Source organism: Pelecanus crispus, chromosome 3, assembly GCF_030463565.1.
Source record: "Pelecanus crispus isolate bPelCri1 chromosome 3, bPelCri1.pri, whole genome shotgun sequence".
Taxonomy (NCBI): Eukaryota; Metazoa; Chordata; class Aves; order Pelecaniformes; family Pelecanidae; genus Pelecanus; species Pelecanus crispus.
In genome coordinates, this window is record NC_134645.1 from 56137402 (window position 1) to 56281580 (window position 144179).

General features: G+C 43.3%; 2 protein-coding genes across 4 annotated transcripts; both read left to right on the forward strand.

The window, feature by feature from the left end:
* Positions 1 to 4823: 4823 nt before the first annotated feature.
* WTAP (WT1 associated protein) lies at positions 4824 to 34321 on the forward strand. Of its 3 annotated transcripts, none has more exons than XR_012830921.1 (8): positions 4824 to 4896; positions 9263 to 9300; positions 9392 to 9447; positions 16622 to 16680; positions 19885 to 20012; positions 26049 to 26227; positions 26439 to 26784; positions 27889 to 31075. XR_012830921.1 is itself a non-coding variant. In XM_075707112.1 (8 exons), exons 2-8 carry the CDS (start codon positions 9271 to 9273, stop codon positions 33689 to 33691), a joined length of 1191 nt encoding a protein of 396 aa, XP_075563227.1. In that variant the 5' UTR covers positions 4824 to 4896; positions 9263 to 9270; the 3' UTR covers positions 33692 to 34321. The 3 variants fall into 3 exon arrangements, 2 of the variants coding, with proteins under 2 accessions (XP_075563227.1, XP_075563228.1); XM_075707112.1 differs by lacking the exon at positions 26439 to 26784 and adding an exon at positions 33108 to 34321 and having other exon boundaries at positions 31033 to 31187; XM_075707113.1 differs by lacking the exon at positions 27889 to 31075 and having other exon boundaries at positions 26439 to 26895.
* Positions 34322 to 37628: 3307 nt separating this feature from the next.
* Positions 37629 to 46870, forward strand: SOD2 (superoxide dismutase 2). Its single transcript, XM_075707859.1, has 5 exons — positions 37629 to 37703; positions 38858 to 39060; positions 43267 to 43383; positions 45124 to 45303; positions 46682 to 46870. Exons 1-5 carry the CDS (start codon positions 37675 to 37677, stop codon positions 46825 to 46827), a joined length of 675 nt encoding a protein of 224 aa, XP_075563974.1. The 5' UTR covers positions 37629 to 37674; the 3' UTR covers positions 46828 to 46870.
* Positions 46871 to 144179: the final 97309 nt, after the last annotated feature.

The window sequence follows — 144179 nt, forward strand, 5'->3', positions numbered from 1 at the left end:
AGCTTGCTGAGCACCTTTAGTACCTTTCTCAGGTCTAGAAAGACAATTCTTTCTTCTTCCAGGTGTTCTTACCAGTGGACTAACACTCAATTGTCTATGGATAAGTTCAGCACATAAAGTGTGCCTCAAAGAACAAACTGTTTTCCCAGGGAGGATGAGATGTACATTTTCTAAAATTCCTCAACCTCAGACTGCAACCTGACTGATTGGGTCCTTGGAAATCAAGTTCCTGATAGGCAAAAAATGTTCTTGGCTGCGTCAAGAGCAATCTGTGTTTTCCTTGAATCTATTTTTGTCAGGGAAAGCTCATAACCTAATCAGCGTTTAACAAAAAATGCCATCTTCCCCTCAAACAGAAAAACCTTTGCATTATTAAAACCATCATGGCCTTTCTATGGCTTAAAAAAAGGTAAATAGCTGGGTTTATATCCTTAGCAACTATATTCATACCTGCACTTCAAATGCAAGCTTGTGGTATTTATCAAGCGTCCCAAAACTCGAGTCACCATTTGGCTGTAATTGTATCTTGATTGATTGTCAGTCAGGGGATGTCTTTGGGAGAGGCTCTGGAGTTCACTCACCGCTGTGGTCAGCCTCTAACAGGAACAGAATTCCTGACCCATGTTGCACACACCAATTCACAGGTGTGCAGTAGCATCGCAAGTGCTGACATCTTGGACACGAGTTGCAAATCAAGTTGGCTCTGCGGAGCTGTACGCTATCATACTGCTGATTTTATATGCTTTCATGGAGTTTTTTTTACCGTAAAATGGTAAAAAATTACTGGTAATTAAAAGAGAGGTCCTTATAAGAGCTTTCTGAAGAACTTCTAATTACTTCTTGCTTTAAAAATGGAAGAAAAATACGTGATAATTCCAGTAAGATCCTTAAAAACGTCTCATCAGGGGATATAAAGAAAACATTAAGCCTGCAGGCTAGTGTTCAGGAAGCTTCTGTAAGAAAGGGAGAGTTCATGGATGTCAAATTTGGGCTTTTTGCTGCCCAGATCTTTACCTAGTAGCTCCCTGAAGGACCTCTCTCTAGACTTTCTTCACAGTGCAGCAATCCATACATGTTATCTTCCTCCCACACCTGTAGGCTACAGCAGCCTTTTCTAGTGCCCCCCAAGAGCTCACTCTCTGCTCCAGCAGCAGATGTACCATAGTTTTGCCTTCCTCCATCTCATGTCCTTACAAGTCAAGGACAACCTTTGCAAGAGCTGATTAGCCTTTCTTTAGTTCCTGATATTTTAAGGTCCTTTAAAACCCTAAGAAATGTACATAACAGTACTCCAAACATTTTTTTTCTTCTGAACAATGTTTTATGTCACTTTTTTTTCTATTTCCTAGCTTTCCTTACCTTCAGACTATTATTTTATGAGTCCCTTATACTAGTAAATAGTTTTCCTTAAAGCCTACGTTTCCCACGCCACAGTGTTTCACCCGCCTCTCTGCTCAGCCAAGAAAAGCAGGGGAAATGGCTCTCAGGATCCCAGTGGGAAGTGTGGAGACCTGCGCTCGGGGCTCTGCAGCGCTCCCCCGGCACTGCCCCACCGCGCGGAGGGGGGCAGAGGCCCACGCGAAGGTGTGACAGACTGCGAACAGAAAACAAAAAGATGACAAACAGCATCCCTCTAAGTTCAGGAGGGTCTTAGTGTTTGCATTGTTCCAGCTGGCTTCTATCCCAAAACAAGGGATGAAAAGGAAACCCAGAACTGAGCAGGTAAAAACAGTTACAAGCCTTCCAGTCAATGGATAATTAAATTAATGAACGACACACTGTCATTCAAGGAACCTAAAACCAGATGAGACAATACGAACAGATTTAAACCAAAGATGAGAACCGTTTCCATTAATATCCCCTGAGCAGGCCCTGGGTGTGAAAGCGGCACTAGGAAGAGCACGGGCAGTGGTGTGGGAGCACAGGGGGTTTACTCTAATGCCAAACAACGGTCTCATCAGGACATTCTTCCTCTTCTTTTAATCAACTCTTCCATCAAAGCCAAAGGTAGAAGTGAGAGAGTCTGCAACAATGTTACCATACAATTCACATGACCTCTTAAACAGCAGTACAAACACAATATACTTAATGAAAGTGCCATGGTTATTTTCACGTTAAACATATTTATTTGTGTTTAATTACAGCAAGCTGTGCTGCCCACACCTTCATAATCTGGTTCCTATTTCATCTTATCATTATAGATTAATGAACATATGAATTTTGCTTTTTTGTCAGTGCTTGGACAGATTGTTACGAGTCCTCTCATCTGAGGACAAATGACGCTGCTGGGGGTTACACTAGCACCTGTTTGAAAAGCAAATTTATTCCTGTTATCACGCTGTAAACACAACCCAATGCAGGTGTCAACATGTTTATTCCAGTAGTACCAAAAAATCCCAGGTTGATTCTCACTGCGTTAGGTGATGTGCAAGACAATAAAAGACTATTTCAGTTAAATGTCCTCTTCCCAAAAGTATCAGAGGATCAGTTAACAAATTGCTGCTCTTACTTTCTCAAACAAAAATTCTAAGTGTAGGCTGATAATACATGTGTTAATTTGAAGGGACAGAAAGAAGGCAGGCCAGAATATAAAGCTCTGCAGACTGATTCCTCTTACCTCTAGATGTCTCCGGCTGGCTGCCTCTTGCTCAGCTAGCATGTTTCCCACAAATGTAATCTACACTTGTAAAGGTAAGTTTTATATAAGTAAGTGCTGACAAGGGGTGAAAACAATGCAGGAATATTTTCTACATGCTCATGAACACAAACAACAGGCACTGGTGGAAGGTTTAAGGTCCTGCACCTTATGGTGTATCTGAGCTAGACCTTTATCTGTACTATTAAAAAGACACAGGGAAGGCCTGGTTTCTGAACATCATAAAGAATAGCCAAACTCCAGGCAAATATTGGAAGATCTTGTGTTTAAATCACCACCGATATACAGAAAATATTAGGCAAATTATGTAGAGAATAGAAATACACAGAATAAGCCTTAAGTACAGCTCTGCATCCCTTTTATATGGAAAAAGTTTCCATTTCTTGTCCTACTTGGCTTATAAGCATTTTTAGTATTGTAATGTTTACATTTGTGCATGAGTAAATCAAGTCAATTTGCTACACTAATGTTGATATTAAGGACTACACCAATATTTCAGCACCTCGTCTATGCTACCCTATCCCGTGGTGGCTTCATCTGTTAATTAGTATCTTGAAAGCTTAAAACAAATACCTACAAGGTATTTTCATAGGAAACAAGAGGCAGGAGCACGAAACCCAGAACAGTAATCACAGCATATCTTTTTCAGTTTAAAAATAAGAGTTCAAAGGCATTAATTCAAGCCCTCTGTCCTTGTGGTCACTAATCACACAATCCTTGCGCTTTTTTGGGTATCCACGTCAAATCACTTGAAGCACAGTATGGGTTTCAAAGTATGTCAAGTTCTCACTGAAAATCTGTGTATTCATATATATATGCGCACACACAGAAATATGGGGACATGTACACTGGAATCCATTCTGTAGCAAATACATTCTTTCTGCTACCAGTAACAGAGTCGAGGAAGCAGATTTCTGGAGCACCTTCAACAGCAATGCAGTGAGTGGCAATCGCTTGCACCTGCACAACCCACCTGACAAACTAATTTAGCCTACAAAAGCTTTACGGCTTTGCTGGCAAGAGGGGAACGTATTTACTTGTCCTAATAACATTGCTTGAGAAATCAAAACAATACATAAGACAGATAAATTCGATTTTAAAGCAGCAGCTCAGTGCTAGACTGCAATTAAGGGCAATCAGCATGCTTTATTTTTCCCAAATGCTGAAACTGAAGTTTAACGTCTTTGGAAGCTGCTGGAATTAACTACCTTTTCCTTCATTGCCGATTGATGACGCTGACTTGCACCGATACTGCTGAGCTTGGTTTAACCGACCGAAAACGATCATTCCCCGACCTGGCCGACGGGCAGAAAGCCCCAGAAGTCAGGCTGGGCGCCCATCTTGCACGTTATTAACTGCTACGCGCAGTTGCCCTCTCTAGAGATGCCATCTTTTCCGTCAGCCTTCCCAGAAGGCGCTAAGCCGCTTTCCCAGGCGTCCCCGCCCCGGGGGGCTCCCGCCGCCGCTCCCTGCCGGCCGCTTTCGCGGGCGAGGCGGTGTCGGAGGCCGAGGCGCGGCCCCGCTGCCCCCCCCCCCCCCCCCCGGCGGCGGCAGGATGCAGCATCCCGCAGCCCTCCGCCCGCCGCCGCGCCTCCCGCCGCCCGGTGGCCGCCCAGCGCCCGTATCCTTCCGCCCGCCCCAGGATGCCCCGCGCCCCCCGCCTGTTTAATTGACAGGCTTTAAATCAACGTCCAAACCACCCAAGGAAACCGGCGCACGGGCAAGGCAGGGGCACCCCGACACCGCCCTTCCAGCGGGGCGGGCTGGCGGGAGGGGAGGCGAGGCGAGGCGAGCTCCCCCGAGGCAGCCCCGCACGCGGGCCGGGGCAAGCAGCTCGCTGCCGCCGCTCCACGCTCCGGTGCCGCCCCACGGCTGCGGCTCCCGCCGCCCCGCGCTAGCTGCGCGCGCAGCCCCCCGCCCCTAACGTGGGGGGCGGGGCGGCCGGGCGCTCATTTCCTCCTTGGGCGCCATTTTGTAGCGCAGAGAATCCGCAAATAAAGAGCGGGCGGGAGCGACGCGCGCGCGGCAGCCCGGGCGGCGAGGGCGGGGGGGGCGCGCGCGGAACGCGGCGGCGACGACGACGACCCCGTCTCCGGAGCGGCGGTCCCGGTGGAGCCGGTTTGCGGGCGCAGAGGTGGCGGCTGGCGTGAGCGGTGGCGGCGTTTCGCCCTCGATGTGACGGGCGCGGCCCAGGCAACTAGCGTGCTGGGAGAGCGAGGCCTCCGCAGCGCGAGCGGGAGGTGAGTGGCCGCGCGAGCGCTCCTCCCCGCCGCGGGAGCTGGCGGGGCCCGCGGGAGGGACCAGCCGCCTCGCGGGCCCGGGGGCGCCAACCCCGGCGGCGGCGGCGGCTTCGTCCCCCACCTCCAGCGGGGGGAGGAGCGGAAGCACTTAGAGCCATTTTGTGCGCGGCCCCGAGCCCGGCCCGGCTGCTCCCGCTGGGATCCTCCTCCCTCGGCCTTCGGCAGCCGCCACGCCCGAGCACGGCCGCCGCCGCCCCCCCGGGCGCGGGAGGCGCGTTTCTCTCGCCCCGTCTTGAAGATGAGCGAGGGCGGCCCGGCGGGGCGGACTGCCCGGGCTCGGAGGGGGAGGGGGGGCGACGGCGGGTTCTGTCAAGTGTGTGCGGCGAGCCGGCCGGCGAGCGGCCTGCGGCTGCGCCGGGCCCCAGCCGGCGGGGTCTCCGCGCAGGAGGCGGGGCTGCGCGGCAGGGCCTCGCCGGCTGGGGGGGGCGCGGGACCCGGCTTCAGAGCGCGGTGGCTGAGGCGAATGTGAAGTCTGCCCGGTGAGTGTTATTTTGAAGGGTTTTTTCATATTTCGGGAGCCTGGAGCCTATGCTGGGGTTTTCCCCACGGAACTCATTTTCATATTGTTAAAATAGCTGGCAGTTACTTCAGGTGTAACTAGTAAAGCCGCATACCTGGTGAAGGGTCTGGAGAACAAGTCTTATGAGGAGCGGCTGAGGGAACTGGGGTTGTTTAGCCTGGAAAAGAGGAGGCTGAGGGGAGACCTTATCGCTCTCTACAACTACCTGAAAGGAGGTTGTAGTGAGGTGGGTGTTGGTCTCTTCTCCCAAGTAGCTAGCGATAGGACAAGAGGAAATGGGCTTAAGCTGCGCCAGGGGAGGTTTAGACTGGAGATTAGGAAGAATTTCTTCACGGAAAGGGTGGTCAGGCATTGGAACAGGCTGCCCAGAGGGGTGGTGGAGTCACCATCCCTGGAGGCGTTTAAAATACGGGTAGATGTGGCACTTCGGGATATGGTTTAGTCTGGTCTACCCTTGATTAGTCTAGAGTGGGCTTGGTAGTGTAGGTTAATGGTTGGACTGGATGATCTTAAAGGTCTTTTCCAACCTAGATGATTCTATGATTCTATGATTTAATTACTTTGTTTCTTAGATTTTTTTGAATCCTTAAATCCTGCGTTTTCTAAACATTGTAGTAAAAAGTGTACGGACTACTGGAGTTCTCAAAATGTACTGCCCCATTTCAGCTCTCTTCATACTTAAAATGCCATAAAAGCCTAAAACACGATGAGATTACATAAAAATTCTTCCTGTGATTATGGCAATGTTATTTTAAGTACAGAATATGGTTTTATATTGCTCGTTGCCAGGAGCAGATATGCAGGAGTGGTGTGTAGCAGCCATCGTTTCCCCAAAACATGAAGGTGCTTAGTTAGGATAGTGCAGTTAAGCTGTTCATCATATAAATCACAAAATACAATCGTGTGAATTCTAGTCGGGTATAGAGGAATGTCGTTTTCATTGATTCTTTGTATTGTAGAAAATGGCACTTCATCGTGCTCTTGCAAAATATTTCTGATCTGCGTAGCAGAGAGATCATCTCCTCTCTTAGAGGTGAGCCAAGTGATGAGAAGCACCTCTTGCTGCACAGTACTTGAAAAGTTACTGTGTTAAATTAAAAGAATTAACATTTCGGTTGGAATGTTTATTGTCTGTAGCGTACAAATTCATCTGTTAATGAACAGAAAGCTAAGGCAAATCACTGTGGCAACTGATGTAGTCAGCCTGATGCTCTTAGTGTTTATGAAAAACACTGAGCACAATGGTAGAAATATGTAGCAGTAATACACTCCTAAGCTTTTGATAAGTTACTGTAGGTGTCAAAAAGCTGTTGCGTGAGAGTAGTGAGGTGGAATTCACACATACAGAAGGAGTGCTGGTGTTTATCTGTAGATGTGATTGACCTCGCTTTTTCAAAATAACTGGTAGTATATTTTTAGCTAGTGTGGGTTTTTTTTTTAGTGTACGGTTCTGTCACTACAAGTGATAATAGGTGTCAGTAAGACAGTAACTTCCGTAATGCAGTGGCCTGTAACCTCAGTCTTCAGCACTTGTGCTCGTCTGAAAGCAAGAGATGGCTTTGGAAATGGTGGTGTCGTGGGTGTAGAGGTTAGAGTGGACAGGTCTGGTGCTGCTGTAGAGAACTGGATGCTGGAACCTTGTGTGAGCTCTGGAGATACGAGGTAGACTACCCTTAGATGGAGCATCAGCTTTTGATTTCTTTCAGTCATGATTGTAGCAGCAATCAAATGCTTGTGATTGTTGTACGCTGCAGCTGGGTTCACAGGCCAAGTCTTTGGGGAAACTCACCTTTTTTGGTATTTGTATACTTCTGGTACTTTTCTGAGGAACACACAAATAATGACTTGACATCATTTGTGCAAACAATTTAATCAGTGTTAGCTGTAGTTCTGTGGGACATCTGGAAGGTGTGTTTATCAAGGACTTAAATCTTGCTGAGATCTTCAAGACTACTTCCAAACCCTGGAGGATTTAAAAGATTCTAAAAATTGTTAGGAAAATTATAGTGGGAGAGGTAGGCAACCTAAATACAGGGGTTACAATCATTCCCCCTGTGATCTGAAGTTATTCTGTGTTATTTTGGATTACTTGAGTTGAACACTGGCAGTTTGTATAGATAGCCTCTTCTGCTTTGAGTATATTTAAGGTATGTTTTTGGTAAAACAGTCTCAAAGAAGGAGCTGCATCTAGAAGTTAAAGCAAAATGCTTGAGTAACTTCTTGTGCGTGAGGGGGAAGGGGGTGGGGAGGCTTCTTAGGCTACGGAAGCACTTTGCAACACTGTGTGTTACTGAGACTAGAACAGGAAGCTGCCATTCATCAGTGAGATGCTTCTACTGAATGTTTTTGGAAATCTTTCCATGGGTTCTAATGTCAGTTTGTATTTTATGAAAGGCTTGGAAGTTGTTTCATCTGTGCACTGTACTTGGTGGGTGGTTTGTTTTTTTTTTTTTTTTTTTTGTTTGGGTGGGGGGGTGTGTGTTGTTGGGTTTTGTTGTTGTTGATTTGGGTTTGGGTGGGTTTGTGTTTTGGGGTTTTTTTTTGTTTTGTTTTTTGTTTTTTTGTTTTTTTTTAAACCAGGGCCTTTTTTAGTAGAGTGCTGTGTATTTGTCAATGGTTAGTGTAGGTTGAAGAGGCTGTACTTCATTTGGTGTGCATTTGTTTGTCTTAACGACAAACAATTTTAGGATTTGTTTGTCTTAGGATTTGGAAAAGTTAAATTAGTTCACTGCGTGGTGTTGCAAAAAACCCGAAGGTAGTCTGTAAAAGTCTTCTTGAGAAATAAAATATTTTTTTAACTAAAGAGCATTGTTTCTGTGAAGCTAAGTATTCACAACCAAGGAGTTTGTGTCCTTTCCCTGGTATACATGCACTATAGCAGCTTCACAAGCTTAGCGAATCTTAATATTATATGCAACTTTGTTGGAAAGCATATTGCAAAGATGCATGCCTCTAGCAAGTCTTGCATTCATTGTTAGTTGTATGCTTATAATCTTTGTGGACTCAATATTTTTCATAGTTGTAGAAAATACTATGTATTACCCTTTTGAGGTAAGGAAACGTATCCTGTAACTCAAGGAAATGTGAATATTTAACCTAGTGCAATGCAATTCTATTATGCTACATACACATAAGAGGGATTGAATTTGATGGTGTATCCAAGCCATTTATTTGACATTTTACTTTTCCTAAAAATATTCACAAGGGTTTTAAAATAACTGCTTGATACTTCCTGTTTATCAGAATCTTAAAAGTAAGAGAGTAAGTACTTGGAAGATGTTATTTTGACATAACCCAAATATTGGTGGTAATGTTCACAGATTATTTACTTTTATTCCAAAGAGATACTGTAGTAGTAGTATAAATTGCTTTCCTCAGACCCTGATTACCATCTACCTCATAAAATACAGTGTTAAATAGATTTAGGCACATACAAAATGTCAGTTTGATCTAAACAAATATGGGCAAAGTTGGGTGGTTTTGCTTAGTTAAAAAGGAAAAATTGATTACTGATAGGCTTTTTAGACATCTAAAGAAAGTTTTGGTTGACTTTTAGAAAAAAATGCATCTGACTATCTAGATTACAGCAGCAAACTTGTCATAGTGTTGTTTTGTACTCTGGCTCTGCATTGTGTGGAACGAATATTTCAGTAGTCTTAACATTGCAAATGGAAAAAAAACCACCAAACCAAAACAACATGTAGAAGTATAAGTTTGACTTGTTCAGTATTTCATGTAAACTAGTAACTGTACTAAATAAAACTCCTTTTTTTTCTCCCCCTTCAGAGTTCACAATGACGAATGAAGAACCTCTCCCAAAGAAGGTATGTTTAAAAGTACTTGCGACTTCCCCTCCTGCCCCCCACAGGTAATCATGACAGCTTGATAAGTTGTGCTTTTTCTTTTGCTCCATAGGTTCGCCTTAGTGAAGCAGATTTTAAGGTTTTACCTAGAGACGAGCTCATCCTAAGGTAAGTAAAAAGTATCCTAAAAAAAAAAAGCAGTTTTTCCATATCAACATTTTAGCAAACTTTTAACGGAAGATGCATGACCTCCCTCTTCCATTGTTTTTAGCATCCTTGTTCTGAAAAACTATTTTATCCTTTTCATGATACATTTCTTTTGTGAAATTTTCATCTTGTCTCAAATATTTTTATATATAGTTTTGGGGGAAACACTTTTTCCAGAGAGAAAATCCTGAACAATATTTTGTAATACATGAGTAGGAGTGTTTTTCTTCACTTGTAAGTTTAGAAGATATGGTTGCTTGCATTCCTTGCTAGATAGCAAGATATTTTTAAACATCAGAAAAATGTCAACTCCTTACTCCTACAATAAGTTTTAGGCTTTCTTAGTCTGCGCAGTTGTCTTCTCAGCATGTTCAGATACTAACAGTAAAATGTTGAAATAAAGTTTTCATCGCCTAGAACTTGCATAAAGAGGAGCCTGACCACCTTTTTCACCTTTTAGAAAGCCAAGTGTCACCATGGAAAAAATAACAGGCAATCCTGTCATGCATACCACCTGCTTAAAGAAGCTGACCCAAGCCACTTGTCTCTGTATACCTGAATCTCCTAATTTGTAAACAAGGAGCTAACTAAACTAGGCATCTGTGGGTTATCTGTTTATCTGCGGGAGTAGTTTGTGTGTGCATTTTGGTAAACTTAAGCTCTTTAGCATTATTAGGGTCTACCAAGTTAAATACTGCTATTTCTTTGAACAAAGACTAAACTGTGTAGAAACATGAGGATACAAGTGCAACACTTAATGTATATGATAAGCTACTCCCTCTTCTGGGCAAACTATCCTGCCAGCTACTTCTGGGGTGAAAGTTCTTTCCAGGGGAGTCAATGCAGTCTGGCTCCATATGTTTAAAACTGGTTTCTGGCTTCCTTCAAGTATCTAGTCTTCTGGGTGGTAAAGGATAATGTATTTAAACAGTAGGGAAAAAAATGCTGCTTTGATGTTAAGTGGTTTAGGCCTTGTGAACCTTTTCATAAAAGTTTCCGTACTCAAGATTATCTGTGGGAATAGCAAACTCCTAATTCTGTAAAGCCATGCACTTACTTCCAGCTATAAAATTCTTGTCAAAGTACCAAAGCATAGATTCTGTGCAACTTGCTTTCTGATTGATAGTGTGAAAACAAAAAAAAAGGCTTCCAATTGTAATCAGTTTCTGTAACTTGCAATGATTAATTGCTACTGTAGAAGAGATGCATTTCCAGCATATATTCAAGTAAGAATGTGATGGAATACACCCAAGGAGGTAAAGTATGTCAGCAGCTAAACTGTATTAATGAAGAGAGAGGAAGGAATTTGCTTACGACAGCTGTGTTGCTATCGAATCTTCTTAGTGTAGACAAAGTAACTTCTCTCAAAAAGGCCACTTGATGGATTTAAGGAGAATAACTGTCCCTTATACTGAGAAGTGGAAACTCAAATGCTGTTTTGGCTGTCCCCGTTTTATTTGTTTGCATTAAGCAGTCCTATGAACACTGTTGTTTTTTCTTTGAATGGGGTGCGTATTTAATGGGTTTCTAGTAAGTTCACCTTTAATTGTGATTTCACGTAAAACTAGCAATTACTACACTAACTGCTGGCTTCATTTGTAGGTTGGAATAAAATACAACACTATTATGCATATCATATTTTAATCAAAGGCATCTCTACTACTTTCAGGCACAGAAAAATGTGTTGACCACTACTGGATTGTCTTAGATTTAGATTTGGAATGCATTTTTTTGGTCCATGCCTTGGTGGGGCAAATGCTTTTTAAGATACAGGCATGTGTTACCTGCTTTTGGTCTTTTAGGTAATACATCATCATCACTGTACAGTTACACTCATAAAACACATATGTAGACAATGTTAAATTTTTTTTTGTTGATTCCTGTGCAATGAATCCCAATTTCACTGTTCTTTTCTATGAAGTACATAATTCAGGTTTGCTCATTTTAACATCTGTTGACTAGAAGTGAGTAGGATTAACAAGAAGCCTTTCGGTCTGGCCTTTTGGGAATTTCTGCTTGTCTCACTATTTGTTGCTGTGGACCTATCTGCTTCATCTTTCTCCTCCCCTTTTTAATGCAGTAGCTACTTAGCTTGACTGTGTAGGAGCTTCTGTGAAGAAAGAAGAGCCAGGAACACGGTAACAAAGCATGCTGTGGATCGTAGCTAGAAATCTGATCAGTATTGCCCTGATTGTTTAGCCTAGTGGTTAGCCTGTAAAACATTTTAGCACCCTGATTTACACAAGCAGTTCTGAGGAAATACAGTGCTTTTATTGAACTTCAATCAACACGGACTTACAGCCAGTCACTTTTGGAATGGCTTAGGTGCAATGCTGTGTGTGCCCTACCTCCTAAGTGCTTATCACTTATTCTTGGAAAAAGTGAACCCCAAAGCTCAGCATAAAAAAATGGGTGCTCCAAGAAAAATAGTGGTATTTATGGAGGTATTTTGAAGCCATGGAATCTTAAAGTCTGCTTAATATTTTTAGAGAATGAAGGGAATTACTAACCTACCTAATGCTGCCCAATTACCTTCCAGTTCTTGTGAAGACTGTAAGTGACCCCTTGAATGTAAATCGGATTCAGGGCTGTCTTCCTAGTTCTGTGTGCAGCTCTGTCTCTGTTCTTTAGTGCCTTTCCAAGTAGCACTTTAGCGAAGCTCTTCAGATTGTCACTGTTTGGCCATCCGATTACTGACATGAACTACTAAACAGATCAAGAGCCAATATTGAGTGAAACCAACCTCATTGGAGAAAAAAGCTGGCTTTTAGCCTTTGTCTTTTTCCCCCTACTCAAGCTCACTGATGAGCTGCCTGAGTCCCTTACAGATGTACCAGAAAGGGCAATATGGGGCATGGAGGTCAAGGCAACTCACATTTGCTTAAACCAATGCATCTCTTCCATTACATGTGTGAAGAGGATTATTTCTTTCTTGGATCTTGGGAAGAAAGGCTTCAGACAGAAGTTCTAGCCAGCAAGTTCCAGTTTACTGGTTTATTTAAAGAAGCTTTTGCAAGTATGTGCACATTGTTAAATAGGTTAACCGAAAACTGGATTCTTACATCACTGCAAGTGTTAATTTTTCCTGTCTGTTAAAAAAAAGTTTAAACTAATGCAGGTATTATATATAGATGAAACCTGGTAGAAGGGATATATCGTCTTTCAAGTAAGGCAGAATTTCCCAGAGGGAAATGCTTTCCTCCTGTAGTTGAAGACGTGCTAGTAGCAATCTTCACATTTTAATTCTGACATAATGGGGGGAGGGAAGAGGAGAAATACTTGTTTGTATCACTACTGATGTTTTTGAACACGTTTCTTTTACTGAACTTTAGAATGTATTTAGGGTCAAAAATCTTTCCCTGAAGAGCCTGTAATGTGAGCTAGCTGGAAAACATTTGAAGTATGTAACTTTTAGGAATGCTGTTTATATAGAAACTTTCATAATTTATCAGAGGTCTTTAATATGTTCTGGTGTCTTAGGGGAAAGTTGCATGTTTTTATACGGAGAATTAGAATATATTTGGATACAGTTTGCGTTAAAATTTCTAACTGGATCTGAAATACAGGCTGACTCTGTGGCATATGGTGACATCTGTGAGTTGACTTTTTCTAACCGTTTCCTGATAGCAGTAGGGCCTAACGGAGGCTTCAGATCATACTTGCCTTTTTTTATTATTTTTTTTTTTTAAACTTGTAGCTCTGAACCCTTGGACTGTACTGGAGTTGTGCTTGGTAGCTGGGATTTCTAGGTGATGCTAGATCTGCTGCTAGATTAGCCTCAGCCTCTGCTGTCTGGTTTCAACATGAAACTAGATGGCTGAGATTCCATCACTGAGCAAAGGCATTGATTGTTAGAGCATTCCACAGACTTGCTGTCCTTGTCACCTCTTCCAAGCTCTGTGTGAAAACTTAGCATGTGAGATTCATGTAATGGGAATGCAGGCTCACCTCAGTCTTGCATATCAGCAGCTGGGAGTCCATATTACTGAAAAAAGTGTAGAAGTAAAACTGTTGTGCATGAAGATTCGGTTGTAAAATGTAAGACTAAAGTTGTGCATCTGGAAATACTGCCCTTTTATTGTTCAGATGAAAACGGATTTTCTGTGAGAATTGTTCCTTTAGGGAACGGTGTTACAGGCTTAAACACCCCTCATATAGTCATTTGAGACCTAGAAATACAGAGTTTTACACCTGTCCTGTTTGATCATAGTATCGTCTGGTCTTCTCTACCAGTGTAGACATAATAAACAGAGAAGAATGAATAAAAAGTTAAGAGTTAATGTTCTGAGTTGGAGTGCTAAAAATACTGTCAATCATCTTAAATCTTAATTTTTTTTTAAATACTTTATTCTGTGATAGTTCCTTATTTTCCTTTTTATCTTTTGCATTACTTCAGAAGCTACAACTTTGTAACTTTAACTTCTCAAAGATGAGAATTCTACTTTAATTCCCTCTGTTAATGATCTGTGCTACTACTGTAAACAAGGGAAAATGATCAGTGTGAAGTAAGCTGGAAAGACAGTATTTAGGAAAATAGATTATTAAAGGCAGTGAACAACAAAGGTTACTACAAGAGAAGATGTAAGAACTTAGAAATTATAAAAAGTGTTTAAAGTCCTAAGTCAGTTAATAGACACTTAAGTGAAAACTAAATTATCAGGGCCATCACAACGCTGTTTTTAAAATACCTAAAACTAGTTAAAGTATATACATTAATAAAAAGAAAATCTTTGTTTTTCTTCCTTTACCTTGGTTTCATGAATGTTCTTGAGAAAGTGTCTTGTTGATATATTTGGTAAATATTTTGATGTGTTAGCCTTTAGGATTACTGAGATCACTACAAATACATATACACATCAGATGAAGAATCACAACTGCAAGTTTGATTGAGAAGGAATCAGTCCCCTTTCAGTAAGGGCCTACCAATATATTTGCTTATTTTCCTGAGCCGAAGTTATTTATAAGAATGGTCTGCTTCATTAATGTGAATGTTTTTAAACTTCCATTATTTCACTTTTTGGTTTGATGCTTTTAGTCTATTCGATTGTCTGTTTTAATTTTTTTCTTTTTTTTAAATCTAATTGCACGAAATAAGCTGGCTTCTGATTTTTGTGTCTCTAGTTGCTAGCTTTCTGGTTTGCCTGAAGTGAGGTGAAAACCAGATCAACTGCTAGAAGAGAATTGCTTCTGAGATCTTCTGTAGTTGTAGCAAAATGAGACAGTGTATGTGTGTGAAATCAAAGCTACTGTGGTAGAAGCAGTTGCAAGTTTTAAAATTGTTGGCTTGATTGTTGAAGAGTTATCTCCAAGTATGTTGGTGTGGTGATCACAAGTTTATTCAGTACAATTTCGTAAACTTGCTTGAAGATGGATGGCAACAGTCTTCACCAGGTTTTTCACAAAACGATGTCTGAAGAGTTGTGTTTCTAGAAGAGTTGGTGGGCACATGACTTGAAAAGTCCATGACATGGCCTAGTGCACTCTGGGTTTTCTTTTCCAGGAATTCAGTTCTTGCTTAAATACTAGCAGTTGTTGAGAGGTGACTTAGAGGTATTCTCTGATGCTCTTGGTAGACCACAGGCTATGGTGGTTTGTGGGTTGGTTCCCCCCCCCCCCCCAGTGGTGGTCTGTCATGTCTACTTAACTTCTGTTTTGATTTTGACAGAATTATTGTTTTCAGGCTGTGAGATGCAACTTAGAAGTCAAGTAATCCTGCAGCTGTATTTGAAGACCTACTCTTCTGTTTCATGTAATTCTTTCATGTAAAACTTAGGTTCGTTCTTTGCAGGTTTGCTATTTAGTAGGCTGTTTCAGTTTTACTTTTGGGGGATTGAAATCTTCTCAACTAACATAGGACTTGCAGTGGTCAAACAGTGAAACTTCTGTTTCTAACAATGTGCTTTTTAGAGCAGAGAGATAAATTTAAGGGTTAAGGGGGAATACAACTGCTCTCTTCTACAGAGCTTAAGAGAGTTAATTCATTCTGATTTCATGTACAGCTGAAGAGATGCAAAATTTTGTTGCTGCTAGAAGGAAGACATCTTGTGCTTACTTTTACTTTTCACAGTGACGTGATCTCACTTGCTGTTACAGATCTGATGCTTTTTAGACCCTTTAACAAGCTGTTTGAATTCACTAAATGGTCAAAAATGATCTAGAGTTAGATTTTATAGTTTAGATTGAGGTAGTGGTGTTGTAGGTTAGGGAGTTAAAACAGAGCAGTTGTGTTGAGTCTGGCATAAAATAGGTGGCAGGGACAAAGGATAGTTGAGAGGAGAGAACAAAAACCTTCCCCTTCTGTAGTGGTAAGCTATTAGATGAATTTGTTTCATAATGTGGAATTGTACCACTGGGAGGAAGACACATAGTTAGAAGCAAAGTACTTCTCTAAAACAACACCCCTCGCCCACCCCCCCAAAAAAACCATCATCTGTGAACTTTGTTGGTAAAGCATGTCGTGCTAAGCCTTACTGCAGACTTTATTTGCTACTGATTTGATGGTTTGTATCAAATGCAATGCTATTTTTCAGTGTGAGGCTTCCTGACTGTGGATAAATGGGTTAAATAACATGCCTTCAAAGTGTTATTAAACTGTTTGGCTTCTGGTTGGTGAACTTTATCAGAGTATGGTCTTGATTTGAATGAGTTGGTATAACTAGTTAACCTAGACTGCAAGTTCTAGTGTACTGCAATACACTTCTGCTTGTTGTCTTCTTCACTTGGTAACAGGCTTAATGTTGTCTTTGTATTACAGTTTGTGTTACAGAATTTTGTTTGAATTGTTCTGCTTTAAGAATGAGATGTATCTTAGGTACTTTACACAGGTAACTAAGTAATAAGTGTTTGATCCTAGCGTTTGTCCAAAAAGTTACAGTAAGTTTTAAGAATTTAATTTTGAGTATTGTAATGCACAGCTACCTTTTTATCCTTTAGAGATGCAAAGTGGATTTGACTATTTCTGTGATTAAAAGCCCCATTTTTAAAACTGGAATTGACTTTTATCCAATCGTATAATTCCCTATTGACATTTTCTGATTATGGTATAAATGTATACTCTGGAAGTTTAGGAATGAGATGCCTTGATTTGATAAACTGAGCTTCAGAAAATTCTTTTTTCTCTTTGTCTCTGCAATAGGTGGAAACAGTATGAAGCATATGTGCAAGCTCTGGAGGGCAAGTACACAGACCTTAATTGTAAGTTAGCCAAGTTTCAAAATGGTATGAGTTATCTGAATGTTTGTATAAAGCAGAGTGCTCAAGTAATGTCTGTGCTTTCTAAAACTGTTACAAATAAGAGATAATAATCTATATGTCAGTTATTTGTCAGAAGAAAGTCCCTGTTTTTTCTAGTGTAAGTTTTCAGCTTTTCCCAACTTTCTCCGCCACTTATTTTCCTTTGCAGATCTTACACAGCTTCTGAAAAGTCTATTTTTGCATGTGTAGGGCCATCTGTACCCAGACTGCTGGCGGGAGGAAGTCCCAAAAAATAACCCCACAAACAGGTGTATTTTCATGAATAGTTTGTAGAAGTAAAGGTCTAAAAATGAGTCCCCAAGTAATGTTTGATCTGATCAGGCAAATTAAGTATTTGAATGTCAATCTTATGTGGTCTTTAAAACTTGGTCTGTAGTTCAGTCTTTCAAAAGAGAATACAGGAAAAACGTCCTACTCAAAGGAGAAAAGCTGGATGCATTCTGGAAGTGACTGAATCACCAATCCTAAGTCACTTCTAAAATTGTTTTGGCAGCTCTTTCCAGTTTTCCGCTCACCTTTTCAGTCTAAATACTTAAAGACTTAGGACCACTGAGTTTGAAGGGGTTTTTCTGTCAGTCAGAACGGATGTCATAGAATCACAGAATCGTTTAGGTTGGAAAAGACCTTTAAGGTCATCCAGTCCAACCATTAACCTAACATTACCAAGTCCACACTAAACCAATCAAGGGTAGACTAGACTAAACCATGTCCCAAAGTGCTATGTCTACATGTTTTTTGAATGCTTCCAGGGATGGTGACTCCACCACCTCTCTGGGCAGCCTGTTCCAATGCTTGACCACCCTTTCCATGAAGAATTTTTTCCTAATATCTAACCTAAACCTCCCCTGGTGCAGCTTGAGCCCATTTCCACTCGTCCTATCACTTGTTACTTGGCAGACGAGACCAACACCCACCTCACTACAACCTCCTTTCAGGTAGTTGTAGAGAGCAATAAGGTCTCCCCTCAGCCTCCTCTTCTCCAGACTAAACAACCCCATTCCCTCAGCCGCTCCTCATTAAGACCTGTGCTCCAGACCCTTCACCAGCTTCGTTGGCCTTCTCTGGACACGCTCCAGCACCTCCATGTCTTTCTTGTATTGAGGGGCCCAAAACTGGACACAGTACTCTAGGTGCGGCCTCACCAGCGCTGAGTACAGTGGGACAATCACCTCCCTGCTCCTGCTGGCCACACCATTCCTGATACAAGCCAGGATGCTGTTGGCCTTCTTGGCCACCTGGGCACACTGCTGGCTCATGTTCAGCTGGCTATCTACCAACACCCCAGGTCCTTTTTGGCCAGGCAGCTTTCCAGCCACTCTTCCCCAAGCCTGTAGTGTTGCATGGGGTTGTTGTGACCGAAGTGCAGGACCCAGCACTTGGCCTTGTTGAACCTCATGCAACTGGCCTCAGCCCATCGGTCCAGCCTGTCCAGGTCCCTCTGCAGGGCCATCCTACCCTCGAGCAGATTGACACTCCCACCCAATTTGGTGTCATCTGCAAACTCCCTGAGGGTGCACTCAATCCCCTCCTCCAGATCATTGATAAAGATGTTAAACAAGACTGGCCCCAAAACGGAGCTCTGGAGAACACCGCTCGTGACCGGCTGCCAACTGGGCTTAAGTCTATTCATCAGAACTCTCTGGGCTTGGCCACCCAGCCAATTTTTTACCCAGTGAAGAGTACGCCATTCCAAGCCATGAGCTGCCAGCTTCCCAAGGACAATGCTATGGGAGACTGTGCCAAAGGCTTTGCTAAAGTCCAGGTAGATGACATCCACAGCCTTTCCTTCATCCACCAGGTGGGTCACCAGGTCATAGAAGGAGATCAGGTTGGTCAAGCAGGACCTGCCTTTCATGAACCCATGCTGGCTGGGCCTGATCCCCTGGTTGACCTGCACTTGCCTGTTGAGTTCACTCAAGATGAACCTCTCCATAATCTTTCCCGGCACCGAGGTCAGGCTGACAGGCCTGTAGTTCCCCGGATCCTCCTTCCAGCCCTTCTTGTAGATGGGCGTCACATTGGCAAGCCTCCAGTCATCAGGGACCTCCCCTGTTAACCAGGACTGCTGATAGATGATGGAAAGTGGCTTGGAAAGCTCCTCTGCCATCTCCCTCAATACTTTCGGGTATCCTCTCTCTTTTCTCTGTCATTACATCCCTCTTTTACTGCCACCCGGTAACATTAGAGTTTTGGAGAGACTAAAATACAGCGCTTGTAAGCAGTTGATTTTATTCTAATCTCAAATTGTCCTAACATAGATAGGTAAGTTGTTTTAACGTTCCTGGTTTCTCAGTTTTGGAAACTCTTAATACAGGTTGTAGTAATCAGTATTATTGAGTTATCTGCAAAAATTATTTAGAAATAATTGTCCTGAAGCAATTTGTGATGTTCTTTGTTTACATTTACAGGTGATCATTCTCGAGTAATTAGAAAAAATAAAAATCTTAATTATTCTAACTTCCCATCATTTTATACATGACAAGTAGCAGAGTGAATGTATAGTGTTTGAATCGGGCTACTTGCACATGTTCCTGTTTGAGTAATTTGGAAACGTGCTGTGCTGCTTTCTCTCATATTTCATATATAAACTCTCATAAATATTCATGGATCACAAGAATTCTTCTAGTAGCAACTGAACTGCCATTTTTGAAGTTCTCTAATGTCTTACTGTGTACTCATGGAGTGTTGAGACCCATTTGGGGATTGATCACAAGTGGCACTGTTTTACAGACAGTGGATCGTTTTTTGCCAGAGTGTAGGCTTCCTCCCTCCCCTGCCCTGGCCTCAGCATTTCTTACAGATAGCAGGACAGTTCCAACTTCCCAAGTTTCAGACTGCAAGTTGTAATAGTAGTTGGTTAAGCAAGCAATTTAAAAGTTATTTCCTTTATAAACATGGAAACATTTTCAAAAGTTTAGTAAGCCTTCAGAAAGGATGAGATGTATTTAAAACCAACTGTTGTCAAGCTTTTCTAATAATGATATTTTGATTTTTCTTATTTATGCTTATTATAGTCATGCTTACCTATTTTGCTCTTCTACTGTTTATGAATTTGGTTTTCAGATTCTTTCAGTTGTCTTTAAAAACTGTTCATGAAAGGATGCCATAAAACATGTGCTTTTTGTGTTTTGTTACTTGCATTAGCTAATGATGTGACGGGATTGCGAGAATCTGAAGAGAAGTTGAAACAGCAACAGCAAGAGTCTGCCCGAAGGGAAAATATTCTGGTGATGAGGCTGGCAACTAAGGAACAGGAGATGCAAGAGTGTACTGTAAGTATTTAGAGAGGATAAGTGTTTCCAGACTGTTACAGGAATATGAGCTTTTGAGCCCGTACCCATGTGCTATGTTTTTCGTGTGTCTATACCATCCCATTTTCTGTGCTTAAAGAAATGGCAGGGCACTTAAACTTTCACTGAATTAATAAAGATAATTTTTTAAAGTTTGCTTTTTTAATATTACACATTATTTTCACTGCTCTTAAGACCGTAAGACGACTTCAGTTTATAGTAAGTACTGGTATGAAAAGAAGAAATGAGGGGATAAAGCTTACTTTGCAGTGGCAAAAAATGAATCACAGACTCACTGAGGTTGGAAGGGACTGCACACAGTTGGGTTTTGAGCATCTTCTAGAACGGAGACTCCAAAACCTCTCTGGGAGACATGTGCCAGTGTTCAAACACCTTCACAGCAAAAAGTATTTTCTTACATTTAGATGGAATTCCCTGTGTTTCAATTTGTGCCCGTTGCCTTTCGTGCTTTTAGTAGGCACCACTGAGAAGAGCCTGGCTCTGCCTCTTTACTCCCACCATCAGGTACTTATGCACACTGATAAGATCCCCTGAGCCTTTTCTTCTCCAGGCTGAACAGCCCTAGCACTCTGAGCCTCTACTTGTATGTCAGATGCTCCAACCCCTTAATCATCTTCATGGCCCATAGTTGGCCTCACCCTAATATGTCCATGTCTCTCTTGTACTGGGGAGCCCAGAACTGGACCCAGTACTCCAGATGTCTCACCAGTGCCGAGTGGAGAGGAAGGATCACCTCCCTCAACCTGTTGGCAGCCCAGGATGGATGCTAATGAAGATCTGTTCTGGTACTATACTGCAACACTTCCCTAGTAGTAAGACTACTATATTGATCCTGCTTCTCTTGTTAGTTTTACTGATACATTCTGCTGTAAGGAACAGCAGTAATCGGAGCTTTTTTCTTTTGAGCTTCTGAGCATATGGCTGAAACAGTAAATACTAAAAAAATAAAGAGAAATGCAAGTTTTTCACCAAATTTGCATGTACTGTTTTTCACCTTTCTTCCTCTCTATGTCTAAAAGAATGAGTTAGACAAGAATTTTCAGTATCTAAGGCTATGAATTTTGACAAGATCGTGAAGACTATAGGCTTTTTGGCTGCACTTTGTTATAGATGTTTATAGCTGTGATGCATAGGGTTTCCAGAGCATCTGTTTAAAAACTTCTGAAGTTTTTTTATTAATTTTATTAATTTCAGTGTACTTTTTTTTTAAAAAAAAAAAAGCGGGGGGGAACCCCAACCCACCAAAAAGAACACACACCACACCACCCCCCAACCCCCCCACCCCCCCCCCCCCGCCCCCCGGCCAAGTGGCTTATATTTTCCCAGGTTTTGACACATGAATAACATCAAGGATGTAATCACCTCCATAATGCATGGAGGTAGGAAGATGCATCCTTGAAGAAGCGGGGGTAAAAGCTGTAATGGACACATTGGCACCTTAAAGTGTTTCCAAGTTTAAATGCATGTAGTTTCAAGAAGTTCTGGAGGACTACTTGGCTTTGTATTACTAGATGGTATTTTTTCCAGTAAAGTAACAGTAGCAAAATAAATCATGTTTGATGAGATGCAAAGCTAAGCTATAGGTTGCTAAATCATTTCATAAATGAACAAAAATTATTCACCATGACAAGTTATTTGACATGTCTGATTTTTTAGTCCATAAAATAACTTTTCTTTATTTTTAGCATAGTTAACAATGTTTTTATAATCCATATGTACATGTAAAATGTACCAGTGACAGTTATTTATGTGTAAGCCTTCAATATTAGTTTTCTGTCACATCCTAATTAGAAATACTGAACATCTATGGTGTCAAGTTTCTTGAAAACTTGAGATTAATATTTGCCATGTAATAGTTATTGTTCATATTACTCTTAGTGTATTTTGGGGACGTTTTATACTTGGAAACTTAATACTTTCAGGTCTTGCAAATTTAAATGGATAAACACTTAAAAGTACCATACCGTATTCAAATGGTATTAGTTGACAAAGACATAAGTGAGTTTTCTGATTACTGATGTGTAAAATGCTTAGTTAAAATACACTAGCTCTGTTTTAAAATAAGGTGCGATAGACTTGGTCTTAGTTGCTGTTTTAATTTGTACCCTTCTTTTAAAAAGATAAAACACACACCAAAACCTCCTTTAGCTTATAAAAGTCACCAGTCATTGGCTTGAAAGTATAGGTGTGCATGTCAGAGTAGCAGTAGCAGAATCATTGTCCTGATTCTGTTTCAGTACTCTTTGAAGAAACAAGATGGTAGCTGAGTGCATAGCCCCATTCTCTCGTGCTCTGTGCCAAGTCTAGCAGCAGAATATATGGGTTTCTTTTGAGCTAGGAGCTTACTGAGAGTCTGACTGGTGTTGCAGACTTAACCTGCATAGTTTAGGGTGGCTAACCAAAGGGCTAGATTGAAGTTTAGGTGTTTAATACCTCATGTGCCCTGTTGTCAGCAGCAGCAGCCCTGAGCCACCTTCCCCCTAGCAGGAACAACCCCCTAGAAGAGGTTGCTCCTGTTAGGGAAGTGCGGGTGAGGTATTGGCTACTGTTTCTACATAAAGCTTTATGTCTGGCAGAGGTGATGATGGTTACTGCTACTTCAGGGAAAGGCCTTTACCCCCTCCCAAGCTACTGCACAGCTGTCAATAAGTGGACCAGCATTTGGAAATACTTGCCACTCAAAATAGGTTTTCAATGGAACAGGTAACAGTGAGTGGAAGCTTCCTGTAGGTGCAGTTGGACTATAGTACCTAGATAGTCATTACTCTTAATAACCTACTTGTGGTTTAGGTTACAGCTCTGTTGTGTTTTTTCTCTTCTTCATTATGCAGTTTCTTCCCTCCTACATCTTCCTTATAAGAAGGATATATAGTTGCACTTATTTAGATGGCTTACATTTTCTGTTAAGCACCCGAACTCTGTTTTGTTAAATTCTTCATGTGAGAAGGTCTGTTCTTTGTGAATCTCTTTGGACAACTTCAACTGAAAGGATTCACCTGTTTCCAAGAATATGTGAGAAGCAGAGGCGTTGAAAATACTATTGTCTATCTAACAACAATGAAAAACCTCTATCCAAACCAAATCTCACACAGCCTGATGTCCTCTAAATAGACTACTTTCAGTGTTCTCCTGCCTTGGGTTAGAGCAGAGAGCGAGCTGATACCAAGGTTTTTATTCACTTTGTGAAAATTCATCCCTATTTGTCTGTGTGATGGGCTTTTGAAAAATACCAGCTAAGTGTGTGCTTTCGTGTTTGGGAATATGAACAGCCAGTAGGCATTTCAAGTGTTAGAGTGGGCATGTCCTGGGGTCTGGTATTGGACATTACTATTCCTGTATATTCAGCTGTAGCTTGAAGGTGGTCCTGAATGCAGGCAAACTCTTCTGCTCCCCACCCCTTACCACCTGGAATATCAATGGGAGGAGAGACGTACCAGAGGAGTGATTAGAGGGAGCAAGAATGGGAGGCTTGGACTGGCTAAGCAGGAAGAATGGAATAAGGAAGTAGGCAGAAGGGTTAAGAGGTATGCGCTTGCTTTGGGAGTGCGTCATATCGGGGAGAGGTTGCTAGGTTTGGGTGGATGAAAAGCCTGACAAGTGAGAACTTTGGAGTTACAACTGGAGAAAGCACTTGTGGAGGGATAGAGAAAATTTGAGTTGGAAAAACTGGAGGAATAAATGGTCTTTAAGTTTGGGGAGGGAATGAACAAGGGTTGTTCAGCTCAAGTAAGTAAACTTTCTACGGTACTGTTTTAGGAATGACGGCTGAGGTGTTATGTGGAGCCTACGCAAGTGCTCTCTGCTTGATGTAGGAGCATGAGCTAGAGATACCCAAATGAGACTGTTAAATAACTGACATTGGACAGAATCAGCTGGGTCCTCTTGAGTGTTTTAGTGCATTTCTGGCATGAGTGAGGAGCAGCTGGCAGCAATTCTTTATGCTGCTGATCCAAGGAGCCTGTTACAGTTCTTAGTCTGGCAGTAGAAGAGGGAGGGAGCTGGGCCTAGGTAAGACAAGCAGCATGGTCTTTTTTTCCCTCAATGATGCCTGCCTAGAAATAGGTTGAGAACCATGTTGGTGTAGTGTAATTATATTCCTGGAATACGTTGTCAGCTGGAGAGTCTGTTGTATGTGTGCAGACATCTGTTAAACTAGCTGTTTCACCCTCTACTAGTGCTAGCCCTCACAAAGAATTGACAGGTTGTTGAAATACTTCCAGTAGTGCAAGCATCAGAAAGTTGAGTGGATGGAAAAGATATCAATAACAATAAATTAGGTCTTTATTCAGTGAGCAACATTTTGTGCATTCAGTGAGGCAAAGGACCTGTGGGGGTAAAATGCCATTCAAGAAATGTTAGGATAATCTTAGTTTGGACTTCCTGTTTCGAAGTAATGTTTGTAGGTGGGTTCTTGAGTCCTTTATTTCTTGAACGTATTTTTATGCAGTGCTTTATTCCCTTTCTGTTTCTTTCTGGACACATAAAAGTTTGTCTATTTAAAACTTAAATTATGATGGTTATTTCCATTTTTTTCTTAAGTAGCTAAATCTTTTTATTTTGAAAATATCAAACTAATGTGAAGTCAATGGAAATATTTCAGTTACTTCAGTAACTTTGAAATCAACTCTTAAACTTAGTTGAAATAAAATCAAATAATTGTTGCTCCTTAACGATGTATAAATTATAACATATGTTGTCCTCAATCAAGAAGTGACTGAGGTCACTACTGCACATTTTTAAGGTAAATTAAATGTTTGTACTTAGACTTTCTCTTCACTATTGCTGTGTAAAGACCCTGTAACAGATTAACTGTACGTACAGGAAAATCGTTAAACTGACAGTGCTTTTGACTGTGCTGCTTATCCCAAGTAAAGCAGTGTGGAGGGAGACTCTTCAATTTTGCTGGTGATGCCTTGTACTGTTTGTCAGAGAAACTCTGTTGCTGTCAAGTCTGGTTGCAAGATTGTGTGTGCAGCAGGAGGTGAAACTCCTGACTTTCAATTCATTTTTCTTTTTTGATCTCATGTAATTTTGTTCACCTCTTGCTGGTGAAGAAATGTGTGTGATACAGGGAGCATAATAAATTGAACTTAAGTATGAATACTCTCTGTGTAAGCTGATGTGATTTTTAGTGATTAGCTGGGTTCTAAAAACATACTGTTTAGTACATTTAAAGATTGTTGTGATGGGATTAAAATATAAGACACTTTCAAAAAACTTAATCCTATTTAAATACATACAAGTTTTGACTAATGAATGCTATATTTAAAAGAAATCCTTTCACAGTTAGTCCTGAAATTTTTATTGTATTGTAAGTCTTCTGGGTTATAAACTATAAAATAGTAAATCTTTTGGGTTGTGGTTATTGCAGGAGAATCAAATCCAACCCAAATCTGTTCAACTGATGTTAGTATTTCTAAATTATTTTGTTAAATAAATATGCAAACTTGCATCATAAGTGACTATTGCATTTGCAAAAAAGCTTAGAAGTTTGTAAAATCCTTTTTAGTGTTTGCTTAAAAATATTACTTGTCCATATTGGCTGTAATGTTCCATAATAACTTTCACTGAAGTTACGTGGAAATTAGCTCTCTGTTTTAAGCAGATAACTCCTTGTACGTGCCCCCCCCCCCCCCCCCCCCCCCCCCCCCCCAAAAAAAAGAGTGCAGGCAGATATAAAAGAAAGGGAGAATTATAATGCTCCAATCATTGCTTTGGCAAGTGTGAACTGACATGTAGAAAACAATTTGAAGTGGGGGGGGAAATGGCCTTGAAAATTTAAGCTTGGCAGGTGGTAGGATGGGGGACTGGGTGAATATACATGTTGATAGGGTGCAGGTGGGCAAAAGTGATTTTTATCCTGCCTTTTTCAGGTTACAGTGTTGAAAGAAGGCAAGCTTCCTTGATGTTATCGTTGAAATAACTATTTTTATCTAAATGACTTCAAATTTTTATTTAATATTGTATAAATAAGTCTTTTTGTCTTATTTTATGCAGAATCAGATTCAGTACCTCAAGCAAGTCCAGCAGCCTAGTGTTGCCCAACTGCGATCAACAATGGTGGACCCAGCCATCAACTTGTTTTTCCTAAAAATGAAAGGTGAACTGGAACAGACTAAAGACAAACTGGAACAAGCCCAAAATGAACTGAGTGCCTGGAAATTTACGCCTGATAGGTAAACAAAACAAATACTCCCCAGTCAAGACTTCCCTGACAGTCCCACTACGAGAATGCTATGGTGGGACAGCCAAGTACTCGTTTCCACACCAAGACTCAGACGTTTTGAGGCAAAAGCCACATTCTTATACTGTCCAGCTTGTAATGCTTAATGTAAAACTTATCAGATGAACCTTGTGTTTCAGCTTTTTTCTCCCCCTTTGCTTCAGAGGCCTGACGGCGTCGGACTATTCTGAAGAAATGGCCATCTTCGAAAAAAAATATTTTCTAGAACATGTAGACATTTGCAAAATTCTTCTATTTGAAGAAAATAGAGGGAGAAACAGAAGTCTTAAGTCTGTGGCACACTGTGTCTACAGACAGTTTGGAGCAGAGAGAACCTAGAGATTATAAATCATGAATTGAACATGTAAAATTCCCGTAAAATGTAGAAGTGGAATATGCTTCGCTCTTAACCTTGAGCCTAGTGACTTAGAGACACTGTAAGTCAGTTTTGCCAATAAGACTGTGGACTTCCTGCTTGTTCACTGAACTGCTGGGTCAAAACTCAATGAGGTGAATTTTGCATTAAAAAGTTTACTTGCTAACCAGTTTTGAATAGCCATGAGAGTGCCATTTGATACCACAACAGTAGTAGTGTACACATTTGACTGTTTAGCCTTTGGGCTCTGTAGCACTTGACGGAGCCTTAAGTCAATGTTGCTAAATAATGAACTGTTTTCTGGATGGTTGGTAATACTGTGGACGCCTCAAAATTAGGACTGTACGAAAATGTACATTCTATCTAATTGCAGGTTTAAAATTGTTGGAAGCAATATATATTTGATCACAACTAGCATGTATAAGAAAAACTGGTTGTGATAAGTATTTCACTGCATGTTTTCATGCAGAAATGAGAAATTTTTGTTCTTCTACACTAAGAACTGATCTCAAATGCTCAATACAGAAGGCACACAATGGCACCTGTCTTCAGTGTTGGTGGGGTGTTTTTATTCCTTTGTACACCTGGGTTTTTTTGTATTGAACTTCTATATAAAATGTGCCTTGAAATAGTTGTAATATATAGTTCAAGGAACACTGCTGGTTATACTGTTGTATTGTGAAACTCCTGGGATGAACGAGAATTGAACAGGTTGTTATTTCTGCATTGTCTCGTTCTCTGAAAACGAAGTCAGTATTTTAACAAACCAAAAAAACTTAAATGCATGCATTTACCTTGGTGGAATCAGTGAAGGAGCCTTTGCTACTCTATTGATGCCTCTGTTCTGTTGTCCCAAGTTACTTGTAAGAGTAGCTATCTGGGACAGTTGGGAGTGCATGTCTGAGGTGTGTAAAGCAAAATGCAGATTTGATATAGCATTTGTGTGTTTATTTTTTCCCTTAGCGAAATGAGTTATATTTAGTAATCTGAGGTTTTGACTTTCAAAACAGTTGGGCAACATTTTATGACTCAGTCTGATCCTAGAAAATTCAGTTTTAAATTAAAAAAAAAAAGACATCCAGCTGTCACAGAAGGTGATGTATTCTGACTGTTTTGATTACTTTTATTAAGATGACATTACGTATTTTTAACTTGGAAGTATCTTAACTGTTTGTGCTTCAGATGATACGGGATCGAAGAGTAGTGTACTTAATGCAGGTTTATTTTTTTTGCATGAGTAATGACTTAACAGCAAAAGAAAAACCTACAGAAAAACTTTACCTTTTAAAAAGTGATACATCTGGAATGATTTTGCTATAGCAGTATCTAAGATTTTAATGATCTAGCATCAAAACAGAGGTAAGACTTGCATTAATAAATTGTTAACGTGTTACCAAGCCATTTGTAAAGCTCACTATACTGTGCAGATAGAGACATGCTGTGCAGATTGCTTGTTTAACTTGGAGTTCAGAAAATTATTTAATGCATTTAGATACAGGCTGGTTGTTTTCTTAAGTCCTCAGGCTCTAAATGTGTGTGTACAACTGAGGAGAGACAAGTAACTGACCACTTGCTTTCGAGCAAAAGTATCAAAAGATGATTTTGTTATTTCTGTAGCTACAACGTACCCTAATACACATCATATAATTTTAAGTCAGTGGTGTGAATGTGCATAATTCATATATGCAGTAGCTGGAATACAGAAAATCAGAGTTATTTCCTGGTAAACAATTGAGGCTGTCTTCATTAACTGGGTTAAGATTTTATTGTTTTTTATTTCTGGAAGGGTAAAGAAATGGTGACTCATGTAAAGCATTTATAGGATTTTTCACTCTTTGCATCCCGCCCCCCCTTAATTGCTTTACTTGTCCATCCTTCTATGCAACTACTCTTATTTCAAGGCATCTGACATAGTTTTGAAAGAGATGATGCTCCTATTCAGATCCCTAACTGGTGTTCTTAGGGTAACATGTTAACTGCAACCCTCAGCGGTATTAGTTCTGGGCTTTAGCCATAGATAAGGGTGTACAGCATAATCATTTCTGATGTCTGGAGGGAGAAATAAAGGGCATTTATTCAAAGGAATGGCTATGCTGAGGCATTTCAACCATGATTAAACATAGACTATACACTTGGATTAAAAATTAGTAGAAGCGTCACTTGCAGTAAGCCTAGTACAACAAACACTAGTCTTCTGAAATTTAACCACTTACATTCTTACAGGTTCTGTTGCATGTATGTCCAGGAGGGTTTGTGAAAGCAATGCCAAACTTAGTTTTAGAGCTAATAGGAGTTATTTTAATAGTTACTGGATTTTATATTCTTGCATGTGTTGTCTTTTTTGTAAATTGCAAGGGGAGGTTACTTGGTGCCATACTAGTTTCAGAACATCTGGAAAAACTTTGGGAAGAAATAGCATTATAGGTAACTATGCAAATTTCTATACAGGTAATAAATATTTTACATTTTGGCAGGAGTTAACATGAAGAAATTAATGGGATTCTAAAATTGTCCCAATTCCAAGGTAACTGGTACTTGCTAATTCTACAGTTGTTTTGTGAAGAGAAAAGTATTAAATGACTTAAGCACTGTGAACTTCTTCAACTTGTAGTGATGATGAATACAGTAACAGGAATTTGCAAATGGCTAAAAATCGTTGCATGTCTGCCTAATAACTTTTGGGATATGTCACATTGGTTATCTCCAAAGTGGTCCTGCTTTACACAGAATGAACATCTCTAAGGAAACTTGCATCTTAAGTGTGTGACTTGGACTGTATTAGGTCAGCACAATTTAAACTTCAAGGACCTGGCATTGGACATCACATCAAGAAAGAAAACAGGTTGCTGCCTTTAGCAGAGTTTCAGGCTTCCAGGACTTTATACAGCCAGATTCCTTCTGGAGCAGCCCATCTGAAAGATTTGGGAAAGTCAGTCGGAAAATGTTAAATGGGCAGAGTTGGCAGAACTTACAAGTTGTCTAAGGCTTGAATGCTTAAAAGGTAGTTGATAAGGAAATTATTATTTTAAATTCTTTTGGTTGGGTATTTTGGTTGCAGGAGAGAACTGTGGCTGTGAACTGTAGCAGAAATTTCCTGTTCTTCTATAATCCTCAAAATTTCGTTCAATCTTTGTCACTTGTTTAAAACAAACAGCAAACAAACAAAAAATTAAATGACCTTCTTGGTCTTGAAAAGTAATGCAAGTCCTGCCATTGAATTCACAATAAACCTGTTCAAGTTTGGGTTCTTTTTTTTTTTTTTTTTTTTTTGGCAGAGCTTACACTTGTGTAGAAAAGAGGACAGCTTCATTAAGTTGCTGACCCTATTAAAAGGAGAACTGTTTGTGGATGCTATCCTGACTTTGGCAGACCAAGAGTCTTAAAGGACTTGAATTTTTCTCTTTTATGGAGTCAGCTGTATTGCCTATATATTAATTTGCATACTACTTCCTATAATGCTTTACAATGCAATTTTTATCGTGAAGATTAAAGATGTGTGATATTACCCATTTAGTAAAGAAAATTTTGTCAGTTCAAAATACTTTTTTTCCCCTGCCAGTTTCCCAGTTCTTTCAGAAACTGGACATCTTAATGATTGTTACTCATGATCTGAAATCTGTCATTCTAAAGGAAGTAGATTAATAATGTACTCCTTCCTTAACTTCCTGCCAATTTTTAACTATGTTTTACTTTCTCCTCACCATGCAAGATGTGCTTAGGAAAAGCTGACCATAGAATTCATGAAACAGACTGTGTACATTGCTGTCAAATATATAAACTGAGTTGAAAAATAGACATCTAATTTTTTAAACAAGAGTACCTGACAGCATTCAAAAGAATGTCTAAGCCTCTTAAATAAAAATGGATGTCACTATGAAAAATGAACATGGGGTTTAATGTTTCCCCCAAGTAACTTTCTTCTCTTCACCCAGATTTAATTATTAAATTTTACTAGCACAATAAATGAAGATTTTGTTCATAATTTGGTTTACATGTGTAATTTTTATGCAGTACTTCATCTTTTGAATTACAAGGCACATCTTTAATCAAATATTTAACTCCATTTAGAATTAGCACATGCAAGATTGTGCATACTGATAATCCAGATGTTGGTATCAAACAAAGAACAATATGCTTATTCGTATTTGCAGTAATAAAACTTGCCTTCCACTTTATGGGACAGCGACAGAAGATCAACTGGCATTGGAGCAGCACGTGGTAACTATAGGGAGACTTTCTGCTATGACAATTATGTTGAGGCATAATGTTCCTTGAATTGTGACATGCAGAAATTGCATCTCCTTTTTGTCTGTAATTGTGATTGAGGAAGATTACTGAAGGTTTTATATTCATTTTGTGATAGATGGCTCTTTCCTTTGCAGCCAAACAGGCAAAAAGTTAATGGCGAAGTGTCGAATGCTTATCCAGGAGAATCAAGAGCTTGGAAGGCAGCTGTCCCAAGGACGTATTGCACAGCTTGAGGCAGAGTTGGCTTTGCAGAAGAAATATAGTGAGGAACTTAAAAGCAGTCAGGATGGTAAGGGATTTTTTTAAGACAATGGAAGTTGCCTTGCACTTCTGCTAGTTTAATTTACTGATGATACACATACTGTAAAACCATCTTTGCCAGAATGAAAGGGTAGTACTGAGTAAAATATGACAATTTTAAGTCTTCACCGGTAGTCTTAATTTAAAAAACAAACAACAAAAAACCCCAAACTTAGCTTTGGGGGACTGGTGGGATTTGGAGCTCCGGTAGTGCAGTGTTTGAATTTGAAATTGCCAGATTTTGTACTGTAGGTCTTGCTATTTAATAGGGTATGTTTAGACTACACACATTGTGAATCGGTAAGATGAAAGCTGTTAACATTGCACGAAGCTAAGCATGCACTGAGAACAGAATGCTTCTTGTTAACTCTTGACTCATTTTGAAATTATTTTTTAAAAATCAACTTTTTAACAATGCCTAAGAATAATAAAAATAGGTTTGGGTTTTTTTTTGCTTAGGTGACTCGGATGAACAAAAATACTTCATTATTGTGTTCACAGTCCAAATTTTACAGCATTGTAAACCTAAATTGAAATTACCTATAAACTCTGACCTCTTGCATAATTTAAATGGAGGGGAAAATGCAATTAAAAAAAAAAAATCATCAGTTGAGAGTTCTGCATAGAATCAGTGTTTTTTTGGTAGAATATTACAGAGTAGGTTATCTGATTATTACAGTAAGTCTTGGGATATGAGCTATTTAGACACATAAACCTGGATACGTTTTTGTTTTACGACTGAAGTCTGTAAGATAGCATAGACTTGATTTGGCATTATCTAAGTCTGACATAGCCTGTATTTTTAAGGATAATTCCCCCCGCCCCGATGTAGGATCATATATTTGAGGAAGTAGCAGTACAAAACAACACATAATAACTAGAATTTTTCAGGTATATTATTCTTTCTGTAATGACATGTTGGAATAGTTAACCTTTTGCTTCTTAACTACTATTTAGATAATGCACTTCATCTAAATTTATCAAGTTCATAATTGAAGCAAGTGTGGACATTCTTTAAAGATTTCTGCTCTTGAATGCAGTAAAGTAAGCTCCGGAACTGAGATGCGTTCTTAGCTCCCTATTGCTTCTTCCCCATATGAAGAAAGACTATAGTAATCCTGCAGTAGCAGTTTTCCTAATTTTTTTTTTCAGTAGCAGCAAGAACACTTTAATTTTATGAATTTTTACAATAATAAGCAGTTTGCATTTTATTTGCTCCACCATACCAATGATGCAGTTGAATTGAAGACTAAGGGATTCAGTGTTTCTTTTACCGTTTTCAGGCCAAATTTGTTTTGCTCCAAAATGATACCTAATTGTGAAATCCTTTGTCTTGGTACATAACTAATTCCACAGGGTATTTTATTACTTAATCAGTTTTGTTGGCAAGAAAGTCTTCCTTTTAGTGTCCCATTATGCAGGATTTAAAGGATTAAGAGCAGCAAGAGCTGAAATTTCCTTGAAATGTGACTAAATTTTTGTTTTGTTTTGGTCACTGAACAGGCTTCTGTAATTATTCAGATCTGTTATATACAGATGTGGTTCATGGACACTTCTACAGTATAAAACCTTAGCAGAAACCCTTGAGTAAAAGTAGGTACATGAGGATCTGCTTGCAAAATATTAATTGCTAGAACTGAGCTGTTTTTCAAATACCCTCCTTTCTTGCCCAGAAATTAATTTCTTATACTGCTACTCAGAATATATGAGAAGTATGTAGATGGTAGTTAAGCATTTCCTCCTTCAGAGGCAGAGTGTCAAAACCAGTGCATACCTGATGGCTGAAAATAGTCTGTTGAAAAATTCCATCATAAAATGTTGAGTCACAGGATTTTAATTTTTTTGTCTTGAGATTCAAGCTATATATGGGCTATTAAGTATTTGCAACAAATGTGTTTTCTTTATATAGAATTGAATGACTTCATCATCCAGCTTGATGAGGAGGTAGAGGGTATGCAGAGTACCATTCTAGTTCTTCAGCAGCAGTTGAAGGAGACTCGCCAGCAGTTGGCGCAGTACCAGCAGCAGCAGTCCCAGGCCTCCAACCCAGGTACCAGCAGGACTCCATCTTCTGAGCCCACAGACCAGGGAGAGGCTGTGGGTAAAGACTGCAGCCGTCTGGCAAACGGACCAAGCAATGGTAGCTCCTCCCATCAGCGGACGTCTGGGCCTGGATTTTATAGGGAGGGTAGCGGCATGGAAGATGACTTCCCGGCTTCTCCAGGGAATGGTAATAAGCTGTCCAACCACTCTGAAGATAGAACTGGTAGAGGAGGTGGTAGCTACATAAACCAACTCAGTACTGGGTATGAAAGTGTAGACTCTCCCACTGGCAGTGAAAACTCTCTCACTCACCACTCAAATGACACAGACTCCAATCATGATCCTCAAGAGGAGAAAACAGTGAGCATGAAAGGTAACAGAACTGTGGGTTCCCGTCATGTCCAGAATGGTTTGGACTCCAGTGTAAATGTGCAGGGTTCAGTTTTGTAACATTTTTCTGCAACATTTTTATACAGTGTCATTTAAATTGGGAGAGGATACTGTCCAGAAGCTGTTTAAATTAGTGCATACTTGTCACAATTTTGCCTTTTTGTGGGTTTCTTTTTGCTTCAATACCTCTGCCACTTTGGAAATTTTAACAGTTAATTACATTGAATGTTGCTAAAAGGACGTTTGTGTAGCTCAAGTTATTTTTATATGAGTTAATGTGAAGTTGAAATGGAAATTATTTCCATAAAGTATAACATGATGTCTGTACAAATCTGTGTATATCTAGAACCTGTGCTGTGTAAGGGCATTCTTACTCATACTGTTATACTTACACCACCTTCAAATTTTGTCATAATAGCTGTGGGTTTATGACTGCCAAGTTTGCCCAGTACAGTAGTTTTATCACTAAAAGATGGACTTACTGAAGGAGTCCTCTAGTAGTTTCAGTGTTAATTACAGTTTTTCCCAGCATACATCTGTGCATTTTCTCCTTAGGTGACCGAATGTTTATGAATTGTGTGCATAGTTACTCAGTTTCTAAGAACTGTTGTATCCTGTTTATGCATATTGCTCTGTGACTCCAATATTATCTTACCTGTACTGACCAAACCTAAATAAAAACTTTTAATAATGTAATTTCCTCATTGGTCTGCATTGGCTTACACGGCTTATTTGTATGCAGTGTATTTACAGTATTTGCCTTTTTTTTTTTTTAAATTTATTCCTGTGACAATCCTATCTGATACAGCTTATGCGAAATGCCTGAAGTTACAGGTGTGTGCTATCATACTGATTTCAGGCCAGCCTGATAGTATGTATTCTACAGGTTTTGTCCTTACTGGCAGATATGAAGGGGGGGGGGAAGGAAAGTTAATAAAAGTAAACCTTACAGTTGGAACCTGGCTTTTATAAAGATTAGGAAAAAAAAAAAACACAACCAAAAAGCTAGAAGTATCCAACAGGTAAATATACAAATTAAACTACAAAACTTTAAGGAGTTAGTAATTCAGCCTCTTAAACTAGATATATAACTCCTGTTATTTTTTAAATGCCTGCCTGAGGGAACTGACTTTTTAACAGGTGCAGAGAATGAAAAAATTACCTTTAATTAAGCATACTTTTATTGTTCAGTAGCAATGAGTTACGAATTTCTCAGGACCTGAATTTCTGGTGGTTATTTTCTGTCTGCTTGTTTAGTGATGGTAGCACATAAGCAAGGTAGATGAAAAAAGACTGGCTTTTAAGCACTGTTCAAAGGGAAAATAAAAGTACTTAACAGTATATTTTTGGGTAGACTTAAGTCCAGTTTCAACATTTTTTCTACCTGTGAATCTTGTAATTACCAGATAACTAATAAAATTATCTCATATGTAGCCACTAAAACAATAGTAAATAGCTTATAGCTTTGCAATTCACTGTGGAAACAGTGAGACTCTTGTTTGAAAGCAGTATTTCTCCAAAGTTCTAGGACATGCTTTAATTTGTTTCAAATTTACACAGTTACAGTAAATTCGTAGATTATATAAGGGTTTCTGTGGTACCATGTTTAAGTCTCGTATTATATGAGAATTAGCATTCTGCAGTAGTATTGTCCAAGACAAATGGATATAATTAAAATACTACTAGCTGCTGACATCCGTGTTAGAGACATTCTAGCTTATGTACCACTGCTATTTTAATTTCATAGGGTTCACTTAAATGTATTAAAACCCCTTAGTAGTTGTCGCTGGAAGCGTAAATTCTATTGGTGATACCTGGTTGTTTTTTGAACATTACTTTAGCCCTCATTGCCTGAAAAATAGCAGTTACTAGTTGAATGCATGAAAGAGAAGTGACAAGTATCTATACAAAAAAAATTACCAGCATCTGGCATGCAAAGTACCTTCTGGTTTACAGAAATCCCTGATGGTGATACTATATTTGTATTTGGTCTTAATATGGTATTGCTTGATTGTCCGTAGTGCGTGTATATGTACATCCTGGATCCTGTACATGGTAGAATATAATACTTGTAAGAAGCTTAAAATGATGATGATAGATTATAACAATGGCTTTATCTGATAACATAAATGGTAAAAAGCCTTGTGGGGAAATCTGTGGTCATGGTTCAAATCACAGCCTGAAATACGAAACTTGGCAACTCATGCCAAGAAGATGATAGATGTCTTTTCACCTAGTATAAGGAATTAGAAGGATGTAAAATGCCTTTGGAGTTACAGTAATTGCTGTTAATTGTGCTAAGGTTAAAAAAATACATAGCTCTCAGGCAGTGACAGCTTGCTACTTAAATCTGTCAGTTACTGTAGGATATTCATGTCTTAAAACCTCATATAAAGATTATTTTGATTTTCTCAAGAGTGTGTGGTACATTGGTTGTAAATACTAAAAAATTAAAGCTTAGCTAAAGAGCTAAAAAAATTAGAAATACAAATTATATCCTCAGACTAGAAGTTAGCTTAACTTGTTGAAGGAACATAATTGTAAGGTAAGAGCTTTCTCTGCTTAGAAGGTATGTTCTAAATAAGCAGGCTAAGGTGTTTTATTTGATTTCCCCCCCCCAATGAAAGCAACCCAGTAACTGCACCAGTTAATAAAATGCATCATATAATTAACTTGCTTTCTTGGAACACTTATTGCAAAGCACTAGTCAATTGCAGTATAATAATACATAAAGAAATGCTAAAACCAGTAATATTCATGTTCTTGCCTGGCTGTCAGTGCCTATATTATGACATTTAATAATCCTGAGTGCATTTGGTTCGTTTTAACAAAAGATGACATTTTATTGATCACCAATAAATACAACATACTCCTCTTTAAAATTCGGTACCGCCTAAATCTTGCTGTGTAGATTTTCAGCATTCAGGGGAAAAAAATCTTGTTTCCAAACCTCCTGTTGATTTCAGGCAATTCACCTTTTACTGTATCTGTTGATAAAGCAGTTATTTTCACTGCTCAGATTTCCAGAAAGTACTGCTGGCTGATAAGTGAAAGTAAATTAACGTGGTTTTCTAGGGTCCTTCAAGGAGTGGGTGGACAGACACACAGTGCTGTACTGTGCCTCACAGTAGGCTGAGATTCCCCGTGCGGTGGTCTCGGCAATTTCCAAGATAAGGCAATTTATTTTCAAGAAGTTTGTTCAGACTTAACCCCCACTGAATTTTTGTAACTTGTGTTTTTATAGTCTGATAAATGTGGGTTCTGTAAGGTCTTACAGTGTGTGTTTATTTAAAAAGACAAAAACCAAAAGACTGAGGGGCTTGTGGTAGCAGAGACGATTTCCATACAATTCAAATTTTACCTAATGTTTGTCTTGTCTGCAGAGTGTCTCCTAACTCTGAGGGAAGAGTTCTTACTGACCTTTCGGGAGAACCGATTTTTAATGGGTCTTTGAACTCATTTGCACTAACTATACCAATTATTTTAGCTGATGGGGGTTTAAGGTACCCGAACGAAGGATTTTCATCAGCGTTAAAGGCCGTTGAATTGCTACCAGGAAGAAAACAGATGCTGGGAAACAAGATGCGCACCAAGATGAGGAAAAGAACAGAAATGAACCAAAAAAAAAGTAAGTCATAGACAAAACGGCTGAAAAGATATTTGTAAGCGCTGCTGGTCCTGCCGGTAAACTGACAGAAACGTTTCTTTGCCAGGCAGGTTTTCAGAGCTTACTTATGGCTGTCTTGTGCTGCTCTATCCTCTCCGGTACCCAAGAGGCAGAAGAAGCTCCTGGCACTTTTCTGCTTGGCAGAGGCTCCTCTTGGGCTTAAGTCCTCCTCCTCAGGGCGCTGAGGCGGGCAAGGCCCCACGCCAACCGAGCTTCCACGGAAGCGAAGCTCAGCTGCCCGCCCTCGGCACCGCCCGCCCCGCCGCCGGTCCCCGCCCCATCTGGGGCGGGGACCGGCGGCGGGGCGGGCGGTGCCGAGGGCGGGCGAAGACGCGGTTGCGCCGTCGGTGTAGCGCCCGGCCGTGAGGTAGCCGCCATGTTGTGCCGCCTCGCCTCGGGGGGCAGGTGAGAGCCGCGCCGCGGAGGGGTGAGGGAGCGTAATGGCGGCCAGACCCTCGCAGCGTGAGGCGGCGGCCGGGCCGCCCTCGCCCTGCGCGGCCGAGCGATGGGTGGGAAGGGAGGAGGAGGCGGTGGGGTAGCCCCCCCCTCTTCTTGCCCCTCAGCGGCTCCCCGCCATTTCGGGAGGAGGGAGGTCGCGCTGCTGCCGGCGGCCCCGCGGGGCTCGGCGCCGGCCCGGGCAGCGGCGCAGCCGGGGTGGGGGGGCAGCTGGCGGTTGTCCTTTCATCCTCCCAGGTTCTGCCCTCGCCCTCCGCCGTTGCTTGATGTGTTGCTGCCAAATCCCCTTATCTTTGCTAGGCAGGGTCGCCGCGTTTGGCCTCGCTTGGTCCCGAGGGTTTTGCTGTTAGTTTGTGCCTGGTTTATGCCAAGGTCACCAGCGAAACATAAAAGGCCCTCAGGAGTTGACCTTCCTCCCAGCCCAGCGGTTCTCCTTTTATTATGGTCATGTCTCCTCACAAGTGCAAGGTGTTAAAATGGGGAAGGGTAACCAAGAACCTGCGTGGTTTTCTGTGCTGGACATTGCAGCTGCCCTGTCCTCACGCAGCGTGCAGTTTTTCCAGCACCCGCCATAGGGACAGTGAAGCACGTGTGGTGTTGGCAGAGGAGAGGCGTTAATGCTAAAGAGGTTCAGCCCTGGGAACCCAGTGACTCTGTGGGTTTCTCAACCTTTCTGTTTTTCAATGCAGGGACCTTTTGTGTAGTGAGGGAGGGAAACTTACCAGGGATGTCTTGACTTCTGCTTTTTAATCAATAAAGTGAAGCTTTGAACATCAGTGTGTTACTGCTGGCTTTCCCTTTCCCCATCTTTGCCTTGCCTGCGTACATGGGAAGGCATGTGACTCTGCAGTAGCTTGGGGGGCTTGATTTGAGAAGTGACAGCTCTACATTGCGAAGCCCTAGATCTGTGACCTTTATGTGAATTAACCTCTGCAATTAAGCTACAGAGCGTGCTTGCTTTGAGCTCTGGAAAAATGGAAATTTGATTTCTTTATCTAAGATATCACCCTCTGTACTTAGGGCAGCTGATCATAGCAGTCATGGTTTCAGTGGTAAAGCCTAAGTGCAGAATAAGACTACTTCCTTCTGGTTTTCTCTTCTAGAAGCAGTGCCAAGTTCATAGCACCATTGGGATGCTTGGTCTCCAGGCAAAAGCACACTCTTCCTGACTTGCCATATGACTATGGAGCTCTGGAACCTCATATTAATGCAGAGATCATGCAGCTGCACCATAGCAAACATCACGCCACCTACGTGAACAACCTGAATGTTGCGGAGGACAAATACAAAGAGGCACTGGCAAAAGGTTTGTATATCCACAGCCAACAGATGAGATGGAAGCTAGTTGACATAGATAATATAGGAGAAAAAAATGGATAGCCCTTCTTTCCAGGGGAGATAGATAATCCAAAACTTTTAAAAGAAACTAACTCAAGCTTTTTTTTTTTTTTAAATAAAGTGAAAAGCTATTAGGAACAAGCTTTCATTGTAAGCTTCAGTGGTGCTGATAATTGGAAACTAGATGTAACTAAAAAGCATGAATTCTGTTCTCTGTAGTACTGTAAAACTAGAAGAAAATGCATTGTTGTGGATTTAGTCCATATTTACATTAATAACTTGAACTAAAGGCTGAGTCAGTAGGAAATTGCAGTCATTTTACTAAACAAATACTTCATACTGAAAGGTTAGTAACAAACTTATGTAAAGTAAAATTTGTGCAACTTGCTTGTTTTCACATCAGATGCTCTGCTGACTGTTGTGAAATAATCTTAGTCGCCTGCAAATGGAGGTAAGACAAATGTGCAGTTAATGTATACGACACCCAGTGAAGAGATCTGAATTTGGGTGTCAGTTATGCCAGTGGGTCAGAGTAAGGAGTCACGTAGCTTGCATGCCAGTGTGAGAGACTAAAATATACAGCAAGCCATTGTGGAATTTTTTGTTAAGATCTCAGATTGAATCTACTGACTTCTGCGAAAACTTTATGGTTGTTCTAGCTGAGCAACACTGAAACACATGAAATGCTTTTTTCAAATCTTCTTTCAGTCTTTTAGTTGAACTGATGAAAGTGTGTGAAATAACGCATGTCTTTTAAGAAGGTGGAATGTTTTCTGTGTTTGTTGTGATGATCTTTCTGAAGAGTATCAGTTTACCTCTAAGAAGTGATTACTTTATAGGCTAACTTCTGTCTGGTTGGCAGGTAGGTTCACAGTACAATTTAACTGCTTGGGCTTGGATGAAAGTGAGGATTGTCAATATCTAAGTAAACTTGAACCCTGCAGCCCTTGATAAATGCTAGTGTGCTTGAATAGAGGAGGTTGGTTACGTATGAAAGTTTAGAGATTTTCAAGTGCCTGGGTAAGCCTAAAAATAATTTGTGCAGTCTAAATTAATGAACTAATGGGATTTGATTAAGAATCTGGCAATCAAGAATGGCTGCTGTTTAGTTCTGCCAGCGGTGGATCCAGGAAAGTTGTATTCTGGAGATTTAATTAGTGCAAACAGAATTGAGGAGGGAACCTGAACTATAAGAAATCAGTGGATCTGCTGCTCATGTGACTTCAGGGTGTTTAATGACCAAGGCTTCAGCCACTAGTGGAGGCAGAATTTGTGGTTAGCAGAAACATCTGCAGTGTTGTGGATCCTTTGAGGTCAAGCATTGGAACAGGCTGCCCAGAGAGGTGGTGGAGTCACCACCCCTGGAGGTGTTAAAAAAATGTGTCAACGTGGCACTTTGGGACATGGTTTAGTAGGCATGGTGGTGTTGGGTTGATGGTTGGACTGATGATCTTAGAGGTCTTTTACAACCTTAATGATTTGATTCTATTCTATTCTAGGTGTTTTTTAAAAATACTATCCTTTGATAGGCTTTCATCGCTTGCTTTGGAAATGGTGTATCTAGAGGTAAAGGTTAATCTTTCCATAAGGATTTTGCAGGCATTATTTTGCAAACTGATAAGATAGTGGTGGTGGTCACCCACATCAAAGCAGACAACTATTTGCTTGTGATGTGTGTGTGTGTGTGTGTTTTGATTTGGCTTTTTTTTTTTTTCCCCCAGTTGGTATCCCGGTATACTGTGTGTAGTATTTTGACCCTCGTTAGAAACACTTTGAAGACCAGGATTTAGGAAAGGGCAAAGTCTGAGCCTACTTTTTAAGTATGGAAAAAGAATGACAATACTGAGGGAATGAGGTGGCATATGAGTATTGTCATTCTTTTTCCATGCTTAAAAACTTTGATCATTCTCATTCTCTTGAGTTGAGTCCCATTGGCTTATGTTGTCAGCTCATTTGAAAATGAGTAGGCACTTCTGCGATAGGGTGCAGCACAGGACTTTGTTATTTGTTTCAGCATAAGCTGGTTCTGATATTACTGGTTCATCAAAATGCACAGGATTGGCTAATTAAAGGATATCAACTTGAAACTTACTTTCAATGAAAACTTGTGCCTACCAGAATTTTCCCTGCTCTTTTCTGACAGTCATGTGACCTCTAGTGCTTTACTTACTGCTCTTACAAGGAAGCAGATGACCCTCAGTAGACTGAGAAACTGAGCTGACTAGTCTCTGGAGCACCTCTAAGCTGCCTGTCTTGGTTTACTGAATTGTCCTCTATGGCTGTGTTGAGGAATGTGGTAAGCTGCAGCAAAGGCCAGGGACTCTGTATACAGATAAATTCCAAGATACTTTTGCTGTAACTTAAGGGCAAGTTGCTTCTTTTCCATTGTCTTTTCCAGTGTAAAGTTCAGCAGGACTGATCTGACAGCACCACAAATACTGTGTTTTAAGGACAATGGTCAAATGCCATCTCTGGTGCCTAGTGGTTCTGGGGAATGGATTACTCTAAGGAATGGTGGAATAAACAGTGATAAAGACATTGAAGACATCCTGGGTTATTTTTGCATTTCTGGCCTGTGTGATATGTTGTGTGCTCTGGATGAACTTAAAAGTGTCATGAAGGCATGCAAAATTCAAGGAATATGTCCCAAAGATGCCATTTGACTGGGCGTGAGAGTTGTCTCGTTCTTAACTTGATACCTGAATTCAGTGAGTAGTGGTTGTACTAACTGCCTGCATTGGATGCTTTGTTCCAGTCCTGTACCCCTCTGGTTTTGTTGCTCTGGGTATTATTAGGACTGGAGATGCAGAGATCACATATTAGTCATAGACTGTTTTTTAACTCACAGGTATTTTTCTGAATGGGAAAAAAATAAACCGTATTGCATGTGATAGTGAATTGGTGTAGGGACAAAATTATTTTTAAGAATTAGTTTCTGCATCTTAAGGAAACTTTTTTACTATAACAGTGGTCGTTTCCAGCAAAACCAGAAAGTCACGGGTGTGTGATTGAGTGCTACTGTAATTTATTTTAGCAAAGCATTGAATTCTGTATTTTTGGGGGGACTTGTGAGTTATATTGGAACAGCTTCATCCAGATACTTTATTTGTATGAAACTTATGAAGGCTGATGTAGTTTCTGAAGGGTTTGAGGAGATGCTGAGAACCTGGAATCCTGTATTAAAACCTTAGTAACAGGTATGCTACTGCTTTGTGGCTTGCCTTCATGTCTGTGTTAAGATGGCTCATTTATTGCTATAGTAAGACTAACACCACTCATTCCTGAAAGTGAGTGGAGGAAACAGCTGCCCCCACTGATTTCTTATTAGAGAATGTATTGGAGTGGTGGAAGAAGCTTCAAAAACCTTTGAAATGTTTCGATTCTTTTAAAAGCCATGATAACATTAAAAACATTTGTGTTGAAGTGGTGCAACACCATTCAGAGGCACAAAGCACTACTGAATTCTTTTAAGGAATATGACATTTTGCGGAGAGGGAGGAAGTACAGGGCTGTCTGATCTTGATTTCAGATGCAGGGTTCTGTAACGCGGAGTAAAATTATCTGGGTCATTACGTCTTCCTGCAAGTACCTCATTCCAAAAAAACCAAAACAGAACAAAAAAATAGGAGGGAGAAGGACATTTCATTCGTGTACATGCTCACTGTACATATCAGCTTTCTCTGAAGCACAAACTGTTTGTCTTGTAAATTGTTTAAAAAGTTTAAAAATTCTTGGTTTGCAAATCAGTGTGTTAATGGGTGAACAATGTTCTTGTCTTGTAGTGTTAATACTGAGCAATTTACAAGTGCTGGGTCCTTAAAATGTTTTGGCTCTACTAGTTGCTTTACTCTGATGTAGAATGGCGGTAGATCTTGTGTGTAATACGGGTTGCCTGATACTGCCTGAAGTGCAATATTGGCAGATCACATATCATTCATTACAGGTCAAAGAAATCTTTAATGTAGTTTATGTCAGTGATTATCTAAAATACATCCGTATTTTACATCCGTGACTGATGACAGTCACAAATCTTACCTTTTCTATAGGCATGTTATAGACTAGTAAGACTTGAAAGATTTTGGAGATCGATGGAGGCTTAGTGGCAACTTAGTGACTACTGTGGTGATGATGATGTTTTTATTTATGTATGTATTTTTATCTTCTGCATCCTTAGGTGATGTTACAACTCAAGTGTCGCTTCAGCCTGCACTGAAGTTCAATGGTGGGGGTCATATCAATCACACCATCTTCTGGACAAACCTTTCACCTAATGGAGGAGGAGAGCCTAAAGGTTAGTGCTTGTTACAATGGTTTATTGTGTCAGTTTTAATTGACCGGTAGAACTGATGATCTTTTCTCTTTTTAAAAGAGTCTAAAGGATCTTTATTTTTCAGAGTTAATTTGGCTATGACAGTTAACACAGTTCTGAGGAATTCAGCGTTTTTCAGATGCAAGCCAAGAATATAAAAAGCTAGCCCTGTGCTAAGTGTTTTTAATTTCTAAATCTGATTGTGTACACTGCAAAATACTTGGCTATTTCTGCATATTGTCCTTTCCATCTTCATATGAGAAAATAGTTTTCCAAAGCTATGCTAATTAAGTTCCCATATATGTAGTCAATTAACAGAATAGGAAGAAATGTGCTGCAGACCACCCAACCTAGTGTCTGGATTTATGCTCCAATTTAAATAAGGATAGTTCAGCAGTTAAAGCCTAAAGGAAGAAATCCCCTTTGGGAAGATAGAGTAGTGATTATCTGTGTGATCTGCAATTAAAGGTAAAGGCCCTATAATACAGATCTCACAAAAGCTGTTGTGATAAACTTGAGGGTTTTTGAATGAGGCTTATATGCCTGTTTGTAAATTGGTGGGCTTCAGGTGCTTTATACTCCGGTTCAGCATTCGTAGGTGACATCTGCTTGTGACTTCTGACTCTACCATGGAAGTACAGAGGTGCTCTGAAGATTATCTAGTTAAGACTAGAGCATAAAGTTTTGAAGCTGAAATTTCAGCAAGCAGTTCTGATACCAGTCCATTTCTGGTAGAGCTTTTTTTTAGAAGACATTCTCAGAAAAGATGCTTTAAAGCCTTGATTTTTGTCTCCCAATTTCTGTGAAAGTCAGTAAGCCTAAAATGTCATCTTTCAGTTTCAACTTGAGGGCTTTCATAGGAAGCGTGCTAAAGCCTGTCTTAAGATGCACTTGCAGCTATCACCAAGAGATTTTCAAGACCATCTGTCTGACGGTGGAAGGAGTGAAGAATGAAGAATTCTCCAGCATTGCACTGTATAAAGTATTCTTACACCTGTTGATTAGAGCTAATTAGAGAGGAGCGTAGATACCTTCAGGTTTTGAGAAAACACTTAAATATCTGAAAACCACAAGTGTGCTAGGGTGTAGGGGAAAGGAAGTAGTTTGAGAGTGCATTGTTACACTAAACAATTATAGTTTCTGTTCCTTTTGCCCCAGCACAGGTTAGCTTAACTGTATAATAAAGAATCATGGAGACTACTTATCCATATCAAATAGACTACTTAACTGTAGAAGCAGATGTAAATCTAAAATCTGAGGGAAGTGGTTAAATACCTCTTACTATTTGTAGGTTTATTATATTGATATCAAAGATGTCCGAATATTTCTTTGTATTAAGACAAAGAAGTCGCAGCCACTTAGTGTTGCCCTTCTAGATATGCAAACTAGCTCTTTACCTTCTTTCCTAGTCCTCCTCTGTGGCGTTCCCTTTCCTTTTAGACAAGAATGTAAATGCCTGAGTGTCCTGTTGATAGCACCCTGACTGTGTTTTTGAGGACAGCATGTTTGACTACTGCACTAATTTCTCTCCAGTCTGCTTGCCCTCTTAAGCATGTTGGGTTAGAACTGTTAATTAATGATGCAACTACTCTGTCTAGACACTTCCTTCCCACAGAGCCCAAATGCTTCTGCTCCTCTTTCCTTTTCTTTCCAGGTGATATCTGGAAATTGGAAGATGTTAAGTACCTGACGTTCTGTGATCTTTCTGTGCTTTTTTTAAAGGAGAATTGATGGAAGCCATCAAGCGTGACTTTGGTTCCTTCGCAAACTTCAAGGAGAAGCTGACAACCGTATCAGTTGGTGTTCAAGGATCAGGCTGGGGGTGGCTTGGCTATAACAAAGAGCAGGGGCGCCTACAAATAGCAGCTTGTGCAAATCAAGACCCTTTGCAAGGAACAACAGGTCAGGTTTCTTTCCTTCCCCTCTGCTTCTCTCTTTATAGATTTCATAGGCAAGTATATGAGATCTGAAAAGCGGTTTGTGGGCAAATGCTGAGAAGAAATTGCTGGATAAATAGGGCTGGAAAACCAAGTATCACTACCAGCAGAAGTGAAAAACAGTTGCAATTTTTAAAACAGCATTTGTAAAGCAGGACTTAAAAACTGTGAAGAACAGTAGGGTTTAAAGTCTGTCTAGTCAGAGAGGAAATAGATGGGGCATATTATGAAAGTGCTCTGTCTTAGGCGATAGTTTTAGCTTAGGTTCCTTTGGATTATTTTTGAGTAACTGGAGTAGCTTGCCTGTATCGAGGAAGATTATGCCTCCTACCTTCAGATTGTTTTCTGTGGCAGAGGGGCTATTCACAGAACTGTCGGTGTAGGCCAGACAACAGGAGAGAGGAAGGTGTACAGAGTAACTCTTGTTACTATGTAGGCTGGGTTTAAAGTGGAAGGCTTATAATGTGCTTCCTTCATATTGGTAGAGAGTAATGGATGTCAATTAAACAAGCCTTGGATGGGGATAAGTCTTAAGCTAGGCAAGCAGCCTAATTCTGGCCATGATCATTAAAGATATTTTTACTTGCTTAGAGTGACATGGCAGTGATGATGGCAGGCTGGACGCCCTTGATGGAGGGAAGAGCTCACGGCCAGTGAGAATCCTGCCCACAGTGGCTGTTTGTCCAAATCCTATTGCAGATATCTTTAAAACACGTTCTGTAGAATTCATAGAGAATGGCAAGGAATTTCATGTATTGTCAGCAGTCCGTGTCTTGCTTATCGGTAGGGAAAAAAAAAAAGAATAATTTTATTATAGGGACATACGGCATAATGTGGGTAAATTTCACCACTCTCCCCATGAAAACTCGCCATTAAAAATTCAGTGAGACTGATATTTTAGCACAAAAGCAAGGAAAGTAATTAGACAATTAATAACTTGTGATTAAAATATTGGAAGCAAACTGGCATGGCAAGAGACTCCTTCATGGTGTAACTTTTAATGAAAATGCTTGCGTAACTATGCAAAAGATGTAAACCTTTCAAAAATGACTTAATCTTGTTTCAGTTATGTCTTCAAGGCAGTGCTAGAGTATTCATACGTGTTTATCTTAATCAGCTCTTTTGGTTTATGCAATATGTGTGTGTGTGGAGAGCAAACAATTCTGTAAAATGTTGCAATAAGCACCTGTGTGCTGGGGAGCTCTTTGTCTTCCTGCAGATAAAGGCTCAGAAATTGGGTACAACTGCAGCATGCAATATCAGACTTACATGTAAAGTGTGTTTTCACAGATTTACCACAAAATTTATTTTCCTTTTTTTTTTTTTTTTTTTTTTTTTAACAGGTCTCATTCCTTTGCTAGGAATCGATGTATGGGAACATGCTTATTATCTGCAGTATAAAAATGTTCGACCTGATTATTTGAAAGCCATCTGGAATGTGATCAACTGGGAGAATGTGTCTTCAAGATATGCAACTTGCAAGAAGTAGAGTGGCATTCTTGCACAGACTACTAAAATGTCACCACTTCTACTCTGATACCACTCTTGTAGTAGTGCCTGTGGCTTACAAATGAATTGCTCTACTGCAGAAAGCACTTAGCTCATCCAACAAAAGCATTTCATGATCAAGCAAAGTGTCTGCCTGTTTAATTCTGTGAGAGCTATTTACTTAGACTTTTGAAGCTTTAAACTGTTGTGCAATAAAGGGAGACAATAATCTTTTCCATTGCATATAGAAACATAGATCACCTTGCTGAAGCTTATTGAGGTAATGGATTTCCTTGTTGCACTAAAATACCTAAGTGGAAACATGTACTTCATGTTGCTGTAAACAAATAAAACTCAAAAGAAGAATCTTCTGTAACTGTCTGTAAGAGACTCGTTTTTAGTAACAGCTGGTCCAGTTACTTCCTTGATTTGAAAATGGTTGGAGAAAGAAATGCCTCTTGTAATTTGTTGTATTACAGGGTATGGAGCTTTCTTACAGATCAGAAAGATAGGTGAAAGGGGGAATAGGCCTGGCTGTGCCTGCCTGACTGACTGTGTTCAGTCATCCGTACCTTTTCCTGGATCCCTTAAGTGAGATCTTCATCTATTGCACTGATGCACTAGCTTTTGAAGTGTTACCTTGGGCAAGAGATGACAGTACTGGGTCAGGCTAAATTGTTCTTACAGGAACTGAATGACAGCATGTGATACTCATTCCATACTAGCTATTCAAGTGTATCCTAAAACATCCTTTAACTTAGGAGACTGATTATGTGCATATATCAAGTATAAATTGTTTCTGTATAGCTGTATTCCTGAAGCAGTTATAACAAGTTGAAATTAATGCCTGAGGCAGGAATGAAGTACCATCTGGTGTAAAGGAGCATGCCCAAAAGGTCTCGAAAAATACAGGAAATTGTTGGTGTGTTTTGCTTTTTTTGCTAAGTCTTGGAAGTATTTCAGAGTGGATGCTACTGGATGTACATAGTACCTTGTGCCTAAGTTTTCTTCGAGCTTTCTTAGTATGCTCCTTTAAGTTCAGGATGGATTCTCAGGGAAACAAGGAATAGGCTGTCGTGGTTTAGCCCCAGCCAGCAACTAAGCACCACGCAGCTGCTCGCTCACTCCCCCTACCCCGACAGGTTGGGGGAGAGAATCGGAGGAGTAAGAGTGAGAAACACTCCTGGGTTGAGATAAGAACAGTTTAATAATTGAAATAAAGTAAAATAGTAATGATAATAATAACAATATAATAATGATAATAACAATATACAAAGCAAGTGATGCACAATGCAATTGCTCACCACCCACCGACCGATACCCAGACAGTTCCCGAGCAGCGATTGCTGCTCCCCGGCCAACCCCCCCCAGTTTCTATACTGAGCATGATGTCATATGGTATGGAATAGCCCTTTGGTCAGTTTGGATCAACTCTTCTGGCTGTGCCCCCTCCCAGCTTCCTGTGCACCCGGCAGAGCATGGGAAGCTGAAAAGTCCTTGACTAGCATAAGCAGTACTCAGCAACAACTAAAACATCAGTGTGTTATCAGCATTCTTCTACTAAATCCAAATCACAGCACTATGCCTGCTACTAGGAAGAAAACTAACTCTATCCCAGCTGAAACCAGGACAAGGCTTACATTACCATACTGCTAGGCTGCTATTTTGAAGTATCAAGTAAGATTAAGGAGAGAAGTGTTCATAAAGAAGTGCCTTTCATTAGCAGGTGCAGGAAGAGAAACTGCCACCACCGTAGGAACAGTCTGTGGTAGCCAAAGCTGCGACTGGTAAGAGATCTGTGTTGTGAATAAGAGTGAGTTATGCAAATATAGCGTATTTTGCATTTGAAGTGGTTTGTTTTTTTTTTTTTCCCCTGCTGTGGGACATTTTTTCTGTAGGCCTAGATCTCGTCTCAGATATGCAGCTTGAGCTTCTGGATTGCTTCATAATCTTGTTTAAAATTTATATCATCATCCCTCACACCCTTGGTTTGCCTCTGAGGGTGTGACAGCAGTGATGAAGAAAAGTAAGTCTATTGATAATCAGTCTGGCAGCTTTTGACTTGAATTTAAAAAAAAAGCCTACTGAAGGGTCTGCATTCTTGCTGGTCTCAAACTGCTCAGCTTTTCTTCTTAGAGAGGAATCCTGGGTCTTGATAAGTAAATGCTGGCATCACATAGATTTTTCCCTGACAGAAGCTTCTGGCAGGAAGAATTATACTTTCTAGATGGCAACTCAAAACTAAATTTTTGCTGTAGTTATTTACTGGGGTGATCAGTTTATTTTGAAACCCATCTTCCCAACTTAATGTTCCCAGCCTCTGTCCTCATGTGTTTCCTTCTAAGCACTTCAGAATGCTTAAATTAATGCAAAATATATTACATAGCCCCCAGTATTCCTGTTGCAAGACTATTGACGGAAAAGCTTTTTAAGGGCTTAATATTAGTTACAGAGTTGATTAATGTTGTTGATAATTATTGGAGGAAGGAACAGTATTTATCATAACTTGTAAATCATGTGTAGCTAGCTATGGATAGAAAGCAATTTAAGTAAGTTGGGTTGGTATCTGGATTAGTCAAGGCCAATACTTAGGTTTTAGTTGTCAAACTTCAGCTTACTGAAACCCTGCAGATAAGGTGGATTGAGTGGGGGTGAATCAGTGGCATTTTTTTAGAGGAGGAACAGGCACTTAAGATATGAAGAGAGTCCTTGGCTTCTTACTTTCCAGAAGTACCTTCGAAGTACCTTCAAAGTACGGAGAAGGCGTGTTGTGTCTACCATGGAGTCTGCCTGAAGATGAAGGAAACCGTGGAGTCCTTTTTTCTTTCATTATTCAAGACCATATGATATGGTGAAATACCATATAACAGAGATCAAAAAACCCTAGTGCTGCGTCCCTCAGGGAGTGAATGCTGGGGCAGGGCTTTGTTGGCGAGTGCCGTAGCGCATATGTCGGGCATCTTCTTGGTACTGTGTGCTCTTAAAGAACTGAGAGGTAAACGTACTTATAGACTGGTGCTCTGGAAGGGAATGCTTAAGCTATGGAGGAAGCCTGAGTTAAGGCGCTGAGGAGGTAAGCCGTGGAGAGCCTCTCAAGCAGGACCAGCTCTTGCTGAGGCTTTAAAGCCGGCAGTGTGGGACCCAACATGTGCTGGTAAGGCTCCGTTTCTGCTCTGCACCAGGTTAAGAAGCAGCTCTGCTCATCTGCTTACAGTCAGCTGGTGAACTTGTCCTGATGCCCTGTATCCTGTCTTAAAGTCTGAACGTAGAAAGTCCAAAGCTGTATACAAACAGGAATGTTTGTGGAATAGGAAGATGAAGATTTACTAAATGTTGAAGGCAAATAGTAGGAACACTGGTGCAATGAAAATGACTTCATGCTTGTTCTGGTGGGCAATTATAAAGGACAAAGGTTGGTTGTGTGGTTTGTTTGAAGGAAGAGCTTAGTTAAAGTGTCTTAACACCAAACCTCTGTGAAATCTGGAAAAAGTCCTAGTGGTTCTCGTGACAATAGGAACTGAAGTTCGTGCCTATAATTTAGCAAGTCTGCTAGCAAAGCTCTCGGCTGTCTGGGCAGTAAAAGTACAGCAACCTCTTACTAATCTGTGCTGGAAGGTAAACTTGGAACTGCTGCACTATTCCGAACTAGCGCTTTGCATTACAGAAGTTGCTGCGGAGGTAGGCAGGTGTGCCTCTACCTACATGAACTGAGAAACAGGAAGGTAAATAATTACAGCCAATCTCACATGCCCTGTCTGGACGGACGAGTCTAAGACCTGTTACTCAAAAACTAAACTACTAATACAGTTTGTTCTACCTAGAGGTTCCTGACCCTAACGGTAAAAATAGTAGCTGTGTGTGTAAAGTTGTCTCCAGCCTGAACTGTGCAGGGTATCTCTCATCAATGAACATGAAATTACTTGCAGGGTTGATCCGCATGACAGGAACAATGAGTTTTCTGACTTCAGTGCTAGCTGAATCGGTCTTTGAGCTGGGCCAAGCAGAAGAGTTGCAGCAGGTTTGTATCCTGACAGTCCCCCTGAGCCTAGCTTTTGTCAGTCTCTGCTTAACTGCGTTGCTTATGAAGATGTTGTGTATGTATACGCAGTTAATTTGTGTGTAGGCTGCAATATGGTAAAACAAGAACTTGGAATTATTTTCAAGAGGGGAAAAGAAGTGCAGTACCTAACCCAAATCCTCTTGGAAATGATTGTGTATTATGAATCAGAAGAACAAAGTGCACCAGGGTGATCCCATAAGAAATACTCACAGGTGGCAAAGCTGCTGCACTTGGAGACTTTGGTTTGCAGACCACAAACAGATTTCAAGCGGCTGAACTTCTTTTCAGAAACAGATGCAACCAAGTCTCAAAGGGCGGTATGCTGCTGTGAAATGCAAGTGCACATTTGTGATTTTTTGCTGACCTGTAAAAGACGTTTGAAGGCTAATAGGAGTTGCAAAGCATGTGTGTCTCATTCTGTACTAGAAAAGTAATTGAAGGCCAGCCAAACTGAGCTCTTGCAGCCTTTCCGCAGTCCCTCCGTGGCGGGTGGCGGGGCTGAGGCGGTGGCGGGTCACAGCGAGCCCGGAGGGTGGCGCCTTCATCCCGCGCTTCGTGGAATCATGGAATCGCTTGGGTTGGAAAAGACCTTTTAGATCATCGAGTCCAACCGTAAACCTAGCGCTGCCAAGTCCTCCACTAAACCGTGTCCCTAAGCACCACGTCTACACGTCTTTTAAATACCTCCAGGGATGGGGACTCAACCATCAACTTCTTGAAACAGAAAGGGTCTGGAGATGTCTTTACTGAGCAGTCTGAAATGGAAATAGATAAAAGATGCTTTTTTTCATCCAGCTGCTACTTTCCACCTCACAATTATTTATTTCACCCTTATCTCAAGCATGTATTAAAAAAAAAAAAAAAAGTAGTAGTAAACCCCAGACTGTCTCCAGAAAACACTGTTGATGACTCAGCTTGTAAGCTGGTAGGCTCTTACAGACGTACTAAAACCTCTTTATTTACAGAAGACTTACTTTTCTTTGTTTTGCATTCAAGAATTTAGTTCTCTCTAGTGTCGCAAAATAGGCTTAAAATGCTGCTATGCCCTTCTAGCATTTTACATGCCTATTGCATTGACCTTGCAGAAGTTAATCATTGCACTAGTATAAAGCAAGAGTTGTGTTTGCAGTCATGTCTAATACCAAGCGGATAAAATACTGGTAACTTAGTAGGCTTAACCTGCCTTTTCCTTAAAGTGCTTTCTGCTTAATGATTAAAAGTAATGCCCTCGGATTTCATCATGGCTGTTTTTACCCCTTAGATTCAAGAAGCAAAGCTGCGCTGGGGGTTGGCGGTAGGTGTCCGTGTCTGACTGCAGAGCTGAAGCTGCTCCTGCCCCAGAGACCCGGGGTTGTGCGTTTCCCAGTAGGTGGGGGTGTGTGTCTGCTTTACTCCGCTGTCGGTACGGCTTCTGAGTTGAATTTCCAAGAGGCGGGTTAAGAAGCAGCTCATGTGCTCTCACTGCACAGGAGAACTGTTTGGGCTGTTGCTTCTGCTTCCTAAATAATCAGTCACCCCTGCCACTGAAGCTACCTGTCAGCATGTGGGGAGGAGGCAACGCTGCCGTAGAGGAGACAATTTATTTTAATCCATACAGTCAAATATAGGTCTTGCTATAGCTAAAGCCAGGCAGACAAGGCTAGAGGAAGGTACTCCTAATTAAAATGAAGATGCTTCTAGGATTCCCACCTGGCTGCCTCATCAGGCTCTAACTATCTCTGTGTAGCGACATACAATGTCCATGACGTTCTGAATGGTTTTTCAAGCCCAGAGACCAGAGATTTAACTGCAGGAGATGAAGTCTGTTACATTGCTGTAATTAAGCCAAGACTGCAGAGAGTACACAGCAGGCTACCTGAGGCATGGAGGTTTACAGTTACAATGGTGCTGCCTCCCAGGGCTGTTGCTGCTCCAGTGAAACTCCAGCTTTTCACTGGATCTTCTCACCTGAAGAGACGGATGGACCAATTAGCACAGAGGCAAGTCAGCAAACCTGCTGCCTGGACCTGCCAGAGCTGGTGGTAGACCCACGTAGCCTTGTGACACCACTGAAGCAGCTCTCTGACAGACGTATCCCACGGCGGTGCTTTTAAGCACCCCTTTGGGTTGATGGCAAATCCCTGGAACACAGAGAACTCACTACAGCGCAGCACTTGGGGAGTCTTAGCATTAGGGCTATGTGAAATGACTGGCAGTCCAATAGTTGTGGGCTCCTGTTGCACATAAAGTCGCAGAAGAAATGGCAGTTTTCTGAAGGTATTAATTTCTCCAAAACTCTGGGGAAACATGCAAAAGTTGCTGGTTACTGCACGAGGTATTTGCAGACAGGCTGGGGACTTCCAGAACCTGACTTCCTCTAGGGGAGTTTTGCCCTGCTAGGGAAGGTAAAAACTTTCCAAAGTCCAGGTCTGTCTTCAGTTGGACTACAATTTCCCTGGTCCTTTCTTGGTTTTTTCACCTTTTTTCTGGGGAGGAACCAAGGCTCTGCTTCCCCGGCTTCTCCCTACTTCTGCTGAGGTCCCTTATTGAGGGCCACGTCCTTCAGAGCGAGCTCTGCAGTGCTTTAGTTTCTTGTAGCTGGGCTCCTTCCCACTGCTGCTCCATAATGCTTGCATCTTAAGGGCTTGTCCTTCATGCTACTGGCAATAGAGCTGTAGCTCTAAGAAATCAGATCTAGAAGCAAGTAGCATGGTAATTCAGCTATTTTTATCAATGAGTTTTGCAACACGGGCAGTATCAGAAGACTACTGCACAGGCATTTCAGTTTTCCCTTATTTTTTAAGAGAAGGTTAAAAGTTTTCACACTGTTTTTTTTCAAGATTATCCCTGGCACGTCAGAGGAATGCAAACCAGGAGGTAAGGAGAAAGAACATGTCTTAATTTAATTGTCATGATTTGAAGGTAATGCCACAATTCTAAGAAGGGCTGACTTGTACTATTTCAGTACTTGGCCTTGACAGGAATGGGTAATATTGCAACCTCTGTTATGCCTCTAGAAATTCAGACCTGAGGTAGCTAAAAGCAAGGGCTTGCAGTTCGCAGGAATTTTGAAATTTGGCTGTGGTCAAAACTGGCCAGAATTGAAAACTTGTCAGTATTTCCATGAATCCAGAAGCTCCCCAGGCCCCACAGCTGCTGGGGAAGTCTGATGTTCTTGTCTGTCAGGGCAGCTGTCATAGGCTTCAAGCCTCAGGCTTCTCCAAAGGTCATTCAGACAGAGCTGTTTGAAACAAAGCATTTTGGGCTCACCCAGGTAGTATTTCAGAAAGCTCACCCTCTCTTGTCTGTGTATCTCTGTGTTTGTCTTCTGACTAAATGCTTCACTGGGATGTTTCCAGCCACTCAGCCCTCAAGTGGAATTGTGTTGAGTAGGAGGCTGTAGGGAGGAGGGGAAATGCAGTCTTTCAAATGATGCATCACTGGACTGGCTTCAACTTCTCCCTCCTGTAAAAGACGCACACAAACCTGGACAGCATGCCCCTCTAGTGGAGAAGAGCTCAGCTCTTGGGTCCTCTGAGTGTTTGAGTTCATTTCCCAAGATGCTGAGAGAAACTTGTGTCAGAATCCATTTACCCTTTTCTTCCACCTGGGCTCCCCCACCTCTACTTAAGATTTCAAGCCATTTCACAAGACCTTGGGTTTAATTTGAATAAGCTGTGCTGATGTTTACGGGGAAGAAATGCTCATGTATTTCTGCTTATTGGTTTTTCTTATGAGAGAATAAGGATCGCAAAACTAAAACTCTCACCTGGATTTTTTGGGGATGGAGAAATATTATTTCTGAGAGCTAAGTGTAGGGCTTAGTGCTTTTTTGCAAAACTAAATAAAATGGTAAAAATAAACTGGAATTAGCCTGTCTGAGAGTCAAAAGCTCCAATGGGAGTTTTCCCCTTGCCTTCATGAGATCCAGGTCAGTTAAAAGTGGTTCAGAGCCAGGACTGCTGCTTTTCTGTATTATCTAGCTGGGAACTGGAGTTGTTCCTGGATTTTGTTTTATCTTAAACATAAATTGTAGCAGTTAAGCGGTTGTTGTTGTCCATCTGCTGATGTTCTTTGCTGTCCTAAATGCATTCTCTCCAGCTGATGTGGGACTGTGCAACGCACATTGTGTGTGTGATTGTCAAACCTGTGTTTTGTACAGGAGAAAGCACAGGATGTTAAATTGAACTAAATGTTTTTGTTCCAGATGTGGCCGTCTGGCATATACACTGCGGGACGGATACAGGTGTGATGAGGGTTCAGCCCTGAAATTGGTCCTTGAAAGTAACATCTGCATCTACTGATTTCTGGGCTGACCTGCCCAGATTTCTCTCCAGTGAGCTCTGATGTCAGCGTGGTTAGAAAGAATTATGTTTCTGTGGCCTCAGAGAAGGTTTAGGTTGGAAATTAGGAAAAATTTCTTTACGGAAAGGGTGGTCAAGCATTGGAACAGGCTGCCCAGAGAGGTAGTGGAGTCACTATCCCTGGAAGTGTTCAAAAAACGGGTAGATGTGGCACTTCGGGACATGGTTTAGTCTAGTCTACCCTTGATTGGCTTAGAGTAGACTTGGTAGTGTAGGTTAATGGTTGGACTGGATGATCTTAAAGGTCTTTTCCAACCTAAACGATTCTATGATTCTATGATTCTAAGTATCCGAGGAGCTAGCTCATGTTGGGATGTTGGACTGTCCCATCAAAGCCCTCTCTCCTTTGCCTGAGCCCTTTGCATCGGCAGCTGGCGTGTCACAACAGTGCAACGATCTTCCTGCTGTATTTGTTATTGCAAATCCCAAAGAGCTCACTGTAGGGCAGTTTTGCATGGTTAGAAAAGAGCAAAGCTGTCCATGGCGAGCTGAGAATCTGTCCCCATGTGCTGCGCCCAGGAGCACACTTGGAGCCAGCGTCAGAGGGATTCTGTGGACTGCACCCCTGCGCTGGTCCCGGCGTTGAGGCAGCGATACAGAGAAGTCCTAGTCTGGCTGTTGCTCACTTGGAGCTTCTTGTAGGGTCTGAGCTGGACCTGACATCTAAAAATCCCAGCTGTGCTGTCCAATTATGGATCCTTAGGGATTACAGTTTTGAAGAGGCTAATATGTGTATGTGTCTGAACATGCAAATGTGATCATGAGCTTATCTGTGTGTGTCATTCTATTAACCTCTTCTGTGTGTTTGGAGAAAAAATGGCAGAAAACCCATCTGGTTATGCTCACTCTTGCAATCCAACATCTGGCTGCCAAACTCGGGAGGCTGTGTAATCTCTGCTCATGTGGTTTCCATGCTTTGATTCCCCGCTATGACTGAGTATTGGAGAGGAACTCACCCCTCGTGGCAGAGCATGAGCTGACAATGTGTTGGAAGGACAGAAGGCGTCCACCATTAGAACTTGTTTACATGTACATGTTGCCAGGTTAATCCAAGTGGCAGTATATGTGTATGGGTCTCATATTGCTTCATCACTGAAGCCTTGGTCTTAAAAAGCTATTGCTTGGGCTGGAACTGCTCTTGTAATTACCCAGATGTATCATAGATGTGAGATGCTAGTCCTGCACTATGAATGTCATAAAAATGAAGGCTTCCTGTTAGCCGCTGAACTGAAATTCAGGAGAAATATGTTTTGTTTTCCTCCCCACCTCCGCCAAGGAAATGAGACCTTCGGCTTTTCCCCCTTGATTTACTTCTGGATGAATGAAAAAGGGTGGGACCGCAGCACTGTTCATGCAAGGACTGAGGAGACAGATGCTGCAGCTTTGCCTCTGCTCTCCAGGTGGGCAGTTAGGGTGCTCCTCCAAAATGCAGGAAAGCAACATTGAATTCTTCCTCTGCTGAAGTGGACCTGAACATATACCTCTCACCAGAGTGCCCTGCCTGCCATGCCAGGGGCGTTTCTGATGTGATGAATTCTGCGTTCCTGCAGCCAAAATTACTGAAATGCTCATTAACTGGGGCAGTCAGACAGAGGTGACCCCCTCCAGCCTAGTGCCCGAGATGCTCACCTAGAAAGGAGACTCTGGATTTCCAAAAAATGCTGCGGGCAGTGTCCTGGCTGCTCAAGGAGAGCCGTCTGCCCTCATCATGGTCTCATTCCACTAACTGAGCCCTGCATCCTCTTTCTGGCTCCAAGCATTTGGTGACTTCAGATGAATTGGCAAGACATTTTGAATCAGTCAACACCCCGTATTCTGTAAATAAGCTATTTGCTTCCCCCAGTCTTGCCCAAAGCATTTTCCAGCTCCATGAAACTATTTTCTATTGGCTTGAAAGGGGAAGAGGAATGAAATTAATTTGTTGACTGAGTCAGAGAACATGTAACGGCAGCTAAACAAGAACTCTGATTTACTGATTTTCGTCATGATCAAATTTAGACTTCTCCTTCTACAGATACTTAGGCTGTGGAGTGGCATTTTTTTTAAAGGAATTCACAATGAATTTGTTCGTCTAAAGTCAGAATGACTGTCTTGGTGGCAGTTGGCAGTGACATTTGGGTTATGTTAATGAGCGCTAAATTAAATATAGCACAAAAGTAAATATATCATTAAGTAGGAATCAGCAACATGAATAATAAGTGAAAAAGAAGAAAGAACTACCTGTAAGACTGCACATCAAAAGGAGAGAATTATTGCAAAGTCACAGCACAAGTTTTTAATGGTTTTTTTTTCAGGGAAAAGCAAAAAAAAACCCCTATAGGCTGAAAATTGGGATAATAACATGCTTTTTTAAAGCAACACAACCTCAGCTTCTCTTGCAGAAGTGATCAGGGTTTATCCCTTACCTTGACCAGAAAAACAAATGCAGTGGAAGAGGCAGAGAGAGGAGAGAGCCTCTGGTTTGTCTTTTGTACTAATTTGTATGCTGTTCTTGGTAATGGTGAGAAACTTGTAAAAAATTTCTGAAAAAAACAAGGAATCAGAAAAAGGATGTAACTGGAAAACAGCAAAAGCAAACAAACCCCCCTGTGCTTGTAGAAAGCCAGTTATTTGGTTATCTGTTACAGTATTTTTTTGGATTAAAACCTGCCCACAGGAGTTAGTATCACCACCATCCACCCAAAACAACCCGTCATTTCCATTGATTTAATCTGTCAAGTTCTCAGCTTGCAGTCAAGGATTATCGAGAATGCCCCAGCCTTGCTAACATTAATCTTTAAGAAAAATACATCAAATAAGAGACAGGCCCCACCTAGACCAAACAATATCCAATTCCACAATAGCCTTCACTCTCAATTTGAACTAACATTAAACTAAGCAGCGTTAACACATGTACGGACCCTCTGCTCTCCTAGAGGTAGTTGCTCCTTCTTGCCAGAGAAAACGCTCCCAGAAGAGCCTGTAGCTGCTTGTGGAGTTTATTGTCTGATGTATAGATGGCCCAGATTCAAACATCCACCTTTTCTGATCGACAGCAGTTGCGCACCCCAGATCACCATGACTCAGGCAGAGCAGGCAGCGGGATGAATCCAGCAGATAGCTGTCTGTTAAGACATGATCTACGCAGGCAGGGAAGAGCAATTCCAGCAGGAGATGGCATTTATTTCCATAGGAACAAAATAATCCATTTTATGTCACTTCCTTTGCCATGTGGCAAGAGAGAGAAGGGAACAGACAATGGTAAGCCCTGGCTGCTTCTTGTGCTCTCTAAAACTCTGCAGATCATGCCATACAAATTAAAAAATCAGTTTTTGAACAAAACCAAAAAGTCTTTTTCATCTTTTTCCTCAGGAATTCCCTACTATTGTTCGTGGTACACTATCAACTAGACGTGGCACTTTGGGACATGGTTTAGTGGGCATAGTGGTATTGGGTTGATGGTTGGACTGATGATCTTAGAGGACCTTTCCAACCTTAATGATTCCTAGTTTTTACTTTCATTAAAAAATAATCCAGCCCCCAAGCCAGGAAACATGAAATTACTACTCTACCCTTAACTGGTTTAGTGGTGGACTTGGTAATGTTAGGCTAATGGTTGGACTGGATGATCTTAAAGGTCTTTTCCAACCTAAATGATTCTATGATTCTGTGATTCTATGAAAAAGCAAGAGCTGTCATGCTGAAGTGACCTGCTTTCGTTTCATTCTTCTTGGAGTCCAGCCTTGCATTGCTCTGGTAGGAACTTAGGCAGACCTACTGCTTTCCTGTAACCTTTCTGTGAACTACTTTCTGCTCTTTGTCATATGCCTTTAACTGGGACTGCGCTTTTTAATGGGACCAAATAAAAATCAAATTCACCTTTTCCATTAAACAAAGGGTTGCTCTGGTTTAGTAGGACATGTAGGCATTTCACAATACTGTGCTTCATCCATCATTCAAGGTGGCCAAAATGCAAACAAAATGAACTGTAAAAGTATCTTGTGTTCTTCCTAATATGATGAAGTGTCACAACATCGTAGAGAATGGAAGTGGTACTTGATACAGCTGGCAGATAATCATGTGGTACTTTTGGGAATGTGGCATTACGTAGAAAACAATGTGAAAGTTGCCCTGAAATATATATTCTGCATTTAAAATGATTGATTTGTATGTTATCTTTCCTTTGCAAAATGTTTTTTTTGCTGAGAGCCAGGTGAATTTTTTTCTTCAAATTTGGCATGCAACCTTTACTCTCTGAACTTGGTTTTGAGTTTCAAGCTTTGAGTGGATCCCATTTACAATGAATGATTAATAAACTTAATTTGGTTTGGAACTAATACAAGCAAGGTATTTCAATTAAAAACTTAAACTGGCCCAGATTCAGGTGAAAATTTCCTGAAGCTAGTGAAACTTTTGATAAAAAATGAGTTGAAGAAACAGGTGAATTTGGGATGTCAGTACATAGAGGTCTGAATTCTGAACAATTACATTTATCTCCAATTTACGTTAAATTTGTCACATGTGGTATTAATAGCCAGGAGTGTCATGGAGTAAGAAATCAGCTGCATTTCAGTGATCTCTGTATCAGGCAGGTCTCAACATTTCTCTAAAGCTGCAGAAGTCCATGAGGTCCTGACTGCCGTCTTGTCCTGCGTCCCCAGCACATAAAACTTTCATTCTTCACAAGTCCTCTGGGAAATTTCAATTGCAATTTCCTTAAGAGACAGGACATTGATATACTTCAGAAGGGACACAAGCAACAGAGACCAGAAAAATGCTTCTGCTTCTGCTGCTTTCTGAAGACACATCAGATTTGTATGTATTTGGAGAAATCTTGAATATTCTGAGAAGTGGTTTGTATTTTTTCATTGGGAACTGAAAGAGCCCTTGGGGGACCCATCCAGCATGACGACAGTCTGTGAATGTCTGATCAATAACACTGGATTGGAACAGCTATGAACAAATGGGCTGTGTGCTCTTCTTTCGCTACCATTTAACAGATTAAGGGTAAGAAATTGAACATGGCACAAAATTCTGTCCAAGCAATTACTGCTGGGGCTATGGTGGTGTCTAGAAGGTCATTGCCTGAACCCTTGGCCTAAGATGAAATGTGAATTAAAAGAACACTCTGTGTAAGTAGGGCCCACGGACTGATGGCTGTGCACGGGACGGGCTAGGCTGTCTGCTTGCTACCCCTAAGGCACAGCCATAAATATCGCTGTGGTAATGAGAGCTCATAGAAAAATCTGAGACAGTTCTTCCTCTGAGGGATGTTGACTTAGAAGAAGTTTGAATAGCAGTATGTGTTCTCTAATAAAGAGGTCTGGAACATCCCGTATTCTTCTGAGGTCCCCTAGTGAATGTATTGGCCATGTCTGAGGTATTTTTGCACAAGAATTCTCATCCAGCGTCTGAAAAGGGGTATAGGAATATATTCCCAAAAGGTGAATGGGTGATGCTGGTAAAATACTGCTATGTTGGCATGCAAGTAAATGCTCTTTTTCTGAAGATAGCTGTAATTACAGCTGCAGAGGAACTAACCATGTATTTGTTTGGAGGTAATCAATCATGTCATTGCCTGGCTTATGCAGGAATTTATATCAAATGGATGTTCACAGTGTCTCTTTGTGTTTTAAAGCCAGTAGTAAATTTAGTATATTTTTCTTCCATTTCTCAGTTCTCAGTTTGCTTTACTCTTTCTTTCTCCCTGATGAGAAGTTGAGTTCTTCCTCCCATCAGATGCTGAGAGCTTCATTCAAATCCGTGCCTCCCTCTTACTAATGTGTGTAACCCTGTAGATTAGTAGGATGCCTGTGGCTAGTCTGAGCCTCTGCACTAAAGTGTATGGAACAACCAGGTTTTCCAAGGCCAACCAATCCCATATGATACAAGAGAGCCTCAAAAAGAAAAGATGATCTCTCTTTTAGAGACAGCAACAACTAATCCCCATCTGAATCTGACTGATGTAATATAATTTTTTTTTTTTTCCAGTAGAATGAGAAGTTTGGATAGGAAACTCTCATGGGAGGACTAAGTTGCTATAGGACTAATGTAGGCAGAAGACTCAGGTTGCCAAGAAGATAGGTTATATGTGGTGAGCAATAGGTTTTTCTGTAGAGTAAAAACTTCATTAAGATGTTCACAAGCCAGTTTCATGTTCCCATGCTTTGCTTTATTTAACTGAGCTGCCAAAAGGCATCTCCTGTATGGTCTTGTGAATGACACTACTTCTCTTTGATACCCAGAACTGACTGGAAAAAAACCTCAAAAAACAAAGAAATGAAGTGAGGGGGGAAATCTAGCAAGTGTAAACCTAAATCTCTAAAATTCCTGACTCTGCAATGATGTGGCTGTCAGTAACAAACCTTGTGTGAAAGCTGAAATTTCATTTTTGATTCGTCAGTGGACTCTCTTACTACTGAAGAAAAAAAAGAAAAGAAAAGAAAAGAAAATCAAACTCCCTTATGAATTGCCAAGTGAACGCACAATAGCTGCATTTATTTTATTAGCCTTCTGACCTTTCCCTTCGCTGGTGAGGTTTCTTTTTCCTATTAGCACTATTAGAGTGTCTACTGAGATGGCAACAAAACAAACACTGTTATTGTTGGCTAATTCGCTCTTTTAGCAGGGAACAGGGATGCACAGGCCATGAGCAGATGCTTGCATTGCACCTCCAGCCCATGGCAGGCGTGGGAGCCACAGCATGCTTGGGACACCAGGTCCCGGTGGGAAGCCCTCACCATGAACACCACCATGCTGAGGACGCTGCATCTATTTTCACAAAGCTCTTCAAATCATGCTTGACTTGGAGCCTGGGAGTAATTTATTTGCCTCCAACAGAGGACTGTTATTTTGGTTTGTACCATCCATGTATTTTTGCACAAATATTGGGGTTCCCCCCCCCTCTTTTTTATAACTGCCCCACAACACCGCTTTCTCTGGAGGTGATCAATGCTCGACCACGTGGGGATAGCCGGATGCTTCCTGTCCCCATGGCTTCTGGGGCAGGTTGGTTTGCTACAAAGCACTGCAGTTGCTGGAGAGACGCGTGTGATTATTGCGGCAGCACTTGCCCAAAGTCCTATGTGGATTTTGTGTCCTTAATTTACCGATCAGTGAAACTGGCTGCTCAGCATCAGCGGAACTGGGTGTTTCAAAAATTTATACCAAGCAGTAAGGGTCGGCTGTCATGCTGGCATGGAGTGGACTGTGGAATTTTTGGACTTATATGGAAGTCTGAGAAAACTTCAGAAATAATTCTGGAATATGCCCAGCAGACTGCGTGGTAATAGAGGAGCTGGCTGAGGAATTTATAGCTGTGGGGAGAGAATAATAATCTTTTTTCTAAAGAAATTTCGATCCCAGGAGGGGAAAAAACAACTCAGAAGGCTAGTGGAGAATTTGTCAATTATTTTTTCCTTTGTGGGTAACTTATCTGGGACTTATATACATAAATCATAGTAATAACACAAACACCACTGAAATTACCAGCAGCATTTAAGCAGGAGAATTTGGGGCTAGGATCTCACCAGCTTTCCAGAATGCCAAGATTGCTGTGCCATGTTATTCTAATATTAGTCACTTCTAGCAGATAAGATTGCATATAAACCACAACCCATCTGCAGTTTCAGGAGGGCCAAACCAACCCATTTAGGAACAGTTAAATTGCTAGTTCTTGAACATAAGTGGCAGGATGGTAAATGTGACCTGCTTGCTGTTAACTCCAGGAAAGTGTAGCCAATTTTTCTTTAGTTTAGCCTAAGGGAAAAAGCATATTAAATCTTTGCATGTTGGCATTCGGTGTCTTCCCTTTTTAGAACAATGGCACATCACTTGAGAATGTAAGGGGGATGGCTGAATCAATTGCTCTTATACATTTACTCCATATAATTACTTTGTTCTGCTAATTAATTTCTTTATATTATTTTGCCACTCAGGAGACTTAGTTACTTGCTACAATCCATGGTACTAGACACTCTTAAAACACACTCCAACAACAACCCCCCCCCCCCGCCCCAACCTTTCTCTCTTTCCGTGGCTGTCTAGGTACTGGGGAAAAAGTTTACAGTAACTGTATTTGTTGCTGCACACAAGGTGTCTTTTAAGTATTGTGTCTGCCTGGTGAAGAGGCAGCTGGAAGCATTCCTGACACCTCAGTGTGTGCTGTGTTTGTCTTTAGAAGGAGATGGGGAAATTGCTGACCCTCCCAGGGGTGTTGTACATCTAAAAGTGAGCAAATGACTAACCGTGCTATTAGAGGAGATGTGGTAAAACGGAGACACTTCAGACAGCGAGGAGAATAAAGAGGAACAGGGTCAGGACCCATCCAGTTACGGGATAGGCCTTTTCAGCAAGGCTTTGGGATCATGCACCACCTCTGGTAAGGTTATACTGAGCCTTTTTGCTGACAGCCATATCAAGATCTGGTACGCTAGATTCCCAACCAGAAGATTCAAGATTCGGGACTGTGGTATTGCAAGTAAAATAGTAACAGCTGCAGCATCACAAGGGCTTGCTTGCAGCATGAGCAGTGATGTTCACCTCTCTGTGATTTCACATTGATCCAACCTCACCAGCCATTTGAACACCCTGTGATTTTCCAGGAAAAAAAAAAAAAAAAAAAAAGCTGCTTATGACAGGCAGAACAGCAGAGACTGTGATGCTCTTCTGGGCCCCATGGCATAAGGGGTTAAGCCAGGACTAGGGTGAACATGGATGTTTTTGTTGTTTGCATTAGGAGGTGCTTTAGGGCTGCTTCTTAAGAGCTATTGCCCAGAAGGCCACAATAGTTAAAAAATGGCTAAGAACATCTTCAGGTGTTTTACCTTTCTTTTTCATGCATCTGATGCAGGTGCTCAGCACAACATGCCAAGGAGACCATTCCCAGGCTCTGCATTTGTCTCACACCTGTGTAGTGCCAGCTGTGCTGGAGTGCTGGCTCTTTTGCAGGGTTCCTATGGACTACATCAGTACAAAAATATAGGTGTGAACAAATAGCTATCTTCTAGGTTAGCATCCTACTATTGTTTTCGCCTTTTCTGTGCACAGATGTTCTTGCAAAATCCCAGTTAAAAGACAGAAAGGATTAACAATACCTGCTTTCAGGGCCTCGCTTAGACCCAGGCAGTACCTCTAGTTAGCCAGTTTGAGCCATGGAGTATGTCAAGAATGTATGTACCATTATGCACTGGGAAGTTATGCTCCATAAACTCTGAAGCCTTGATTGGCTCAGCTAGAAATATTTCTAAATGAGTGTTGCAAAACATTGTATGGTTTTAAAATGGCAGTTAGTCTTTTACTATTTTTTGAGCAGGAGTAGTCAGAAGAATAACAGACTTAAAGAAATTCCAACCCAATGCATTCATGGCATCACGTTTAATAGCAGTGAACCAAATAGTGCAAATTACCCTAATGATCCCTTTTGATTTAATAGCTGGGCTACCTCTGTATTTTTCAAATAACTGAGGTTGTAAAGTTTTCTACTTCTTAACTAGGTTGCTTTTTGGTGTCAGTTAATGTTATGTTTTATTAAGCCAGTGTGGTGGTTTCCTGCCAGTTTTATTTCATGTTTTACAGACAAGTCATCTCTATAGGGTACTGTTAGAAAATATTTTATAACATTTCATGTCTATTTACTAACCACAAACAGTCTCTCTGGTAAAACAAAATGCATTCAATTATCTTAATTTTTACTAATTTCACTTTTCTCTGAAAAGTCCTTTCTGATGTGGAGAGCACAGCTGCACAGGAGGAAGCCAAAAGCAGCCCGGAGAGAAAACAGCAGTGTTGGCGGGAGCCACCGGACGGGGACCGCGCTGCTCCCGGAAACTCAGCCTGCGGGAAGGGGAGGACCCCCAGGCTCTGCTCCCCTCTCCCTGTGCCCAGGGCAGGGACATGGCTCAGCTTCCGCTGGCTTTTGTCCCGGCTGCAGCGGAGCTGCGGGCCTGGGGCAGGGCAAGACAGCCATCCCACCTGCAGGTGACCAGGGCGTGGATGGAGGTACGCAACCCATGGGCAAAAGTGCCAGCCCTCGTCGGCGCGTTTGGCACAGGCTCGCATGACGGCTCCCCAGCAGCCTGCCCTCAATAGCTGTGCTCTTGCTCCAAAGCAGCGAATACCGAGGAGTAAGTTACACAAAGTGGTGCCAACAAAAACTGTGCTGCTGCTCTGCTTTTTCTTTTTTAATGATGTGGACTGGCACAGCCCTGCTCTTTGAGATCAGCCCAGGAGGCTTTTAATGCTTTCCTTTCTTGAGCACAAGGGTGGGGTAAACAGATTGACCTGGGAAAGCTGGTTGCCTTGACCTTGGGGTATGTATTGCTTGTAATGTTAGGAGGCTGGTTAACATTAAACTGGGATTATGAGAGGGGTTGTCTTCAATTTGGAGCTTCGTTTGGGATACAATGAATCTTTACCGACTTCTTCTACGCTCTCCTTTATTAGAAGCCAGTTGCTCTAAATACTGTCCTTTCGAAGGTTCAAGATTTCCAATGTATTTTCCATATGATTTTGTTTTAAACATTGAGTATGGCCTTATGGCCAGAAGACTTTCTCATCTCTGCAAGCATGTGGAAGTAAAATAACCCCCACAAGGTTCAAGCTCTGAATGGTGTGCAAGGTTGAATCATTTTGTTGGAAGCAGGGACAGACAAATGGAACAATTTTGAACACATTCTGTCACTGCAAGGTGTGAAGTATGTGTTGGGTATAATTCCTATTTGTACTTGTATTCCAAAACAGTTCAAAATCCAAGTTTAAGTTTGCTTTTAGTGCAGCGGAACAAAGTGCTCATCCCACATGGGGCCTGGATGCCTCGAAGGCATCCTATTACTCCAGGCAGCCTTTCCAGGGAAAAGATGGCTCTCCACCTTCTTGAAGGCTCTAATCTGAGGCATGACTGCTGAGTGTCAATGCTGTGGTATTTCACCCCCCAACAACCAGAGGGGGGCTTGCTGTCACCCTGATGGCATGCAGAGTGACATCCTAGACCCTAGCATTACATCACCTGTATATATTCTCACAAAAAGCAATTTCTGTCTACAGCAGCAGCACTTTCATGGTGCTGAGCAAAACATCCCCAAGGAGCTGCAAGAAAGGCCTGTTCTGCATGCAAAATACCAGCGATTAATTAACATTGTGTATTTTATCTGATGTGGCTAGATAGGACAGTGTAGGTGCAGGTTACTGGGGGTTAAGAGTGGCTTAGTCTGATTTCTTTTAATCTGTCGAAAATTTAAAAAATGGTTTAAGCAAAGCCAAAATACAGTATTACAGTACTGACTGCCTGTGTATAAGGTCTAATTGTCTATATTATTGTCTATACTCCTGTCTATAAGGTCTAATCTAATAATCAAATTCAATCAGACTCATTAAAACACTTAATAGCTACACCTACCTACTGTGTAGGTAAGACCTGAGATGCTCTTTCATGGAAGGAAGATCTTAGAGGAGGTGTGGGAATGATCTGCCACTAATTGACCAAAGTTACTATAAATTATACAGGAACTTAAGAGCAACCACGTGGGTCAGGAGGTTCACCCAGCTCAGCAAGCTGTGCCCTACCATTGCTCACACTGGAAGCCAGGGAATGGCATAAGACTGGGGCAAATGCAAAGGGGTGCTTCCCCATCCTCCAGCAACTTGTGTCTGAGCCAGAAGGGAGTGCCTTTGTATGTAATAGCTCTTGATGTATTTCTGGTTCATGAACTTGTAAAGTTGTCCCTTGAACCCAAGTAGACTTCTATACCTGCAGCATCCTGTGCCAAGCATATTTGGGGTGGAAAGATATTGATGGTGGCTTCCTCATGTCATGAAATGCATTAAAGGTTTTATCTGCCTTTTCTCCGTTGTCATCAGTGAGATCCAGAGAGCTACTCGGTCTTCTTGCAGGGATTTTTTAGAACCAGATGTTCCAAATGACCTGAGATGAAATATTTAGTAATAGTAATAACATATGCCAGGCTTGTGACACACAGTGTCTGCAGCTATGTCTGCCTTCTGAGGTCCAGGTATACCAAAAGAGCCATAATTCCCGTTGTAGTGATTCACACTGCATTTCTGTGCAGTGATTTTTCCCATCTGGAATCCTTTATTCATAGCAACAGCTCTTCTTCTCTTCCAAGATCCTGTTTCTTTTTACTTTGTTCTTTTTCCTTTGAGGTTTCTCACCAGTTCAGGGGAGATAAGTGGGTATGGAGATGGTGTTGCACAGGGTGAGAGGGAGTGCACACCTTCAGAGGAAGCATCCATTGTCATCAGCTTTTCTGATTTCATTGGAGCTCTTGTACTTTCACTTAGCTGCCTTCATGCAGCAAAAGCCCTCAGTAACAATGGAGCCTCAGGTTCATCAGCTGTACACAGGTGCTACACCAATGCTGATGCTGGGCTGCACCCTCTAACACTTTTTATTCAGGTTGCAAAATTTTTAGGCACTGGAGGGAAAGACCTTTGTGTTATTTCCTAAAGAAACTTTAATGTGCTGCAGCCACCGTCTGCCTACAGCTCATAAATTAAAAACAATTAAATGCACAAGAAACGGCGAGTCACTGCTTCCTATTGGCCTGCTTCTTCCCTCTTGCCTTGTACAGTCAAGCTACAAGGAAGCAGCTCCTCTGGCAGAAAAAACCCAACAAAAACCCAAACCCCGACTCCCCAAGAGTGAAAGAAGAAAAAAAGCATCAAGGAAACAAACTGAAACACAGAAAGACAAGTCTTGTGACCCATTAGCTCTTTTGTTTGTAGTATCAATCACTCCATTATAATCACAAATTTGAGGACATAATTGGACTCCACGTATAAATCTATTGCCAGTGATTATAGGCAAAATGCCCCAAGAGATGGAGCCTGCAATCCAGTGCTGGTGCGGTTTGGGGGGATGCCTTGGGGAGGGGGAAGGGAGCCTTTGCAGCCGCCAGAGTATTTTCCATGAGCAGTTCTGTAGCTGGAAACAGATGCTCCATGCTGCTGTCCAGCCAGCAAAGTAATGTAAAAAACATTACAAAGATACTTTCAAAGCATTCAACGAGCTTTGCTCGTTGTCTGGCAGTGGCTTGTCTGCCTCCTCGCTCCCTATCAAACGCCCCATGTGGGTATCGTGAGGGTAGTGGTCAACAGCTCAATGTCCAGATGGAAGCTGGTGACAAGTGGTGCCCCTCAGGGGTCCGTATTGGAATCAGTACTAGTGAATATCTTCATCAATGCCATAGACAGTGGGATCAAGTGCACCCTCAGCAAGTTTGCAGATGACACCAAGCTGAGTGGTGCAGTTGACACACCAGAAGGCCGAGATGTCATCCAAAGGGACCTGGACAAGCTGGAGAAATGGGCCCATGTGAACCTCATGAGGTTCAACAAGGCCAAGTGCAAGGTCCTGTGCCTGGGTCGGGGCAGCCCCCAGCATCAATACAGACTGGGGGATGAAGGGATTGAGAACAGCCCTGCAGAGAAGGACTTGGGGGTACTGGTGGATGAAAAGCTGGACATGAGCCAGCAATGTGTGCTTGAAGCCCAGAAGGCCAACTGTATCCTGGGCTGCATCAAAAGCAGCGTGGCCAGCAGGCCAAGGGAGGTGATTCTACCGCTCTGCTCTGCTCCGGTGAGACCTCATCTGGAGTACTGCGTCCAGCTCTGGGACCCTCAGCACAAGAAGGACATGGACCTGTTGGAGCGGGTCCAGAGGAGGGCCACAAAAATGATCCGAGGGCTGGAGCACCTCTCCTAGGAGGACAGGCTGAGAGAGTTGGGATTGTTCAGCCTGGAGAAGAGAAGGCTGCGGGGAGACCTTATTGCGGCCTTTCAGTACTTAAAGGGGGTTTATAAGAAAGATGGGGACAAACTTTTTAGCAGGGCCTGTTGCAATAGGACAAGGGGTAGCAATTTTAAACTAAAAAAGGTTAGATTCAGACTAGATACAAGGAAGAAATTTTTTTACAGTGAGGGTGGTGAAACACTGGAACAGGTTGCCCAGAGAGGTGGTAGATGTGCCATCTCTGGAAACATTCAAGGTCAGGTTGGATGGGGCTCTGAGCAACCTGATCTAGTTGAAGATATCCCTGCTCACTGCAGGTGGGTTGGGCTAGATGACTTTTAAAGGTCCCTTCCAACCCAAACTATTCTATGATTCTATGATTCTAAGATGTAAGGCAGTGAGAAACTGCTTTTACAAGTAGTTGCCCAGATGTACAGGTCAGCACACTGCAGGTGCAAGACACAGACAGCCTAGGTGTGGGGACATAGAGAAAAGCCTGAGTCCAAAGTGAAGCCCAGGTTGTGGACAGGGCGGTGGGACTTTATCACAATGTCCAAGAAAGGTGGAGTGCCATAACCTTGTCTTGGCTGTGCCACAGCCTTGCTCCTTCTTGCTTTTGCCCCTTCAACCCTTCTCAAGACTTCCTGCCCCCAGCAGGGTGCTGCTGGGCCCCACACCCCAAAACAGGGTGTCAGGTACCCTGGGCTCCTGCCATGCTGAAGAGCCTCTCTAGACAGCGAGGTGCAGCAACATGGGAGGCAGCTGCTGGCTGCTGTGCCGGGTGAGGTTTTGGGCACTCCTTATGGTGAAGCAGCCTCTCTCAGCTGCACTTGGCCCTTCCATTACACCATGGCTCAGTGGGCTCCTAAAGTAAAGTCCTTGTTCCTGAGGAAAGCTGGTTGATTTAGTGCAATGACTTAATTTTTTTTCTTTTTCCTACCAATTTTTGACTTTAAAAAAAATCTTTCTTTTACTCCTAGCCTTGCATCCTTTCTGCAGCAGATGCTTAATGGTGTTTCAAATGCTCCACCCCAAAACCACAGTGTGGCTGCTTTTCTAGCCCAGGGAGAGGTTGCTTTGTTTTCCAGTTCTGGTGTCCAGATAGCCAGCCGCCTGCTACCTGCATTCTGGTGACATCTTCCTTGTTCCATATTTTTTCTTTAAATGCAGTACTTTGAGCATCTAGGGTTTATGAGAAGCAGAAATCCAGTGTTCCCCACATTGCCCACCAGCATGGGTTGTGGGACGCATGTTTGGATATCTGGGGAAGCATTCCCCATGTAGATAGACTTTTGGACTTCAAACTGTGAAATGACTCTGTTCTTCCTCTTCCTCCCATGGCATTTCCCACTCTTCCAGTAATATATTTTGGGAACTTCCATGTCCAGCTACCTCTTACATAGAAAAATGTGTTTTCCAGCTTGTCTGCTGTGCTTTTTTTTTATTTTGAATTTGTCTTAGAAAGTGAGAGCAAGTGTTAGGTTTTCTTAACCATCACTTCTTTCAAAATCACTTCTACGCTACCCATGATACACTACTGTATTTGTCTTTCAAATACCTTTCTATTAAGTTTGTGTAGCACACAATTTTCTTTTACAGAACTTGCATTTCCCTCTATTAACACAGTATTTCCAGCCAACATCAAACTTCCCCCATCTTTAACAAGCCTTCTGGGGATATAAAAGTTTTTGGCAGTGATATAAACAGTTCTAATCCTATCTATGCAACTCTTGTTGCCATTTGGCTTATTGTTTTTGAGTCTTTACCATGCTAAGCACTCATTTTTCTAGACTGCTGGTTCTTGTTTTTCTTCTCTCTCACTAGCATGTGGCACTCTGCTTGACATGGTAGTGTGATCCTGACCAGAAGACCGTTGTACAGACCATTGTAGAGCTGTTTCCTTGTAAGAAAATCCTATAATGCTCAAATTACTGAAAGGGGAGGGTCTCTGCTGTGGATGGGATCTGCATATGGTGTGTAATGCATGGGTCAGAGCCCTGTTAAATGATACACCACTTGGGGGTCCCAGCTTCTAAAAGGGACATAAGGCTATCTATACTATTCTCTTCTTATAATGTTAGCTCTAATAAATAGCATTTTAAATGATACCTTACAGAGTGTGAGTGCCATTCATACTGGGATCCTAATGGACCAGCACCTCCTGGTGCAAAACTCATGGCTATTGTTTGGGTGGTGTGTTGGATCTGCCTGACACCACTCTGAAGTTACTTACAGCTTTGGTGGAAGAACCACGTTCAGGTCATGAACACAGTGATTTCCCTGCTCAGGGAGGGGTAAGCACCATCATCAGGGATTCAAAGGGAGAACGTGTTGGATATTGGATCCATCTAAGAGTTGGAAAGAGCAATTAGCCCTTTGAAAATGCCTTGTGTATAGCTACTTCCCTGTTTTGTTAGGAGAAAGCACCCCTCCTGGGCTTCTGGAGGATGGAAAACCAGAACGGGAAGGGAAGGGAAGGGAAGGGAAGGGAAGGGAAGGGAAGGGAAGGGAAGGGAAGGGAAGGGAAGGGAAGGGAAGGGAAGGGAAGGGAAGGGAAGGGAAGGGAAGACAGGAGAGGAGAGGAGAGGAGAGGAGAAGAGAAGAGAAGAGAAGAGAAGAGAAGAGAAGAGAAGAGAAGAGAAGAGAAGAGAAGAGAAGAGAAGAGAAGAGAAGAGAAGAGAAGAGAAGAGAAGAGAAGAGAAGAGAAGAGAAGAGAAGAGAAGAGAAGAGAAGAGAAGAGAAGAGAAGAGAAGAGAAGAGAAGAGAAGAGAAGAGAAGAGAAGAGAAGGGAAGGGAAAACTCCATACTCTTTCTTTGCTCACAGCTTTCTGCCTGGGCAGCTGATGATTTTTGTGGCTTAAGCAGCACCCAGCAGCACCTGGGGGTTCAGGCCAAGACCTGACCAGGGGTCAGCTGTTGGAGAGGTAATACTGGGGTGCTGGTGCTAGTGGGGCCACACAGCCACCTGGATTTGTCACTGTCCCCACTGTTGGGGTAAATGGCCGTCATAGCAGCGCTGCAGCTCAGACGCCCAAGGAGTCACCACCTGAGACCACTCCACCTTATGGTATTTGGGCTAATCTTCGTTGGCTGAAATTTCTTGTTTCCACTGCTGGATTTCAGCTGAAACAAGTTACTGTGGGCTGAATCAAGTTGCTGGGGGGGTCAAAGAAGGGCAAGTGTGGGCACAGGGGAGGAAGAGCAGCTGTGTCCTTTCCACTTCCATGAGCTATTATGCAGGCTCAGCTTGAGTTGGCAGTGAGTAGAGGGGGGCATGTTACTCTGTGGAGGTACCAGCCGCTTTCATGGACTGTAGAGTAGAGCAGATGACCTGTTTGTACTAGGTGTCTAAGCTATAGACAGTAAAACTAGATGAGATGACACCCATGTTTTGCCAGGCTTTTCTAACCATATGGGTTAGAAAGACAGTGTTTTTATAAGAAATGAAAGTTGAGTTTCATCTAAGCCAGATGCTTTAAGGAGTGGAGACTTCATTAAAAAGTTCAGTATCAGCAACCCATGATACAATTGCAAAAGCTGGCAATGCCGAATTTCTGTTTGCCAGCATTTTTAGAAGCCAAGTTGTGCAGTGAACAGTGGCGGGGATTGCAATGTTTTCCCCATTTTAGAAATGGTTGTAACTCTCTGTAATGTCCCTGGGACCCACCTGCTGACATTCTTTGGTAACATTTTCTGACAGATTATTTTATACAAGCAGTTAATTGCTCTCTCTGGATGAGTTCTGGTTTATTGATGACAAATTCAGAGCAGAAAACAGATATCAGTGCCCACAGAAGAAAAACAAAAGAAGCCAAATTATATGCAATTTACAATAAGATGATATATTTAGCTCTGTTTAACATATGTTAGCGTTGAGGGCAGTGGATGTTAGATTTAATTGGATCCAGAAAAATGATGAGTATTAGTCCCTCTGGAATTATTCCTGGTGAATCTCCAGGAAGATTCACAAGTATTTTAATAAATTAAAAGCAAATGGAAAAAAAGGAAAGAAAAAAATTAACTGATTTCTTCTTTGCATCTCAAACATTCCAGTTTCAGATCCTCACAGTCCCCCAGGTAATGCTCTAGGATGCTGCATTCAAACAAACAAAAATAAAGTCCAATCACAGAAGTAACTTTCTCTGGGTCTCTAAGATGCTAAAATTTATCTCAAATGTACTGAGATGCTTTCCTTAACCAGGGCCAGCTGGCTTGCTGGGGTAGGGCTCCAAGGTGCAGAAAGACACCTCTTCTGCTGCAAATCAGCCCCAGGCTCTGCTGAGTGATGCCAAAGGGGCTGTGTGCCCACAGCTGCCAGAGCAGACCCCTGTCCAGAGCAACATGGTGCTCCCTTTTGTGCTTCTGCCATAAGACAAACTCTGCGGGCTTTCTCACGTGTTTCTCTGCAGGGGGGGGAAGCCTGTGCCTGGAGTGGGTGGACCGCAGCCATTGCCCTGATGCCGAGGGAGCAGGCTGAACCGTGGAGGAAGAAAAGCTGGGCAGTGGGCTGGAGGTGGGCACAGGCCTGGGAGGGAGGCTCTGGCATGGCAAATCCAGCTCCCTGGACTGTGGGCAGCGGGGCATGTCAACCCCATTGGGGAGCCAAAGGGACTCCACCCTGCACCTGCTCAGCTGCTTGCCCCAGCGTCCTCACGGCACCCTGGGCCAGGGACTTCTCCCAGCTTGCAACCTAATGGCATTACAGTCTGGTTTGTGCCCTTTTGTGCTGGTGGCAATGACATCCTTCTCTTCAGGCCATTCCTTCTCCTTCCTGCTATGTTCTTACAGAACCGTTTTAGCCTTTCCATGCTTCACATTTGCAAATTAACTAAGCCAATCACCCTTAGCATATAAAACTTGCTTGAGGAAATCAAAGCCGGTTTCTCTGATCTTCCTGTATTTGCATGCAAACCAGATCATTTTAGCACTTTCTAAAGTGAGTGTTTTGACAGTTACAAGGGAAGGTTTATTCCTGGTTCCCTGCTTTAGGTGGTAGCAAGACAGATTTCCTTGCCTCCTGAACCTTTGGAAAAAGAGGTTGTGTTCCTTTATATTCATAGTCTGGAGCCAAAATACTAACAGTTTGCCTAGCAGTTGTGACAGTCCTAGTGGCTCAGAAAAGCTGGCTCAAAAAAGCCAACTCAAAGCTGAGCTGTGGAAGAGGACTGGGAATAAGTTTCCTTCATCTTAAAGCAGGTATTAACTGTTCTTATCAGGAATCGGCTGTAACATAATACTTACATGGGGAACCATGCACATTGTGCATGGGGAAAGAGCTTTTGGGCTCTCACAATCAATTTTTGTAATTTTTTTCTGTTCAGTATAGGGAATTGGTGGTGGTATGAAATACCCAGGGGTGTACAAAGAATCAGCCACTCTGTGATGTCCAAATGACATGTCAGGCCATGCATTTTGCCAGGGGCCTGGGGGGAGGCAGGCGGGAGGGGAGTGGGTACTGTGCGTGCTTTGCTCTGCCTAGCCTGGGTACCGCCTGCATGCCTCTGTGGTGGCGTATGCAACGGGCAGGGTGGATGTGGCTGGAGGTCAGGGATGCTAGGTCATCATCTGCAAGACACCCTGAGACAGTGAAATGCCAGAGACAAATTTAATATCTCCAGTGCTCGCCTTTGATGGTTAAAACACATGCACAAATGGATCTGGCTTTGTTCAGCTATGAGCTGAGGATCCCAGAAGCAGAGACTTATAATAAGGTCAAGCTAGCAAGATAGCTCTCATAACTTGGTTTCCTTCAAGGATCCCCCAGCAGAGATGGGTACAGATCTACCTTCTCCTGGTGGGGATTAGGCTGCAGTTACGCTGTCATTGCTGCTGTGAACTGATGTGAGCTGCCAGAACAAACTGTAGTACAAAATGGATCATCACCCAGTACGTATATGTGGTCTTGTGCCTGTTGAATTAGCCAAAGTTCCCAGTACAATGGTGACAACAGCTCTGTGCTTCATGCAAAATCAAACTAGTGCTGCTTGCCCACAAGAGCACAGGCAGCACAAAATCTAGTACAGATGAGAGCTGCATAACCAGATGATACGTGTTTGTGTAGCAGTCCACCACTAATTAGGAAGAAGGCATTTAGAAAGACATTTGAGGATAAGCTCTTTGGATCAGACAAATGCTAAGCACAAATCAAGGAGAGGAGCAGCCTACAGAGTAGGATCCTACCAGGGTCCTGTTGGGATCCCAAATCCATGCCAGAGATTCTCACAATGTTCAAAGCCATGTTTGGCAATCAGAAGAAAGCTGCTTAGCCTGGAAGAAAGCAAAGTAGTAAAATTCATTGCAGAGTAACTCTTGAAGCATATATTACATCATACACACACTGGCTTTAATCATAACCACTGTGTCAAGTCCCACAGTTTACCTCCACTTACTACTATTTCTGTTCAGCTTTCCATTCAAGTGGATCTGAAAATATACAAATTTGCATTGCCCAGCCCCTGTCTTGAAAACCAAATTATTTTTCAAAGAACCTCCTTGGAAGCAAGAAGCCATCTCCACAGGCAGGGCTGCTCCGGGTGAGCAGGGCAGCAGCAGTCACTCATGGCTCTCTTTGGGCCTGTTTTTGATGTCACTAACCTTTGACAGGGAATATTCCCTCCAATCTCTGAGTCCAAAATGCTGCAGAGTAATCACAATAATGTGATTAAGATAGCAAGAAGGGAGAGAGGAGCTAAGAAGCATGAACAAATGAGACACTATTTGCAGAAAGATGTGAAAAACACTGGCAAATTGGCTTGAGGGAGAAATGCATAATAGCATTCAGCTAAAGATGAAAACCATAAAGTTAACTGTGGAGTATGTGGTGAGGTTTTAAAAAATGAAGGTCACTGTAGCAATAGGAGCTTAAAGTGCGGTTATGTTTCTTGTACATGTAGAAAAAATCTGAAGTGACATTTTGGTTTATGGAATATCTGAACCGTGGGCTGAGGAAGAGCTAAGAGAGTCAAAAAATTGTGTCCTCAGTGGCAGAGTCACTGCAGAAATAGGGATTTATCTGGAGATGTGTCATGCAGAAGGAGAAAGAAATATCAAGGCAAGAATCTCATGAGGGTTTTAGAGAGCAGAGGCAAGTTAGGAGTCTGGACTGGAGAAGGCAATAGGGGAAGAGGAACAGGAACTTCTTGTGCATCCTACTGGTGCTGAAACTTTTGGGTTTGACTGATTGAGCCAAATGAGGCTGAAAAGAGGTAAAGTAAATGGAGACAGCACATGGTGAGATGTCACTCAGAGGGCACAGCAAAAGAGTGTGGCATGTACCCAGCAGAAAAGGAGTTAAAGAAACAAGGTAACAAAGGGGAAAAAAAAGCAATAAAGATTCAAGAGCGGTTGTGTCTGGGTGATTGCTGCAGATGGGCTTTGGGGCAGTGGAGAAAATGGTTTGTTAGGTTGCCAGAACCTGAAGACTCTATGCCTGGAGCTGGGCTGGTGCAGGGAGAGACGGGGTGGGGGTCTGCTTTCTGACACTGTACTAATGCCAAGAAGCAGAGAGCCTTTGACAGCCAAGAGAAGAGGCATTTGCTAAAGTAGAGGCATTTCTCTGCTATAGACTGAATAAACCATTGGATCAAAACATGATACAGAATACTGTATGATGTGAAGCAAAGGAATGAACGTCCCTGCTCAAGTGCCTTGCTACGAAATGGGAGGTCATTGAGGGGCCAGTCACTAGTGATGGGATCAAGGAAGAGATTTTAAGAGTGAGCAGATGGTGACATATTTTAAAGAGGTTATAAAAGGGGGAATCCTCAGGGCAGATGTTTTCTCAAAGACACCGGAACAAAGCACTGGCAATGACAAGAAAATATGCAGAAAATGTGCGGCTGTTATAAGATGGCAGCAGCCAGATGGTTCAGATTAACTCAGCAATGACTGCAAAGACAAAGTGCAGCAGCAGGTGGGTCAGGTCTCAGCAGAGCTGCAGCTGTGCAACAAGCCGTGTGTCCACCATCCTCTTTACAACGATGAAAACATCTGGCAGCGGGACTTCAGACCTCACACTCTTCACCTTACGTGTTAAACTCCACAAAAAGCTCTGCTTTGAACTCTTAGGATAAACTCAAGGCTGGTTGTGAGAGAAACTTGTTCTGTTTGTAAGAGAAAGTGATGAGAAACTTGCAGTTTCACCTGGTTCATGAAAGCAGATGCACCTTGGCAGGTTTGATGTGTGCCACCCAGTAGGAAGAACAGGAAGACATAAGCTTGCCAGAGGCCAGACAAGGGCTGAGAGCATACATAATGAAGTGTTTCAGCAGAGCATGTAAGACCTGGGCAGATGTTGGAGCTCATACAGTCGCCTGGAGAGTGGACATGAGGTCTGTGAAGGAAGCAAAGAGGGAAGGTGGAGACTCACTGGAGGAGTTGGAAGGAGGATGAGCTTGAGGATATTTTTTTTGTTTGAAGGGATCTGAAGACATGGAAAGACAATAGGCAAGGGAAAAAATCGGCCAGAAAAAGAATGCTAGAGATTTTAGAAATAAACAAAGAGTATGAGCCTATAGATGTATAGATGTGTTGCTCTACAGGCAAAGCTGTGTGATGGGAGCAGCCTCTGGCCCCGTCATAGAAAAGGCAATGGTGCTGGCTACCAAGTGCATCTGAAGGTGTGTAGCCCCTTGGGATCATCAGGTGTCAGCATAAGCATTCAGGGTTTTGCCAAGCCCAGCACCACCCTGCGGTTTGGGCAACAGGAGCTGAAGCAGGGCAGGTTCCTGAAGAGCGTTAGACACGTTTAGCTTGGCTCCTCTCAGCAAGGTCTGTTTTATAAGTTTTCCTCTTGGTCCAGTGCAATTTTATCGTTCATTTTTACTGTATAGGAATTATCTACACATTTTGGAGAGAATGCTTGCCAAAAAAATTTATTTCTGTTGCTTCAAAACATGAGTCTTAAAAAAGCCTGAGAGGTTTCTTAGCTCTAGTGCTGAAAACGTGGCACTTCTGAACAGATGATGTCCTCTCCAGAGGCATAGTGGCGTAGTGGTATGAACACTTCAACAAGCAACTGGACGTCTAGGGCTTTCTCTTTGCAGTACAGTGAACAGGACCTGCTTTGCCTGAAACATTCTCTATCAACAGCATACTATTTGTCATTAATATTTGGCCAATAACGTTTTTCGTTGGGTTGGCTGAAGCCTGGTGAAAAGTTCAGTCAGGCACTGAACTTATGAATGTATTTCTAGGAAAATATTTTATTACAGAAGTTCAAAAGTGCTCATACTCCAATCCCTCTTTGAGGGTAAAAAATTAACTTTAAATTAATTAAAGCATTTGAACATGAATGTATGTATGTCATTTACACAACAAACTTGTTTGTAACTTACTGCCAAAGTGTTGGAATGAGACATATTTTTTGACTTATGGCATCTGCTGACTGATAGTTTACACCTATCCTCAGCAGCTGAAATGGGAATTCAGAAACATCAGCATGAGTACCAAGAAATCATGATATGGATACTCTGAAGTCTTGTTATTAGCCTGTTCCACCTGCCTCCCCTTGGAGCCCATGTGGCTTTTTAAAGTGTTGGCTTTTCAACCACTGCCCACCCAGCAATTTAGTTGTGTTCAACATGTGCTTTTATTGTATGTCTGCTACTCCTGAAGTATGTTCTTTCCATCCCTCTGCATTTATTGCAATGCCTGCTAAGCCCTTTTGTCAGGTCTTTCCTGATAATATCTCATAGTGTGTCCATTGTTTCTAAGCAATTTATTTCAACTTATTTTTTCTCCTTAGCTGTTTAGAGATTTATACTGCAGCAATCCCACGGTGTTTCCATGTCTCAATCCGCTATCTGCAAATAGTACATTGATGATGTTTTCTGAGGGGAATTTTCTTCCTACCTTTTAACAGACTCGTGGTTGAAGATCTGGACCATAACTGTCAAACAGGTTAAAAATTTCCCTGGCACACTGGGCTGTACAATCTCGAATTACCTAAGGCAAAATGTGGGTTTGTTGTGTTTCATTGTTACTAACAACAAACTCTTCCCTGGCTCATAGAGAAAAGATGAAATGAGAAAAATTCTACTGGTTGATTAGATGCAGTGGACAGATAAGTTAATAAGAAAAAAATGAGGTCATTGCACTGAAACCAGGGCATTTAGGAATGTGGTTAGAAGTCTTTGCCTGTCATTTTAATTCAGAGAGCTATCTGTCATCTCTTATCCATGTAGCCTGATGGTGGCTTGCAGGAAGAGGCAGAAGCTCTGTCGTGTGACCCAAAGGAATCAAGGGTGTGGGGAAGGGAAGACCTGAACTCTAAGCAGCAACTCCCAAAGTGTTTCTCCATTTTTACCTCTGGCAGGTTTGTACTTGCTGAAACTAAACCTGAACAGCTGGCAGGTTTTGGCTGGGTCCAGGCTCTCAGCCACTGCAGAGAGCACTTTGCTTTTGTCACTGGGGTCTTTCGATGACATGTCAGAGTCCTGTCCTCGCTGGGCTCTCAAGCAGCTCTTCTGCAGGAGGAGGCAGAGGCACGACACTTCTTACAGATATTTCTGTTTATCCCATTAGGGAAAAATTCACCTCTGAACAAATGTGTTTTCAGGCTGATGCTGTGGTAATGATTAAGGAAGTTAATGGAATCGGCATATTTATACTTCATGTGGGACCTCTGAATATTTCTGTATTCTTCCACTGAAGGAGGAAAACCCAGCCAGTCACCACAGCCTACAGGCTGGAAAAATAGTGTTCAACTTCTTTATAAGATAATGTGATCTGAGCCAAGGTCTTAGCATGCTCATCCTTAAAGAGTATCCCATGGGAGACAGCAAATGCTTTAAGAATAAGGACTGCTCACTGATGGGTTTGCCATGTATAGAGATCTTTTCTATATACACACGCATATATATAGTCATGTACATATAGATATATTTATATATATGTATACAATTTCTGTATAATCAAGTGTATCTACCCATTCTTATAGCTCTGTACCTGACCAGCAAGTCCTAAAGACAACTCATCCCATCCTGCTTGCTGTCATCTCCCACCCCAAAACCAGGTCTTGGTAATGACTAGGATAAGGTGGAGAGCCATGAACAAGACCCTTGGCTTCAGGTATCTAGCTTTGTTGCCTGAGCCTGTCACTTGCCTCTGCAGCTGTTGAACAAACTTTGTTTCCTGTCTCAGCTGCACTTTCCCCAAATGCTGCTTTGCTGCAGGGCCAGGGGAAGAGAAGGAGAGGATGTTGCTGGAATGGCTGTCTGGGTAAACCAGAGTGACTTTGCAAAGAGGACTCGAGCACTGATGTACCGCAAGCCAAGCAATGCTGGGCCATGTGGGCAGCCACAGCAGAGTGCTGGGGTGGTTACTGCTGGAGCAGTCCAGATAATGCTCTGTAATGGCACGGCCATGGTTTCTGGTCTAAGACAAAGGTTTCCAGTGGCTCACTCCCACAGCGGTCATGAGTTTGTGATGTTCCCCTTGCGGCCTGGAGCCCGGCACTGGCCATTTGCTGTGCTTTCCTGCTGGCCACCAGGTCACAAGGCTGAAGGCGGGGGGTAGGTGCCTGTCTGCCGGGACATCCCCTGGGCAGCACAGTGCTGCACAGCGAGTGATGGTGGGGGAAATTCCTTGCTGACCCCTGCAGGAAACCAGCTCCTTTTCTGGGCTTTTGGGACAGCATTAACCTCCTAATTACAGAGACCCCCTATAATCAGTGGGGATTGCCTCAGCCAACCCATTTGACCCTCTAGCCACAAGCATCTGAGCCACCGGCTGTCTTGCTCTTCAGTAGCAATCACACATCCTCTACCAAACCCTCAAGCAACTCAAACCCTGGGACAAGCTTTCCAGGGGGATTTCCTCTAGAGATAGGAGGCTGGTTACTGCCATGGAAATTGCTATTGCCCTTTATGAGCTGCCTGCACTTAAGTGCAGGCTACAGGGCTGTGTTGCTCCTGAGGAGCCTGGAGGAGATTGTATTGCTGGCAGGGGTGGTTGTAGTGGTGCTTCCAGATGTGCAGCACAAGAGACGGAGCAGCTGTTTTACCCTTGGGGGGGGAGCTCCACTCCCTTCTGCCCACACCACAGCACCTGTACCAGGGCAGAGCCACCCACAAGCTAATGGGAACACAGGACAGGGTTGCCATGAGGAGACTTCTGGTGGGGTTTCTCCTGCTCATGGTAGTGGAGGTTATTCTGCTTGCACACTGGAGTGGCTGGACAGCCTATGGACAGGTCCTGCAGACATGCACCTTGTCCATTCCACTCAAGAGATGAAAACTAGAGAGGCAAAACAAAAGCTGGATCTTCACAGAGAAAATGTTTCAGGACATTGTCAGGAGGTCTTACAGCTAATGACATGCCTAGTGCTGCAGGTGAAACTAATCAGTCTGTCTTGACATAATCCAAAGAAATTGAGAAGTGATGCTCACAGCAGCCCTTTGCCACACACTGTGTTCAGGTATCTTAAGGCACCACTAGCAAACTCTTGTAGCTTTACAGAATTTAACATGACCATTTACCTTGTACCAAAATTTGTCCCAGTATTGAATTGCCACATCAGAAATCCCCTCCAGAAATTGAAGGCAGTCTTCTAGGCTGCTGGGAGGCAAAGCGGGAGAAGACACTAGGACCTGAACCACAGAGCAATGACTGCCAGTGTTAAAAAACTCTAGGCACCACTGCTTGTATAAAGCTGATTAGTTCAGGGAATGCCATTTCGTCATGGCTGTATCCAATGCTCACATCCTCAGTGCATGGTGGCAAAAGTTTGTTTAAGAGGGCCTGCAGAGGAGACAAGACTAGGGTCAGAAGGATGAAAAGACAGCATCTACAGACATCAGACAGGCAGCCTGGAGGGATGCTGGCCATTAGAAAAGCTGTTTTCCAGAGGAAGCAGTCTGGAACAAGCCAAGAAGCAAGAAATGAGTGTATATGCTGAACTGGCCATAACCCACTTGACCCAGCCTCTTTCCAAATGCCTGAAAGAAAAGACAGGATTCTCCTGTGTCAGGAGACACACAAACCAAGAGGTCAAAACTTCTCAGTAATTGTGGTGATTGCAAAGATGACACAGTTGCCCAGGAAGTCTTTGTAGTAACCTTAGTGTGAAACTTGGTAGATCTAAACCAATGCCCTGAACAGCACCCCAAATCTGCCAGGCAGCAAGTCCAGGCCAGCAGGACAGGATACTCTTGGGGGCCTCACGCCCACATTCTGCACTTCTTTTTTATGAGCACCTTTTTTTTTCTGAGGCTCAACAGTGTTTTGGGGAACCTACAGAGGCCAATAGACAAAACACACCAGCCTCAAACCAGTCCTTGAAGGCCAGTACAGTGTAGACAGGTCATTCATCTTGGTGTCCCTGAACGTCCCAATGTAGCAACCTGTGATCTAGCCAACTGAGAAATACTTCCACCTAGCCCAAATTTGCTTGAAAACAGTCCAGAAGAAGTAATGACATTTCCAGTTTCAGTGGCTTAAACTTTGTCTTGGCCTGTCTTTATTCTTTTAATTTCCTTTCGGTGCTACACCAGTGACTACAGTACAACTGGCATCAGCCAGGGTTTTGTCCTGGTGGGGTTTTTTTGCACAGCTTGTGTATTTAGCTTGTTTACTGAAAACTTGTCCCAGGCAGAAAGACACAGGAGATCAGGAGGGGATTGGCACACATACGCCTGCTGAGCAGCCAGAACTGGTGCTATGTATTTGTGTGAGATGTAGCTCCCTCACAACGACACCAGGCAAATATCCTTTTAGTTTGAGATTGCTGCCTTTCACCTGTAAGGGGGAAAACAACTCTATTGATGGGGTTAAATGCCAAGCTCTGAGGTACAGAAACGATGCAGAGCAGCTACTGGCATGTAAGAAACTCAAAAACTACTACCAAGATCCTCCTTATTTTAGTCAGTAGGCCAGTTTTGTTTTGATCTCAGGCACATCTGAAAAGAGGTTGTTTTGCAAGTCATTGTCTCATCTGAGGTGCCCATAAAGCAGCAGACACCATGCAATGATGAACCCATCATTGAGTTAAGGATGAGAAGCCCGTCTTGCCTGAGGCAAACAGCATTTAGAACAGCAGCACTCACCATAGGTATGGGGACCAGGGCAGACTACGTCTACTCTTGTTACCTCTGCAAAGACAGGAGAAGTCAAGAGGACCGTGCTCATGTCCTGTCTCTCCTCTTGCATTTGAGCTGTTGGTTGTGTGCAGCATGGCTGTACTTTTTGTTCTTCATAAGGCTATGTCAAGACTTTTCATTTAAACAGCCAGATGAAGGGAAAAAAATGTTCGGCTTTGGATTGAAGTAGTGTAAAAAGGAAGAAGTTTTGTTTCTCACCCAATGAAGCAGAATCAAACTAAGTCCACTTAGTTTGGCAGAAAACATTCCTTCTGACTCCAGATTAAATGTGTCATTTCAGACACTTACAAGAAAGGAAATGAACAGCTACAAAAAAACCCACCTGACAGGAAGGCAATGGACCCCTACTTTTTTTCAAACTTGCAGGATGTGAGAGATCCATATTTGTAAACATCTCATCGCCAGAGCCATCCACCCGCAACTGTTGAGAAAGTGCCCAGGTGAGAGGTTTTTTGCACCTGGAAGTGCTGTTACACTCTCTTCCAACACTGCTCACTTTGCATAAATGTCTTTGTTAAACCCCATCAGCTTCAGTGGCATTCCAAAATATCACAGAAAGAAGAATTTGGCCTCAGATTACTCAGACTGATGGTCTTACAGTATGTTTAAGTATTACTCATAGGTGTAGGTGAGTGGAAAGATTTTTCAAGTAAATCATTACTGTGAGTATCAGATTTTCCTGGTATTCAAGAAAAGGGAACAATATCATTATTTTGAAGAAGCTCTATTAACTTTTGAAATCCATTGGGAGGGGAAGCAATAGTAATGGAAAACTAAGAACAAAAGTTGGATTCTTCCTCCAAAAGAGCAGCTGATGAGTACACATAGACAGAAATGCACACCTGTGTCTCTTATGCATGAGTATCTTTATGGAAGTGAAACAGTATTACAGGAATTGCATTTCCTCTACTATATTGAAAATGTCTGATTAAAATGAATGAGCCAAAAGACGGGTGCAAGATGTTTCACTGAGCACGGCTCAGCCAAGAAGGAAGGAAGGAAGGAAGGAAGGCAGGCAAGCGAGCTATTTCTTTGCAGAGCAGCTATGTAAGCAAGTAACAGGACTGCATTCCTCTAAGAGCGTTGTATGCCACAGTCTCCTGAGTGTGATGTGCAGGTTATATAAAATACACTGGTCAAACTCTGGCTCTGTTGCAGTAAGTCACGTCAGGGCAATTCCCAAGTGCCGGGGTTGGGAGCTGTGTGTGGATCTGAGCTACCTCTGGGGCTGGCGCCAAAGTCAGGGTGCACTTTTTCTGAACGTGGAGCACTAGCCAGAAAAGGTAGATGGGAATGTGCTGTCACTCTTGCATGAACAGCCATTGCCATAGAGATGTCCAGCAAAGGCATCCAAGGGGCCATTGACCCTGGACCTGGAAAATCAAGGAGATTGTGCATGATGGTGAGGAAGGGACTGAGAAGCTCAGCAGCCTGTTCTGACCCAGCACAACCATTCTTATGTTTAACTCTGATGTTGTTTCATTCAAAATTACATTCACAGTCTTTAATCAATCAAACCCAGCAACTCTTACAGTAAACTTTTGTCATAGATAGATGTTGTTTCCTTTTGCTCCGTATGTGCCTGTTCTTTCTTTTTTGCTTTGATCATGGACTTGAAGTGGGGTGGAGAATCATTTTGTTATGTGTTTGGATAACACCTTACCAAGCTGAGCATTGGTCTGTGCCTAGAATTTCTAGGCACTCCCTTGATATAAACAAATACTAATAATCTGTACTTCTGAGAAAGGCCACAAGCCAGTAAGTTTGATGTTCATGTAAACATCCTAAATAAGAAACAACAGAACTCCAGTCCTCACAGGCTGTGAGAATTAGCCAGATGCACTGTTTAAGAGATAACAATAACAGCCTAAGTAGTTGCAGATTCTGTGATCCAGATCTTAGATACCGTATGCTTACTAAGAACATGGCTTTGGATATCCACTGACACTGGGTCAGATAAGGGGTGAGATAGAGAGGAAGAGGGTGCTGTACCAAAACACAGACAGAGGGCTGAGCAGCATTAGCACCTGCCTCTGCACTGGCTCACCCAGCACAGGCTCCTGCATACAGGACATGCTCACGTACATCCTTTACATTGGCACTGCGTTTACTCCTGCACAACCTGGTGGTGGCTGTAGGACACCAGGATGGGCATCTCCTACTCCATCCACACCCACGTGAGACAGTGCCTTCGCATTGTGCTCCCTGAGCTCTGAACAGATTCATCACCTGTCCGTGGTGGCACAGTGTTGTAGTTTTTCCTCCACAAAATAGCCTCCTTTAAAAATACTTTATGGATGCTGGTAACCATGATCACCGCAGATCCTAGATTATTCTTGGAACTGGATACTCTGGGAGGCAGGTGACTAAATCAGTGGGTTGAATTACCTAATGCGAGCCGTGAGCCATGTACAGCAAATTCCACCTGTCAGCAGAAAGGCCCAGGGGTCTCTGAGGAGGAGCTGAGCAGGGACCTATTGAGGACTGTGTGCTGGCAGGAGATGCTGGTGGATCACAGAATGCCGTGGTTTGGTCCTCGGTGTTTTCCCTGCAGCGAGGAGATGGAGTTTGCCTTTCATGCACAGCAGGTAGCTCCTGTTCCATCGAAGAAAGGTTGACACACATTTTCCATTGAAGATTCAGTTGTCCATGTTATGTTACTTTTCAAAGAGAAGCCTAATTTTAGTGTTCAGGAGGCAGAACTGCCTTGAGATCATATGGGGAACTGGAGGATGATCTTTTCCTTCATTGTATTAAAAAATGTTCTTCACAGCTCTTCGGAAAAAAAGACCCTAAATGCCTTTCCTGCAAAGTCTGGACAAACACTATAGATTTTCGTGCTGATTTTAAACATAATGGGAATCAAAGGTATCTGCCTTGGAGGGAAGGGAAGGGAAGACCACTAAGCAGAACTGAAGTGAGGAAGGGAATATGATTTTGCTAATACCCTTCAAATATTAATGTTGCTCTATACTGATGTAAAGATCTCTTGTCTCAAAGACAAGACTGCTCATGTATATGAGAGTCCGGTTGAGGATGGATGTGAGTAACCCAGGAAAAGCCAAACGATACAGCTGTTCTTTCCAATGTTTTTCTCACCTGCACTCCTGTCACTCTGCTGATTTTGTGGGAGATGGAAAACAGGTTATGTACTGTGCCTGGCAAGGGTAACGTGCAAGGATGAGGCTACCAAATGAGTCAGAAAATGCTTACAGGAGTTAGCTCTGGCAGCCAGTCCTGCTGCAAAGTCACATTTCTTTTATGCAACTACCATTTATGTTGTTAGTAATAGTGCAAACCATAGCTTTGGCAGCCCCCTAGAAGTAACAGTTTTGTAAGTATGAGCAGTTCTTCAACAACTTCTTAAACATACAAGTGCACCTTCACGCTCAAGTACTTTGTATGGCACATTTCTCCATGGCTGAGTTCACATATATTGTGAACAAGGACAATAAAACTGAATTTCTTCTTCAGTTTTGGAGAGTGCAGGCACAGGAATGGCGGGGTGAGCCCAGTCCCACAGGACCAGTAGCAGGGATCAAGCTTCAGTCTGGAAAGGGCTGCAGGACACTTGTTCCTCCTGCCCCACACTTGACATACATCAACCTCACATCAGCCCCACACCCACAAATGCCTCCTGGCCTTCCCAACAGCTTTTAGCAAGCTCTTAGTAAATGTGCAAAAGTCACAAGTACAAGGTACCACAGGAGTAGAGGTGCAGTTGGGGGCACTGACAGTGAGTCCCCACAGTGGGTTTTTTCCAGTTACAAGTCCCACATTGCACTACGTGATTTTTCTTTCAGATACTCTTGTTGCCGGCTCAGAAATGACTGTGTCTCAAAAGGTGTTTAAGATGTTTTTTTCTCACGTTCATATGAACAAATGTGTCCTTCAAACCATCCTCATGAATGAGGATGCCTGAGTCCTGCCAGAGCCAAAACTGTGACCTACTAGTAACTCCTGTCCTCTTAAGTTAAATGCCAGTTGCATTTTCTGATTTTATCTAAGTATAGGTGCATATTCAGCATTACACAATAAAAAGCAATGCTTCCTTCCCCGGGAATTCATTATCTCTTCAGCTCACACAAAGCCCATAAAATTTCTTGGGATTTTGTTCTTGGCTGAGCAAACTGGCAATGTTTTAATATATAGTGATCTCAGGACCCTAGGAGATACTTACATGGAATGATGCTTTATGCATTAACTGTTGAGCTCATCTTTACAATGAGCTCTCCAAGACCATTATATTTACAGTTCGCTGCCAAATTAGAGAAGTGGCAATTATATGAAGTCCACACTATCAGTAGTGAAAGAGCGTAACAGCATGCACTGGGTGTACAAAGCATCTGAGAGAAGATGTGATCTTGAGCACCTACAAGGCTGGAGAAAAATTTAGTGGTTCACTTCATTTAATATGTTTACGAGCTCGTACGTTTACGTTTACACAGAAATCTAGCTGTAGTTACTGACTACAGACTTGTGTCTCACATCCCACTGGTGTCCTTTCAAAGTTCTTTTACCACCATTTCTTTCCAGTATGGGATTATGAGGTACTTGATTCTTCTGTGCTTTTTAATGTCAAAAATGCTCTGGCTTTCAGAAGGCACAGGACATAGCCGGTCCTTCCTGATGGAAACGCAGCTGTGTTTCCGACTGTACTTCTTACCCCAGATTCCCTTTACACTGTGTTTTCCTCTGGGAGAGACAAAGATGCCACTGGCAGGGAGGCAGTTTTCTGTGATGAGGATATTGGGCAGGAGGTTAAGTGGGCTCCTTGGCTGGTTTCCTTTGGACCCTCCAGAGACACTTGCTCTGCACTCAGCAGAGGGCCACAGACAGTAGAGATGGAGTTGGGCATTGCTCCCAGATAGCAATTTAAAGTCTGAAAATGCCCCTTGGTTTTTCTGCACGAGGGTATTTAGGGAATGCCAGGGACTGTAGGTCCAGGCTATGCCTCAGATAAACGCCTGCCTCTCCCTGGGACAGTGCCTTTGGCAGGGCTGATGCTTTGTGCTAGGAATGCTGTCAGAGGTTGTCACATTTGCTTTGGAAGGTTTGAGACCTCCCAGCTCACCAACATTTTTGCACTTATATTAGAAGTTACACATTTCTTTTAACTCTCCAATCAAACTGAGGTAATATATTGCAATGAAGAAGAACATGTTCTTGAGTGGTATTTTTTAATGTAACATTCAACTACTCTTTGACCTTGGCCAGACCTGGATTTTTGCTATGTCCTATGAGATTTAAATATGTAAATAAAAAGATACTTGTTTGTGGACACACCTTAACTTTCTCTTCCTTCATGTCTCTGGAATCATTTTATTCTGATCTGCTCTACACTGCTATATATAAATGAATCTGGCCCTAAAATTCAAGGCTGGCACATCCATCCCCATCATTCTTATCTGGATACAATGGATACTTGCTTGTCTGATGATTTCAGTAGGGCTAAAGGCTCAAGTCTTTAGTGACCATATTTATATGAAAGAAGGGAGATGTTCTATGGCACTGGTTTCTGAAAACTTTCAAGTGCTGTCCCTTCAGGGCAAAGCTATTTCTCTTACAGCATATGTAATGGAGCTGCACCAAAGGTACATCCTAATCCCCATGTTAAGTCTTACAAGATTTATAGATTTGGATAAACAATGTTTGATATCCCTTGTAGCAGACCTGCAGGTTATTTCATATGAAATAACAAGTGGGCTTCTATTCCTTCTGTAGCAAAGTTGATCCACTGCATCACAGAGTTGGCTAGGACTATGGAAAGCAGGAGATTTATGGATGATAAAAAGGATGACATCATGTGTCTGGCCTCCTCTCCATGTTGCTGCTGCCTGCAAAGAAATGTGTTTTAGGCAGAACTGCTCTTCTGCCCATTTCAGTGCCGTTGCCTGCATGCAGAAAGGGGCTGGATCATGACCAAGTCCAAGCCCTAGGCCACCTTATTCCCCCTGTGCATGGCTCTTCCCTCCATGCTGGCAGGGCCAGGCACAGGAGAGCCCCGGGTGCCCACTCCTCCGTCTGTAAGCTGACAGAGTACAGTGTTTGGGAAGGGCATCAGGTGTTAAGGGTTAGCTGAGACAGCTGTCATGTAGCACTTGTCAAGTTCAGGTAAACCTTCCTACAGCTAGGCTTTGCCTCCCAGATTTGCTGACATGGTCAGCGAGATAAGTGTATTTGTGCACATGGTGGGTAGCAGTAGTCTGGCAAGAAGATCGTTCCAGAATTGTGTGTTTCCCTTTGTCCAGCTGAGGGGGCCAAGGTGACCAAGGAGTGGAGGAGGAGGGAAGTGGAAGACCCTTCTGCTGCTCTTGGACCACACAGAAATGCTCCCACTGAGCTTTGCACACAGAATTGCCACAGCAAAGCAAGCGAGGCCCCATCCCAAAGGGCAGCATGAGCTTAGCATCAGTGATGCACACATTGCACGGGAAACAAGACACTCTTTTACATTTAGCAGCTTCTCGCTGCCGTATCTCACCAACACTTGCGGTAACCACTGATAGCCATGTAGTAGGCTTTTACAAATGACTGTAGAGACTGAGGAGCACAAGTCAAACAAAAAGTTACTGCAGAATCCCAGGGCTCAGCCCCAATGCTACTGGTATGTAGGAGTGGGGGGTCAAGATCCAGTTTTGATATAAATAACTCTGTGTGCCAGGCTTATGATATGGGTCACTTGCTGCTTGTGGTCATGGGAAACTCCTCCTGTGACTGTTGGTATTGTCAGAAAATGTCAAAATTGTCAGTATGGTCAGAAACACCATGTCTGCCCTCCTGACACAGAGGGTTTTTCTGGTGTAAGGAGGAGTGTCACACCTTGTGAGGCCTTGAAGCCAGGGGTAGCTGGTGGTCACTAGGGGTTGGGATTTTCAGGTTCCAGCAAAAAAATTGGCACTTACCTCCCATGAACCCTCCTTTCTAAATGAGTGATGAGTTCCTGTAGACTTCTCTGAGTGTCTCAGCCTTTGGGAAATTATGATACTGTTACCTCACCCTTCTATCATCTACTCTAACACTTCTCCTGTTCCAGTGTTTTTCTGACCGTGATGCCTGCTTTAAAGTATTTGTGGTAGCAAAAAAATAAATCTCTCATCGGGAATATGTTTAGAAGCTTGGATTTCACATATATCAAATTCAGACAGTGAAACCTGTGGAATGCAGGGTTCCCCAGGAAAAATTGTGGCTTGAGCTATGGAAAATGAGTTTTCCTCCAGCTCTCATAAGGTCTGCAGCAACCTCTGGAAATCTACAGGCTGCTCAGTGGATGACCAGCTAACTGCAGAAAATCCCAAAAAGGCTTGCAGTAGAAATTCCAGGCATTTCTGAAAGAACTGAATAAAAAGCATCTGTCTAAGCTAGTGCATAATCTCTTTTGATCTGAGTTCAGATATGAGGTTTTATAGCAGTTTATGTCAATCAGGGTATGAAACTATCATAAAATGTGACAGTAGATAATACTAAATTTATTACATCAAAGTTGATAGCATATAATGACTTAAGTCCACGGGACTGCATCAAGAGCTACCCAAATATTTTTAGCACATATTAGGGAAACAGACTTCAGGGTGGATCCCTTCTTTGCTATGTATTTATGTCTGCTTTTATAATTTTGAGGTAAAAGTGATGAACTTTGTCCTCTTGAATATTTACAATACTTAGATGACAAACCTTCAGTCAGGTATTGTTCTATCAGTGCAAAATATCAAAAAAATCAATACCACTCTGGAAAAGGACATGCAGGCTTTGTCTTCCAGTGTTTTTGATGTCTCTGAATCTGAGCTGCTCCAGAGGCAAAACAAAAGTGCCAGTCTTTCAGCAGGTATAAGCCAACACTGCTCTATCAGCTTCACAGAGTCACTGGTATCTTAATGGAGGGATGTGAAGTGGTGAGCTGTACCATGTCTCTAATAGCAGCTGGTCAGTTGTTTCTTCTAGAGATATCCTGTTTCATATTATTAAAATCACTTGGTGAACCTCAATCTTCATAAACATATCCTCCCATGGTCCCCCTCTCTGTAACTGTGATGGTGCTACCTGTACAGACCTCCTCTGCAGGGGCGGCCTTACTCCCATTCCCACGTCCACAGCTGGCATCACTCCTTCCTCAGGCCTGAGCCTATTGGAGCTGAAGCTGGTGTGAGGGAGGAAGACCAGGACAACACACCTCCCATCCCACCAGTGTTACAGTCATCTCTATAGAGGAAGGTTTGCCCAGGCTGGCTCCAAGCCTCAGATTTCCTGGGAAATGGGGTGTAATGAGTGGAGAACCACCAGGTACAAATAGCATCACCTACCACTTGGTCATAGTTAATTGTGAAGGAAATTAGCAACTGATGGTTGTCTAAAGGCTTAGCGGTTTCATCCCACTTACAAATTTTGTCCACAGAACAGAAGTTACTGTGTTATCCGGTACCCTTCCTATAGGCAGACCCAAAGCAGAACAGGCAGAGATGTTCATTTGAAACAGTTTCCACTGCTGTAGCTTTTTTCCATAACATTAGCCTAGCGAAAGACTTGAAGAGTTAATGCTATCAATTGTTTTTCAGGGTAAACAGCTTGTGACATTTCCTACAGGAAATACAAATTTTTAGCTTTATCTGGTACTTGTAAAAGCTTAATTTGTTTTTCATTGTTTACAAGATTTCTCGTTAAGAAGGAAAAGGTTGGTATACACACATTTGCTTATTTGACTGAATGCCAGGGGAAGGCACAAGGAATTTAGAAGCAACTATGGTGCAGTATAATTTCAACAAGCTGCAGGTCTTTCTAAGAGACAATAAAAACCTTTGAGCAGGCCAGCAAATGAAATAGATACTGGATGCAAAGCCTCATGGTTCAGGAGTTTAGGAAAAGAAGCAACTTGCATTATAGAAAGTTAGTTTTCTGATTGGCCCTGAAGTCACCATTTAGGAAAGGGCATGTTTTTATCCATTTTTGAAGATTATATGAATTTCAGGCTTTCAAATAATGCAACATGTGGGCTAGGAAATATGCTTTCTGGGAAAATTTCTTTGTGGATGACTCCTTTGGCAGCTGAATTCCTGTCTTTGTGCTGCAGAAGCCTCCTTCCTATGTGACTGTAGTAGCAATGCTTTCTGACAGAATATGTGTGGAAAAAAATCACACTTGGACAGATATGATAGCAGCATGATTATGGTGGTAGATCCAGAAGTGTGAGTATGATGTAGACATGCAGCAGAAACTGCCCTTTATTGACCTGGCTGTGAATTAGTATTTGATCACTTGAGCAGAGGGTAAAGGATGGGGGATGCTGATTGAGATAGATACACTGATTGACTGATTGATTGATTGACTTCTCTGTCTCTCTGTATACACACAAGATACTGTTTGCAGATAGGATCTGTAGATTTATTTTGAAAGAGATGCCCCAGGGTATTGAACCTATTCCCAATGCATAAAGTCCTGTTCTGACTTGTGTAGGGAATGTGACAGGATGGGATGTTAAGCTTGGGCTTCTTCTGCACAGAGGAGCTCTGCCAGCACAGCCACGTTTGGGGATTTTGAGGAAGGACCATGCCATGTAGCAATAGTTTTAGGCAGGCAGTGCCAACTATGCCAGCAGAGCACCCACCTGGCAGCACAGTGCTCCATCCCAGGAGCAGGGTCCAGCTGTCCCAGCAGCACGGCTCCTTTGCTATGCCTCTGCAGAGGGACCAGCCAGGATCACTCAGACCCAATGGCAAAGTCTTTGTGAGCAAGAATTGGTTCCACCACCTCTTGTCTGTCTTTGCAGGCCAATGTCTGATGTAGCGGGTAAGGGTGGGATTCTCCTCCACCTAGTGTTGGCCTTTTAAAATGTATATACTTCACCTGAGCTATTTACGTCTCAAGTTTTTCTGTTCTTCAGGCTTTCTGGTATCTATCTCCCAAGTAAGCTCCAACCATCCGAGCATATAAGATGGTTTCCATATAGTCCCCTCTTCATCCCCATTCAGCTGACACAGGCTGTCCACCACTGTCACACCACAGTGCCCATAGCTACACCCACAGCAATAGCGTGACACGGAGCTGATGGTGAGGTAGCTGGTACTGCGGTGTCCGTAATTACAGGGGGTCACCCCCAGCCCCATGCCCCAGGGTGGCCCCAGGGCAGCCCCAGTCCATGGTGCTGATAGGAGCCCCCAAGGGGTTGTCCACCCTCCGGAGGATGTGCCATGGTCTTTGTGACTGACAGCTGATCTCCTTGATTTCTTGCAGGGGTGAGGCTGCATTAGGCAGCTGATGGCCAGGCCTGCATTTTGCCCATTTGCTGGGAAAATCAAAAATGGTACCTAGGCTGCTGCATTGATGTGGCTGCTTCAGATGGCTTTGGAGCATCAGTAGAGGGTGCAGCATGTTTTCTGTGTTACTCAGGATGTAGCAGTTTTGTTGGTAGTGCTGTATTTGTATCAGCAGCACTTGGCATCCTTATGGTGGCATGCATTCTCAGGGGAGATCTATTTGGAAAGGGCATTTCTTTATGCTGCTGGAATAATCTGGGACCCTAAAGAAGACTAAAAAAGTCTGCTGAGGAGAAGTACAGAGTAAAGGATACATGTAATGATTGCCACATACTGTAATTAGACGATGTGCCACAAACAGCAGAAACTTCTCATTAGGTGGTCAGGCTTTGCTGCCCTTGCCTCTGCAGGGTCTCCTCTTTCCAGTTGCTTTGTTTCCCATGACACCCTCTGTTACTGGGTGAGAAGACCTCGGCAATCTAGAAAAAACACATCTCTGAAGTGAAGGAGCCTACTAAATTGAGAGGGCATCTCAAATGGGAATGCTGATAGCAGCATCCAGGGAACTCTGCCGGACACTCACCAGCAGATCTCTGCTGGGTCTTGAGAAAATCTGCAAGGCCACTGGGTGAGCCATGGCTAGTGCATATGGAGACCCACGTAGAGACTAATGATATCCAGGAGTTGCTTCGATTATCAATGTGCACAGTTCCTGCTATTATTGCTGGTGCTATAGAAAACCCAGAACTTTTCCTATGCATAGTGGTTATTCTGTATTTTTCTTCCTCTGCAACACTGTGGGGAATAGATTATTCCTGTTTTGATTTTGGCTTGCTCTGAACAAATGGAGTGGTTTTGGTTTGGAAGGAATACTTTATCTTCCGTTTTCTTTAATTGTTAACGTTAGAATTAAGTCTGCAAGCAGGGCTGTTTTTTGTTAACCCCAGCACTTCCTTCCCTGTCTTTTGTGTGTGCTGGTGACTCACTCAGAGCGGAGGCACGACGAAGGTGAGTTGCAGGGTTATTTGTAAAACATGTATTGGGGGATTCCTAAACTTATCCTTGCATTTGCAAATAATCAGATGAAATGCAGAGCACTTCAAAATAAAATAAAATAAAATAAAAATGAATCCCAGATGAGTTGTAAATTTCAGTTCTCTCCAAAAAAAAGCCTTTGATGAGGTATGGTATTCAGGGCTGCCTATATTATTTGTGTCAGGCACACTTAGAGCTTGACCTTTTGCTGTATGTTGGGCTACCCTTACTTTTTTTCCATTGATTTTCAGGTATTTCTAGCCATTTCTAGATCTTCATTATACCATGAGATGCCCCTTTGTATCCTCCTTGACCAGCCCAGCATGTGTAGCTTTCTTCTCCCACCCTCTCTGTTCCTTCCAAACATTCGTTTCAAGCAGTCTTCTGTTCCCTGCTCCTGCCAAAAACAAAGTCACAAGTTTTGGGCTTGGTTTGAAAAACTCAAGCACAGCTGCCTTGGGTGGGGTTGGAAGCCAATGACCTTTATAGTGCAATAAGAGATGCAGTTCAGAGGTAACTTTTTTGCTGCTGTATCTTAATTGTTCAACTCAGGCAGCTCTGTGTTTAAGTTCAAACAGCATGGGATCTCCTTCTCTCTTCTCCTTCTCTCTTCTCCTCCTCTCCTTTCTCCTCTCCTCTCCTCTCCTCTCCTCTCCTCTCCTCTCCTCTCCTCTCCTCTCCTCTCCTCTCCTCTCCTCTCTTCTCCTCTCCTCTCCTCTCCTCTCCTCTCCTCTCCTCTCCTCTCCTCCACTGCTTGGGGTGGTCTAGGAGTCATGCTTTGCTCCACCAGTACTTCACAATATAACATCACAGGACTGGAAGTGGCCCCTTGAACTACCAATTTGCATCTATGACTATTGAAAACAACCAGTTCGATAAATGGATCAAGCTCTGTTTCAAGCCTACCTAGGTGTCCCAAATCCTGTTTCATAGATGGCTGCAGGACTTCTAACACTTTAGGGCCATTTTGACCTACTTGGGTTTTTGTGCTGCCATTGCTCTTTCATTTAAAAGATTATTTGCCACCTCTGGTGTGTTCCAACTGATACATTTTTAGAGGGTGATTGCACTGATTCAGCCTTGGTTTTCTGTTCTTGTGTAGAGTAACTTCTCCTGTCACTTGATCTCCCTAGTGACCTTACTTAACGCTCCTCCAATTTCATGTACTCTTTTCGGGGTAGAGGTGACCAAAATTGTTCACAGCAGTACAAATTAGGTGTCACAAGAATTTTGTGTAATCTCATTGATTTATTACTTTTATTGGAAATATCTGATTCATCTTACGATCACATCTGCCTTTCTTATTGATGCACCATATTTGTGGCTTGATGTCACCCTAAATAATACACTTAAGTCTTTCTTCTCAGTTGTTTCACACAAACTCCTGGGCTATAGCACAGATCCTTCTTATTAGGCATTAAGTATATAATCCTGTACTTTTAATTCCATTTCTACTGCTCCAGACTTCAAGTTCATCCAGTTTTTCCCAAATGTTATTGCAGTCCTTCTCTTTTGGCAGCTCCTTTCTGTGTTAGCAGCAAATTTCATTAACACATGACAAACTGTACTCAGTCATTCAGGTCATTCCTGAAAGTGTTACCATAAGATCTAGTACTTTCCACTGGATGAACTCCACTAATAACCTCCCTTCAACACAGTCATGCCTTTTCTGTGCAGCCTGTTCTCCTCTGCTTTTAGTCTGCTGTCACTTGCAGCAATCTCCCCAAGCAATGCAGGAGGACATGTTCTATTCAAGGCCAAAAGGAATGGGTCTACTGCATTTTCTTCTTCCAAAAAAAATGAGGTATCTTGTACCCCCAAAATCACATCAATTCTACTAAATACACTTCAGGGTTTATTGCTTTCTCCACTTGTCACAGTGCCTTTAGTTGCCTTGACTTCACCATTTTCCAGTTCCAGGTGTTAGTTTCTCCAGGATTACAGGAGAAGGAATGTATGTGCCATCTACATTTCATGCATTATCTTCTTTCAAATTTACTTACAACCTGGTTTTGGACAACTACTATTTCCAGCTACTGTTACTTAGCCATTGCAACTTTGCTTCCGTGCTCAAAATCACCATCTTTAAATAAAGTTCAGGTTTTGGGCTTTGTCTAAATTATTCTGCATTTCAACCTTCTCCATTCTGCCCATCATCCTCGCTTTTCAGTCCTTCTACTCTTTCTATATATGATAGAAAAACTTTCTTATTTCTTTCCAGCGCCTTGCCTTTTTAATTTCTATGCCTGTACTTCCTGAACTCTTAGTCAGAGTTGACTAATTCATCTTTCCCATTCCCTACAGACTCTGTGCTTGCTCCTAATACTCTTTTTTTGTGGTAATACTACTTTCTGTGCTAGCATTTTATTCAGTTAGATAGATATGCAGTCCTTCTGAGTAAGATTTTTTAATTATTTGAAACACAGGCTGCAGATAGTTATTGTACCTGTGACAAAATCTCTTCAAACATAGGCCTTGTAAAACCAGATCTTCACCCCTTTTTTTTTTTTTTTGTTTGAAGCTTTAACTCCTGTTCACACCAATTTTTACTGTTTTTTTAGAGTAACATTGACATGCAAATGCAATAAACATCAGTTAAGGGTGGTTTAATTGAAATCATCTGCTGACCACTTATAAATAAAGCAAGGAGATAAATCTATTTTACAAAGGTAATGATGGTTGCTGTATAGCATGCAGATTTCAGCATGCAGTCCTTTGCTAGAGAGAGACATAACAGTGCGAGTATTTTGGCAAACACTGCTATTGTTGCTTATTAAAATGATGATCTAATCCTAAAGTCAGACTTTATTTGCAACATGTTGCATGTGTCTGATCAGTTTTTGCACAGCTTCTTTCTTAGTGTGGTATTTGTTCTTCTTCTGGGGAAAGCTTATTAAAAATAAAGTCATTCTGGACTTCATGGCCTTGCCAGGTCTGGTGACCACCTTCGGTGGCCAGCATGAGTGGAGGCAGAGCCCTCTTTGGCACATCTGTGAGATGGCATCCGAGCTGGCAGCCTTGGCATCCCAAGGAGATTTGCCCAGAGCCGGGTGGGCACGTGGGAGCCAAGTGGGTCTGAGCAGGGGTGCGAGGCTCTGGTTCACATGGGCAGGGGGATCATGCCGCTCCACAAGGTACGTGCTTTCTTGACAGTGGTGGGGACACCTGGATCAGACCTCCATCAGCAAATGGTTTTGGTTAGTGCAGGGTTAGTTTAATAAATCACAAGCGTTTTTTTGTTTGTTTGTTTGTTTGTTTGTTTGCTTTTTTAATTAAAAGCACTTTGGAGGGGCTGGGTGCCTCGCTGTGACACAGGACACTTTGGGTTGGAGTGGGAACTCCTTCTCCTCTCTGGGATGCCGCAGCAGCTTTACTGGTGGTTTTCCCTGTTGGCTGGCATTAGTGGTACCCAGGCGTACCCCTGCAGGGACAGCATGCTCCTTCCTGCCACTCCAGCAGCGGGATGAGGAGCAGCATCCCTGTGGGCTGCCCCACTGTAGTGCCTGCATCTGGCAGGACTCTGCTCTTGCCGATTCAACGCCCTGTGCCGGGGAGTGGAGGAGGGAGCTGGGGGCACACGGCTTCCACCAGCCTGCCCTGATATGGTGGATAGTGGAGACTCCTGCGAGCCTTGGGCTACGGCAGCTTGAGCTGTCACTTTTGTCCTTATCTCACATCACTGTGTTTTAACCTCTAATTTATTCTGCACGTGGTGAGTAGAAAGAAGAATACATGTCTGGCAGGCAACGGTGTTATGTATCACACCTCAAGGATGGGATATCTATAAGGAAAGAGCCCCACAATGGACTTGATTTCTGCATATTTGCTCAGCTGATGTATGCACTTTTTCTTTTTCAAGTTCTCTAGCATATGGTACCTTTTGATTTACTTCAGGTCACACAGGGGACAATGTACTTTGAAATACAGGCTGAATAATACAAAAATAAAGTGACCGACTCAGAATAACAAAACTGCAAAATCCAAAGGCCACAGAAGTGTTTTCACTGAAATCAGCAGGACGCCCCTTCAGCTTCTGCTGCTGTGGCTTGTACGGGCATAAAGGTAGGGAGGTGCACTTGAAGGACAGTGCAGAGCCAAGCTGTGGCTTCATGTAACTGAGTATATATAGGAACCAGCCTGTGAGGCGAAATGTGAGCACAAACTTTCCCCCTCCAGGCAGAAAAAGGCCGTAGAAGGAGAGACCAGGTGAAACTCCAGCCCTGCTGAAGTGGATGGGAATTTTGCCACTGATCATGCGATACAGGAGTCTCCCCTACAGACCCATAAGGAATTTTGTAACTGTATTGTAACCTGTGCTGGGGAAAATGATAATATGACGGGGAAAAATCAGTGCTTGGGTAAATAAGCATTTGATATTATATATGTTTACATGTTTTCTACCAAAGCTATACTGGGCCATTTCTCCTTCAAGGACAGAGAAGCCCCCCTCTGTGAGGGGAAGGAGCAGAAAGAACCCCTTTTCTGCCGATTTAGCTGTGTCATATGCTGAAAAGGTCCTAACCCTTTGTGAGTGCTCGTGGTTTTTCTTCAAACGCTCGGCATTGGTACAGACAATCACAGCTGATGAGGATTGCCCCCAGTGTGCACTTTTGTTTTCTAACATAACCTCTTTGGAAAATATGATGTTACAATATTGGCCAGGCAGTCAGTCTGTCGCTCTTGGTTGGCCTCTCCTGTTGTAACATGATGATACTGGGGTTTTTTTTTGCTAGTTTTCCATCAGCTCTCAGAGAGATCAGGCTACAAAATGTCGACTTCCTCCTGAACCTTTGGATCCCATTGGTATCTCCTCTCTGCTGGGCCAGTTCATCCCACTTCCCAGGCAGTTCTCAGCATCCTCTGCAGAGCTGCATCCCTGGTTTACTGACAGGCTTTTCTCCTGCAGACTGCACTGAATATCTGACTTCCTTACTAACATAAATAGAGTCATTTCACAATAACCCTGTGAGATAAGGAAGAATTATCACCCCTACTTACACTAAAAACATGGGAGCTTTTCTAGTGCCCACAAACATGCAGTTGCCGCAGACTAACTGATTTTCCTAGCATACATTGTGTTCTCGTCCAGAGGAGATGAATCGTTTCTGAGTGGGGTGGAGATGTTTCCAGTGACACAGGGTGTGGCAAAGGGATGATGGGGAGAGGTGCAGTCCCTAATTTGGTGATTGACTGGAAGGGACCTTCCCCTATCCAACCTTTGGCGAGCAAGTGCCAGGTTAGTTTAATAAATTACAAGGATATTTTTTTTTTTATTAAAAGAAGGCAGGGATGTGTTCAGTTTGTAAACACAAATGCAAACACATTTGGTAACTAAGCAGTTTGGCCAGTGTTCTGCTTGTAAAGCTGAAGTTTGCTGTTAGGCTTTGGAATAATAACATATAGCAGTACCCTGAGTATTTGTCATGAAATGATTTCATCTTCTATGTTAATGGAGTCTACCCGGTGCTGAGACTGATGTTTTTAAAAGTCAGATGTGACAAAGGAAAAAGTTAATCTTTTGGAGAAAGAATAACATACTGATTAGCTTCACTATTTAGAACTATATGAATATGCAATTAGATCATGTTGGATTTAATATCTCAAGACTTGAATGCAGCTTTTCACAAATATCAGCTCCTAAGAATGTAAAAAATGCTTCTGCTTTTAAAGAAAACAATCATTTTCTGTGCTTTTATGACCAACAGCTTTTAATATTAAAATTCAAATATAAAAATCACTTTGAAATTGCTTATGGCAGTTGATACTGTATATTTACATATTACATTCTTTTTTAGTTTAGACACTGAAAATAGATGAGGTGGTTACTAAGTTTGTTTCTAGAAAATGTCAGCTTCACATTCCTATTAACACATTGCTAAAGCTTTGACCAAAACAAACCTGCCACTATGAGATGTAGAACTAAAGGGACACCATCACAGTTTAAGGTATAAAATTGCCTCACAGATATAGAGTGAGGCCTGAAGAAGACATTCTGCAAGATACAACCAGAGGAAGAAATCCAGAAATGAGAGAACCAGCCCCCCTCCTCCAAGAGATTGTAGTCCTGCTCCAATGGATGGACCTCAAACAAGCCCAAAGAGCACACCCACAATTAATTAACCAAGGCACAGTGTGGATCTGATAATGACATGGATAAGAAGGTCTGTGTGGTTGCAGTCAGTCCCCTCACTTGTGACTGAGAGCATGTATAGTAGGAGTGTCTGTAAAGATGAATCCCAGTGGCCACCATCTCAGACACTGGGATACCAGTTTCTAGGATGATATGTGGTGTGGGGAAGGGGAAGGGTTTTGCGCCAGGGAAGAGCTGAGATGTTAAAGTGCAGCAGCTCCATAGTCCAGCTTCACGACAACATCACACACATGACGGATTTGAAGAATAAGGGGCATGCTGAAATGTAATGTTCAAGAAATGCTTCTGAATTGCTGATACCCTCTTGTAGCATAGGGTAGTCTTGTAGCCTACACTGGCAAGGTAACAACATGAGAAACAGCAGAAATGAGAAACACTCTGCTTCCAGGGTCAGGAGGGTCCTGATACTCCTTTCGCGAGTGCCAGTGAGGAAATACTGGGACCTCTTTATAACCCTCACTGGGGAATCCTTGAGAAGTACCACCCCTCCACAATTGCATCCATTAACCACAACATGACAAACCACACTTTTATGTAATAGAAGCAACTTCCTTCAGTGCAAGGTGATTAAAAGACTGTGACATACAGGATTGGAGACTTGCTAATCTAAGAATTATACACAAGAAAACAGCAAGGTACCTGTTTGTATTGTTTTTTCTTGATGCAACACTTTTACATTGACATTATACTACTTTTAGCTGCATATTTGTGGGGCTAGAAGGATATTTTTTCATCTGATGCAATTAAAAGATTTTTCCCTTCTCCATTTTATGGCTTCAAAGGCCTTTATGCCTTCGCTGCTCTAAAACAAAATTAATCCCATTCCTTGCTAACTGTTTAAAAAGATTTACTTAACTAGTTACTCTACTTACCAAATGCTTTTATTTAGTCGAGTGTAATTTGCATGTTATTGCCACTTTCCTGTTTTTTTGTTTTTGGGACACATTCAAGTAATGCTTTAAACCAAGATCTCCAAAATGTCTTAATGGATCAGAAATAGTCTTTATATTTTAAATGTCTTAATCTCTTGATAATGTGTCTTTTCATTAATGGTATATCCTGAAGAGTCTGTGTTGTTCCAGCATAGCCTTTAATGCTAAGTTTGCTGCTGGTTTGGCATGTAAAGAGTGGGCACCCAGGAGCAGAGGTTCATGTGGTGCAAATTCCCATTGCTCTCAGAAAGCCACTTCTGAGGAAGCCAATTTTGATACCTGCATAGGGATATCATTTACATCAGCTGTGAGCCTTTCCTGTATACTGTAACTCGAGGCTGAATACTATTGCTTAATAACATGGCTACAGAATCTGCAACAAAAGTTTTTCCAATGTTCAATGTTCATATAAATTTGAGTTTATTTTTGCTGAATGCAGCAACTGACTGCTTGGCATTAGCTGGAGGCAGTGAGGAGCTGGCTTCTGCCCCCAGTTACGCTCATGTGGTGCCGCACCACTGACACTGAGACCAGGGTCCCACCTAGCGTCTCCTCTCTTGGCTCTTTGCTGGCTGTTTACCGAGTACAGATAAGTGCAATTTGGTAAGCATGTTCTGATTTGTGGTGGCAGTTTAGAACATGTCCAAGCAGTGCAGGAACACACGCTCTGCTAGAAAGCAAGCAGTAGTGCCTCTAAATCACTTGGGAATTTTTGGAAAATCTTACACTAGGTCTTGCGGATTAGTAAATTCTCCTTCCAAAACCCAATGTATTTAGTTACTCTGAACACAGAGAACTGAAGATTCAAAAGCAAACAGCCTGTGGAAGGGCTCCAGCTTTTTCTGATCTAGCGAGCCTAGTGTGGGCCAGAAATCGTGTGCTTCAGCAGAGTAATTGTCCTCACAGGGACAAAAGCACTGTTGCTGTGAACGCCCTCAAAAAACTTCCCTACAGAACTTCTGCCCCCATATTCATGCCTGCAACCTCCTTTCATGTGTGTTATTGCATGGAGAGAACTCACTTGGAATTTGGTTGGTAGCATGTGTGCTCAGGAGATTATAAAGAGGATAAAGTGGGGTTTACTTGTTTCCTCTGATTTAAAATTTAGTGTATCAGCATTGCTTTCTTTTAGAATTCCTTAAATTGATGAAATGTGGGCTTTCATTGTAAGATTTACATCTTAGCAATGAAAAACATTGTATAAAGCACAGTTTTAACTTTGTGAGAGACCAACTTTAAAACTAGTTGGATAACTACATTGGAAGAGAGCACAGATTTCTGCATGTAGTACAGGTTTGGCCCCACTTTCACAGGGAGCACAGAGGCAGAAAGCTTTACTGCCGGTGCGCTCTGAAGTCCCTTGTCTGCCCATCTGTGGTCCCCAGGTGCGGGCAGTGAGGAGGACACGGGCACACAAACACGCTACTGCCAAACGAACCGAGTATGAACTTGCAACAGATCAGCTTTTTGATAACTGATTTAATGGCCCTTTCAAGGCTGTAGAAGAGATTTTGTCTCTGATCTTGTTGGGATAACTCCCTGAAAAGGATTTTCGGGGCCTTTGATCCTGCCTGTGACAAATGACTGCCCCAGTGCCTCAGAAAAGCTTGCATCTGCTCCTTCATGACCAAGCTATTTACTCTGTACTGGTCAAAATGCTTTCTGTCGTAATATGTATCTTCAAGATGGGGACTGTGTCTGCTCTCATTTCTTCATTCACTCTGGTTTTTGCTTCCTCAGTTTTCTGTTATTTTACACTTTCTATCCTCTCTGTTTTTTTCTTTCCTTCTTCTCTCTATTTGCTCATCACCATCTGCCTTTTCTTTCTCCTTTTTTCTTTTCTGCCCATTTTCCACTATTATAAGAGGTTTTTTTCCTCCACATTTCTCCTTCACTGCCTTCTCTCCCATGTCTTTCTTTGCTCTCTATTTTCTTTCTTCGCTCTCTATTTTCTTTCTTCTGTCTGGCTCTTTCTGCTCATCAATAGCATTACAACAGTGGGGAAGAGCTAGCAGAAACAAGACCAGATGGGTTATGTCCTGATGAGAGCACATGCTGCTGCTGACAGGACCCAGAAGATGGAGCAGAGGTGCCTTGAGACTGTTTTGGTTTTGAACACATGATGTGGATGGGGAGGGAGAGGGGGATTTTTCACTAGCCCTGCTTGGTTTACACACCCCTGCACACATGGGACAGTGTTAGATTGCCATCGGCATCGGCACATCTGGGGAAGGTAGCAGCAGGAGGACAAGCTTTACATGCATGGTGAAAGGAAATACAGAGAGGAGATATGGCTTTGCAATGAAAGGCAACGAGCCAAGGAGAGATCTTTAAAAGGAAGACAGAGCTCTGTGCTGTGCCTGTCAGGCGCAGCATGATGAGGCTTTTATATATGAGAAGGAAGCAAATGCTGAGGATGGCCTTGCTCCTGGTTATGTTTTCCAGGAGAAGTCTCTCTGGCTTGTTCCTCACCATCTTTCTGTCATGGGCCTCTCAGGCGGGACAGGGAGCGGGCACCCACCGGACACACGCTGGGGTGCTGGGCAGCGTGTGTGAGATCTGGCAAAGGATTGCAACTGAAGGAAAACCCACAGAGGTGGCATTGGGGGCTGAGTTAAAGGACAGTGTTAATGAAGGCATTTGCCAGTGCAAGTCTTTTCTCAATTAGCATCAACATCAACAGCAGTCGTGACAGGCACTGCTGACTGTGGCCGTTCTGGGTGTCCACAAGCCATCAGCACTGTGACATGGTTTGTGCGTTGGTGGTGGTACTTGTATCTATTTAGAAACCCCTGCTCTGACTTTCTTATTCCTCTCATAGCTTAATGATGTGGAAGAGCTTGTTATGTCCTGGGGTGAAAAAGAGGGCAGACTGAGGTATATTTGGTGTTTAATATTAGGTCACTTGGTGTGGGAAGGCGGCAAGGGGTGCTGGGACTTGGCCTCCATTGAGCAGGATGGAGCAGCACAGGGAGGCTGCTGGAGGGAGGCCACTGAAGATGCTGGAGTCCAGGGAAGGCTTCAGCGTGTGTGAGTAAGGGAGAGCATGTGGATATCCAGAGGTCCGCAATGCAATGGCATGTTTAGGCTAATCTCATGTTGCTAAGGAGCCCTACACATGTTTGGTATTGGCTTCTGTTACCCTTCCTCAGGTGGCCTCCCTCTCCTTCCAGTGAAGTCCATCTGTTTGGCCACGAACCCCATGACTTCTGGCTCCGAAGGATGCGGCCCATCATGAAACCCTAGAGTATGCCTTTCACAGCCTCGACGAGGCTCTGCGTCCAGCACCCCAGCACTGCTGAGTGCCTCCAGCTGTTTCTTGACAGGTGACTCATGTGTGAGTCAGATCCCTTCGCCAGCTCTGCCCCGTGGGGTATGCTGCCCGCAGAGCGGCTGGTCTGGCACGCCGTGGGCAGGGAGATGTCTCTGGCTGCTGCAAAGTCGTTGCTCTCCTGGAAAGTGCTTTTAGAGACTGTGAAAACAGCAGCAGCCTGTGGGGCTGGAGGGTAGGTGTGCCTGAGGGTCTGCTTTATGCTGGCTTTCTGGTAGCATGTCCCTGTCTGTCTGGTTAAAAGGGGGATAAACCCATACCACATGTTGCCAAATTGGGTTTGTATAAGCAATGGGAAAAGTTAGATACTTGGCCTTTCTAGCTGGGGCTATCTTCAGGTTTCAGAGGAGGGTGCCCTGAAATGCTGATCCACACAAGCATCAGCAGCGGCACCGATGAGGAGGCACCCCACAGAGCTGCCTGTTCAGCCACAGGTAGCAGCAAGCTGCAGAGACGTCCATCCCTTCTCCCACCTTGGTGGAGTGAGCTGGTCCCTGGTACCATGCGCCTGAACCCAGCCATCAGCAGGAAGAAAGAGTCAGGCTGGAGTCCCTGGGGAGCTGTGGCCACATGGATTGAGAATGATCATCTTGGTGCTGTTGCCTCCTCACCTGGGCTGCTCATCTGCACACCATGCATGCTGACTTATTTGTGTACACTCCTCGCCCCATGGGGCCCCTCAGGTGCCACCATAAGATGTGCAAGACCTGCTTGGAGGACAGTATGGGGCTGGCTGTGGTCCTTCCAACAGCTCTGTGGGGCCATAAGGCTTCTCTACCCAGGGACTCCTTCAGCTTGGGAAAAACCCTGCGGAGATATAAGGTATCCTGCCCCCGTCTCACCCTGGGCTGGGGGGTGACTGCTCAGAGTGATGGGGCTGGTGGCTTTGCCAGCAGAAGGCAGGCTGCAGACAGTGTATATACCACGGCGCAGAGCTGCAGGCGGCTGGGGAGCACTCCTGTCCAGGCACCCGTGGAGCAGCTGGCTGTGCACCGGGCAGGCAGCTTGTGTTTTTTTACCACAGTGAGCAGCAATGCCTTCTGGAGGCATGGCCCAGTGGTGGCAAAAGGCTCTTCTGAGCTTGCAGATCTACCATGAGGTTTCTGAAATAAGAGAGGGTCTGGCTGCCAGCTTAGCCTCATTGCACACATGCTCCTCATCCCCTCTGCCAGGCTCTGGTGACCTCTGATGCTGCATTGCACCCCTTGGGCCATCTCTTTCTTTGCAGGTGCAGAGGGAAAGTCAGCACATGACGGTCCTCCCTTTGCTGTGCTCATGGAGAAGTTGGTCACTGTGGAAGGTGTCCTGGCTGGGAAGCAGCTCTTCAGCATCATTGGCAGGCGGGCACTGACAGGCACCTGAGTGGCTTGAGGAGGGCTTCATTCTTGTCTTCAGGGCTCCATTTCTGATTGGCACAGACTTACTGCAGGTACTTATCTGAGATGGCCTGCTTTCCTGGTGGCTTGTCTGTCTCAAAAGTCACACCAGCCAGACGTGGATATCATCAGGTCTTCTGGGCTATGTATGCTTGAAAATACATGTGCAGTCATTACGTGTGAACTTTCCTCTGAAACAACACTGTACAGATTGTAAGTCAAGCATTCAGCAGTTACAAAAAGCTGGGATTAAGGTTTCTTGTGCCATGTGAAACAGCCCTGAGCCTTTGGTAGCATCATCACTCTCTTAGGATCTCTTCACTGACTCCAGCCTCCCATTTCTCTTAGTCCAAGTTTCTACCTCTATCTTGTTTTGCTGCCAGCTCTGGCCTTTTCTTTCTTCCACACCCCAGTCTTCCCCTAATCTCAGCTCCCAATCTAAGTTTCTTTTTCTACCTATAAGGTTATCTGACCTCACCTGACCCCCCAACATGCCCCACAGCTGCACTGACTTCCAGTATACCTCTCCCCCTTCCTCCTCTGTGTCTCCCAAATCTATCTCATGATTCAGGTAGTCCCACATTCCCAGTTACTCTTCAGCAATTTTTCACAATCTGTTCCTTTCACTGTTTCCCCACTTTTGCATTCAGACCATGGAGTTTGTTCCTACTCTCTACTTTCCAATCCCTCCCCATGTTAGGGGACCCATAAAGCCATGTCCTGCTGCTGTGGTCTGGAGCCTCCCCGCAGCCATTAGCACCCAAGAGCAGCAGCTGCAGGTCCTGCACCTCCTCCTCAGCCCTGTAACATAGATGCCCAGGGAGGATGGGTCCCAGTGCTCATAGGCAGCTGTCTCTGAGTGGGGGTCCTCAGCCTCTCGGAAAGCCCTGCTTCCCTTCATTACACAAGGGCTAACCTCCTTAGTTGCTTAAAGTTCAGATGAGAGCAACCATCTTCACAGCATGCAAATCTTGGTCAAAAGGTTTAAAGACAGGTAAACTTCTGATTAAGCTGTGAGAGGGTCTTACAATGGAGATTGTCAAAGAAATATGGTATGTGTACAACACAGCTACTGGCTTAGTCTGCAGTAACTCAGTGTAAAGACTTACAGAGGGCTATGGATGAAGCTTTCAGAAAAGTGAAGGCATTCGTCATTTAATTTGACGGTTTAATTTATCCCCTTCTGGGGATATGAACTCATAGGATGTCACAGCAACAGGTCTGTGATTTTGATGAGGTAGAGCTGCTTTCCAGGCTGTTACCTCTTGCTGGCCCGGCAAGTTTTTGTGGACATGCCATAGGATGTGTAATGCTGCAGTGTTTTTAGCTGAAGTCACAGACAGCAAATAGAAAGCATCATACCATGTCGTAGCCTGACCTACAGGGTGAGGGAGTTTGGTTGGTCAGAAGCTGCACAGATGGCTTTAAAATATTGCAGTATGAGCCTCTGAGCATCTCTTTTGGCTTTCTGGATAACTGGAAATCTTGGCTCCAAGCTTCATATATCAGCCAAGAAAATGTAAAAAGAGCATTGGACAAGCTGGCTCTTTAGACAATATTTAGAAACCATGGTTATAATCTTATCCTGCCCAAGTAAGTGAAACTACTTCTTCAGATGACTGTATGCCATCCCTTTATGCTAAAGAAGGAAGAAACAGGCTGAGGCAGCTCACAGATACACTTTCACCTCAGTTTTCTGAAGTTCCTACAGTCCCATTACCTGAGAAGTTGTTATGATATCCAAGTAAGCAAGTTTGCTCCAACAAGTGTAGTTCTGGCTGAAAATAAACAAAGAGCAAATGCAGTCTGACTTTGGCCAGACTGCTGCAAGATTAATTGGTCGAGACATGCCAGCTCAGGAAATTAATTTTTTGTTTGGACAGCTTCACTATTGGTAGGGATGATTTTCCTTTGCTCGGCTGAGTGACCATCTCCACTTCTTAGAATTGTTATAGATGTGCATCAGAGCTAGAGAGGGAGATAATGTTCCTCACACCTGTCTAATGGTTTGGTGACAGGGAGCAGGGTGCAATGTACTCGGACAAGCCTTTATATAAAAATGGGTGGGTTTTGACTTCTAGCAAAACTTACCTTTTATTAAGGAGACGTTCAGAGAAAGCAGATGCTGTGTCTCTCTGGTGTATTCTGCACAGTGATGCCAGTCTTCAGAACTGGATCAGGCTTAGGTTAAGCCTGAGCAAAACCAGGGTCTAGAAAGGGATGAGAATTTAGAAAACCTTGTTGAGATCTTCCAAGTTTCCTACTCCCTGAGCCAAACCTTGCCACAGCTTATGCGGCTGCAGGTTAGACAGTCCCCCAGAGTTTTGGCGATCCAGTTCAGAACCAAAGCCTGAAGGGAAACATGGGGTTTGAATCTGAATCTGTGGTCTCCCCTGCATCCCAGGGGGAAAAATATTTTTGGTTTGGTTTTGCCTCAGCATCTGTGCAGCTGGGATTCTGGAAGACCACATATGAAGCAAACCAAGCTAGTCAAATTAATCATCATGTTATTTTTTGTTGTTGTTGATTTATCAGCAGAGGAAAGCACTGATCATGTTTCATATACTTGTCTTCTGAAAGTTTCCCAGAATGCAGGTAAGAGGGTTTTTATACTGTATACATGGTATCATTTGGCAACAGCCTCAGGAGATCTCTTTCCAGGCACATACGTCTTTGGTCTACCTTGGAGGTCTCTCATGTGGGTCCTCTGGATTTTCAGTCTCCGTTCTTCCCAGATACTTAAAGCTTTCTTGTTGGGAACTTGGAGGAGGAAACAGGCAACAGGAAACCCTCAGAACCTGATGGTTCAAAGAAAAAGACACCTGCTGTTAACTCCTGCTTCTTGAGTCTCTGATATACCTGCCTGGACCTCCCGCCTTGAGGACCCTCTCTGCGTCTGGCCCTCGGCCCCCACACACCTCCCAGCCACCTTTCTCCTTCCTACCAGTCAGAGCTTTCACCTGCTTCCCATCACCTGCTGAAGAGACTGAGGGTCCGCTCAAAGATGCTATGCTTTTTTGGAATCTAGTTTCCTTATTTCTGATTATGCCACATCCTTTGGGACAAAAACCTCCATATACATGGAAAAGATATATTTTTTCTCCCACATGACAGCATGAGAGCACCTCTTTTCACCTCCTGCTGATCACACTGGCTCTCCCTCCCACAGCTCTGCCCAAAAGCAAACTCCCTGGCTGGGCATGAGGGAGCACTCAAGCATCCTCTAACCGTTCCCCATGCTGGAATGGCTCAGGCTCTGTTGGACCATCAGTAGCAGTCCTCCTATGTGTCATTACACATCCAGTATAATGTCGCTTGTTAAACCATTTGTTGACATGAATATGATTTTCAGCTCATCTACAATACCAGCAGTGTTGAAAGAAGATGTGATTTAATTATTACTGTAAGTTCTTACCACAGAACATTATGCATTATTTTGAAATGCCTGGCTGTGGATGTTACTTTAATTTTTTTTTAGTCTGTAGTAAAATAGTGTTAGATTTTCCTCATCATCCTTTTCCATTGTGACTCAGAGAAGTCAAAGCCAACATGTCTCTGCAAAGTTTAAATAATTTTCCCGTTAACCTTTTGTGTAAAGTTTATAATACACTTACAGTAAGACTAAGTTGATTTATTTTTTATGAGTTCCTAGGCATAGCATGGGTCTTTTTGTACTTCAGTGTGCGCCAAAAATGATGAGGGTCACGTGGCTCGGGCAGGTCCTGTCTCATCCCTGCTTTTGCTGCAGTGTTGGAGTCTGGGAGTTTTAATCAAACACATTTCTAATACCTGGCAAGCAGGGGACGTGTTCCCGCGGGGGGGTGCAGCCGGGCGCACGCTCCTCGGCTCCTGCTCCCAGCTGAGGGGATGAGCGCCAGCTCTGGTCTGGAAGCTGGCCGTCCACATGAGCGCAGCACCATGCCCAAGGTCGTATCCCTCCCCCCCAGGGGCCAAAACACAGCAAAATCTGGGATCCCACTCTGCTCCTGGCCATGCAGCCATTGCCCTAGAAGCAAATTGCTTAGACTGGCAGAGTAAAACATGAGAGAAGTGGGTTCCCCGCCTGCTTCTTCCCTGCTGTGCAAACGTGCAGGTTCACACAGCTTTTGTGCATGCCTGCTGTCTTTCTCAGCTTTACACCTAAAGCATTGCGTTGTTTAGATTCACCTGCACAGTAAGCTGTGGGGAATATAGGGACCAGATGATGTTATTTACGCCATGCATTTCCTTAGCTGTGAGCCCTGGAAGAGCAGGAACTGATGGTGCAGAGGGGCACTGCCTTCTTGGGGTGGCTGGCATCATGTCTGCTCGGTGCAGGCAGGCTAAGCCTACCGGGCTGCACACAAGTGCCACTGGAGAGAGGAAATTCAGTGCCCCCACATCCCATACACTGAATTTTCTTCAGTTCATAGAACAATCCTACACCTCTGCAGCACCTCTTGTCTTTGAAGAAAGATCACCAGTGTATGTATGGCACTCATTGCTGCAGACCCTAAGCACCTGTAGCAATTTTACGTTTTTTTTTTACCCTGCTACTATGTCTATGAAGGAAAAGGGCAATTCCTTCCCCTATTTCGCTGTGTTACAAAAAGGCAGTGGTCTGCTCAAGGCCATGGAGGGTGGTGGCGATGGAGCAGCGAGGAATCCTCTTCCTGCCGGTCCCAGGCTGATGGACTTGGGAAAAGGCGAGAAAAGAGAAGAGCTGATTTTAACAGCATGTAGTGAGTTGGGAGAGAAAGCGAAAGCACATTACTGGTGAGACTGCAGGTCTGCCTGACAAAACACAGGCAGGCAGCACAGCTTGTGTGGATGTGTGACACAGAGACCTGGGAGGAAGGGCTTGTGTATCTCCTGCCTACTCATGTGTCTCACACTTTCTCATCTTTAAATCCCTTTCCTTTCACTCCTATGCATTTGAGCATGCAGATCTGCATTTCAAGCCCGTGCAGTGAAGCAGGCAGACACAGACCTGTGGCACTCCAAGTCTCTCTGACAGGCACTGGTGCGAGGCCCTGAGTCTGCAGCAGGGCTGGATGCAGAGGGCTGGGGTCGGTGACAAAGACCACGCTGCATGCTCCTCCTGCCACAGGTGGCCGTGTTCTCCATGAGGTGGAGAAGGATCTCTTGGGGATATAAGGTTTTGGCAGGACTACCTCCAGCTCTCAGCAGAATGCTGTGCTGAAATATTGAGAGTAGCATGCTGCAGCGATGTGCTGTCTTCCCTTTCATACCACAAACATCCTCTCCTAGAACTGAGTCATGCCACCCAGCATCTTAAATTGTATTTGTTTTACCAAACCCCACAGGATGCTCTTTCAGTGAGGGGTCACGATGTTCCTGTTCCCTTTGATGCAAGGTGTACTGAGATATCTGTGGTGGGGAAGTGGTGCACCACCAGGATGCTGGCCCCGCTCCTGCAGAGCTTTCCAGCCCTGTGGTACGGGAGGACAGGCAGCCTGTGAGAGGGGCTGCAGCACCCACGTGGATGGGGTGGAGTTGCTAATCTCTTTGAAACAACAATTTGCTCTTTGTTTTGTATGTTTTCCAGATGTCACCTGCTGGCTTCAGGGGGAAGGGAAAATTAATGTGAAGAAACTATTTTAGCAATTTGCCTGGAAAGCCAGGTGCCTCTCCAAGCAGCTTGAACTTCTTTTAAATTAAAACTTGAGTAGGAAGAGAGCTGGGGTTTCACCATGGGCCCCTCTCTGCCCATCAACTACCTACAAGACTGTCCTGGTTTCGGCCAGTTTGGGTCAGCTGTCCTGGCTGTGCCCCCTCCCAGCTTCTTGCTGGCAGGGCATGAGAAGCTGAAAAGTCCTCGAGTAGTGTAAGCACTACTTAGCAACAACTAAAACATTAGTGTGTTATCAACATTATTCTCATACTAAATCCAAAACACAGCACTATACTAGCTACTAGGAAAAAAAAAAAAATTAACTCTATCCCAGCTGGAACCAGGACAAAGACCAAACTCACTTTGGCAGGGAGCACTGTCCCCAAGCCCAGTCCTGCCCTCCCTGTTTGTGGCTGCAGTCAGGTATGGGAGGCCACCAAGTTCTCTTCTTTCTGCTTTTGTCTTATGCTTAGATGGCCCTGATTTCATACTGAGCAGGTGTAATATGGTGCAAACTAGTTATCTTGTCTGGGGTGACAAGATGCCGTCCTTTGCATACCAACCACCTCCCGGATTCTCTAGAGAAAGCAGAGGCTGTAGGTTCACCCCTTCAAGGGGGTGAACTTTGAGATGGCAGTTGTGACATCTGGGTTCACCTTATGCAACAACTTAGAACCTGTCTATATAATTTCTTTCTTGCATTTCATCTTTGTCTCTTTTCCTCCAAGCCAAACCAGTTTTGTCATAATCTAAGAGCTCCTTATCGATGAAACAGAATAGGGAAAATGCAGCATACTTTAATATACTCGTAGCATAATAAGCTTTTAATGAGGAAATAACAGATAAAAAGCTGCTTGAGTAGAAAGGAAAAAAGTAGATTGTTAACATTAAATAAAAATATACATTCAAAAAACCTGAAACCTTTAGAAAACATGGAAAAAATATGTCTGTGTAGCATGAAGTCAAGTCATAATTTCCCCTATTAACACACACTAAAACAGAGCTAAATGATTGTACCACATCTTGGTGAGTCTGTTTTTAGGAAGGTGAGCCTCATGCTGCTTGATGAGAGGTTGCTAAGCAGTCTCCTATATTCATTAGTTACATAAATAGGGATGTAAAATAGCCCCTTTCTTGCCCGTGCCTAAAGAAACAGAGCTTGGACCCTGGCAACTATAAATTAATCCTACTGCTTCCTGGAAGTCTGTCAGACTGATGGGATTTTTTTTTCCTTTTGAGTGGGGAAATATGCTATTTGGAGAGAAGAAAAGAGTATCCTTGAGTTCTTGGCTCCCTTCTTGGCATGCACGGAGTGCAGAGAATCAAGGCGGGTTTAGGTATTTTTGAGTAAATGCGAAAAAGATTGAAGGGCATCTTTTTCTCCTGGGATTAAGGTACACACCAACATTCACTCCCATCCTGCCCCCAGGCACTACTGCATTAGGCAGTCTTACAGTCGAGCACGAGTTTGAGAGAGAAGTCATTGTAACTACGAACTAGTAAAGCGTGTGTTTTTATGTCTCTTTGGTTACCTCTTTTCAAAGGGGAAAAAAAAGTCTCTTTTTCTCAGTGGAAATCAGTCCTTTTCTTGAAATTTCAGTGTTCAATTCTTCCAAAGAAACAGCCACATGAAAAATGCAGCTTTGGTTTGTCTTTTTAATTTCAGCAGGCAAGGTCTTTTTTCTGGGTTTGCCCTTTCTCTTCATCCTCCTCTGAACTTTTTGTTTTCTCTTGTGGAAGGAGAGAGAAAGAAAAGGTGGAAAAAAACCCAGCAAAATGAGAACCATTCTGAAAATGAAAAGTTGCAATTACAGAAACTTTTTTTTTTTTTTTTTTTGGTAAGCCAGAGTGCACGTTAAATAGCAATCTGTAGGACTTCAATAAACAAAGAGTAACAACTGTTGTCCCTGGACACCCAGTCCTATTCTTTTCTGAGACTACACAAAGAAAAGAAATAAAAAACATCACTACTTTGGATGATACATTCCATTTTTTTTTTTTTTTTTTAATCTCATAGCTGTCAAAACCCTGGTTTTCACTCCTATCAAGGAAGCTGGCACTGCTGCCAAGGTGTTTGACATAGGCAGTATGTTGTGTGATGAATTATAGGCACGTAATTATGCTTTATTATATGGTCTGCCATGGCAAGGCTGGCGCATCATTTCTCACCAGAAGGTAGATAAAATCCTGCTCCCCTCTCAGCACAAAGGTGTCAATAATGAGAGCAGTGTCCGGGTGTTGTGTGAGGCAGCATGCTGGAGCCCAGTGCCGCATGGCTGCCTCCCCATTGCTGATGCCTGCACACCACCTACCATGGGAAGCTATTCCCTACTCACCATAAGCCCCATAGTGTAGAAAAGAGTGTGCATCTCCTTGTGAGAAAGGCTTGCAACAAGAAGCGCATTCTTCCCTCATCCCTCACTATAGCCCACTCCCCGTTTAAGCTTTTTCATTATGTCAAATGGCAATATTCCCATCATATCTCTGTAGGTCCCTGCCTGTCCTTCCAGCCCCTGCGAGCTCCATGTCTGTGGCACCACAGAAGCTGGCAGGGCAGGGGTGGCATATGGGAACCTGATCTTTTATCTGGAGGTAAATTCTGCCAAAGTAAGGCTTGATAACACTGGAAGAGCCAAGAACTTGTCTATGCATTTCTCTGTGCAGTTTTGCCACCATAACCAATTCTTACTTCACAGTTAGATCTGACCAAGGAAATTTCACAATTACACTGAGTTTGGGTTTAAAACTTGTGCCTAATCAGCCCAGGTCCACAAACTGATCAGGTGCTACTAAACCTACTGAACTCATTGCACGTATGACTATTTTCAGATTCAGACCTAGACTATGATCTACTTTGTACAAATATTCTGAAAAAAAATCATAGTCCTTGGCAGTTAACCTTTTGTTTCAGTTCAATAAATAACTCCTTTCAGCACACTGTAGATTTGCAAACATTGATTCCCATCCTCTTGCCAGCACTGAGTAATCTGGCAGGCAGCTCTGTTCCTGCCCTTCCTCCTTGACAAAGCAGACTTTGAGCAAAACACTGAAGTGCACGGCACAGATCATTTAGTGATTTCATTATCAACCAGTGATGGCTTTTTCCTGAGAAGCCAAAGCTGCGTTCTGTGTTATTTTGTAGGGTTTTCAGGAAGCTTGTTATCCAAGTGGAACAAATGCAGTCTGGCCCATTACATTTTCCCGGAGATTTCTGAAATTTTTGTAAACTGAAAAAAAAAAAAAGGGGTCAAGTTTAATAAATTCAGTATTGTTGCTTTTGTACTTTCTCTGGGATTTATTTCCTTTGCAGTCAATTCATATTCACTCTCTGCTCCTTTACACAAGATGCTTAGGGACATTTTGTAATTCAACATAGCATAATGCTCCGTTTCCTTTCTGCAGAGATAATGAACTTCAGATGACTGTGCTGAGGGATGCTTGCTACCTACAGGAGGGAAGTGAAGCCGGGAGCTGGTAGCGCCATGCAGGCTCTGCACTGCATGGCGAGGATGCACACTTGCCATGTTGCAAACTGGCACAGGTAGGGTCACTTCTGTTCTCATGTCATTAACAGAGGAGGAAAGAAATAGTATTTTTAATTGTCTTATTAGATATTTTGAGTTAATAGGAACCTTAAAATCGAGGGATAAAGAATGTGGGGTTTAGTTATGGCTATAGCTATATGTGCAGCAACTCTCACAAGTAAATACTACTGCTTATATATGACTGCAGTCCCCTAGGACTTCCTCTCTGTATTTTAATGGTCTTTCCTTCTTCCATTTTCCCTTCTGTAAGCACATGTCATCCATACCTTTCTAACTTTTGATGACTTCTTGGCACTTCCTCCACAGCAAGTGAGCCTGGAAAAGATTTCCTGGGTCATGAAGGTCAGTCCTCTCATCTACAACCACTGTATAACTGTGTCCAAGATGTCTGGCTCTGTCCGGGAAGCAGGGAAACTTCTTGCTCTCGCTGCACCTATTTGGAGGCCACTTCAGCACAGGGGTCCCCTAGCAGTGAGGAACGGGCTCATGATTTCCAGAGTAAGGGTAGTTATGGCTAGTTTATACTCATTTGAGCTTTGTACTTGGCTCAAGCTGGTTATTTCCCTCTCTGCTTTTTACTCTGCTACTGCATTTATAAAGGAGAGTCATGTCTGTTCTCAGCCTTTGGTTGAAAAGCCAGATTTATCTAGTGTGGTGTCTTAGGATGGCCTCCCCAGTAATCCCATGGTCAGCACCTGCTTCACAGTCACTTAATCTATTTCTTCAACATGAGCACTGCCAAGGAAAGCTGTATGCAACCCTCTGAGGTCTCCCCAGGGCTGTCCATGTCCAGTGGGCACTACTCGTTATCTGTCTTTTTTTGGAAATCCTTCTCTTGCACTGTTCTGTGCCTGCCTTTTCCCCTCTCATGCCTGGTTTGGCTTTGGAAGCTAAGTGGCAAAAGCTGGGTCAGATCTCTGGGTCGTCATGTGACCTATATACACAGATCTTCCACGCTCATTTTCAGCTGGCAGGACTCCTGATGATTGCAAAAGCCTGAGTAACTGGTCCCTGTGCGCATGAGCTTGGATTTTGTAAATTATTAAACTTTGTTCTGTTTCATTAGCCTGGCCCTCTAGGTCATTGGGTTTGACCCGTATAGCATCATGAGTCTTCTCTATGCTGATAATGCCCCCAGCTTTTTTACGTCAATAAATACTACCAGACATCCCCATTTTCTCTGCTAGTGATCACATGGAACTGATGCTTATCCTCATTCCTGAGAAAACTGCTCCAGTTCATTAGATTTCCTTGTGGGATAATCCTTTGTCTTCTCCCCAGGAATGTCCTCATCTGTGCCGATTCCCATTTTTGCAGTTTCAGTTAATAATTCCCATGTGATACCATACAGATGTCCAGAGAGATTTGGCTGACTTGTATTCCTCTGCCTGAAAGACATCTATCTTATAAAAAAAAATTATATCAGGTTATTCAGGCACGTTCCTGCTGCATCTTGTCCCAATTTCCAGTTACCTTCCTAGCTGAAATAATCCTCTCCTTTCACATGTCCCAAAGCCTTTCACAGATCACTTTCCCACTCTCCCCCATCATACTGTAAACTTGCCTGCTATTTCAGATGCTCATTTGGGTTTAACAAAAATCTTTGCAGTGCCACTTCCCTGCCCCATCATCGTGCTGCTTGATTCTCCCAAACTTGAATCTCTGACCTGTGACTTTCTGTGCTGATCCACTCCTTTCAACAAGACTGTGAAAGGCTGCTACTTTGCAGGAGAGCCTCCTCTCTTGCAAAGGCTGTGCTGGTGTGCAAGGCCTCCTTGCATACTGGTGTGATGGTGAAAGAAGCCGTGCCGAAGGACTGGACTCAAAAGAACAGCCATCGTGAACCTCATTTTTGTAGCTCTCAGTGTCCCATTAAGGGGACTGTAGCTGAAATAAATGAAGCAGTCCCTCACTGCATCTAGATGGTTAGCTAAGTTGTTTGCAAAGCTGGTGAGAGGTTTTCCACTGGCTGTTCTGGACTTTGAATGAGACCTCTTATAGCCTTCTTGCAAGAGTAAAGAAGATATAAGATCTCTATTGAGGGACATGTATCTAAATATATGATGTGTAAACATAAAACATTTTACAGTTCTGTTAAGAGAGGTTATCTGAGCTATCAGACTCAGTATTTGCCTTTCTGTTTTGGGAGACTGTTCTTCAGGGGTTTTTTGTCTGATAAATCTTCTTGCCATTTATCTTTACACCTTCAAGCTACAACATTGTAAAGGATAGCAACATTGGTGCCCAAATTCATTTACAACCCTGTGAAAGCAAACTAATGTGTGATGCAGACAATGCGCTGAGGTGAACACTTCGGTGTAAGTGTCACTTACATGATTCATGCTTTGAGTAGTAACATAAACCAGGCTGTACACAGCATTAGCCAGGCACACAAGATGTCATTATACTGTTTTCTTGCATATTAAAACTTTAAAAGAAAGTAAAAGACTTCAAATATCATCTTAACCTCTGTTTTAGTGTAGTTATGCTTGCTTCTGATATTGTTATCCTACCTGATCTGTTCTGGTTTCTGGGGTCATGCTTCTCAGTTAAGAACTGAGTTCAAGAGAGGACTGGGAGGCTCCTGGAGAATGGTGGGACTGGATTCAGCCTCTTGAAGAATCAAAGGCGGGAAGTGCTTGATGTCTGAGGTGGTCTGGAGTGAGCTGATGCTACCTTCACTGAGGAGATGGGTGCATTGCAAACACTCTTTTCATGAAAAGGTTAGAAAGAAGCCACCTTCCTGATTAATTCATGGGGGCTATTGAGTAGAAATAAAAGGAACCAGTGACAGACCAGCTACACAGGGACGGTAGCTGGACCGAACTATCTGGAAGTGTGAAAGGAAAGCATTCATTTTTTTTTTCACCTGATGTATATGGGCTTTGTGAAAATTATTTTTCTGTGATCATCATAAAAAAAGCATTGGAATGGAGTAACTATATAAAACAGAAAACAGCTGTTTTGGCATCTTTCAGTTGCAACAAAGTGTAGCGGGAAAATGCAGTTTGAAAATAGGAATTTGACAGGTAAATAGGTCAGACTTGAATCTCCTTGTTTTGGAAATCTTTGACTTACTGTTTGCAGTAGGACCATAAATTAAAGTACTCTGTCTTTCTTGATTGTCAATTTAATTGCAAGGAGGAGACAAAAAGCTGACAGGAATGCAGAAATGTTAATAAATAACATCTATGATGAACACACCCTTTCAAATATGCATTCAGAGGAATATGCCCTTCATAAGTCATACAAAACAGAAGGCTAGATTGTGCAGAATAAATAAAGTCTTTCATGCTGAGGTGACTAGGTCAAACTTGTAAATGACCCAAAACTTTGCTACCTGCTGGAAACTCAGTGGCTGAACTGGCTGGTCACAGCATTACTGCCTTTTTAAAGATGCTCAACATAATGAAGTGACACTTGACTCCAGTTAGTGTGTTATTAGTGATGACTGATCTCCATCCTCCTGGATGAAAGATGGAAGAAGCTCAGAGGACTCTACTGCTGGACCACTGCATATGTAGGAAGTGTTTCCGTTAAGTCCCTCTTGCAAAGAAAGCAGCTCGTCTTCCAGAGAAGTCACCTGAGCCCACATGTGGTCATGAGAACAAATTGTTTTTAACTCTCCCCAGACTCCTGATGTTCATATCTATGTTCCTGTGGATATAGCTTGAATCTTTCACAATACTGGTGCTTGACAAAGGTATGACAATATCACCAGGTACCATAACACTCTTGAATGTTTTGGATAAGTAATCAATGGCACCCAAGAGGCTGATAGAGGCAGGGCAGGTCAGTGTCTCTCCATTGACCCCTGATTCCCAGATCAGATCTCATGATGGATGTGGTACAGCTTGTGGAGGATGCTGGGGGCAGAGACACTTCTTATTCCTTAATCTCCTAGGCTTCAGCTCCTTAATCTAGTGAAATCCCCTTCTGTTTCCTGGGACCACATGTGCAGCAGCACACTGAGCACTTTCCTACCTTGGGGAAAAGGGAGATGGGGATAGAAGAGGGGACACCATGAGAACAGAAGTTGCAAAGTACAAGAAAACTGGGTTTCAAGAGGTGGTATTAGCCCTGTGCAGATTAACCTTATTATCACAGATACCATGAAAGTATCAGCAGCAACAGATTTCATTATTGCATACATTTAAGATCACTGTCTTGTGGTGGTACAGGCAGATTGCTTGGTATGACTATGGATGTGATGGCACTTGTGAGAATGGGCTGGTAAATGACTGTTACTTGTTTGCTTAGTATTTCCCTGGAAACAAACTCCCCAAACAAACTAAAAGTAAATAAAATACTCACAAGCAGATGAATGTGTGTCTTCAGAAAAAAGAAGAAAGTAGTGAGGAAACAGTGATGCTTCATCCCTTTCTAACAGAAACCAAGGCCAAACTCCCACTAACTCCAAGGGAATTAGATGCCTTTAATCTAAGTCACAATAATAAATGAGGGAGCATATTATATCCAAGATGTGGTGAAACATCATGATGTGGTCTTTAGACTGATGGGGTCAAAGTTTTCCATGGCTAGAGGGAAGGCAGCTGTAAATGACAATGAGACAGACACAGTAAATGACAGTGCACAGTAGGGGCTTCAGCTATTCCCCTGCTATGTGGAGCAGCATGAAGACTTAATCCAAAGCCTGCCAGAGTCCTGAAAGCTTTTGACTTTCCTGTGTCTTAAATCAGACCTTATGTGCATCGTTTATCTTATTTGCCAGAGATACTGCATCTATGCTTTTTCCAGCAGAAACAGTTGATATGACTAGTATGCTAGCTTTTTCTTTTAACGGTGTGCCATGTTTGGGTTAGTCTATTTTCAAGAGATCTTTCAGTACTTCCTCCTGGACAAACCAATGGTATTGGTAGGTTACAGTAATGGGCAGAGCTGATGGACATTGCATCACGATACAATTATTTTCTTTGGATTTTTTTCTGACAGTCCTTGGCTTTGATCAGTAGTGACCTAGGGGGAGAGGTACTGTGTCAGTAGTGCTGAACCATTCCACCACAGCTTTGCTTTCTGAGAAACTCCCAAATACCTCTGGCTCCACTGTGATTTATGGTGCTGAACTTTCCAGCTTGCAAATGGCAGGTCAGGAAGGTTATCCCAGCTGCTAGAAGCAAATTCACCCTGCAACGGATGCGAGGTGTTCGCTTAGCAATCACGTGGACTTTCAGATCAAATCCACACTCTGCATGGGAACAAGAACACCAGCATTTGATCTCCAGGGTGAATTTCATGAGTTGAGTTGGGTGAGGTGCTTGCCAAGGTTGACTCTGAGCAAGGAAAGAATACTGCAAAGAAGCCAAAACCAAAATTTGCTAAAAAAGAAAAAAAAAATCCCTTTCTGTCTTTAACTGTCAATGTGTAGGAGCTATCTAAGATGTGTCTTTCAGTTTGCATTACTTGGAAGTGGGGATTTGCACCAGCTGCCTACTTTTATTCATAGCTCATCTCAGCAAGCAAGGGTTCATCTGATGTAACACTACCTGGATAAGAGAAGCTAGGACTTTCTGCGCGTAGCAGAGCAAACTGTCCTGTGATGAGAGGTAGATGAGAAGTGATAAATCTGTATGCCTCAGTTGTGTGAAATTCTGTCTAGCTTCACAGCTGTGAAAGGCTGAAAGAAGAGGAAAGACCCTCAGCCGAAGACACAAACTGTATTTGACATTTCTTGATGCCAAGGCAGTGCTGTCACATTATCCATACAGAGGATGCAGAGCAGTGGATAGTCCAGGTGAAACCTGCAACCTCTGTGAGTCCACGGAGATATTTAAGTAGTGCTGTTAAACTGGAGAGCCTCTTCTAGTCTTTTGATCCTTTGCATCTCTCAAATCCAGTAGCCCTGCGGCTTGATGCCTCTGAACCAACTACATGCTCATTGTGTGGAGCCCAAATATCCTCTTTCTTTGGGGCCTTGGAATAGAACAGTTTTAAAATAGCTCAGTCCCAAGCTTTTTTTCCTTGGCATGATTGCTCCTATGGGACCTTCTCTGCTTGAGATCTGCTCTGTCCCTGTTCTTCCCCAGTGCTGGGTTTATGAAATCTCAGTTCCTGAGAGGCCACCAGCACTTGCTAAAATGCTGAAGCAGCAAAGGGAATCTTGTACCCCTCTTTCAATGCCCAGGACCCCTTTTACTATGTGCTACTGTAAACTAGAAGCTGTCCATTCCTCCCCGTCCAAGTCTGGTGCTTTACTGTAGATTAATAGAAGAATTAAATGTGAGGGAAAAAAATCACTGCAAGGCTTCTTCTTTTTTTTTTTTTTTTTTTTTTTTTTTGCCAGGGGAGAGAGTAAAAAGAGAGGCCAACAGATGATTAATCTTTTGTTTCTTGATGGTTCAAGTATCCTTTTATGTATGAGTCATATGTCTAAATATTCAGGGTCACCAGTGACCTCCTCTTGGCCAGATTTACAAAACTTCTCCCTCCTTGGTCTAGCTGAAGAGTCTAGATTCATCCACTCCTCTTATTTTCCCGGGCTTCCTAGATCTATGCTTTACTTTTTCTGTTTTGGGACAAGTGATATGAATATAATAACAAAAACAAAGGAATTTTTTTTTTCCCTATATGGTTTCCATATTCCTTACAAAGACGTGCCTGTGTCTTTTGTGGGTGTTTTTGCTGGGTAGCATATAAAACATATTTTATGTGGAAAAAACATGTACCCAAATATTTTTGTGTGCAATCCCTGCATTACCAAGATTTATAGAAATCTTGTTTTGAAGCAAACTGACTGAGATGGAAGCAGTTACAGAACAATATTTCTTGAACCACTAGAGAGCCAAATGTTACTTCATAAAACAGAAATAAGCAAATATTCACTGGTTAAGGGATAGCAGCTTCTTACAGAATTTAATTGGGTAGGAATCATCACAGGCAGTCCTCACTCACAGTGTTCAGCATCTCTAGTCTCTGTATATCAAATACCTACTACACTAGGCATGACTAGGAGATGAAAACATAAGTCAAAATTGGGGACTATATTTTCAAATCTTCAGTGCCTGTTTCCTTAGGTTGCTGTCACTATCTGCACACCCACACCCTTGAGTGGTCCACAGCTACATGCTCTAAATCCTGCCTGTGCAAGATCGGGGCAAGAATTAGGGTCCTGCTCTTACAGATGATCATAAGGTTAGGAGAGGGAGCTGCTCATGAATGAAAATATGAATGCACGTAATATCTGTTAGGGATATGGCCAAGAACTCTATAGATTTCTACCAAAAGCAAAGTGAATACCTAATAGGCATATTAGTTCTCTGAAGTCTAAGTACACCAGTAGTCAGTATATGACTTGGTCCTGACACTGCTCTTTGCTGCTTTTATTACACCATTTTTGCTGCTGTAATTACACCATTAGTTTCCGTGGATTTACTTCCAATTTAGGTCTTGATTTAGCAACACATTTAAGCAGTACTACAGGACAGGAGGTGAAACTGATGATGGGTCTGTAAGGACTAACAATTTTTGAATTAATAACCTAACAATAGGATATTGTAAAGAAAGTAGAAAAACCCCACAGCTGGTCTTGTACTGGCATTTAATAACAGATGTGTTGTGTAATCCACAGGAGGTAATTTTTCAGCTTTGCTCAGTGTGGGTAAGGTCTTTACTGGAGCACTGTGTCTGCTTTGGGGCCATGCACTTGATGAAAGATGGAGACTAATTGGAGAAGAGCCAGAGGAGACCAACAAGGATAATGAGAAGTTTGGAAAACATTGACCTATGAGGAAAGGTTCAAGGAACTGATGTGGGGGGTTTTTTTGATCTAGGAAAAAAGCATCCTAAGATGGGACATAATGAAAGACTTCCAGCACTTGAAACATCACTGTGAAAGACGGTGATGAATTGTGCCCATAAGGATACAGGACGAACTGGTTTAATTTATGGCAAGGGTGATTTAGGTTAGGCATTAGGAAACAACTTTTACTGTTAGGAAAATCCAGGACTGGAGGAGAACACCTCGAAAGACTTGTTACTCTTGTGATTGGAGATTTTTAAGGACAGATCAGACATACATTTGCCAGGAGAGGCCAAGATATAGTTACCTTGCCTCTATGCATGGGGTAGGGAAAGTGTTTTCCTGAGATACCTTCCAGCCCTGTATTTCTGTGATTTATGGTCTCTATGTGACTTAGATCTCTGTTGAACCAGGGTCTTAGACTACAATCAGCTCCTAGATATCAAAGGCTTCATTTGGATAGATTCACAGGCTGGCCAAGTGCCAAACAGTTTCCTGTCCTCTGAGGAGAAGGTATCTTTCTGGCTGTCACTCAAGTCTCCAAGCTACAACTGACAGAGTTTTCTGCCTTGCTCATTAGTCACTCAGCTGAACCAGACCTGCAGCAGCACGGCAAGAGAGCAGGCAATTTCTGGAAAGATTTTGCCAAGGAAGTTTGAATGAACCCAGGATGCACCAGGAGCTGATTTCCCTTCACACAGTCTTCCCACCCTGTCCTGCACTGTTCTCGCCAAAGGCCTGGTGTTGGAATACCCTTCAGGAATGACGTTCAACAGGCAGAAAAATGCTCAGGGTTCAGATGTGTAGCCAAAAGATAAAAGCTGAGGCTTCAGCCAAAATGGATGTGGAACAAGCGTTGTCCCAGGAAAAAAACCTCAAACCCTGAGCACGCCAAACTTGTCTTTCTTTCATACCCAGTGAAGTTGGACTACAGGGGCCCCATGTTGTTTAGAGAGGGAGGAAAGATGAATGGTGGCACATAACCAGAACAAGATTGCTATATTAGCGTCCGTGTTTCCTTCTACCAGTGCCAGCAAGGTCAAGGGATGAGAGAAGAGGAAGGGCCCTTGACTCCAGATTTGAGTCAGATGTATTCTCTACTGTTTTTCATATGAATGTTGTTACTGGTGATCTGCCTTGGGCTTTTAAGGGGACTGTTTTTTCTGCTGTATGTAATTCTGTTTGGTGTGTCTCTCTGGATACAGTACCGACTGCTGACCTTGGCCTTATGTACACAGATGTCCCACCCTGGTCTGCCAGTGAAGGTCCCAGCAGCTGCATGCTCAGCTGGTGACAGCTGTGAAGGTCGGCATGATCACAAGAAAGTGATGGTATGGGAGCTAAAATTAAAAAGGAAGAAAGCAAATGTTAGATATCTGTAAGAGATGTGCTGCTATGATGGTGATACAGATATCACCATTCTGTAAAATATACAACAGGCTGCTTCTAGTTGCTGATTTTCTTCCTCCAAATTCCTTTTCTTTTGACATTGCCTTTGACCTATCCTGGGATCTGAAATCCCATTTGGCCACTGGAGAGCAATCCAAACTCTCCACCATAAATATTTCCAACCCATGGTTTGTCAAGTAGCAGCATCCCCACTGTGGACTACAGTTTGCTTTGGTGCTCTCACCCTCTCTCTCTTTGCCCCTCCATTCACACAACACCACAAACAGGCTTGTGTCAGTGAAGTTTTGTACCTATTGGAAGTCTTCTTTCCAACAAAATGCCAACCATGACAAAACAAGTCCCCTCCTCGTTAGGTTTGTAGGGAATGCTCACACTTGGCTGATAGAGTCCGTGGTACGTAGGATGCCTGCATGGCTGTCAGCCATTGGCACTTGACCAGTGCCAAGCACAGCAATGACATGTTGGATGGGGTGGATTTCACACTGTCAAACTATGCTAGTGCTGCATTATACTGGACTGACTAAAATTTGTCTTGGGGAAGCAGAGACGTGTAGAAGCATCAGAGTAGGCACGCTACACCCAGAGCAACGTGAGGGACTCTGGGCACTGTTATCTGTCTGCATCCTGTAGGAAATTCGGGCTGCTCCTGCCTAAACTTCCAGGGACTGCCAGTAAGAATAAGGAACAGAGATGTTTTTAACTTCTGTGTTCTACATTTGAGTCAGACCCTTGGTTTTATATTCGATTATGTCATTCTGGGTCCAAACAGGGTCCCAAGCACCTTGTAAAGGGTGGAGAATAGAGATCTTTTTTAAGTCATCACCAGCTCCAAGGTCTACTGAAAGTTTGAATGTACCTGGAGGCTTTTCAGTAACCAGCCAGCAACCCTCAGTCATTCACTGAGCAGATTCCCTTTCTCTCCTACAGTTCCAACGGGGCTGAACACAGTAACAGTCTCCCAGCTGAAGCTGTATCTCCAAAAAAGACCTGGCATCTGGAGATGTTGAACAGCAGCCTCTTCAGGAATAGAGAAAGTCAGCACACCAAATACATCCTGACCTCAGCCTTGCAACCGTAAGGCTCCAAGAAGCCCCGGCCGCTTCTCCAGCCTGACATCACAGGGCAGCAGGTGCCACTGCAGTGGGGTCAGCAGCTCCCAGGCTGTGCGGTGCTGAGTCCATGGGAGATGGAGGTGGGTAACAGAGCAGGAACCCTGGCACAGCTCTGCAAGAGGGGAAAGGAGCCTGCCTCCACGCAGGAAACAGGGATGGGAATCTTCTCTTGGTTCAGGAGAAAAGGGTGGGTTTCCTTCCAGTCTTCCACCAGAAGGTCTGCACCAGAAGGTGCAGAGCAGCTGATGAAGTGCAGGCTATGCGAGAGTGCAGAGCGGGGCAGCTGCAGCATGGGCTCATGCGCAGAGCACCTTGTCTGGGCACCAGGCATGCCTGTGTAATTGGCAGCATGGTGAGCCAGTGCATGGTAGGCTTTTTCTGAGGAGCTGAAGAGATGCAGAGACAGCACATGTCCTCATAAGTTCTTTGCTAAACCAGAGCAAAGATCTTTGTTATACAGAGTGGAAGGAATAGAAAGAAGAACTGTGCGTCCGTCCCCCCCCCCCCAATTTTACAAAAATGGAAGCCCTTTTTCCAGGTTTCCCAGAAGACTCCTGCACAATTTCTCTTGTGGTTTAGTACAAGAAAATAGAGACAGATTCGCTTTGCAGGTGTCAGCCTTGACTCTTGTCTTTCCCCAGTATTCAGTGGGAGAAAAATCAGGTGGTTTATTTTTGCAAAGCAGCTTAAGTGTCCGCAGCAGTCAGTAGTCCACATTGCAGGGGAAGTCATAAGTTGTTGAGCTCTTTGTCAGTCTATAACTTCTCCTTTTCTCCTCTGCAATGTTTCCAGAACAACTCCCTGCCTTGTGCTGCATGTAGGAATGCAGGAAAGATGATTTAAGCTCTTGAGTCCAATCCCTTGCAGTTATTGCTAGCTGCCCCACAGATCCCAGCACAGAAAGATTCATGCAGCATTTGCCTCCTACACTCTACACTTACACACCTACACAAAAATATTTATTGATAGCTTTTATTAAGCATACCTATTTTAATTTGTAAGATCAAAGCCAAAAAAAGTGTGCAATGTACATCAGGAACAGAGAAGGAGATAAAGCAAAGAGGTCACCGATATTTTAGGTCTCAACACCAGAAAAATTCTTAGGAGAAAAAATGATCTTAGGAAACAGACCTGTCCCTGAGAAAGACAGCTGCTGCCTCCTAACCTCTCCCCCTACACCCCTTATCCTATGTAAGCAAGAGAATCACCAGGTTTTGGAGATTTTTAGTACCTAGGAGCACAAATACATCCCAGTAACTCATCTCTGATGCATCACTGAAAGACAAAAGCTTCTTTTTGAAGTTATATATCAAGAAATGGGGAAAGGCAGCTATCAAAAGCATGAAACATAATTAATATAGTAATCAATAGGCTTCAACATATTTTAGGCCTTTCTAGTTTAAGCTTTATTCAGTCCTAAGGAACTCAAATCCCAGATCAGGGCCCAGCAACACCCCCCATCACAGTCTACAAGCCTTGTGTTTTAGGCGTCTCCTGTGCCTTGCTTTTGGATAGCTACAGGCCTGTGCTTCCTAATGCTTGGGAGAAGGTGTCCATGTCCTCCGTTGCCCACAGATGCCTCTCCCCAGGGTCAGCCCTGTATGCTTTGTGCAGGCAGCTCACTTGCAGCAAGGCGCAGCAGAGTCCCAGCAAGTCACCGGGACAGCCTTTGGGGTGCTGATGGGTTCATTTCTTCTCTTGCCAGGATGATGGATGGCTTGTCCACTTCTCGGCAGCCTGCCCAGTCATTTCCAGAGAGCTGAAGCTCCTGCAGTTGTAGGACCCTAAGCTCCCAAATTTCCAACTTCTTTCCCAGCTCCCCTAGAGAGGCGAGGCTGGAGTTTCCAGGCTTCCAGTCCCCAGTTCCCAGTCAGTCTTAGTGATGGTGAATGGGGAGACTGCAAGCCACAGGACCTGGACTTCCATCTGCCTAAGTCACTTGGATAGCCCAGGTTTCCCTAGCTCCCCTGAAATTCACCAGGTAGGATGGGGCAGTTGACTATGTAGGTGACCCTGGAGCTAGGGGCATAAGAGCCTCCAAGCCATGCCCAGGGCCTAGGGTAGCCAAAAATTTCAAGCTCAGCCCAAGGCAGAGGTGCCGGCTCCCCCTGAGCTCAGCCGCCAGCAGCAGCGGCAGGCAGGAATGGGGCAGGAGCAGTGCCCCGCAACTGCTGCCGAGTGCAGACCTCAGCGCAAGCAGCAGTCCAGGAGCCCCATGGGGCAGGACACCCCAACCACTGGCAGGCAGCTTGTGACTGTGAGGGTCTGAGAGCAGTTAATTCCTGGGGTCCCATAGGAATGCTGCAGGAGCATGCCCTGGGGTCCTGCAGCCCCCCAAGATGTGCGCCTCCTGCCACATCAGCTGGGGCATGCACCTTGCCAGGCGCTCAGATCTGTGCACAGCCTGCACAAAGCACTGCTGCTGTCATGAGCAGGACCTTTTAACCTCCTTTTCCTGTATATAAAGTGATCCTGTAGACAGGACCTGTATATCAGCTATTCTATATATATAAAATGATAAATTTTACAGTCCCTCCTTAAGCTTTTCTTTTTGAAGCCATAAGAGTAAGTATCTTTCTATAGGTAAGACAAGACATGTAAAATCACCAGGGAGGTGGAAGATTCACAGAAGTATGGACAAAAAAAGGCTCTTTTAAATTAGATTCAGGAAAGGGCTGTGCATTTTCCATTCGACAGGCTTTAAAGGGACTGGGACATAAAACAAAAGCCAAGCCAAATACTGAGAGCGATGTAACCAGTGAAACAATGGGAAAGTTATTTAGCAACATACATGGCCCTGGAACAGCCACACTGTAAGTTAAGCACGCACACCAAATGTATTTTGGGCTGTTGGTGCCAGAGCACTCAGCTAACCCTCTGAAAACTCTCTCAGACACAGCATGCTTACATTTCCCTCTCAACAACAGCTTGTGAGGCAATCACTGTGAGGGGATATACAACACTTATTTATTTCAAACAGCCACTCATGCAGAACAGCTTGGACTCTGATCCTAACCAGATGCTATTCAGTAATCCCACATGCAAGGTGCATTGCGCAGCTTCCACGTGCATCCCTAGAGCAGCGTGTCCTGCTCTCTTACTGCTCTGTCCTGAGCACTGCTGACTGCCAACCACTCTGTCCAGTAACTTCATCTGTCTCCTGAGCATCACCTCTCACAAGTCAGCAAGTACAGGACCATTTCTGTCATAGCACAAGAGAACTTGCTCTTTCTTTCTCAGAAAGGATGTCCTTGCTTGCTGGTAAAATAAAGCTGTTACCGAATTACACTTCTGCAGCAGATGCAATGGCCTTCCCTTTAACCCAAGTCTTCCTCATTGCACTAGGTTCCCTCCTGAACTGAAATCTCCTTGCTGGGGTGGCTGTGGGGAGAAGAGGTACCACAAATCTAGTTAAACCTGTCTGATTCACAAATATTGCTTGTTCTCGCCCTGGCCTTTAGGGATGGTTTAGCTCAAAGCATGCCTGTGCGGATGTAAACTGGACTCAGAGATCCCTTTGAAGGCTGAAATCATAAGGGATGAAGAAATCTGCAGGAAACAACTAAACTGAAGGTCTTGGCTCCTCTGCCATTATGCAAAGGTGGCTGACATAACTTGTGTGAAGGTTTTAAAAGCAGCCCATGTTTATTCTTGGATTGTTTCCTTGGCAATGCTGGAAGATTTTTTTATGTTTTTGAAGGATTTACATGCAGAAGAATGCTGACAGTGAGTGCTCTGATTTTCCTGTCTTTTTCCCCATGTCTGGGAAGAGCTTTGGTATTTTCTTTCCAGTTTCCCACATCAGAGCCTTAGGAAGGCTATGTCATCCTGGGCTTGGAGAGCAATGCAGCATGTGGCGTCATCCCCAGTGCAGAACATGCCAGAGGGGCATTCTGCTTCCATGCAGCTAGCAGGGAATGACAGGAGCACCATGTTTCTTCTGTCCAATAAAATTATTTCTCCTTTTCACCGGGGACTTCTCTGCACTTGACACTCAGAGTATGCTGGCTCCCACAGGCACATCCTTCGCATGACTTGCTGTTTCTGTTTCAGGAAGTAAAGTATTCAGGATGTTTTTTCAAGGACTGAAACATTTTCTTGCAGGAATGTTCCTACCACAGCCACCAAAAATGCTGTCCTAAGCACTTTGGTGAGAAAGCAAGTCATTTAGGTGAAGAGAAGACATTTTTACATACCTGATCACCATTGTGTCTCAGCTGACAAAAAAGGGCATCAAACACCTCTGATAGGTTTTTCATTTACATTTACATTTTTTCTGTATCATGTTCATGTGGGGGTCACGAGCTGGAACATGATGTGTGAGTACACGTGCATGTGTGAAAGAGAGAAAAAGAGGCAGGAAAGTATCAGAAACTTCAGGTAAAAACAGGGTTTTTAAAGCTTTGTCTTCACCCAACTTGAATGTAAGGACAGATTATTAGAAAACCATTTTTCTATTCTGTAGCAATTTTCTTTTTTGCTGTTGTTTCAGTTTGTTTTGACAGCTAATAGCTCTGCTTGTCAGCACACAATGAAATCAACTGGCATTTGTGCTGTCAAAAATGAAAGGGTTTCCTATTATTCCATTGATTTCATTATACGAGATTAAGAAAATCGTGTGGTTGGCTACCAATGACATGAGCTCAGAGTACACTGAGCAATGATTCATGCTGTTGCATGCTGAATCTGCTAGGGAAGTTTGTCACTGAAGAGACAAACACGGACCTCTTTTATTTAAATTTTCTCAGCCAGGAGCAAGGTCTTGTCCCAGAGAAGTCCTGATTCTTACCGCAGCTTTGGGGTGCGAATATAGCACATGCAAGTCGGAATAACTGAATAATCCTAACTGTTAAATTGAAATGAGTTTTGCTGAAGCAGAAGAAGAGAAGTGGGAATCCTGGACCACGGTCCCACCAGATCAGCACACACCTTGGCATGCATTTGCATTTGCTCAGCATTTTGACTCCTGCTTTGCACCTCTGGGAACTGTCTAGTTGGCTTTATTTTAAAAGAAACAGGAAAAAGTAATGCACTCCAAGAGTCATGAAGAGGTGTGAGGAGTCAGCTTGTCCCAGAAGATTGGCTTTAGACACTGAGTCCAAGAAGTCATGTTTGGCCTTGCCCGGGACCTATTAGACTTGCCTGTATTTCAAGATTGGCCTCTGCTATAAACACTGTGGCATTTTAATTGTTTCAGGGGCAGACTGTTAGGGGCTTTATTAGGTACGCACTGCTCTGCCACCACTTGTCATTTACTGGGTTACAACCAGCAACCTCTATAGAAGATCCACTCATCCCACTCTCCTTTCCTGCCTCTCCCAAAACCCTTCCCCAAAACTGGATCAGAGCTCCACAGTTTTAGTTTGTGCCTCATTTTCTATTATTCTTACACTGATTTTCTCCAGGGTGCTCCACTGAGCCTGTCTACCAGACATACACAAGTGTGAAAAAGATGCAAGAAGAAAATTTGCGTATAATGTATTCCATGGCCTAAGTAGGAACTAGCCCAAACTTAACAGAGATTGGGAATGGGTGTTGCATTTGTTCTCATGCTGGCACTGGCCTTCGCCCAGTGGTAGCATCAGTTAATTTGTGGGGAGCAGTAAGGCAAGTTATGTAAGTGTTAGCATTTCAGTGTGTTTGTGTTTGGTACCAGAGGGCTGTACTGACATCGATAGGCTGGGGAATGGGCTGAGAGGTCCCTCATCAAGTTCAACAACGGGAAATGCAAAGTCCTGCCCTGGGGAGGAACAAGCCCAGACACCAGCACAGGCTGGGAAGCACCAGCTGGAAAGCAGCTTTTCAGAGACAGCCCTGCAGGCTTTCAACTCACTGCGCTGGTGGGCAATGAGTTGACCATGAAATGTGCCCTTGTGGCAAGTGAGGCTAAAAGCTTGCTGGGATGCATTAGGAGGGTGGCCAAACATGGGCACAGGTTGCCCAGAGAGGCTGTGGAGTCTCTGTCTTCAGAGCTCTTCAAGACTGGACGTGGCCATGAGCAGCCTGCTCCAGCTGACTGTGCTCTGAGCTGGGGACTGACTAGCTGATCTCCAGAGGGGCCTTCCAGCCTCTGCCATTGTGTAAGGCTGTGATTATCGGAAAGCCACAGCAATAATTTTGGTGCAGCTACAGCTGTGCTCCCACAGATGAGTTTATGATAACATTCATAAGACACCCAGCATGGGAAAAAAGTATGTTTGCATGTCAGGTCAGGATTTAGTTCAGGAGTTTGCTGGAAGCAACGGCACAGGGCAAAAAGCATGACAGCAAGGGTATTGCTGCTGCAAGTCATGCCTGGGGTGGATTTCTGCCTGCCTGGATACCACTGATCATTGCACATGGCGCTTGTAGTGGGCTGACAAGCATCACATTTTGGTGGGACTGAAAATAGTTGAACTCTGTGGAAGGGGTAACTCTGCACTGACATACCTGAGGTGGAAGAGGGCCCTGGAAATGGCACTTTTGGAGGATGACTGAAGAACTACAGAGGACCAGCTACCCCAGAAGATTTTGCAGAATTTCCACTGTGGCAGGAAAGGTTAATGCTAATCTAAACTAAATCTCCTCCTTTTATACCTGTCCAGGCCCCATTAGCACCTGTGGACAGCGCTAAATCAATCAGGGCTGTAAAGATAAATCAAACGTTTTTTCTGTGCCCTTCCTTTGCTCAAACATATTTGGATGACAAAGGAAGAGAAGGTGAGGTTGTCTCAGGACACTGGACAAACAGGCTCACCTTGGGAGATAGCGCACAAATTTTTTACAGATTCTGACAAAACTGAGATACCTGGAGGAAAAGAACACAGAAGACAGCCAAGTACAGGAGCAAATCCCTTACTGCGAGAGTCTTCAGGGCTTGATAAATTTAGTGCAACTTAACGGCAAGGAAAACAATCTGAAAACAGCTTGCTTATAGCCTGTGAATTCCTGCTCAGGGAGAAAATCCAGGGCCGTGAAGAGTTAGTTAATCCTGTTCAGTAACAGGAACCGAAGGCTGGAAACCAAAGGCAGACGCATTCAAACAGAAAACAAGGCCTGAGGGGAAAGGCAGCCACAGAAGAAGTTCTTGCTGTTCCCTCCTCAAAACTGTGGGTCTCCTCCAAGCAGGTGAAGGGAGCACCGATGGAGGAGGAAGGCACCTGGCCAAAAACTCGGTAGAAGGGCTGGGACTAGAAGTGTCTCAGGCAGTTTTGTCCCTCACCTGTGACATTACCTCCTCACTGCCTCCCCCCCCCAGAGACCGACCTCCCCCTTCCACTGGAGAAGGTCACCAAACATCCACTTGGATGTCCCAAAGCGAGGAGGTGAAGCCTGAGGTGACATGGGGATGCCGGTTCTCACGCCCGTCAGTGAAGCGGGATGCAGAGACGCCAGCTAGCAGCCCCCTGTGCACGGGGCAGTGCCCTGCTGCGGCTCAGCTCTCGCCGCCTCTGAGCAGAGCTAAGGACCTGCTACCCAACCTCCAGGTCTGACCCGAACCCTGTCCCGTAGGTCCAGTGTGGGTCTGCCCCATGTCTGACCCCGTGGTACCCCTGTGCCTTGAAAAGTGCAGCGGGGCACAGCCCTCCTCATCCTGCTCCCTTGTGTTTGTTCGGAAACGAACCCAAAGCCATCACAGCCTTGTCCACCGAGCAAGAACCTCTGTCGTTAACAAATTTGCACTTATACTGACTGCAAATAGCTAACTTACTGGCTGGATGAGCTGGATATTTTGGTAGGTCCTGCAGGAACCTTGGGCAGTATGGGTGCTTTGACTATACAACCCTTCATTAATTAGGAAAGTTTCTGTACTGTGTTTTTACACATGGATCTACTCTCATATGCATCTGGCGATTAGTTTACTCCCAAGAATGTGAAGTAATTTTTGGCCTCTAAACTAGAGGCATGAGTGTCTGGTTTTTAACTCCTTGCTGCCACTGGGGATGCTACATGAGCCTCTGAAAGGCAAGAAACAGTTCTCCCTTTGCTCTACCACTAGCTGCACAGATAAGGTTTTGGGACCTATGGTAGCGAGTGGCTTACTTGTTACTGTTGGAAAGGCTTTTTCATTGTAATGAATTTCAGAACTTAACAAATCTCTTTAATGCAAGTCTTTTGCTATTTTAAAGTAGGCAGGACAGGATTCTGGACAAACCATAGACAGGTTTGGCTGTTATCTTACTGGTCATGTAGCAGTCATATCCATTTTGTATGATGTTTTTCATATATTTTCTCAGTAAAAGATTTTTTTATTTCCACAATCTTTGTTTCTGTTAACTTTGGCTGAAGGACCAATATCTTAGTATCATCTAAAAATGCTTTATTACAGTTTCATGTGTTGAAATCCAAAAAAGTTTTATTAGAAGAAGATAAATGCTTGACATGAAGTTGGAACAGCATTTATTAGTGTAAATCCCATGATCTGACTCTCCCAGCATAGATAGTTTTTCTGTTGCAGAGAAGGATAAGGTTTAACCAGGTAATGTGCACAGGGATTTTTTGGCAGCAGAAAGAATATCACAAATCCTTGCATGTTTGAGATCCCATATGTCCATGTATTCAGACAGACAGCTGGATAATTTTCCTATTGTGTGAGGAGATTAGAGCAAAAGAGATGAAATGCTGATGAGCAGATGGTTTGGATGTCAGTTTTGTGTTCCCCTCACAGTCTTTAAAACAATGCTGCAAAGAGAACCTGAACATGAGATGGTTTCAGTGGATCTGATTTGTAGTGCAAAAAAAGGGGATTATTATTTTTATTATCATTCACATTAGGCACAAGATAAAACTAGTGATTTGATTCTGAAGTATGAGCTTTTGGAGTAACAAATATTCCTGTACCTGATACTCACTGCCATACATCATGTGCTGTGACTGAGTATGACGTTTTCTCTGTTCATCTGTTTCCCAAAATAGGATAACTCACTGCAACCGTGTTGTCACCAAATACCTGCCCATAATGTGAAACAGAAATCAGGCAAAAAGGAAAATAACCCATCTTTTCAGCACAAGACCAGAGATCAGAGGTTCTATCTGTCTGTGATTGTTACCTTTATCCTTGTGAGCAACCTTCACTCTGGGAGATATGCTGCAGAGGAGAATCTAGCACATGGATGAGAACAGAGTTCTTCAAACTTTTAGTCCTACCCACAGAAATATGGGGGGAGAGACAGAAAGGAGGAGAGACAAACATACTTATTTTCTGCAAACCACCCCTCTGTTTATCCTGTTTCATCATTCTTGACAGTACCCGAGAGGCATAAAGTCGTGCCATCCTGGCAGGGTGGTATTTGGTACCCTCTTTAAACTTAGATGCATGGTGAGGGGTGCCAGGCTGTGGAAAGTCATGCCCCCTTAGTGTTTTGTATGGCCTGCATACTTTGCTTTCCTTATTCCTCACATGCTCTAATACTGACTTCTGGTCACATCACAGCTTAGAAAAGCATGTTGCAGCCCATCAGGGTCACATCCCTGAGGTATTCAGCCATGCTTGAGTGGCAGCTGGAAGTGCCTGCTATGTCTGATAAGGTTACACAGGACTTCACTCTCAACTGGGACGAGATGATAAAGGGCAAAACCTAGTAACCTTCACCTCTGCTAACTGCAAGGTTTGGTTTGACACCAACACCATTACAGGACTCCTATTCCAAAGCTCTAATGGTGATGCCAAGTCCTTACAGTCACAGTCTAATGTTTTTGGGGGTTAATTTTCTGAAGCTGCATCCTATCTGGTGATCGTCACTACCTCCACAGTCTTTGGAATGGGGCTTTTTCTCAGGCTGAGAGGAGCACTGGCATCACCTACTCTGAGTCCTTCAAGCAGCAGCAGAAATTAGAAGAGCAGCTTTCAGCTTTCCTTTGCTGATGATCTGATCTGAACTGTTTGAAAGTAACCGACATTTGTTTTTTCTTGCCTTTTCTTGTTTCCAGGCTCAGACTGAAAAGTGAAGATCAAGCTTCTGGCCTCCCTGCAGAAGACTGGGAAGAGAGCACAATGGACCTGAGCAAGCCCCTGAGTATGTCAGGAGATGCAAATGCTGGTGCCCTTCTGGAAGGCAGTAGGGTTTTGTGGATGAGGGTTTTGCAATCCATCTCTGAGACTGGCAGGACGTTCAGAAGGATTGGAGGTCAGACCAAGCAAGGCTGGTTTGCAGAATTGGTGGGCAGACTTGTGAGCACAGCCTTGGGTTCCTAGGGAAGAAATCGCTTCCCTGCTGGCAGGAGCCCTTTCACTGTGCAAAGGCACCAGGACACCTGCAGCGTGGATGCAAGGGGTGGGAAAAGAACAGAGACTTGCTTACTTGTTTTGGCTGTTCACACCTGGTTGCCAAAACATCCGAGGGTCCATTGCAATGACATACAGGTTGCTAAAACACAGACCTGGCTAATTCTGTGGCTGATATGAGAACGGCTACACTGATGGTTTGTTACGACATCTGGCTTCTCCCAGAGAAATTAGGAGGATCCACAATGAATAAACAAGCTGTTAATGCTGTTGCGTCTGCACCCTCACTGAGAGCAGGCTCCCAGCTCTGTCACTGCCAGGGGCCCCTTGTGCTTGACAGAGCGGGCTGCCGTGCAGCACGCACCCTGAGCTGCTGCTTGTGGGCTGCTTGCCTGGGCTGGTGCATAAGAGGCACTCAGCGCAGTAACACCTCCGTGGCTGCACATGCCAGCCTGGTAACTGGAGCTTGCATGGGTGTACCAAAAGAGCTCCGCAGCCCTCACAGTTCCCACTGTATCCCCTGGCCACCAAGCCTGGGACTCTGGAAAACACCACCAACAGCAGAAGGATCTTTGAGGAATGCGCCCAGGCATGCAGGGCAGATCCAAGTTTCCAAGACCAGCTGCAGCTGATGGCATAGGCAAGAAAGTGGCCATGGGCCCAGTGCCCTCACACTTCCTCTGTGTGGGGAGCAGGAGGAAGGGCAGTGGCTGGTGGAGCACTCCTGCTTGCCAGCTTCACCATGGACATATGGCTTTTCTCCTCATTTATGTGCTGCCCACCACATGTCACCTTGTCCTCACCTGACCCCCTTGGTCAGTGTCTGGGAGGTCTTCCCAGCCCTTTTGTGTGGTGCAAACCATTGACAGCCCCCTCCAGCGGACTCTCCATCCCTTCAGTGGGGCCATGGGAGCAGCGCAGCTCAGCCTTCAGGGCAATGCACAGGCATTTTGTCATGGCTGCTAAGAGACCTCTGAAAGTGGGGCAGTGAGATGTGCACGTGGGGATAGATGGCTCCTCAAATGCACCTGGTCTTCCCAAGCAGGCTGGGGCAGCAGATCGCTCCCCTGCTGGTCATCAGGGACCCTCTGGGGTGGAAAGTGATGCAGCTGGAGGTTTTGCATTGCTAGCATCTGTGTAAATTTTACGAGTTCATGTCATGACTCCTACACATTATCTGAATCCAGTGTGGGAATGTGAGCTAAAGCTGGAGTAATCACCTGGGGCTTGACACTAGCGTTGTTATGAAAAAGAAGTATGCGGTTCAAAAGCTGATCTCTGTAATAAATTGTTTCCTACTTTTCAGGCATGTGAAACCGTTAGTAAATGGACTCAGTATGTCCAGCAGGCTGAAAAGTCAGTCAGAACTGTGTCTTAGTTGTACTAAATCATTAAGTACGGGTCACTCCCCCTTTGTTGTGGTTGTTTTGTCAACAGCCTGTCAAGCTTTTACCTTGGTAGTGATCCAAGTGTCACAGTTGTGTATCCACAACTTAGAGGAAGAGATCATAGACATAAAAATGTAAGTTGAAAGCTGTGAAGTCTCTTACCATTTGTGTTTCATATACTGCAAGCTCTTCTGCTCTGCCGGTTTTGTAAATCACTGGACATGAAAGCACACTGTGACGCACGGAAAGTGCACCGTCACTTACGTTCTCTGTCCTCATCCTCTTGGAGGTGACGCTGGGCTGCTCTGGCAGCACAGCAGAAGGGATGTCATGGTGCCAGACCTGGGGGAGTGCAGGGGCAGGTGGCAGCATCCTGCGCATGCTGTGGTGCCACAGCAAGCACACCTGCCGCCCAGCTCCCCGTGAAGCGGGGAGGTCTTGCAGAGCTCCAGTTCACGGCCCAAGGAGGGGCTGAAGCCTTGTCCCACCCTTTGCGGGGAGCAGGGCTGCCCTGGCCCTGCAGTTCCCCAGGGACAAGGCCCGTCGAGCTGGGCACCACAAGGAAGGGAAGGGCTGAGCCCGCAGACCGAGCGGCTCCTCACGGTCATGGCTTTTATTTGAGTCAAGGGTGCCTTTCTGCTCCTTGCTCACACCCACGTGTCAGGTGGTCACCCGGTCCTGGTGGCAGAGGGAAAGGCAAGAACAAGAAGAGCAAGCACAAATGCAGCCTTTGGACGAGGGAGCAGGTGCTCACCCTGCAGTCCACAGTGGTTTCTTGGGATCCCTGGGAAATTAATGCTGTGGTTTTGCCCACCTCGGGGCTCCCACATTTTTCCCATGTGTGCACAAATAGCAGGGTGAGTAACTACAAAAAGGAAAACTGGGCTGTGCAGAATATGAAGTTTCAGGAAAGTGTGTTCCTGATCTACGTGCATGAGAAGCTCCATGAATACAAGGTAGTGCTGCATGCTCTGTTTTGCTGGAGCAAAATGAAAAAAAGATACATATTTTTTTGATTCTTGTATTCACTTTGGAGCACTTCTGACACAGGAAATTTCTGTTGTTCATTGAACAGTTGTGCCATATTTGGAAACCAATCACACTTACATGTCTAGAGGGACCATGTTACCTTAGACCAGCTGTGATCCACACAGATACTTTTAGGAACCCTCCCAGAAAAGCTGTGAAGTTGGTGCTGTAAATATTTATCATTATGAACAGTTTTGTGGACTTTTATGGGACTGGACTTGGTAGTAAGGCACACCAGGTAACAAGGGCTTGCAGAACTGGGAACATTCTCCCCACTCTATAGAAGACTACATTTCTAGACAGGATCAAAAACCTCACTTACTGTTGCAAAAAATAAGGAAAAAAGTTATTTAAAGGAGCTGAAAACAGTTTTCCTTAAGGCAGCCAAAGTAAAGAGATTTGAGATTGTTTTGGGTAAGTTTTACAAGAAAGATTGTTCCGGTATTCTTACTGAAACCATTATCAGAATCATGAAAAACCCTTGCACTTCAGAAAAAACAGAAACAGACCTTGTTTAGTAGCTTGCTTTCAGCACTGGTGTTCTTGGGGGTCTTGGACTAAATCCAGCATCAGTCGGGGGTTTCTTCCCAACCTACAATTCAAAGTGAAAGCTCAGTGCTGGGATGTGTGCGAGCAGGAACAAAGCTGGGGGATCAAAGCCTGGCTTACGGAAACGTACGGTCATGATTAGTTGTTCAAGGAACCATTCTGCAGCTGTCAGATAAATTCCTGCAGTAGCTAAACACTGTCTGTCAGTCTTATTTGTTGGGTTAAATTTCACTTCTGTTGCAATTATAGTCTTGTCAGTGAGTCAGTGAAGTTGTTAACTTGGCCTCTTTTATTTATTCTTCATGCTTTTCTCCCCAGTTTGCACTCAGGTTTTTCTAACATCTCCTTCTTCGCTGCTTCCCTCTGGCATACATTTGTTACTCAGGAAACAAGAGGCCCGTTGTTATGAGAAGAATTTGCCTGTCACCCATGAGTGCTTTACAAAGTATGTTTATACAGCAATTTGGAATTTACATGGTGGTTTGGGAAATGTGTAGGCATTCAGATAATCGTTTTTATGACAGCATATATGGTGCCATGCAAGTATTTTAGGTGCAAGACGTGTAACAGATAAAGGTTAATTTCTGTTATTCTTAACTGTTATTCTTAACTGTAAATGCCATTAGCCAGAGTGTCAGCTGGTGATGGATGCCAGCACCCCGCTCTGGCTTTGCTGGTGCTGTGAGCAATGACTGTTTGCATGAGAGCAGAGGCTAAAAGCTTCAACGGAGGGATGACAGAGGACACACGGGCTGCAGCTGGCTGACCCCAAAGCATGTTTCCAGTTTCAGGCTGCAGCCCAGCCCCGAACACGGTGTGGCCGTGGCCTGCAGCAGGCAGGGAGACGGCAGCGATGGGGCAGGCCACCCCTGCCCACGCGTGAGCCGGAGCCGGTGCCTCCCCGGCAGGCTCCAGTGGGGCTCCAGTGTGCGGGCGCACCATCCCACCAGCAACGCTTGCCCTTTCAATAGACAGCAAGAAGGACGGCAGGGTGGGAACACGAGCACCCCAGAGTCACGGGTGAGGAGCAGAGGTATTATACAGTTAAAAGGGACTTTGTGCTGGCCAGGACAGCAGCGGTGCTAAAAACGGCATCTAGCCCCTCAGCCCCAAGCCTTCCCTTACAGTGACCTTCTCCCTGCCATCTTCTGAGACTAATCCCATGTCAGCCTTGACACACTCGTTATTCCTCCAAGTAAAACAAACTCGCCAGCTTGTTTCCTCTCTTGTTTCTCTCTCTCTCTCTCTCTCTCTCCAAGAGAGACCTGGACCTGCAAGCACGTAAATGCAGGATGCACAGTGAGCTATTCGCAGCTCCTGGGTGACCTAGCCAGTAGCACTGGTCAGCTGGCAAGGCTTGGTGGTTCAAACCTTGAACATGCTGACGCAGCACTCTTCCCCACTACTACACTGTAAACCAGACGGTGGACGGTTGTTATTTCGGGTGTATCAGTTACATAAGGGCTGTTGCAGGGGTGGAAAGGGCAGGACTGTGCTCCGGTGGCTGCCGACATGCCAGCAGCATGGGAGCATGGCTCTGCATCCCATCTCATCAAAGGGCAATGTCCCTCCAGCATACTAGCCAGCTTGTTCAAATAGACTTTGGTTTTGCTGTGTACTGCCAGAGATATAATCAGTTGCTAATTGAAAAATGTTTTATTGCTGCTTATTTCTGCCTCTGTTTTCCTCCTAACATGCAGCACACCATGGAAATATGGTGTGTCAGGAAGGGGCAAGTCTCAGAAAAAGACATTTAGAGATAGGTGCTTTTGTACCTCCTGGCCACTTAGACCTAGCTTTTTCCTTACGGACTGCCATGTAGGCATATGCCACTTAAAATAGCCAGGGCAGTTAAGAATAAAGGCACTAGCTGGTTTTATTTTAATCTGTTTTCTTTACAATTTTTACAATATAGACAGTTCCTGAACCCTTCTTGATTGAAAAAAGTGCAGAGCTTTACATCTATCTTACCTAGTTTTTAACCTGCCTTTCTGCCTTTATCCAAGAGAAAACAGTTTATTTATTTTAAAAACAAAATAAAATAACTTCTATGGGACCTGCTACCTGTCAGAAAGCCAGGAGGCCTTGTGGAGATTCCCAATCTATCGCATTATTTTTGCTATTAGTCTTTTACAACGGTGCGCTGCATAGTCAAACCAGCCTCTTTAGACCATATGGCCTAAACTACCAGGATTCGTTAATTCAACTTGTTGATGCCAAGAGCTTCCCGAATTTATCTGCTTGAATCTTTTTGCATAATTTTTTGCAAGACCTCTCTAACCATTTGTTCAGATCATCTTTCAAAGGAGTGGCAAACGGTTTGGCACTCACATGCCAGACCTCTGTAACAGATTAGATGGTCATCTCGCGTTACTCCTGATGGAGAGAAACAGCAACGAAGGCAAAGTTAGTGATCGCAGGGAAGAAACTGCTGTTTTCCATTTGATGACCTCTCATGGTCTTTAACTTCATTTGTTCAGCAGACTTTGAACAGACCCTCTACTTTTTCATACTTCTGAGAAAAAAAATTTGTTCTGGTGGCATCCAGCACCTGAGAAATGTGCAGTAGTTGATGACCTTCTTCCCAAGAAGGCATTAGAAAAGGAGGGTCTTCTTAAGAAGTCAACATTTGAGAAAGTCCTCCAAATCCGTTTCTGTTCACAAATATTTCCTGACTAGAAATCAACTTAGGTTTCACTCCTGAAAAACTGTAAAAGCATGTGCTTGATATAAAGTTTTTTGCAGTTCTGATTAACCATATTTCTTGAATCAAGGCCTAAAATGATGAAGGCCTGACCAATTTACAAGAAATGGCTTGGTTGCCATGAATTACTTTAAAATGTTATAGCGGCTTCAGAGAGGGGCAGCTTGGAAAGAGGTTTGTCTGTAGCTAGAAATGAGCAGTTATGTACAGAGAGCATAAGAGTTCTTTATTTTTAGCTGGCATCCTACTTTTCGTATAACTGGCTGCAAGAAAAAAACTGTCTGGAAAGACGCAACACTGATGCCATTTGGAACAAGGTGCATTACCCTCTTCCTGACTGTGACTCAGACATTAGGTTTATAGAAAAAAAAATCTACTGCTTTTCTTCCTTTTCTTTTTTTCTTTTGGTGATGAAAAACAAGCCACTGAAAATGGACATACTATAGAAACAGAAACATTTCCTCTATGGGTGAAAAGAGAAACAAATGGGTTAAGAAAAAAGCAAGGACTCTCTGACCCCATATTTTCCATAGTACACTACTGCAGGAATTAAAATGAATGCTAGCAGATGGGGAGTGGAAAAGTTTGCTGCTGCTAACACTGAGGTGATACTGCTCTATGTAACTGTAAAAACAAGGACTGTTTCCATTTTGCTCTGTGCATTTGTTTTGCCTGCACTTTCCAGACTCATCCCGTAGGCATCTGCACATGCTTGGTCACTGATAAATGAGAAAAGCTAGGAAATACACTTTCTATGCTCTTCTGTCTCTCCATTTGGTATGTGTCCATTGCAGCAGATAGGTACACTTCCATATGACTAAGATCAACTCTCAGTATTTGAACAATAAATAAAACTGTCCTGCTAGGCCTTTGTTCACAAGTCTCTGTTCAATAAAATATTTATATGCCTGTTTAAATCCATCAGTGATCACTGAAGCAAAAGTTTAATGATATCCACATGTTCAGTTCCATTAGCCTTAATGGTCTTTAAACCACATTGAGAATCAGATGCACACTGAAGGATGTCCTGAAGAGTACTGGCTTGCCTGGGGACTCAGGAGCCTGGGAGCTGGGGGTGACCTACTTGCCAGATAGTTAGTCTTCTGTCAGCAGCAATGATTCAGAGTCATGACTGTTAACATGGGTGGTCAATCCCATGTAGCAAAAGGATGTGCAGAGTGTGGGGGGGTGAGCACTTTGCTTCTAAGACCTGTATTTGGTGGCTGGATGGCTGGTGGGAGACCTTATTTGCAATTGAAGAAGCGATGGAGGCAAAGGCATTGCTAGGATGCTCTTGGCGTCTTTCCCAAGCACATTGCTTGAGAGGCTCTGCTGTTAACTACAAACCTCTCCAGCCCGAAGCCAGGCTGAGAAGTATTTCAGGGTATCAGAATACGTTATCTGAAGCAGGAGTGACTTTGTGTTTGGACGCAGTTAGGAAACACCCCTCCCACAGGCAGGGTAGGAGCCCCCAAGGATCCCATCCAGCCCATCACCAGCCACACCAGGGCACTGCTCTTCCCTGGGGCAGGGCAGCAGCCCTCCTGGAGCGCTGATGGACATCCCTATGGAGGCAATGGAGTTCTGCCATTTTTCAGTAGCTGAGGATATGGCCTGAGGGGAATTGGATGAATACAAATGACATGCAGGGCAGGAAGAGGGAGGGCTTTTGGTAGAAAAGGAACCTTAACTTTACCAAGTTTTCAATTAAAAAAAAGAAGAGTGGAAAATGGAGAGATGAGGGGAAATTGCCCACTGATTACAAAGACAAATTGAGAGTCCAAAGAAAACAGACTTTACAAGAGGTCACGATAAAATTTCTCTTCACCTTTTGACCCATCCTGTGAGTCACTCCAAGATAAGACTGAGCAAAGAATTGTCATATGGGAACCTAAGCAAAGGCAGCTCTTCTCCTAAATAAATAAGAGCTCTACCCAAGGGGAATTACAGATATGTAAAGTTGATCTCTCTTTCCCTCATATCCTTTAGCTTTGTGTTTCTGGGCATTGCTTTAGACACTTGAAGTGCTGGGAAAAAAACTTGCCTTGAGCTCAGGACCTGGTAAGTAAAAAGAATTAAAGAAGTACAGTAGCAGAACATCCCCTCCCCTCTGCCCTTTGCCATGGACAGGAAAAGTTAATTGTCTATACAACAATCCCCTCTCCACTTGGGCTCCACCAAACAGGAAGCAACTTCCATGGAAAGACTCCCATGAACTTCAGGGGGGTTTCTAAGGGGCCAACTGAAATCAGTGGCAATCTTCTCAATGTCTATGGTGGGATCCATCCCATGTTCTGCTGCTGGTGTCAGAACCCTTGTGCTGGGTGATTGCACTGTCTGTCCCTAGGCAAGCCTCTGAGCTAATCGTAGCCTATGTTCATATTTAGGTTTACAGAAGTCAAGTACAGAGTATTGGAAGGCAAAGCAGAGCAGAGCTATAACTGGCTGCTTTCCAGGTGAATTTTGGAGACAGCTACTCTGCTAGCAAAACTGAGCCGATTTCCAGTTACTGGGGGGTATATCTGCATAACACTATTGTGACCCACCATGAAGCTGTACCTGTGATTGCTCTTGGATAGCCCTAATGAAGTCACAGCCCACTGAGTATAAAGGCATGTTAAAATGTCTTGAGCTGGTGCTGACATGCATTTGGCTAGCATTTTATCTGATCCATTGGACCTTGACACATAAGATACTGGTACTGAAGAACCTCCTGCCAAAGGATCACATCCCTGTGTCGCT

Coding starts and splice junctions, on each gene's coding strand:
- WTAP (XM_075707112.1), top strand. CDS start 9,271: ATGACGAATGAAGAACCTCTCCCAAAGAAG. Junction 9,301..9,391: donor AAGAACCTCTCCCAAAGAAG/GTATGTTTAAAA, acceptor TTTGCTCCATAG/GTTCGCCTTAGTGAAGCAGA. Junction 9,448..16,621: donor AGAGACGAGCTCATCCTAAG/GTAAGTAAAAAG, acceptor TCTCTGCAATAG/GTGGAAACAGTATGAAGCAT.
- SOD2 (XM_075707859.1), top strand. CDS start 37,675: ATGTTGTGCCGCCTCGCCTCGGGGGGCAG. Junction 39,061..43,266: donor CAAAGAGGCACTGGCAAAAG/GTTTGTATATCC, acceptor CTGCATCCTTAG/GTGATGTTACAACTCAAGTG. Junction 45,304..46,681: donor CCCTTTGCAAGGAACAACAG/GTCAGGTTTCTT, acceptor TTTTTTTAACAG/GTCTCATTCCTTTGCTAGGA.